Source organism: Sciurus vulgaris (genome assembly GCF_902686455.1).
Source record: "Sciurus vulgaris genome assembly, chromosome: 5".
Taxonomy (NCBI): Eukaryota; Metazoa; Chordata; class Mammalia; order Rodentia; family Sciuridae; genus Sciurus; species Sciurus vulgaris.
In genome coordinates this window covers 155,777,145-155,898,300 of record NC_136465.1, presented here as the reverse complement: position 1 = coordinate 155,898,300, position 121,156 = coordinate 155,777,145, and the positions used below count along the sequence as shown (strand labels likewise).

The window sequence follows — 121,156 nt, the reverse complement described above, 5'->3', positions numbered from 1 at the left end:
CATGAATTTGTGCAATCTACTGAAGAAATTTAGGTGGCATTTTATATACATTTGTTACTTACCTTTTGTAACTGTTTTCTATACAAATTCAAAATACATTGAAAATTAGACACTTTCTTCATGTCTTAACCAAAAGAAGCCATTTCTTTCAGGCCATTTGTATGGAATATCTGTCTCTTGAAGAGATTAAACACTGAAAGTGAAATATCCAGGTGTCACCTCAATACTCAGCAGTCACACTCATTGATGTTCCTGAGGCTTCATGCATTACAGGGCTCAAATATATATTGTAAATTTTAATAATTGTTCTTTATTTGGCAGTCAAACCACATTTAAATGAAAATGGCAGATTTACAAATGGTATATTAAGTGAACTTTGTAACTAAGGACACGCAAAAATGATGGCTGGGACTTAATGATTTGTCAGTGGCAAACAGGTTCTAGTAAGACAGATTCTAATAAAGCAGTCATTAAAATTTCAATTTAGCAAACCCATATGTTACACAAATGTAGTTTATCCTGGGTATGTGCTTATATTTGATAACATTAGATTTCTTAAAGCTTTGTATAGCTTGAGATGTTTAGCTCAAAGGAATAAGTCTCAAAAAACTGCATAGGTAGAGAAGGTAAATTCGAAATTGGCAACTGGATTATACAACTAGTGTCTCATTTTTAAAAAAACTGAATCCTGGATTTTTGACTCTTGCTGGGATTATGTTACTGGAAACCACTTAGATAAACATGGGCCCTCTTTTAAAAAACACAATATTACCTAAACTTGAATTTTATTAAAAACAGTGAGACACTAATTTTGCTCTTCTCTTCTCACTAGATGTCTTTTAAATCCTACTGCTGCTCCCTTAGAAGGGGAGACTTCCACTAAACTCTGCACATCAGCTATGTAAGATCTTAAGCACAGTGTTAACTGCTGGAAGATCATTTGTCCCTTTTAAGTGGGTTTATTTGCAGCTTGAAATCTAATGAAAAATATCATCTTGTAGAATGCTCTTGGCCACTAGTGGTCATATGTAAGTATAAACTTGAAAGAGACCTCTATTAGCACATTTAAGTTTTCAAATGTCATCTGGGGCAGTTGGTAACAAAGTGCTGTGAGAATTTAACACTGAACAGACAAGTTATCTGTGCCAAAAATACAGCTGGAACATTAAATGGCTAGGTTTAAAACTGTTCATTTACTGAACACCTATGCAATTTGTTACCTCAATTGTTATATATTCTTATACCTCATTAAAGATTTATGTGGTCAAGTTATCTGAGTTTATCCTTTAATTTCAAGTACTATTTTTTAAAGGCTACACATTTTTTGTACCTAATTAAAATGGGATTTTAGAATAAATGAGGTTATGCCATTTGTAATGGTATAGTTGCTTTTATTTCAGTGTGAAAATACAAGGGGAAGAGCTGGGTGTGGTGGTACATGCCTGGAAATGCCACCTAGTCAGGAGGGTGACACAGGAGGATCACGAATTCCAGGGCAGTTTGAGCAACTCAGATTATCTCAAAAAAGGGCTGTATGCCAGGCGCAGTGGTGCATGCCTGTAATCCCAGCAGCTCAGCTTGGAAGGCTGAGACAGGAGAGTTGCAAATTCAAAGCCAGCCTCAGCAACAGGCACTAAACAACTTAGCAAGACCCTGTCTCTAAATAAAATACAAAAAAGGCCGGGGATGTGGCTCAGTGGTTGAGTGTCCCTGAGTTAAATCCCTGGTAACCCCCGCCCCCCCCCCAAAAAAAAAAAAAAACAAACCAAAAGGGCTATATAGTTCAGTACCAGAAGGCTTGCCTAGCGCTGGAGAGGCCAGGATTCAATCCCCAGCACTACCCACCCCCAACCCCGCCAAAAAAAGTAGCCTTTTACTTCTTAATCCCTTAAAATTTAATACCTATGTTACCAGAGGGTATATGGGAAATCTATAGTACTTTCCGTTAGATTTTGCTGTGAATCTAAAACTGCTCTAAAAATATTAGCAAACAAACTAAAATCTAAATGAACAAATTTAGATTTTTTACTAAGCATCTCAAATATCAACATGGGCTTCTACATTCTCCTAAATTGGTCTAACAAAAAACAACATGTTTTGGTTGTAAAATAATTTACTAAAGGCACTATTGTTAAACATCAAACTAATAATTTTTTTACCAATAAGGTACATCATTGTACACATAACAAAATGATTTGAAGAGATACATGGCTAGTAGGCAAACATACAATTTTTTTAAGTGACAGCTTTCCTATTTACAAGATTGCATCCATTCCAGGGGCAACTCCCAGTTACCTGGGAAAGGAGCTTGAAGCATATAGTTGTAGATCACTACTGCTAAAAAGGTCTTTGAGCTCCGAAATTCTTCCTTGGGTCAGTTTTTTAAAATCCTAGGTTTAGAAATCAAAATACTTGTTTTGTATTTCCCACCAAAGCATATAAACATGGATTCAAAACCCCAAAGGAGCTAGCTGGAGAGCCCAAGCCCTACAATATGTCCACGCAAAACTGGTGAGCTCTGCTGCTTGTACAGCATCACAGAAAATGGAGAAATTATTCAAGGGTAGCTGTTACATTAGCACCATAATAAACATAGCTTTTACAGCTAAAAACTAGATTGTTTTTCTCAAAAGATAACATTCATTTATCTCTAATGCTGAAAGCAGCTTTTCAATGTAACAATCTAAGTACATAAGTCATAGCTTTCTCCTTAAGAGAAAAAGTTCAAATACAACTAAACAAGCATCCCAGAGGCAATAAAATCTCATTGTGCTAAAAGCATACACAAATTAAGGCTTTACCTTGGCACATAACAATACTGAAATTATGTTGGAACATTCCTGACAAATCACATGTTTAAGAATTCAAGCAATAATCAGCAGTAGTGGGGTCCAGTTCAAACAAGTAAATGTTATGTATGCATCCTTACATTCAACTTAATGCATTTAGCTGCTATAAGAAGGGCACCAGTAACCTCACTTCCTAAAATGCCAGTCTTGATGTTAAGAATCCAGATCAGCTAAGGAGCAGTGTTAGGAGCATTTGACTCACTAATGAAAAACCCTAATTTCAATTTTACCTAACTAGAACAAGATCTGAACATGGAAAGTTCTCCTGTTTTTCTTTGCTTTTGTGGCTCTAATGCCCTTTTGACTTTCAAGTAAGCTGAAAACACTTCCCGATTATCACTGAACAAAGGAACGAAATGCTGAGTTTTTTTTTTACTGGATCAATGATTGTCAAGTTGGCGAAATGTTCCTATTCCTACTTACTCATGTTTCAATTAGTACATTTTTCCAACATCAGAAAAAATGAAAGGTACTAATCTGGTTCTTTAAGAGGTAAAACTGTCTAAAACTATACTGCTGAATGAAAAGATTATTGTTCCATTTAATCCACATGAAGATCTTGTTTTAGCCACTATGTCAGAACATCTCGGTATATAAGTCTAGTTCAGATAAAAGGCCTTTTAAAGTTTAGTTACTTCCTGTTCAAATTATAACCACAGACATTGAAATGTAGCTCTCAGATCTGAAAATGTCTTTATTTTTTAGAAAATGGATTCCAGGAAGGTTAAAAAGCAATACCAGAGGGCATAGGTGCAGAATTGGATGTAGTCATTCAAAGCATCGCCCCCTCTCTCTCCTGTACCCAAAGCTCCTGGACTCATGGGACTCCACAGGCTGGCCTGCATAATTCCTCCCTGAATTGTTGTGTAGAGTAATATTTAGAGATGGAGTTTCTTCCTACAGGTATTTCCTTAAGTGATTTCTAACTATACAAATTAATAAAGCTTCATATATATAATTACTTATTTGTCCTATTAGGTATGTGTCAAATAAAACTTTAACCTAGTCAGAAATTGATTGTTCCGTACTCCATAATGAGACAAAGTGGTTGTCAGAGTTAAGGATCATCAACTTCTACCATCTAATCTAGTACTCTTAACTCTGTAGTCACCTGTTCTTACTATAGCTACTGCTATTGCTATGCTTTCACAAAATATAGTCACCACAATAATAAGGTACTCTAACCACAAATAGCAATCATTTACCACTTGCTGTGTGTTGTAAGCAATTGGATGTCTATTACATTTTACATATATTACCTCATTTAATCCTCAAAATAACTCAGTAAGGCCTCCTATTTCACAGATGGAGAAAAGGAGATTTCAATGAAAATCTATTTGATTCCAAAACCACTTAATTTATTTCAGTTCATATCCTGAAAACTTTCTCTGGGTCACACCTAGCTGTAGAGTTTTCTCACAATAATATTTCACAATACTGTAACATAATCTTTAAAAGTTGCTGGGTGCCAAAACCTGTAATTCCAGTGCTTCAGGAGAATGAGGCAGGAGGATTGAGAGTTCAAAGCCAGCCCCAGCAATTTAGCAAGGCCCTAAGGGACTCACTGAGACCTTGTGTAATGTATAAAGCTGCTCCCCCGCCCATCAGGTGCAGCCATTTTCCCCGCCTCCCAACCACTTGTCAATCTGTGAACATTCTAGCTAGCTATTGGTTCATCAGTCAGCTTGCAAGAATCCTTCTCCGATATTGATTCCCTGGTAGCCCGGGAAATTCAACTGTTTACTGTAGCTTCCCCGCCATCTTTTTCCGTTCTTCTGTCTGTCCTCCTCACTTTTCTCTATCCTCCTGGCTTTCCTCTCCTAGCGCGCGCCCTTTCTTTTCCTTTCTCTTTTCCTCTCATTTTCTCTCTTACCCTGCAGGGAGACACTCTGTTTGCTTAATAAACTCCCTTATGTGATTTCCCGTGTCTGGGGTGGTTTCATGGAAATTCCCTTACACCTTGTCTCTAAATAAAGACAAAAAAGGGCAGGGGGTGTGGTTCAGTGGTTAAGTGTCCCTGAGTTCAATCCCCAGTACCAAAAAAAAAAAAAAAAAAGAGAGAGAGAGAGAGAGAGTCATACTAATAAATTATAGAGTTAAGGCAAAAGATTTGCAAAAAAAACTGTCTAGAAAGGCAGTCCTCCATGAGAGAATAAAGTTTCTAGAGGGAAATATGAAATTGGAGAAAAAAGAAATCTGTCCAACCGGCCAAACTGGCCAAATCAATGCTAGCCATGAATTAGATGCACAATCAGAACCAGCACAATCAGAACCTCAGAAAAACAGGTTGACAAAAAAGTACTTTATGTAGTCTCCAGGTGTTACAGTAGCTATTGAATGATGAATGGATAACAGAATAAATCAGAGATGAAATAAAAAACACTTAGAGGTAAATGAGAATAGTGATACAACATATCAAAATCTCTGGGACACCATGAAAGCAATGCTGAGAGGTAAGTTCACGCCATTGAGCTCATTCGTTAAAAGAATAAAAAGTCAACAAATAAATGACCTAATATTACAACTCAAAGCCCTAGAAAAAGAAGAACAAATCAACACCAAAAACAGAAGACAGGAAATAATTAAAATCAGAGCTGAAATCAATGAAATTGAAACAAAAGAAAAAAACTTACAAAACAAAAAGTTGGTTCTCTGAAAAAATAAATAAAATTGATAAACTCCTAGCCATGTTAACAAAAAGAGAGAAAACTAAAATTACTAAAATACATGATGAAAAAGGAAATATTACCCTGGACACAAATAAAATTCAGAAAATAATTAGAAACTATTTTGAAAATTTATGCTCCAATAAAATAGAAAACCCCTAGTTAGTCTGGAGTTTCTGGATGGTGTTAGACCCTCATAAAAACAATTTCTCTGATGATAGCTCAGAAAGCCTGACTGGAGAACACAGAACATACAGTATACACATGTATTCACACACATCTGCATGCAGGTACATGTGAGATGGCCAGCAGGACACAAAAGGACAAAGAATATGGGAGGCAGGGCTGGGGCTGTTGCTCAGTGACAGAGCACTTATCTCAAATGCACAAGATCCTAGGTTTAATTCCCAGCACCACAACAGGAGAATACCTAATTAGAGTAAGAGATGATAGGATGGGGCATGGTGCCTTACCCCTGCCTATAATCCCGGCTACTCAGGAGGTGAGGTGGAAAGATCACAAGTTCCAGGCCAGTCTGAGCAACTTAGTGAGACCATGTTTCAAAATTTTAAAAAATAAATAAATTAAAAAATTAAGGGTGCTAAGGATGTAGTTCAGTCATAGAGTACTGTTTGCCTAACAAGTATGAAGCCCTGAGTTCAATGTCCAGGTAAAAAGAAAGCCCAAAGAGAGATAAGGGAAGAGACGAAGAGTTGGAGTAGAGCAAGCATAGAACAGTTTCAAGAGAAAATGTATTATATAAGAAGCAGAGAAATGGAAGAGTGATTGGAGGAGTTAAGAAAAGGTATTTTCAAAACGGGAAAAATAAGAGTCTACTTCTATACTACTGGTAATGATCCTAGCAGAGAGAAAAAACTGTAGCCAAATATCACTACCTAATTACATTCAGAGCACACCTGATTTCATAAGCAATTCATTTCAACACACCGAATATGTGTAATATGTCAGGTACCAGGATGTTGGGGTGGGGAAAGGAGTAATATAATACTGGTAATGATCCTAGCAGAGAGAAAAAACTGTTGATGTATGAGAGGGTGGATTACAGAATATGTGATGAGAAGATATACAATCTCATTCACAAACCATGGCACAGAAGGATCATCACACAACTAATCAATGGTAGAGCTTAGATTTGAACCCAGGCCTTCAGCCCATGTTCAAGCATTCTTCCTACTACACACAACATGATGTAGGAGGCCTTGGTTGCACTCATGACAACATATTTGGCAGACAGCCAAATACCGCTACCTAATTACATTGAGAGCACACCTGATTTCAAAAGCAATTCATTTCAACACACCGAATATGTGTAATATGTCAGGTACCAGGATATTGGGGTGAGGAAAGGAGTAATATAAAGTAAAGAACTATGGAAACAACCTAAATGTCCATGGGCAGACCAATGGATAAAGAAATATGATACACAGCTTATGTGGTGGTCCATGCTTGTAATCTGCAGCTACTTGGAAGACTGCGGAAGGAGGATCACAAGTTCAAAGCCAGATTCAACAACCTAGCAAGGCCCTAGGCAACTTGTCGAGAACCTGTCTATAAATAAAAAACAAAAAGGGCTGAGGATGTGGCTCACTGGTTGAGCACCCCTGGGTTCAATCCCTGGTATCAATTTTTTTTTAAAAAGTATAGGGGCTGGGGCCACCTCAGTGGCAGAGCACTTGCGTCGCATGTGTGAAGCCCTGAGTTCAATCCTTAGCGCCACATGAAAGTAAACATAAAATAAAGGCATGCTGTCCATCTACAACTAAAAAAAAAAACATGAAGTATGAAAGTGGTGAAACTCGGGCACCTCAATAGTCGCTCCCGAATGAAACAGTACTGGTAGATTTTTTGGCATAGTTTATTAAAACTTTAAAAGTCAAAACTTCCATTCCTAGGACCTCTCTCTTTGTTTCTCCCTCTCCCTCTGCAGATCTTGCCCTCTGCTATGAGCCTTGCTGTGAGCTCTGCTATAATGAAAGGGAGGATAAACTTTGTTGTCCACGTTTCTCACAGTACAATGATCAATTTTAACATTCATGCTATTTATTCTCAAATTAATTTTACTTTAGTGCTAAAGTAAAACATGATTTAAGGGAATCCTGCATACCTACTTTGAAGAAACGTTCTGCATTAGTTACTACAAGGGTTATAGATATGAAAAAAAAACTCAATTCCTGAACTGAATCTTTACAAGATGATAATGATCATCACAGAAATTACAAAGAAAACTACATTTATTTCTCTGACACTGTAGGCAGAATGTTCACATGTGAAACCTCATTTGAGCAGGGCATGGTGGTACACACCTGTAATCCCAGCAGCTCGGGAGACTGAGGCAGGAGGATTGAGTTCAAGGGCAGCCTTAACAAAAGCAAGGCACTAAGTAAGTCAGTGAGACCCTGTCTCTAAATAAATACAAAATAGGGCTGGGGATGTGTTTCAGTGGTCAAGTGCCCCTGAGTTCAATCCCCAGTACCCCTCAAAAAAAAAGAAGAAACCTCATTTGATCCTTAAAACACCCCTCTGAGAAAAAGAAGATAACATTTTCCTACCATCACAAATGAGATGGAGGAAAAAAACATGTGACCTATTTAAAGAATTAAAAATAACTGGGGTCTGTGGCTCAGTGGTACAGCACTGGCTAAGCACATGTGAGGCACTGGGTTTGATCCTCAGAACCACATAAAAATAAATAAATGTAAAAATAACTGAATAAACTGTGATATACTGTGATTATAACTACATAAAGTATTACATAATTATATGTGTTTGTAAATACGTGTGTGTGTGTGTGTGTACTTACCCACTCTCCCATAGATTACCTTTGGACCTGGGCTTAGGAAAATATTTGTCCCACTGAGTTGCATGATATTTAAAATTCTGTTTTCTGATGTCTACTGGAGGGTCCCTCAGAATAGACATAAAGATCCAGAAATGCAAAACAAAACTAAACACTATTATTTTACAAGTGGCTTGGTTAACTACATGATGACCGAGTGCCTTAGAAAATGAAAGCTTGGGTCACCACCTGTCCCGGAAAAAATGTGGGGAAAGTTCTGATGCAATGGGAAAGGAAAATGATTTGATTCTACAGTAACCCTAGGCACAAAGCCTGAGGTTTCTGAACAACTGAGTAGGGTAGAGGTGGAGCAGATTTCAGATGAAGAAACAAACAAGCTAGCCTCACACTGCTGCTTCCATTCATACCTAAACCCTGGCTCAGTTTCACTTTCAAGGAGCCTGTGTTAGAAACTCACCTCTAAGGTACAAGTTTCCCTCACAGACCTCCACATAAACACTTGAAAGTCCTTTAGGAGCTGGGACATAGCTTAGTGGTACAGCAAGTGCTTAGCAAGTGTGAGGTCCTGGGTTCCATCACCAACACCCCCCAAAAAATCCTTTAAAAACAAATCAGCTTTGGTACTGTCTGCTCAGCCTGCATCTACTTTCTCTACTTGCTCCAACTCTCATACTTGCTTAGGATTAATGTTAGGGCTGAGGGTGTAGCTCAGTGGTAGAGCAAGTGCTCAGAATGTGTGAGGCCTTGAGTTCACCCTGCAAACCCCACTAAAAAAAAAGAAAAAAACACTTCACTGTCCTCTCTACTCACTTTTCTTTTTCTAAACTGGTTCTCGTTAGTTATACATGACAATAGAATTCATTTTGACATAATTATAAAAGCAAGGAATATGATTTGTTTTAATTCAATCCCCAGTATTTCCCCTTTTCCTCCTTTTCTCCCACCCCTTTCCCTTCCCTCTACTCTATTGATCTTTCTGTTATTTGCTTATAGTTTTTTTTTTTTAATTAGTGTCGTGTATGTATGTGATGGTAAGATTCACTATGCTATATTCATATATGTACATAGGAAATTTAGGTCAGATTCATTCCACTGTCTTGCCCATCTCATGCTTTCTTCCTTCCCTTCATTTCGCTTTGTCTGCTTCACTGATCTTTCTTCTATTCTTTCTCTTTATCCTCCCCGACACAACCTTATTTTGGATTAGCTTCTATATATCAGAGAAAAAACCTTTGACTTTGGGGACTGGTTTATATTTCACTTAGCGTGGTAGTCTCCCTTTCCATCCATTTACTGGCAAATCCACAGCTGTTCATTATGGCTGAGTAATACTCCATTGTGTATAAAAAGCAATTGTGAACTCATTTGGAAAAGAGACTCAAAATAGCTAAAGTAATCCTTAGCAAGAAAAGTGAAGCAGGAAGCATCATAATACCAGACTTCAAATTATACTATAAAGCTATAATAACAAAAACAGTATGGTACTGGCATCAAAATAGGCATGAAGACCAATGGAATAGAAGGCACAGACACAAACCCATATAAATACAGTTATCTGACACTAGACAAAGGTGCCAAAATATATGCTGGAGAAAAGATAAGCATTTAACAAATGGTGCTAGGAAAACTGGAATCCATATGTAGTAGAATGAAATTTAATACCTATCTTTCACCCTGCACAAAAGTCAAACTCATAGTGGATCAAAGACCTAGAAATTAGACCAGAAACCCTGCACCTGCTGGAAGAAAATATAGCCCTAACACTCTACATGTTTAGCTCAGGAACTGACTTCCTTAACAAGACTCCTAAAGCACAAGAAGTGAAATAAAGAATCGATAAATGGAATGGCATCAAATTTAAAAGCTTCTTCAAAGCAAAAACAAACAAGCATGAAGAGAGAGCCTACAGAATGGGAGAAAATCTTTGCCACCTGCTCCTCAGATAGGGCATTAATATTCAGGATATACAAAGAACTCAAAAAACTTAACACCAAAAAAAACCAAAAAACAAAAGCCAAAATAATCCAATTGATAAATGGGCAAAGGAACTAAACAGACACTTCTCAAAAGAAGAAATACAAATGGTTAACAAATACATGAAAAAAATGTTCAACATCTCTAGCAATTATAGAGAATGCAAATTAAAACCAAACTCAGATTTCATCTCACTTTTCAATACTACTTTCCCAATTTCTTATAATTTGCTGAAATTTAAGGTTGTTTGGGTTCCTCTCATTTGAAGAATTCAGCTGCAGTGTGTTATAACACTTTAATCAACTTTATGGCTAAGCTGTGTGTGTGTGTGTGTGTGTGTGTGTGTGTGGTGTGTTGGAGTGTAGTTTGTTTTTTGTTTCTTTGAGGTGCTGGGGATGCAACCCAGGCCTTGAAGCATGCTGGGCAAGTGCTCTACCACTGAGCTCCATCCCCCAGCCCCCCACTCTAGTATTTCTTAACCTACTTCCTCTATTCAGTCTTCCTCACCTTAGGAAGCTGACATAAAGGTTATGAATATCTCAGTGCCTAGCATGGTGCCAGGCACACAGGTGTTCAAAAAAAAAAAGTTAAGGACCAAGTTAAATTCTTCTTTAGTCTACATTTATAATATCAAATATATTTCACAGATTCATGAAAGCCTGGACTTCAAAAATGCTAAAAGTGGGCTAGGTGTGTAGCTCTGTGGTAAAGTACTTGCCTAGCTGAGAAAGTCCCTGCTTTGAATTCCCAACACCAAAATAATGAGAATCTAAAAACCAATATTAAGCATAAAAAGTACCTCTAAGTTTTAAGAAATATCCAATGTTTTTAATGAATGAATTATTTAATTCATTCTTTCTCTCAGCATATAGGAAACAACCAGTTTTGTGTTGTACTTCAGAAAAAGTAGTTAACATACTACTTAGGGATCAGAATCATTAAAATTCTACCTTGTTGGCCTGTCACAGTGTAATCCCACCAACTAGGGAAGCAGAGGCTGAAGGACTGCAAGTTTGATGCCAGCCTTGGCAATTTAGCAATGCCCTGTCTCAAAAACTAAAAAGTTACATCCCCAGCAGCGTAAATTGTTTCGGAAACTAATTGCTTGCCTTGGGAAAAAGGCAAACTGTCATTTCTCCCAATTTGATGACTGTGAAAACAAGGGAAACCCACTATACGTTACTTCCATGACTCCATATTATGTTAGGAAACTTCTGATTTTGTTAATTCATTAGACATTTTAATAGTATTTTGGGCCCAGACTATATTAGGAGCTGTGGAGAAGAATACAAATGGGGCAAGGGGTTACGATGCAAATAGAACCAGGCTCAGAATTCAGAACAAAAGCAGTGACTGCATAATAATGTACAGCTGGGTTGGGGGATGTGACTCTAGAAGCCTGGTTACCAGGAGAGCAGTTTCCCAGAGGTGATTGTTTCAGCTAGCCCCTGAAAGAGGTTGATTGTAATGATTTGCAGGAGTGAAACTCACTCGGAGGACTTTCTACTTAGGAGATAAACATCTGCCCTGATTTAAAGATGGGAAGTGCCTGAAGTGTGAAAGACCATAAAGGGACTGACCTCTTAGCGGTGCAAAGGCCAGTTTGGGGAAGACTGATTTTGAGGATACACTAGGTAAGTTTGGGGACATGGGTTGATGAAGGTGGGATGGGAAAGAGGCCTTTTTTTTTTTTTTTTTAACTTTATAATAAAAACCTTAGATTTGGTGAGATGGGTAAAAACAAATATGAAAATTCAAGGATAAGAATGATGATAACAGTTATGTAAATAGGATTGTAATAGAGACGTTTTAGAGCTGGAGAGTACCATAATTTAGGCCTTGGAAGAGAAGGCCAGGAATAAAATGATAGCTGAGGAATCTGAAAGTTAAATAAGTATAATAGCAATAAATATAAAGGAAAATCTATGCGGCAAACATTATTCTTGGGTTGAGGATGTAGCTCAATGGTAGGCACTTGCCCATCACGCACAAGGGTCTGGGTACCATCCCTAGCACTGCAAAATCAAAAACAAAGGCCATTATTCTCTTTAATTAAAAATGATAATCTTCAGATAATTTCCCCCCAGGCTCCTCCACTCCTTCCCTCTAGTTTATAATCTTGTATATGAGACATTTTATCAAGGACATACTATTCAGTAGCCCCCACCTCAGCTTTTCTTTGTTTTCTTCCCATTTCAGCTCCTCCTTCATTTATTCACATCACTTTAGTCCTTAAAGACTCAGTCCAAGTGCCACCTTTTCCTTGAAACCATTTATAATCTCAGGAAATTCTTTCCCTAGAGGAAGGGAAAATACTAGGCAATGATACTGACCACATTGTTATATAGCATGCATGAACAAATATGTAACAATGAATCCCACCATTATGTATAATTGTAATGCACCAATAAAAATATGGAAAAATAAATTTAATAAGAGAAATTCTTTCTCTGAACTTCTGTTGGCTCATCAGTTTGATCACATGCAACTTACTTCCTGAATAAAATTCTCAACCACTGATGGTCTTCATTTTATTTAACTTTGTGGGCACTTAACCCCAAAAGGGCCTTATACATACTAGGCAAGTACCCTACCACTGAGCTGTATCCAACCCCCTATTTAACTCTTTTGCAATGCTGGGGATCTAACCCAGGATCTTATGCATGCTAGGCAAACACTCAACCTCTGAGCTACATCTCCCCTTTAAGATAGATTTTTTTTTTTTTTTTTTAATTCTGATCATTGTAGGAAACTTAAAAAATAAAAATCACTTGTAATCTTAACACAATTATTGAAATTTTGGATTCCTTCTTGGTGTTGCTCATGTGAATATAATATATACATTTTTAAATAGTCAATTCAATAGTCAATTTTTTGCATCTTGCTTTAAGACCCCTGATACTGCTGCTCTTCTGATTACATTTCTGCTCCCTTGTGGCTCTTGCTGCCTGGTGTCATTTCTTCTCAATGTACCTTTGAACTATTATTCAGTCTACCTCAACATGTCTCTTCACCTTGCTCAGTGTCTGGGCAGAGCTTTAACAGGCTTCCCACAGATTGCCCCTGGGTCCATCCCAATCCAATAAAACTGTTGCAAAAGGGAGGGAATATGCAGTACCAGTAGGTAATTTATGAAGAAGTCTCTTGGAACATTGGGAACAGCAGTTGACCTGGGCTACATATCTTTCATTTAATATTTTCTGAAAAGAAGATTTGATAACTATGCAATCTGTCATATGGCTATACCAGATTTGCTTAACAATTCCTACAGTGCTGAGTAGCAGTTATTCCTGGTTTTCATTATTCTAAGTAATACTGAGATTAATGCCTTCTAAGTTTGCTGAGTTTCAGGTAAATAAACTATTTCTAACAAGAAAAATTACTAGATGTTGGGGGAGCATCGAGAGACTCAGGATACAATCTGGCAAAGGAACTTCCAGAATGTCTTTAATGGCATTTAAAAAAGTAATTTGATCTTTCTTATATTTCTCTTTCAAGGAAATACAGAAAATACTGTTCTATATATCATAATTTTTTTTTTTTTTTTTTTTTTTTTTTTTTTTTTTTTTTTTGTGGTGCTGGGGATTAAACCCAGGGCCTTGTGCTTGCAAGGCAGGCACTCTACCAACTGAGCTATATCACCAGCCCTCAGAAATACATTTGATAAAATATTTCCTCTTAAGAGATGTCTTTGAGGCTGGGGATGCAGCTTAAAGGTGGAGCACTTCCTCCAGGTCCTGGTTTAGATTCCCAGTAGCAGCAACCACCTCCCCAAAGATCTTGTAAAGCAACTAGTAATTTTTAGATATCCAGGTGGTGGGCAAGATTACAAGATTCACGTGTTTCAATTGGGTGGGGGAGTGCACTGGAGTCAGAACTGAATTAGAATTATTGTGTGCCAATATTTACAGAACAAAAGATTGGACCATTAAATTATGCAAGTTTATTCCTTTAATCTTTATTTGCATAACTACACTTTATGCAGTTATAATCTTCAGGTACATACATATTCGGCATTTTTTTTTTTCAAATATGACTTGATTAGACCCTATTGCTATTTTGTTACCTAGGAATTCCCAAAGGTTACTCTGCCAGACTTTAGCCATTTCCCTTTGGTTAGACAGTTCATGCCTTCAGATATCATTGTTTATATCCCCTCCCACCCCGCAGGTCGTACCATAGAAAGATAATCCCTGGAGGGTTACTGTTGATTAGACACGAACAGTTTTTTGGTTCGCCTTACTGTAAGAGTTTCCATTCCGCTGACGGGTTAACTTCGCACGTTTGTCTTGTTGCTTTTTAAACTTTCCCTTGAGAACAGTGTCTTCTTAATTTTTAGAACTCCACAGGGTAACTGAGGTAGAACTGGCTCAGAGCTGCGCAAGGGGTAAGAGCTCCATAAATATGAATTGGACTAATTTTTATGTACCTGTAGCCTGACTTTCTCCTGCAGATCTCATCCTCCCACCCCTCTCAGGTCTCTGTGCCTTGTTTCTTTAAAGTATCGACTTCATTATCCTAAACCGGTCATTGCAAATTCGCCTAACCCGCGCCCCTGACTCGGATCCCGTCCCTTCGCCCTTACTTCCCTGGGCCTTCCCCATTCGGGACCCTGAGTTACCCTACCGCTGGGTGAGGAAGCCGGGTTCGCAGCGGTCACTGCCCAGGCGGCTTACACCCTGCCGCCCACTCGGGGCGGGCAGGTTTTCGGAAGGAATGTCTATGCCACTAAAATGGGGCAGATTTGGAAGGTAACGGAATCGGCGCGCGTTTCTGCCCAACAGTTCGAAGCCGTGTGAGTCCCAGAAATTCCGGGAACGTGTCGGGCGCCTGCGGAATAGTCGGCTTCTCACCGGAACCTCGGCAGCGCTGGGTTTACCTTCCCGGCCCCACGGTCGCGACAGGTGCGGAGCCCGGCCCGGGAGGCGCGGCTGTCGTCCACGCAGAGCCACGTGCGCGCCGAGTCGGCGGGTGGCCGGCAGCCCCCGAGCCCGCGGCAGGGGCGGGGCGAGGCGTGGCGGGCGGCGTCAGCGCTGACGTAGCCGCGGGACCCGCAGCCGCCGCCGAACTGGGGCGCGGGCCGGGGGTGCGCGCTAAGATGGCCGCTCCGGCTCGGGCCGGTGAGTGCGTGAGGGCGCGCGGCCGTGGCGGTTGGCAGAGCGGGGCCCCCTGCCGGAGCGGACGTCCGACGGGAGCCCAGGGGCCGGGAGGCACCTGGCGGCGCTTTCCCGCCGCGCAGGACGCAGGGGCTCCTGAGGGAGGGAGAAGGGGCTGCGGAGCGAGCCGCGGGGCGCGCGGAGGCGGCGGCGGGTCCGGCGAATTTAGAATTGGCGCCTCTGGGAAGTTGCGGTGGGTCTTGCGATGCTCGGGCCAGTGTTCTGGGGGCCACCTCACGAGGGCCCGGAGATGCTGCGTCCCCAGGGTCCAGGGGTCCTGGGCGGGAGCGGGCCGAGACTGGGGTCTCGGAGGACGCGGAAGGGAGCCCTTCCCTGCCCTGGGGCGGGAGCGCCGAGAAGTGGCGGTCGCGGATCGGAGCCGGCTGGGGCACCGGGTTGCGCTCGCACGGTGGAGAGAGAACCGCATCCTGCCCGAGGCTCTGATGACTGCTGAGTGATGCTCCAAGTTGCTGCGGCGCTTTGCCGGGTGGATGGGGATTCTAGAGCTCTGTTTGCGGGGAAGGTGCTTCTTTGAATCTTCCTTCCCTGGGTCGGGTCCCAGCGCTGCCTGCACCTGCTCCTCCTAAAGACATTCCAGCCTCCTAGAATCAATCCCGCTGGCCTTCGAGGGCCGGAATGCAGTAGGCGCAACTCTTTAGGGGGGCACGAGGAGCGTGTGGGTGTGGGAAGGGGAAGAACGCCTGCTCAAGCTTGAGGAGGTAGGACCCCCCCACTCCCACCCCCACTAACCACCACAAAAAAGATAGCGAAAAATAGTCATTGTTTCAGCGGCAGAGTTGAGTTGTTGTAAAATGTTACTGATAACTGGGTAACTGGGTAATTTCTTGCAGTTTTATTAGAAGTAAAGCAGTTTTCATAACCGGAGATTCACTTTTCCTCAAGCCCCCAACCCCCTTTAAACCCTAATTATCATGTCGTAAGTAACGGTGCAGTGAAATTAGCATGGAAATAAGACCTTGAGGCCCTGCACTTGAATTCCTTATTATCTGTTAAGTAGCTGCCTGTGGGGCAGAAGTAGGGGTGGTAACACTTTGGACCCGGAATTCCATTTTGAGCTGTCTTCAAAACCAGCACTTGGTGTAAACAAAAAGGAGTTGACTGTTGGATGTAATCAGATGTGGATCCACGCAGGAGTTCAACACACATTTATAGAATATTTCATAACTCGAGAGCCAATGTTTATTTTTCCTTACAGAGATGAAACTTTGTATCCTTGGAGCCTAATCCTTTTGTCCCTAATTTAGCATCTCGGGGAATTTGAACGAGATTGGAAACATTTTGCCACTTTCCGGTTTTCTTTTTCCACTCCGATTTCTACAGCGTTTTGTGATCTTTGCAGCTGGATGTCAGATTTTTCAATCCAGTATTTAATATTGTAGGCTATTCAAATTGAAATTGAGACATTCTGATTGAACAAATAGTTCAATGTGTACAGTTTAGAAAGTTGGAATTTTTCCGCTATTTTAATTGTACCTCCGTCTTTTTCTTCCCAAATCCTAATTGTTTGCAGTTTTTTAACTTAAAGAATTTCAAGTGATAAATGAGTCAGCATTTAACATAATATTCAATGGTATGCTTTTTTTTTTTTTTTTTTGGAATATTTTCAATAAAAAATCTGTTGAAGTTGTTGGTTAAATAACTGAAATATATTGTTTCTACCTGATTGCCTACCCTTTGTAGATTTTTCCTTTTTGTACTAAAAAAAAAATAATTGTACCAAACTTTTTTTCTAAACACTTGAATCTTACTAAGTATTATAGTATTCTAATGGTATTTAAGGAAATTTTCTACTGATTAGGTTGTTTGAGGGCAGAATCTGACTGGCATCAGACTAACTACTTAGCCTGGAGGAAAATCCCCTGTGAATGTCGAATTTGGTTTTTGAATGGTAGATGTACAGAAAAGGGAAGGGAATCGTTTTTTGGCTTCTTGGTAGCAGAAAGAGGAAAAAAAAAAAAAAAAAAAAAAAAAAAAAAAAAAAAGGTGCTTTGAAGTTTCTCCCTGTCCTGCAGTGTTAGCCAGAACAAACAAATTCTAATACATTTGTCCCAGGAGGGAGATTAAAGAGATTGGGGCATATACTCGGGAGTCTAATCAATATGGGAAAAAAATTGTGTGCCAAATCATTCACTGACTACAGGAGACAGTTTTGTTATTAGGCCCAGCCTAAATAGGTGACAAGTAACTAAAATATAAAGAGATTCTGCAAATACAGGCTTTCTGGCAAAAAGGTTATTGTAAAAAGTGCACTGTATTCATAGTATTTTCAGACACCCTGAAAACAAATAATTCATTTTTAACTTTTTTAACCTACCACAAGGAAAAAAAAAAAAAAAAAACCCTGATGTTTAGTCTAAGGATATAATTGTTAGGCCAAATCATAGATGTACTAGAACAAGTGAAGAATTTAGTAATTTTTTATCTATCTGTACTGGAGAGGTTCCCCACCACTAAGCTACATTCTCCACCCTTTTTGAGACTGGATCTCCTTAAGTTGCAGAGGCTGGTCTTAGATTTTTGATCCTACTGCTTCAGTCTCCCAGTCGCTGGGATTACAGGAATGTACCACCTTGCCCAACATGTATAGTCATTTCACATACAATTTGAAATCAGTTACTGAACTTAAAATAGAATGCTCAGTATTTTTTTCATGTTTCCCCCATTATTATTAAGTTAACTGCAGTAGGATGATGTATAAATACATTGGTGTGACATTGATAATATTACTCATGAATTAATTGCTTGTAAGTAGGAGTTGGGAGTAAGGTATTCAAATAACTCAGAGGGAGCTAGAACTTGTTTTCTGGGAGTTTTATCTTAAAACATTTCGAACTAGAGTCAATCCCTGCTTCAGGAGAGCCACTCTAGAGACATAGGGAAGGCCCAGGAAAAAGGGGTAGGTATCCTTTATTGTTTAATGAGGAGTTTCAGGCAAGATCAGGGTAATTATAGATTCTGGATTTCTAAAGGGTAATTATAGATTCTGGATTTCTAAAGGAAGAAAGAATAACCAAGGCTTTTCTAGGGATAAAGGAAAGGAAATACATGATGATTGACATGGAGAAGTGCCAAAGCACATAATAGACATAATAGTGTACCTAAGAGAGTTTTGAGAGCCCATTGTGTTAATTTTGTTCAATAATTTGTTCATTCAAAAATATCAAACCCCTTTCTGTCAAGCACTGAGCTTGACCCTTGGTGTTTTACAGACATCTCTTAAGAGGACAGGGTACTATTATGGTTCCATGAAGTAAATAGAAAATTGAAAACTGCTTATAAGGAGTGACTCCAAACTGGATGAAACTGTTTTCACTCTTACCAAGTTCGTGAAATGATAATGGTGGTATGTAATTCCTAAAGCATACTTCCTACTGAAATTACCATTTTTCCCTAGCTTTATTATGGAAAACAACAAACGTTAGTACTTTTAATAACTTTTAGAGGATGTGTTTATGTTGTTACTATTAAACATATCTCCTTACAAAAAATTATTAAAGATTCAACGTTTGCTTCAGTATACATCCCTCTCGGAGGTCTCAAGTGTTTTTTTTTTTTGTTTGTTTGTTTGTTTTTTGTTTTTGATTTTGGGTACTGGGGTCGAACCCAGGAGAGCTTTACCATTGAGCTCTGTCCCCAGCCCTTTATACTTCGAGTCAGGACCTCACCAAATTGCTGAGACTGCCTCAAACTTGACGATCCTCCTGTCTCAGCCTCACAAGTTGCTGGAATTTCAGATGTGTACCACCACACCTGGTTTTCAGTGTTTTCTTTATTGAGATAAAAATTACTGTTACACATTTTTTTATTCCAGTTTATTCCCAATTGTACTTGTTTGTTTGTTTGTTTTTTCAATTGAAGCAGAACGTATTTATGTTTCTACAAAATGTGCATGCCTATTTCCTATTAAAAACTAGTCCAGGGCTGGGGGTGTAGCTCAGTGGCAGAGCATTTGCATAGCATGTGTGAGGCACTGGATTCAATCCTTAAGCACCGCATAAAAATAAAGGCATTCTGACCATATACGAGTACAAAAAAATTTTTTTTCAAAAAAACTAGTACATATCCCAGTTATAAAGAATTTCAAAAATTAAACTTATCCAAAATGTTGTCATGTGTATATAAAAACATTTTAACAGGTTTGTGTGGGAAGTGACTAGTTACCTATGAGAGTAGAAAAGTGCATATTGTGCTACAATTCGAAAACTCTAATAAACCACATTAAAGAGTTTTAATTTTATAGTCTTAACAATTTTGTAATTATAAAAATATCTATATAAAACACTAAGAATTATATAAAATGCTAATGTTCTATGAAGATTATTTGCATGAGCCATGAGGGGGAAGTTATTACTAGAGTAATTTATTTTTGCTTCTATTCAGATTTTATTTTTAACTTTTTTAGGATTACCCTCATTCTTTCACTTTATTAAGTGGTAATTTAGTTTGACTATTTTGTGTTTATTTTCACAGTAACTTCCCTGACATTTACTTAAACATTTTTAAAAGTAAAGAATCTGAAAATTGAGTCACTAATTGCACAGATTAGAAGATCTAGATTATGTGTTTAATACTACTGACATCTGTTTTCTGTAGGAACTTCCAATCCTTCTAACTATTTTACTATTCTATGCTTTCTATTCAAGTGTTTTTTAAGATATTAAGGTGAAAAGGGGGTGGGAAGCTGAAAAGATCATTATTTTGAAGATAACTAGGATTTACAGTGAAATGTTAATATTTGAAGTAAGAAAATTTAGCTACCTTCCTAAATTGGGGGAGGAATGGTACTGGGGATTTTAAGCTAGGGCCACTTATCACTGAGCTCTGTCCCTAGCCTTTTTTATTTTTTTTTATTTTGAGGCAAGGTCTTGCTAAGTTGTCAAGGCTGTTCTCCAACTCCTGCTTCAGCCTCCTGAGTAGCATGGGATCATAGGAGTGTGCCACTGCACCCAGCTTTTCATTGATTCTTACATTTATTTAGAACATGAATATTTATTTAAATATTTAATCTTAACAAAATTTAATCTTAATTGGGGCTGGAGTAAAATATTTCAGTTTACTTTTCTCTAACATCTATTTTGGATACCTGAAAGCAGGTAGCATGGGATATGGTACTTAGTAGACTCTGGTGAAGAATAGACAAAATAGAATAGTAACATCAACCAATATTAGGAGACTGCTTTGACTGATTATAGAAAAAATGACTACTTGATCCAGAATCACTTGATTGAGAGAAAGTGAGTTTTGTTCATTTGGGATCATTGACTTCCTGTTTTCACTCACTCATTCAAATGTCATAGTTAGATTTGCATGTCATGAAGTTAGATTTGCAGTTAACACTAGTTGATTGCACTAAGAATTTGGTAACCTGACACAATGTAGCTATATTATCTCTGAGGTCTTCCCAAAGCCCTTAAGAAAAAAATTTTTTTAAAGTCAGGTATGTTTGAGATATAGTCATTCCCTGAGCATACGAAGCCTACATGACAGATGACAGAGCAAGGATGTATTGTATGCACAAATAAACACAAAGTGTTTGACAAGTGACTTACAATGCTCAACTGAAATTCTGTAGGAATTTAAAGGAGAAAAAATTTATTTTTTAAATTTATTTTTTGACTGTGAAGACCTTATGAAGGGGTTGTGCCTTAAAGGATAAAAGGATGAAGATGAATTCTGCAAATTAACTGGAGGTCTGTCTTGGCTAGAGGGCACATTGACAGAAGGATGGTGATAAGGCAAGATAGATTGGAATCTGGAGAATTTCAAAAGCAAGAAAAAGGTATATTTTTATTTGCATCATTTACCAAACTTTATGAAATCAGTTTAGTGAGTCATGACCAGCATTTAAAAAAAAAATGAAATAGAATAGGAAATATCAGACTATATTATTCTTATAAGAATTGTTTTTGAAACCCTTGTTCCAGAGTGTTTCATGTGAATACCCTATTCATTGGGCTTAATGTAAAATTTCATATTCTAAGTCTCAAAAGTTTGAAAGTAGGAAACATAGGAGGATTTTAAGTATAAAAGTTGAAGATTCAAAGCACTCTTGAAGATTAATTTGGAGTGTGGTAGTAGAGAGAGTTTGGATGATGAGACCATTTTGAAGGCTCCTGTGTGCTTTAGGAATGGTATACAAATGTATGTAATAAGCATTACAGTTGTGGAAATGGAGAGGAGTTACGACTTAGGGGAAAGGTTAACCCTATGTACACAGGTGACAGATTGCATGTAGGAGTGGAAAAGATATGAGGGAGATATAAAAAGAAATACCTTTTAAGATTTCTGGTCTAGGCACTTAGATGATAGGATATCTTTTTTTTTTTAATATACATTTTTAGTTGTTGTCGAACCTTTTATTTATTTATTTGTGGTGCTGAGAATGGAACCCAGTGCCTCACATGCTAGGCAAGTGCTCTAACACTGAGCCCTAGCCCAAAGGATGGGATATCTTTAAGATAACCTGTGAGATAAGGGTATTTAGGTAAACTGGGTTTGAGTGTGTCTGAGAATGGTTCAGAATGATTAGAGCTAAGGGTAAGTAGTTACCTAGAACTATCATTGAACCTCTACTGGAACCTTGGTAGGATGCACTCATTGTTGAAAAGATGTTTGAAGAGCTATTAAAACAGGTCAGAAAGATTTTGCATGTTGGATTGTATGTTGCAAAGAGTTATTAAATAAATGAAAATTAATTTTACAAAGTTATTGCTAAGTAGTTTTAGGCTATTGAATTGTAAACAGTACTTTACATGTGATCTTATTCAGTTTGAGAGTGTGGTTAAACGTTTCATTAAAAATACCTAGTTAGACAGGCACAGTGGTGCATGCCTGCAATCTCAGTGACAGGAGGATTACAAGTTCGAAACCAACCTCAGTAATTTAGCAAGACCCTAAAAAATTAGTGAGACCCTGTCTCAAAATAAAAAGGACTGGGGATATGACTCAGCAGTTAAGCACTGCTGAGTTCAGTGCCCAGTATTTAAAAAAAAAAAAAAAAAAAACCCTCTTAAGATTTTATATTTGATTTCTAGTAATTTTAGTGGTTTTATAAATGTGTTAATGATAGTTTTATTTAAAAATTAGTTTTCAATAAGTCAGATGTAATTCTTAAATTTTAGAAATTTGCTGAAATTCTAAAAGCAAAAATGCATGTTGTTATATGTATGAAACAATTAGTTTGAATGCTTCCCCTTAAATTTTTTTTTTGTTTTTAAGCACTGAAGAATGAAGAAAAACTTTTAGAATATTTGTAGATACATCTCTTAAAGTTAGCATATATGGATTTTTTTTTTTTTTTTTTTTTTTTTTTTTTTTTTTTTTTTTTTTTGATGCTGGACATTGAACCCAGGGCCCTGTACTTGTAAGGCAAGTACTTTACCAACTGATATTTCTCCCCAGCCCCAGCATATATGGTTTTAAAAAACTATTCAATTGCTACTATTTTGAATTTCAAATGTGAAACATTTTTAAATGTATGAAAATGATAATACAGATATTTTAAATCTTTACTTATAGAGATTATTCAGAATATCTTAACTATATGGTGACTATTGTATAGGTTCAAGTAATATTTTGACAGAATCTTCTCAAGGGATGTAGAAATGTTTTTATTATATCTCCTTAAAATGAATACACTGCCAAAAATCATAAATCTGCTGTGCTGGAGCCAGAGTAACCTAACTTCCCAGCAGCGAATTGGCAAATGAAAAGAAGTACTCTGAATACAGCAGAGAAAAATAGGAAGTGTCCAGTAATTACTACCATCCTTCTTTCTTTTCCTCTTAAGCTTTTGGATCTTTGTTGAGGCCCCTTTGGGGATGCCATCCTAACCGTCCCTGAGCTTTGGCTCCAGGCAGGAAAGCACACACATTTCTGGGGGCAGCCGCCTGCCTCTTTCGCCACTTATTGCTCCCTGACCTTCCCTTGGCTGTCCACTCCCTACTGGTTTCTTTTATAAGTAGAGGGCATAAGTGGACCCCCTGCTCTAAAATAATAATCTCATGAGCTGTCGTTCTCCCATTCTGGTTTCACATCTTTGGATTTTAAAAAGATTTTTGAGAGACCCTCTTTTAAAATGCATATACCTGTGGGAGAGGTCAGACCTTAGTTCTTGGCTGACATCTTGATTATTTCCCTTATTTGACTGAGAATGGAGTCATAGCTAAAAGAGATCAACTCAAAACTAGCATTTGTAGTATTTTTATTAGTATTATTAGCAGCTAAAACATATTCAGGGCCATATTATTAAATGTCAGGAATTATTGACATATATGTGTGTGTGTATGTGTGTGTGTGTGTGTATATATATAAATTATATATAATTAAATATATGCATATATTTAATTCCTTCAACAACCTGTTGGTATTATTACTAGTATTTTACAGATAAGAAAACTGAGATATGTAGAACGTGTAGTAAATGCAGCCAAGGATTAAATTGAAGCATTTGCATTCCAGAGTATGCGATTCAGCCATTTTGCTGAGATACAGCTCCCCTACTACAGCACCTCTCAGAGAGATGGTATGTCACCAAGATATCACCCTTTCACAGTCTTGCATGAGTAGACTTCAACTATAGATACCATTTCCTATTGAAGGTCAAGGACCTTGCTAACATCCGAATATATTTTTTTAGTAACTGCAGTGAAACAAATTTCCTTGTAACTAAGGGAATACATTTGTAGAATAGAAGAAAGGAATAAAGAGGTTAGTATATAACTTAGCCTCTGTTTACGGCACTATCTTTCTCAACTGTTTTTTACTTAAAACAATTAACATTATTTTTAGAAATTTGAAAGTTTGGATTAATAGAGAAAAATATAATAATTTTTAGTCTCATTACTCAGCAGTAACCCCAGAATAAACATGTATGTTCTTTCGAGGCTTTTTTCTATTCAGTACTCTTTCTGAATGTTTGTAAGTTGTTAACTCATTTCACCTCTTAAATTCTTTTTAAACAAAATAATTTTGAGTGTAAATAAATAGTATTCTGTTTGTCTTCTCTGCAAATGTTTGAAGTAATAATTATTGTCTGTGATTTGCCAGAAGCATGTTTAAATAAATTTTCTCTTCCCCCCTCCCCCCCCCTTTTTTTCTTGGGTGTGTGTGTGTGTGTGTGTGTGTGTGTGTGTATGTATGTATGTGTGTGTGTGTGTGTGCATGCGCACGCAGGCGCCTGGGATTGAACTCAGGGGCTCTTGATCACTGAGCCACATCCCCAGTCCTATTTTATATTTTATTTCGAGACAAAGTCTCTTTGAGCTGCTTAGTGCCTAACTTTTGCTGAGGCTGTCTTTGAGCTGGGGATCCTCCGGCCTCGGCCTCCCGAGCTTCTCGGATTACAGGCATGGGCCACCATGCCTGGCTCTCTGCATTTTTAACTCAATACGTTTTGAATAAAAGTAGAAGAAAAAGAACCTTAAAATTTCCCTTGAACTTCCAAATTGAATCAGTTCTCCTATGCAGTGTTTAAGCACTGAGTCTATCTTTGCTCCCTTCTTCAAAACTGCTACAGCTTTAATTTCCTTATCTCTGAATTCGTAATGTTTTTTTATTCTTTTACCCCTCTTCCAAACCTGTTTGCCATTCAGATCTCTCTGTGACCTATGGATCTGATCATGTCAATTCTTTACTACAGAATCCTCAGTGGCTTTATATTGCCTATAGATTCTAGGAGCAAACAAGTTTATGGGGATGACGGGAACAAATGATTCTCCCAAGACCCAGGTACCAGGGAATGGGTATGTGAAGGCTCAAATAGCCTTTGACCCTGCTGACTACACATGAATCAGGGAGGGCCAGAGCAAGGGTCTCCTGACTTTTCATTTTTGGTCCCCAATTGTCTGCGTCTAGAGGCAGATTGCTGCTGAGTGTTGAGTAAACTTCTGATGGCAGTAAACTTAGCATTGAGAGACTGTGTAGAAGCCTCATTGCAATAATCCAGGTGAGATTTGTTTGTACTTGGACCAGGTTGGTTGCAGAAGAGATAATTAATAGTCAGATTCTAGATATATTTTGAAGGTAGAACCAGCTGTTTCTCCTGAAGAATTGGTGTGGAAAGAAAGCCAGGGATGACTCTAAGGTATTTTGCTTTAGTAACTGGAAGGATATAAGAAAATGGAATATGTTAGTCATTGATGTCTCATTAGCAACTATTATTGGATCTAGGAGTTCTAATAACATACTTTGTATGACCAGGTTTTAGAACTTAGGAAATTTTTAGGGTAGAGAAGTAAATTTAAAATGGGTATTTGAAATGTGTGTATATGTGTGGGTTGGTACTGGTAGGTCAAAATCTATGCTTAGTAGGACTGCTATCTAAAAGAAGCCTCTGATCGATAAGAGATTTTACAAAGAGAGGTAAGAAAGAATCAAAAGCCACTTTACGTTTGCAGTTTTCATAGGGCTCTGGAGATGGCACTTGAAGATACCATTGAAATTCAGATCATCTTATTGCCCTTAATATTTAAAGCACAGTCATATTACACATTGTTAGTTTCTGTAACTAGGTTCTCACCTGCACCCTGAAACTTGACTTCAGTTTATGTTAAATCAATGAAAAAATGTCTCATGATCACTAGTTGTTTGGGTTTTTTGTTGTTATTTTGTTTGTTTGTTTTTGCAGTGCTGGGGATTGAACCCAGGGCCTTATTGCATGCAAGGCAAGCACTCTACCAACTGAGCCATCTCCCCAGCCCCAATCACTAGTTTTTAATAATTTTTTTTCCATTATTTTTAAGGTATCTATTACAGAAGTGCTCCTGACTTATAAAAGAGCAAGTTGTGAATTAAAAATTATGTGGGGGAGTGACTGTGGGTCAGTATAGAGCGTGTGCCTAGCATGTGTGAGGCTCTGGGTTCAATTCTCAGCACCACATATAAATAAATGAATAAAATAAGGATCCATCAACAACTAAAAAAAATTTTTTTAATCATATAGGTCTTTTTTTTTTTTTTTTTGCGGTGCTGGGGATCGAACCCAGGGCCTTGTGCTTGCAAGGCAAGCACTCTACCGACTGAGCTATCTCCCCAGCCCCTATATAGGTCTTTTAAAAAAAGTTTGTAAACAGGGCACAGTGGTGCATACCTGTAATCCCAGCTATACTGGAGACTGAGGCAGGAGGATTGCCAGCCTCAGCAACTTAGCAAGACCCTGTCTCAAAATAAAAATTAAAAAAGGGCTGGGGATGTACGGAGGTCAGTGGTGAACCCCCTTGGCAAGCAGGTATGAGGTTCTGGGTTCAATCCCCAGTACTGTTAAAAAAGAGAAGGAAAAAAAAAAAAAGGAATACACTTCTAATTTTGGATATACTTAGGCTGGCTAATGTAATGTAATGTAATGTAATGACTCACATTGGCATCCACTTCATTTTCTTCCTCTGTGTACATATCTTTGTGCATTCCTGAGAACAGTCAAACATAAAAGCATATTCTCTTATGTTTCTCCCCAAGGCAAATTGTCAGGTCTATCAAATTAAGAGTATGTTATATAACCCTGAATTAAAGGTAATTATTGATTTACTAAGTGGAAGGACTAGCTTAATATAATTAAGTCAAGTATTTACTATGATTTATTTAAATAGCATATTAAGATTTATTCACTGTAGTTGCCATTTATGGAGCATTTACCATCAGATAAGTATTTGTTATCTCAATCTTTGAACAATTCTTTTGAAGTTGGAATGATTTTCTTTTTTTTTTTTTTTTTTTTTTAACAGATGAAGTTTAGAAAAGTTAAAACTTTCGTATAGTATGAAGCACGAGTAGAATTCCAATACATGCTTTTAATGATGGTTTGCTTTGGTAACTCCACATAGGCCTTAGAATGTTAGTAAATATCAGTGAGATATATTTATTTGGGTTTTGCCAGCCCCTGTGTGGCACCCAATCTCTGCCTCAAAAAGCAATGTTTTAGGAACTGCCAGCAAACTAGTGCTGGTAAAAAGGATAGATCTTTGTCAGAACAAGATTGACTTTTCCGTGAAAAGAGGCCACTACCTATTTTTCACCACTAGATGGTGGCAGAAAATTAAAAAACAAAAGTTTTAAAGAGAAACTAAAGTGATCTTTAAAAATATTTTTAAAATATATATTTTTAAATTGTAAATAGACACAGTACCAAAGTATGTGTTCTTTAAGAGCGAAGTGAGTGAGAGATTAGGGAAGCCAAGAATAAGGGGAGAGGATGCATAGGAATTCATGACAAGCAGCCCAGAAATTAGGAGTAGAGAGAACAAACTTATATTATTCTTGTGAAAATATGTTATAAAAGAGGAATACTGGCTTCTTGATTTTTATTTTATTAAAAGTTGACATTGTTCTGCTTAGTTTTCAGGTGCTTCAAGTGTTGTGAACAGAGTCGTGTGGATTATGTGTTTCTCAGACAGACTGAATAAATGCTAACAATGGATAAATGCAAACACGTTGGGCAGTTGCAGCTTGCTCCAGACCATTCCATTCTCAACCCTCAGAAATGGCATTGTGTGGACTGCAATACAACTGAGTCTATTTGGGCTTGCCTCAGCTGTTCTCATGTTGCCTGTGGACGATACATTGAAGAACATGCACTCAAGCACTTTCAAGAAAGCAATCATCCTGTTGCACTGGAAGTGAATGAGATGTATGTTTTTTGTTATCTTTGTGACGATTATGTTCTTAATGATAATGCAACTGGAGACCTGAAGTTACTACGAAGTACGTTAAGTGCAATCAAAAGCCAAAATTATCACAGTACAACTCGTAGTGGAAGAGTCTTGCGGTCTGTGGGTACAAGTGACAATTCTTTCTTCTTACATGATGGCACCCAATCTCTGCCTCAAAATGAAGATCAAATGTGTACTGCTCTTTGGCACAGGAGAAGGATGCTTATGGGTAAAATCTTTCGAACTTGGTTTGAACAATCACCCATTGGAAGAAAAAGGCAAGAAGAATTATTTCAGGAAAAAATAACAAAAAGAGAAGTAAAAAAAAGACACCAAGAATTAGAGTATCAAGTGAAAGCAGAATTAGATAGTATGCCTCCAAGGAAGAGTTTACGTTTGCAAGGTCTAGTTCAGTCCACCACCATTGAAATAGTTCCTGTTGAAGTACCACCACAGACTCCAGCATCACCAGCAAAAGATAAAGTGATATCTACCTCAGAAGATGTGAGATTTAAAAAAGGCAGTGACTCCCCAGTCAAACGAAGGCCAATAGGAACTCCTGGTGTAACAGGACTGAGAAATTTGGGAAATACTTGCTATATGAATTCTGTTCTTCAGGTGTTGAGTCATTTACTTATTTTTCGACAGTGTTTTTTAAAGCTTGATCTGAACCAATGGCTGACTGTGACTGCTAGTGAAAAGACAAGATCTTATAAGCATCCACCCATCACAGATACAGTAGTACATCAAAAGAATGAATGCCAAGAAAAAGATATAGGCTTAGTTTGCTCCAGACATCCAAGTTTATCATCAGGACTAAGTGGTGGGGCATCAAAAAGTAGAAATATGGAACTTATTCAGCCAAGGGAGCCAAGTTCACAGTACATTTCTCTTTGTCATGAATTGCATACTTTGTTTCAAGTCATGTGGTCTGGAAAGTGGGCACTGGTCTCACCATTTGCTATGCTCCACTCAGTGTGGAGGGTAATTCCTGCTTTTCGTGGTTATGCCCAACAAGATGCTCAGGAATTTCTTTGTGAACTTTTAGATAAAATACAACATGAACTAGAGACAACTGGTACCAGGTTACCAGCTCTTATCCCTACTTCCCAAAGGAAACTTATCAAACAGGTTCTGAATGTCGTAAATAATATTTTTCATGGACAACTTCTTAGTCAGGTATGGATTTTTAAAATCTTATTTTTTTCTTGAACTCATAAAGTTAAGTTCCAGAAATGCACATCAAGGTTGAGCTTGTTCCATTTCAGGTCAAAATGAATTGGTTTTTTAACCAATATATGAAGTGATTTTTTAACCAGTGTATGAAGAAGTCAGCCTACTCATTTAGTTTTTTCCTTCATGTATCATTGGAAAACAATTCTGTGTTCATGGAATGAGAAGCTTTTTGAGGGGGAAATTAGGAAACAGAACTTTCTAGGTTAATAATACTACATTCATTCCAGAGATTAAAGATGCTAATGTTCTGTAATAGGTTTGGTGTACCCTGAAGCAATTTCTTTTTTTTTTTTTTTGGTGGGGGGAAATATGTGTGGTACTAAAGATTTAACCCAGTTATGCTCTATCACTGAGCTATACCCCAGCCCTTTTTCATTTTGAGACAGGGTCTCACTGAGTTGCTGAGGCTCACCTCAGATTTGAGACGGTCTCACTGAGTTGCTGAAGCTGACCTCAGACTTGTGATCCTCCTGCTTCAGCCTTCCAAGTCATGGGATTACACATGCACTACTCCGCCCAGCTAACACTTGAGTAGCCTTGGAGTACTTTCTATAAAGCCAAAGTGTCAGAGTCTTTTACAAGTAGGTAGGAAAATTTTAAAATAAACAAATGTGATTTTATCTAGAGTAATAATACTAAATGATTTTCCTTTATTCTAATTACTACAGTAACAGTTCCATTGTGAAATGTCAGCTACAAATGCAGATTCTAATTGTTCTCTGTAATGAGTGGACTGTTACTAGACATAGACTTCCTACTTCTCCATAGCACACAGCTTTGCTTTTGTGTTAACTGAAATAATTAGGCCTTTAGGTCATTTTCTTCCCCCTGTACACCAGCTGTTTCTTAGTTCAACTTTCCACTATGAAACCACCTTTTGTTTTTATAGTACCCTTTACTAGAATGTTGCTAAACCCATGCTCTACCACTAAGCCACACCTCAAGCCCCTTTTCCCTTTCAATATGTAATAAACTCAGAAAACTGGTTCACAGGAGATTCCAACAGTTGCGGAATGACTTTTTTTTTTTTTTTTTTTTTTTAACTCAAGAAACTTCTTAAAAGGTCAGGTGCTAATGAGTCCCCAGACTAAACACCAAGAGTGTTCTTTGTGTTAATTTGTTATATCTAAAACCTGTAATAGAACTGGCTTCTTCATTTCATTGCCTATGCCAAGAATGTAGCTTGTATGAGTTTCTTCACAATAATTGTTATGTTTAGCCCTTAGTGTCTCTTCAGTAATGTGCAGGTTTGGTGGCATTAAATCCTGTTGGATGTTTCAGTGATTACTTTTTTCCCTTCCCTTCCATATACTGCATTGCCTATATAAGTTGTTAGAATACTTCTTTGTGGTTTGGGGGATTTTTTTGTTTTCTTTTTTCATGCTGGCGATTGAACCCAGGGCCTTCTTGGTGCATGCTAAGCAGATGCTTTACCACTGGTCTATGTCCCCAACCCACTCCATGTTTTTTATATTTGGATAGGGATTGTATATGATTTAAGTGAAACTATGATGAAATTATTTATATGTATTCTTTTGAAATTACCAGTTCATCGGGCTTCAAAATCTGCATAATGAAAATAGTGTTTTACTTATTTTTAAGGTGGTGGATTGACGTGCTGGGAGTATAACTCAGTTCTGGAGTATATGCTTAGCATGTGAGAGGACCTGAGTTTGATCCCCAGCAAGCACCCTGCCTCCTCAAATAGGTGGATTGCGTTAAGAGGTTAGAGGATTTGGGGTGAGGAAAAATATCAGTGAAAGATGAAGAAAAAAGGGCAAAGAACCTGGTGCCTAATAACATAGAATATGTTAAATTAAGTGCATATAAATATATATATCTTATATATATGTATATATATATATATATACACACACACACTACATGTGTACACAGACACACACAATGTGTGCCTATCAAATGAGCACAGTTAGAATTTTTGCCTTAATTCTAGATTTGACTTATGTTGGGGTTATTTGGTTGTTTTTTGTTTTGTTTTGTTTTTAACTCATCTGCATTTATTTATTACTCTAAAGCAGAATGCTGACTTGCTGTTGGGGCTTTGTAAAGGTCTAGTAGTTGAAGCACACTAATTCATAATGGGTTTAATGACAATCTTTTGGAATGAAAAATTATAAACTAACAAGAATATAAAGCCAGTTATTCAGCATTCTAATGGTGCATTTAGAAGAAATGTTTATTGGCAATGACCTCTAAGTGAACAGAGTTCATGTTTTAACAGAATTGCAATGTGAGGAACTAATTTTTTTTGCAGGTTACATGTCTTGCATGTGACAACAAATCAAATACCATAGAACCTTTCTGGGATTTGTCACTGGAATTTCCAGAAAGATACCAATTCAGTGGAAAAGATATTGCTTCCCAGCCATGTCTGGTTACTGAAATGTTGGCCAAATTTACAGAAACTGAAGTTTTAGAAGGAAAAATCTACGTATGTGACCAGTGTAACTGTGAGTATAGTATATTGTCTACTTTTCTAAGATTAACAAAGAGAAATAAAAATGAGAGGAAGCTAGAAGAAATTCCTTAAGTAGCTATGAAAATTTGTTTTTAGTTCATCAAAAGAAATCAGACTAGATATCTCTACTATATGGTTAGCATTTATGAACTGTTTTGCCTTATTGATGACATTAAAAATTTTTTTGATCCTATAGTCACTTGAGAGAAGAAATTCACAAAATAAATTTAAATTTGACATGGAGTAGAATAAAGTGGCAAAGGAAAGTGTATCACGTGAAAATTTCCTTTATGACATTTTTTGCTACATATCAAAACGTTGATATATAGATAATGTGTGTATTTACATATTTATTAGAAAATAATATATAGCTGAACTATTACGCCAATTGCCTTCTTATAAATAGATTCAGAACATCTACTGTTTGTGTTGTATTAATTGTTATAGCTGCTGTGGATATAGAATTAACCTGTGCTCACATTCCTAGTGGAGGAAACAAAAATTAAGATCCATTATAAGCCAGGTGCAGTGGCACAACCCAGTAATCCCAGCAACTTGGGAGGATCACAAGTTGGAGGCCAACCTGGGCTACGTAGTGAGACCTTACCTAAAAATTTTTAAAAGGGGATAGAGATACAGCTCAGTGGTAGAGTGGTTACCTACCATGTGTGACACCCTAGGTCCAATCACCACCACTGCAAATGATAATAATAATAATAATAATAAATAATTCCAGTATGATAAGAACTCTCAGAGAGCAATGCACAGGAACCCCACATTAGAAGATGAACTACCCACCTCAAGCAGAAGCATCTGTTCCAAGGAAATAGTGTCTCAAATCACATCAATAAAAACATGTCAGTGTATACATGGCATTTTAGTGTTTATTATGCACTTTCAGATATTCTTCCTAATTTCCATGTCTCAGGAAAAGATTCTAGAATCTAAACTTTTCATCTTTGCAGTGCTGGGGATAGAATCCAGGTCCTTTGTACTATACCCATAAACTATGTCCCAAGCCCCAGTAATAAACTTTTAATGGAAAACATTGTCTGTTTCAGCATTAAAGAGATTTACATTAATTGATGGTTTTCTAGAATGACTTTAATTGATGTTTTTCTGAGTGCTATCTAATGTGAGTTCTATTATGAAGTAGCCTAAGATATGTAAGGTTTTAGTAAAAATAGCCTTTTTCAATTTTGTTATGATAAAGTGTCTTTTCTCAGACTAAATATTAACAGTCCCAGATGCTTTCATCACCAAATTTGGGGTAGACTGATACTATGGATGCAAATTACAGTTTTATACTGAGTTTGTATGTGTCTACTGGGGCTAATGTATACTGACCTAGAAGAGCTGCTTGAATACACAAAGGCAAAGGCTGAAAGTATTGAGTCAGCTGGGGGGTTGGTGCATGCCTATAATCCCAGTGACTCGGGAGTCTGAGGCAGAAGGATTGCAAATTCAAGGCCAGTCTCAGCAACTTAATGAGGCCCTAAGTAAGCAAGATCCCGTCTCAATGATAATAATTTAAAAAGAGGTGGGGGTGCTGGGGATGTGACTCAGTGGTTATGCACCCCTGGGTTCAATCCCCAGTACTTAAAAAAGAAATATATGAGTCAAGGAGTTTATGTAGCTACATCCTTTATGTAGCTACTGGTGGACCATAAGGTTGTAGGAGAAAATCAAGAGGTAGGTGTAGGACACTCATCAGTAGCCAGGTACCTGGATCTTAGGGTGCTTATTGACCTGGAGGAAAGGTTTCTGGTGGCCAGAGGAGACAGCTAGAACACAGCTCTATGGTGGACTGATTCTACCTCCTACATGAGAAGTAGCTGCTGCTGTGGCTAGAGTCAGAGCTAATGTACAAGATGGAAAAGTCCTGGACGTAAAGAACAAACTTTGGCAGGCAGTGACCCAGCCAGAAAGCCAGTACACGATCAATACCTAAATAGAGCACTAGAGAAGCAGAAGGAATAACAAAAAGAATCTCAAATTCTGTTTATCTAAGATCTGGTACTAAAATAGCAAAAATAAGATACCTGAGTGAGGGAACCCTTGAATGCACAGCTGGGAAAGGCCCACTTTCTTAGGCTATCAATCAGGCCTGGGGTGGACCCCCAGGAAGGGTGGAGGGATGTTCTGGATAGTAAGTACCCTATCCTTGCTGGGCCCCTGATTAGCCTCAGTAAACAAACTGACCACACATTTTTTTAACATTTTGGGAAATGTATATTAAAATATTTAGAGTTTTAACTTTTTCCTACTAATTGGCCACTTTAAATATGTAGCAGTATATTTCATTCTTTTATTTGCAGAATTTTTATGAAATCATGTGCTTATTTACTTCCATGTCTAACTTGACTAGCTCATAAGTTTCATTTTTAAAACTGGATCATCAGTTCCTTGAAAGCAAAGCCCATGTCTTTAGCACAGTACAATAGTCATAGCATAGTAAATGTTTAATTAGTTCATGTCTGAGTTAAATTAAAGGGGTTTACTCAGCTTTCCTTGTATCTTTAAACTTGATTTTTCATTCTTTCTTTGATATTATAGCAAAGCGTAGAAGGTTTTCCTCAAAACCAGTTGTACTCACAGAAGCCCAAAAACAGCTTATGATATGCCACCTACCTCAGGTTCTCAGACTACACCTCAAACGATTCAGGTTAGTAGAAGTAGTATTAGTTGCATACCAATTATACACTTCTAACTTGGTCATTGCCTCTTAGAATGTTTCAAAACTTGAAAGAACACATATGATGGATTAAATTTTAATACCATATACTTAGCTAGCAGATGACTTACATTTACTTTTTTTTTTTTTAGCCTTGATCAGCAGACACAATTCATACTCACTAACCTTTAATTAGCATTTCCTTGTAGAATGCATTACTAAGGAGTATCCTTATATTTTTGTTGGCTAAATGTTTTTAAATTGAAATCTGCTTATAGTGTTTCATGTTCATCATTTTCAAGATATAATATTTAATAATTTAATCTATAACTTGGAGTGTTTGACCTAATGCTTTGTGCTTGGAAAATATGTGATCAAAAGCATAGCAATTTGGGCTGGGGATGCAGCTCAGTCGTACAGCACTGGCATGAGGCCCCTGGTTCAGTTCCCAGCACCATCCCCTCACACACACACACACACAAAGTATAGCAATTCAATTCAAAGTGGTTAAAGAAAGCCAAAATCCTAGCCTTCTGAAATAATCAGGTAAATTAATTGGCAAATTTGTTGGTTAATCAAAGTAAATGGCTTTATACTTTGCGTGAACTGTGTTAACCTGAGGAGCTATTGTTCTCTTAATGAATGAGACCCACTGAAAAAGTTATTTCACATGCTGTAATCTGAAAGCTGTCAAGCCCATGACCCATTAGGTTGTTGCTGTTTGTCTTTGTAATAAAAAAAAAAAAAAAAAAAAAAGTTTTTAAAAAATTCCTTCTACAACCAAAAATATTTGTTTTAAAAATTCAAGTGCTTTAGTATAATAAAATAACCTCTTTCCTCAGTACTACTTCCCAGAATTGATTACTTTAACCTTAATCATTCAGCTATTTATTGTAGCTGTTAAGGTATTACCAGCAGCCAGGCTCAGTGGTGCATACTTACAGGTGTTCAGGAGGAATAGCCCAGCTATTCAGGAGGTTGAGACAGGAGGATTTCAAGTTCAAGGCCAGCCTCAGCAACTTTTTAGTGACTCCCTGTCTCAAAATGTTTAAAAAAAAGGGCCAGGGACATAGCTCAGTGGTATATCACACAAGTTCAATCCCCAGTACCACACACACACACAAATATAATCAGAAAATACCATGTGAATGTTTGTTGTTTTGTTTTGGTACCAGGGGCACTTAACCACTGAGCCACATCCTCAGCCCCATGCCTTTTTTTTTTTTTTTTTCTTTTTTTAGAGACAGGGTCTCGCTGAGTTGTTTAGGGCCTCACTAAGTTCTGAGGCTGGCTTTGAACTCACAATCCTCCTGCCTTAGCCTCCCAAGCCACTGGGATTACAGGCGTGCACCACTGTGCCTAGCATGTAAGTGATTTCTGACGCAAGATGTTCAATATTTTATATAGTCAGTCATGCACAGAAATAATGATGCAGTAGAAATATACACACTGCATATAAATACTATCAGAGACTCGGAGGGAAGGATTTAGATAGCTAAAACTTTCCCAAAGCCTTTCTGAGGGCTCTTCTGGGGCTTTATATCATTCAGGTCCCAGTTCATCTATGGCATCTTCAGAGAAGTCCTTTCTAAAATAGCACCAACCAGCCATCTCCCAGTATCCTATTTTTGTTTAAAAGCAAAACCTACTATCTGCAATTAAGTCACTTGTTATTTCTCTCCTATCAGGACGACAAACTCAGTAGACTTAGTGGTTTCATCCCTATATCTCAAGGCCCAGAACCATGGTCCACACATAGTAATGCCCCAAAATATTTATTAAGTGAATGAATGGTATGTATACAGGAGGAGGAGCACTTTAGTCAAAGGGAGACACATGAACAAAAGTCTGGATGAAGGAATAGGGTAGATAGAGTATACGACAAAAGGGTTAGTGAAAAATGAGGTAAGCCCTATTATTGTGTATAAAATAATGTGGACTGAAAAGAAGTTTACTTAGGTGGTTAATATAACAAGAGCAATGGAGATTGGAGAGACAAAATATGTACATATATAACATTCTGAAAAGATAGACTCAACTTAAATTTTTTTAAAATATGTTTTTAAGTTGTAGGTGGACACAATACCTTTATTTTTATGTGGTGCTGAGGACTAAAACCAGGGCCTCAGCCGTGGGAGGCGAGCACTCTACCACTGAGCACAACCCCAGCCCCAGAACTTAAACCTTTGTTAGTTAAATTGATTCTTCAATAGTTTATAGTAACCAATTAAGAATTTCCTGCTCTTCTAATTGCTGCTTTAATCCCATCGTGGTGCTGCTTGAATCTGACACTTGACACTCTTAATTCAGACCTATTTGACATTCTGTCTCCCTTCATCTTCTACTCAAAACATTTTTAATCTTCATACTGTTATTGATTCCAGAAACTTTTATCTTGTCTCTATTGCATTTATCTTTCTCCGTTTTCTTCGTCTATTGAAAAGGTACTGCTGTATTTTCCAGAAGATAAAACATAAAACAGGTACAAAAGATAAATCCCAGTTTTTAATGCATCTTTTTATTTTGGGGGGTCTTTTTCTTCTAGAAATAGATGTGCTCTTTTTTTTTTTTTTTTTTTTTTTTTTTTTTTTTTTTTTGCGGTACTGGGGATCGAACTCAGGGCCTTGTGCTTGTGAGGCAAGCGCTCTACCAGCTGAGCTATCTCCCCAGCCCTAGATGTGCTTTTAAAGTACTTTTGTGGAGAGAAACATTTTACTCATCCAGTTTACTATTAACTTGTAAATATAAGCAAATACATAGTTAAAAACTATTGTGATTATTTTTAGTAATTATACTTGAATGCTGTGTTTAGAAAGTGACAGAACTCAGCAAATGTATTAGATTACACTGTAAAACACAAACACCAGTATCATACTTCAGAATTAAGAACAATGGGGAAAAAATAAGCCAAGATATAAATTTGAATAATTGTCTATACAGGCAGTACAAAATAGAAAGCTAATTATAGTATGTTGGAATGAATTACCAAGTAGCCACATGCTTAGAGAAAAAGATTTCATTAACAATAGAGAAAAAAATCCAAAAAAATAATAAGCTTAAAAGTAACATCTATCACACATCACTATGGAGCAAGTAATAGGGGAAAATAAATTTTAATAGAAGTTTAAACCAGTAAAGTATATACTTAGCTACATAAGCAGAAATAAAGTTTATCAGAAAAAGTACATCTTCATTCTATGAATGATCTTTGCAGCCAAGCAAATCTTCATCCACAGCATTTAATAAGTGTTAATTTCTGATTTTTGGATAATTTGCTCTAGAGCATTTTAAAATGGCCTGATGAAATGGGATTGGGAGGGGCAACAGAAGCCTATGAAGAAGAATAAGAAGTAAAATATTTTTCATGTATCTTGGAAATACTGTGTCTACCTCCCAGTCCTATTTCCCTTCCCTCTTAGAAGAAAAGCTATTATGAATTCTGGGTAGTATTATCTTGTTCTTTATCATTTTGTTATATTTCCACCAGTATAAAACATTGGGTAGCCAGTCTATTAGTGATAGGAGAGTGAATATTTTCTATTCCGATGTCTTACTAGTGTTTTAAGCTAACAAAGTAACATAAGGTTTGAATTTTATGGTAAAGCTAAAGTGAGGATGAATGATAGAAGCTTCTCACATTAAGTAATTCCCATTATTTTATGTGTTGTATCTCCAATCTTTATCAAAGTTCTAGGTGCACTGGATGCAGAATCTTTTACACATTTTGTAGGCAGAGTGTAGAGTCAGTTTCTGTACTCACAGGGTATTTCTGTGACTTCTGGTTACCAAAATCCATGGGGATTTCTCCCCTCCAAGCAAGCAATTCTACAGCAGACCCCAGCTGGGTGTTCTCTAATTCAATTCAATTCTAAAACTATAACTGGAAGTAAAATCACATCCCACAGTTTGAGAGTTTAGCCCACAGATTGGCCCCCACTCATGACACCAGTCACCAATCCAGACTTAAGAACTCTAGACTGAGTGGCTATCAATCAAGGTTCCCACAAGCCCTTATTCAGGGTCTACTAATTTGCTAGAGGAGCTCACAGAACTCAGGGAAATACTTAAGTTCATCTATTTGCCATAAAGGATATGTTAAAGGAGCCAGATGAATAGTCAGATGAAAAAGATACACAGAGCAAAGAGCTTCCATGCCCTCCCCAGCCCATCACCCTCCACGAACATCCACATCCTTAGCTATTTGGAAGCTGCTGGAGACCCTTTTGAGTTTTTTGTTTTTGGGTACTGGGGATTGACCTGGGGAGCTTTATCACTGAGTGATATCCACAGTCTTATTATTATTTATTTATTTATTTTTTTTTTTGTGGTACTGGGGATCAAACCCAGGGCCTTGTGCTTGCAAGGCAAGCACTCTACCTACTGAGCTATCTCCCCAGCCCCTCACAATCCTCTTATTTTTTATTTTTGTTTTTGCAGTGCTGGGGATCAAACCCAGGCACATGACAGGCAAGCACTCTGCCACTAAGCTACATGCCCAGCTCTTTTTTTTTTTTTTTTTTTGGACATAGGGTCTTGTTAAGTTGTGGAGGCTGGCCTTGAATTTATGATCCCTCCTGCCTCAGCCTCCCCAGTCACTGGAATTACAAATGTGTACCACCACACCCAGCCTTCTTTTGAGTTTTTATGGAGGCCTGGTTGATTCAATTACTGGCTGGCAGTGTTCAGTTTCCTGGAGGTGGAGATGGGTCTGAAAGATTCAACCAGTACCCACCCATCTCTGAAGCAACCTAGGAGCTTCTAGCCACAAGTCATCCTGTTAGCATACAAGGTACTCACCGGAAGGATTCCAAAGTCTTAGGAAGCTGTGTCAGTTAACATTGAAAGGAAGAACAAATATTTCACAGTATCACACAAGTATACCATTTTACATGGTACTAAGCATTTTCACATTTACTTTTCTTCTTTCTAAACCCTGTCTATATTCCTTTGTCCTTTGTCCTTTGTCTAAACCTCAAGTTTTAGTACTTTCCATCTGTTTATCATTTGTCAGTGTACCCTATCCCAAAATGGATTACATTCTTTGTAAAGAACTTACACATGATTTTTTCCCCTGTAGCTCCAGTTCATAGTATGCCTATAAGAAAAGCATTGCTTGCCAAGTTTAGATCCAATAATGGGAGGCATGACCAGCATATTGAGAGAATCACAATATATAGGAACAGTTTGGTTTTCTTTCCTCCACAACTGGCCAAGAAAAATGCATATCATCTCTCTTATCTGGGATACCCTTTTCATGCTGTGGCAAGACAGTAAGAAATAATAAGGAATTTTAAAAACTCTGGAGCCTTGACTTTATCTGTTAGAAGAGGAAAATGCCCATACGGCTATATAATTTTCTAAAAGCTAATTTTTTCCTCTATATCACCTAACTACAGAAGGCAAATATGTATTTTAAAACCTGATTGTGACCTATTTGGTAAGTACACCTAAATCTCTCCATTTATACGCAATTCATCATTGAAAGGAAATTATATACGTTTTATTTTTAAATTTATATATTTTTTCTTATTCTCTGGTCTTATTGTTAGCAACTGTCTTGAACCTAGTGTGTGCTAATTTTCCCTTGATTTTGCTGATTAGTTTACTTTGTTCACAGGTGGTCAGGATGTAATAATCGAGAGAAGATTGGTGTTCATGTTGGCTTTGAGGAAACTTTAAACATGGAGCCATATTGCTGCAGGGAGACCCTGAAATCCCTCAGACCAGAATGCTTTATCTATGACTTATCTGCTGTAGTAATGCACCATGGGAAAGGATTCGGCTCAGGACACTACACTGCCTACTGCTATAATTCTGAAGGAGGTATAGATAGGAAAAATTATTTTATCTTGGGTTAGACTTGGAAACTTGGAGTTCAGGCTTTAGCAACTTGTAAGTTGGCCACTAAATAATCTTAAGCAAAGCCTGACCACTTTTCTTAGAATATTTCTGAAGTGCTAGGTACTATGGTGCATACCTGTAATCCCAGCGATTTGGGAAGCTGAGACAGGAGGATTGTGAGTTCAAAGCCAGCCTCAGCAACTTAGTGAGGCCCTAAGCAACTCAGTGAGACCCTGTCTCTAAATAAAATTAAAAAAAAAAAAAAAGGCTGGGGATGTGGCTCAGTGGTTAAGTGCCCCTAGGTTCAATCCCTGGTACCAAAAAATAAGAATGTTTCTGAAATATGTTGGTTTCAAAGGTGGCGTTGGGGGTGGGGGTGTTGGTGGCACACATCTGTAATCCCAGGACAAGGGAGGCTGAATCAGCACGATCACAAGTTAAAGGTCAGCCTTAACAATTTAACAAGATCCTCAGCAACTCAGTTGAGACCCTGTCTCAAATTTTTAAAGAAAGGACTGGGGATATAGCTCAGTAGTAGAGCACCCCTAGGTTCAATCCCCAATACCAAAAATGGGTAGGATGCTAGGGAAATAACTAGCCTAGCATGTGAGAGACCCTGGGTTCAATCCCCCAGCACTGAAAAAAAGGGGGTGGAATGGGGAGAAGTTGTGCAGAAAATATTGTATTTTCTGAAGGTTTGCAGTACTTTTGAGGATTTAAGAGCTTTGTGGACACAATAATGAAGATGGTCTTGCTAATTTAAAGTCAGAATGTATACTTTTCTTAAAGACATAACATGCAATAGCAGTGTCCTATTCAGTTCATTCTGTTAACATCTAATGCACAGATCCAGATACTTGGCAACAGAGTACAAGTTTAACATACATAACAAGTTTTATTTGCTGTCTCCGTGACCCTCCTAGGACAGTCTAATCCTAGCAGAAGTGATTGGATTTAGGTTTCATTCTTCCCATTTTGGTACCTTAATAAAGAATGAACCACCGCCACCAATACCCCCACAGATAATAGTGTCACCAAAACACATACACATACATCTATAAAAAGCCCATATAATCCACATAGGAATTAATTCAACCCTAAATTAGCTAGTAATATACTACAATGTACTACCTGAGTTTTTTCATTGGAGAAACTAATTGCAGAGAAAATTATTTTCCTTTCAGAAAAAAACTTAAGTTTCAGTAAAATTTAGCTTTTTATACTAGAAACTTCTGAGGCTCCTTTATAAACATCCTATTTCTATGCTTCACTCTAGGGTTCTGGGTACACTGCAATGATTCCAAGCTAAGCATGTGCACTATGGACGAAGTATGCAAGGCCCAAGCTTATATCTTATTTTATACCCAGCGAGTAACTGAGAATGGACATTCTAAACTCTTGTCTCCAGAGCTCCTGTCTAGTAGCCAACATACCAATGAAGAAGCTGATACCTCTTCTAATGAAATCCTTAACTGATCCAAAGATAGCGGGGCTTTCTTCTTGCAATTTGTATATATACTTTTTAAAAGGGCTGACTTACAATTTTGAGCTTCTTTTTTTTTTTTTTTTTTAAACTTTGAAATCAGTGCACACTACATTTACATTTTGTATTTATGACAACTTTTTATTTTTTTACAAAGACAGTATATCAACTGCAGGGAACTAAACTTTTTTCAAGTACTCGGGAATTTTAAGCTTTTAGTGTTTACCTCAGACTAGTGTTACCTCTTATTTTGATGTCTTAATTGGCTTATATCATGAATTTGTGCAATCTACTGAAGAAATTTAGGTGGCATTTTATATACATTTGTTACTTACCTTTTGTAACTCTTTTCTATACAAATTCAAAATACATTGAAAATTAGACACTTTCTTCACAATGTCTTAACCAAAAGAAGCCATTTCTTTCAGGCCATTTGTATATGGAATATCTGTCTCTTGAAGAGATTAAACACACTGAAAGTGAAATATCCAGGTGTCACCTCAATACTCAGCAGTCACACTCATTGATGTTCCTGAGGCTTCGTGCATTACAGGGCTCAAAATATATATTGTAAATTTTAATAATTGTTCTTTATTTGGCAGTCAAACCACATTTAAATGAAAATGGCAGATTTACAAATGGTATATTAAGTGAACTTTGTAACTAAGGACACGCAAAAATGATGGCTGGGACTTAATGATTTGTCAGTGGCAAACAGGTTCTAGTAAGACAGATTCTAATAAAGCAGTCATTAAAATTTCAATTTAGCAAACCCATATGTTACACAAATGTAGTTTATCCTGGGTATGTGCTTATATTTGATAACATTAGATTTCTTAAAGCTTTGTATAGCTTGAGATGTTTAGCTCAAAGGAATAAGTCTCAAAAAACTGCATAGGTAGAGAAGGTAAATTCGAAATTGGCAACTGGATTATACAACTAGTGTCTCATTTTTCTAAAAAAACTGAATCCTGGATTTTTGACTCTTGCTGGGATTATGTTACTGGAAACCACTTAGATAAACATGGGGCCCTCTTTTAAAAAACACAATATTACCTAAACTTGAATTTTATTAAAAACAGTGAGACACTAATTTTGCTCTTCTCTTGTCTCACTAGATGTCTTTTAAATCCTACTGCTGCTCCCTTAGAAAGGGGAGACTTCCACTAAACTCTGCACATCAGCTATGTAAGATCTTAAGCACAGTGTTAACTGCTGGAAGATCATTTGTCCCTTTTAAGTGGGTTTATTTGCAGCTTGAAATCTAATGAAAAATATCATCTTGTAGAATGCTCTTGGCCACTAGTGGTCATATGTAAGTATAAACTTGAAAGAGACCTCTATTAGCACATTTAAGTTTTCAAATGTCATCTGGGGCAGTTGGTAACAAAGTGCTGTGAGAATTTAACACTGAACAGACAAGTTATCTGTGCCAAAAATACAGCTGGAACATTAAATGGCTAGGTTTAAAACTGTTCATTTACTGAACACCTATGCAATTTGTTACCTCAATTGTTATATATTCTTATACCTCATTAAAGATTTATGTGGTCAAGTTATCTGAGTTTATCCTTTAATTTCAAGTACTATTTTTTAAAGGCTACACATTTTTTGTACCTAATTAAAATGGGATTTTAGAATAAATGAGGTTATGCCATTTGTAATGGTATAGTTGCTTTTATTTCAGTGTGAAAATACAAGGGGAAGAGCTGGGTGTGGTGGTACATGCCTGGAAATGCCACCTAGTCAGGAGGGTGACACAGGAGGATCACGAATTCCAGGGCAGTTTGAGCAACTCAGATTATCTCAAAAAAGGGCTGTATGCCAGGCGCAGTGGTGCATGCCTGTAATCCCAGCAGCTCAGCTTGGAAGGCTGAGACAGGAGAGTTGCAAATTCAAAGCCAGCCTCAGCAACAGGCACTAAACAACTTAGCAAGACCCTGTCTCTAAATAAAATACAAAAAAGGCCGGGGATGTGGCTCAGTGGTTGAGTGTCCCTGAGTTAAATCCCTGGTAACCCCCCCCCCCCCCCCAAAAAAAAAAAAAACAAACCAAAAGGGCTATATAGTTCAGTACCAGAAGGCTTGCCTAGCGCTGGAGAGGCCCAGGATTCAATCCCCAGCACTACCCACCCCCAACCCCGCCAAAAAAAGTAGCCTTTTACTTCTTAATCCCTTAAAATTTAATACCTATGTTACCAGAGGGTATATGGGAAATCTATAGTACTTTCCGTTAGATTTTGCTGTGAATCTAAAACTGCTCTAAAAATATTAGCAAACAAACTAAAATCTAAATGAACAAATTTAGATTTTTTTACTAAGCATCTCAAATATCAACATGGGCTTCTACATTCTCCTAAATTGGTCTAACAAAAAACAACATGTTTGGTTGTAAAATAATTTACTAAAGGCACTATTGTTAAACATCAAACTAATAATTTTTTTACCAATAAGGTACATCATTGTACACATAACAAAATGATTTGAAGAGATACATGGCTAGTAGGCAAACATACAATTTTTTTAAGTGACAGCTTTCCTATTTACAAGATTGCATCCATTCCAGGGGCAACTCCCAGTTACCTGGGAAAGGAGCTTGAAGCATATAGTTGTAGATCACTACTGCTAAAAAGGTCTTTGAGCTCCGAAATTCTTCCTTGGGTCAGTTTTTAAAATCCTAGGTTTAGAAATCAAAATACTTGTTTTGTATTTCCCACCAAAGCATATAAACATGGATTCAAAACCCCAAAGGAGCTAGCTGGAGAGCCCAAGCCCTACAATATGTCCACGCAAAACTGGTGAGCTCTGCTGCTTGTACAGCATCACAGAAAATGGAGAAATTATTCAAGGGTAGCTGTTACATTAGCACCATAATAAACATAGCTTTTACAGCTAAAAACTAGATTGTTTTTCTCAAAAGATAACATTCATTTATAGCTCTAATGCTGAAAGCAGCTTTTCAATGTAACAATCTAAGTACATAAGTCATAGCTTTCTCCTTAAGAGAAAAAGTTCAAATACAAACTAAACAAGCATCCCAGAGGCAATAAAATCTCATTGTGCTAAAAGCATACACAAATTAAGGCTTTACCTTGGCACATAACAATACTGAAATCATGTTGGAACATTCCTGACAAATCACATGTTTAAGAATTCAAGCAATAATCAGCAGTAGTGGGGTCCAGTTCAAACAAGTAAATGTTATGTATGCATCCTTACATTCAACTTAATGCATTTAGCTGCTATAAGAAGGGCACCAGTAACCTCACTTCCTAAAATGCCAGTCTTGATGTTAAGAATCCAGATCAGCTAAGGAGCAGTGTTAGGAGCATTTGACTCACTAATGAAAAACCCTAATTTCAATTTTACCTAACTAGAACAAGATCTGAACATGGAAAGTTCTCCTGTTTTTCTTTGCTTTTGTGGCTCTAATGCCCTTTTGACTTTTCAAGTAAGCTGAAAACACTTCCCGATTATCACTGAACAAAGGAACGAAATGCTGAGTTTTTTTTTTACTGGATCAATGATTGTCAAGTTGGCGAAATGTTCCTATTCCTACTTACTCATGTTTCAATTAGTACATTTTTCCAACATCAGAAAAAATGAAAGGTACTAATCTGGTTCTTTAAGAGGTAAAACTGTCTAAAACTATACTGCTGAATGAAAAGATTATTGTTCCATTTAATCCACATGAAGATCTTGTTTTAGCCACTATGTCAGAACATCTCGGTATATAAGTCTAGTTCAGATAAAAGGCCTTTTTAAAGTTTAGTTACTTCCTGTTCAAATTATAACCACAGACATTGAAATGTAGCTCTCAGATCTGAAAATGTCTTTATTTTTTAGAAAATGGATTCCAGGAAGGTTAAAAAGCAATACCAGAGGGCATAGGTGCAGAATTGGATGTAGTCATTCAAAGCATTCAAGTAAGAATATGGCAATATAAATATCCAAAAAGCATCTCTTAGGTGTTCAAAACAAAATGTATAAGTCATTCCTAACTAATTTGAGCTTTATAGCATTTCCTAGATGGGGGCGGCGGGGGTGGGGGGGTACAGTTAACATTGTAAAGTCCTGAAAGCTTTTTTCCTTGGTTAATTACATTAGACGGTTTGCCTTTGATCAAATTCCTTTAAACATGGATAAAAGTATTACACAGGTCCACTGTTAAAACAGACAACACGTTGCAAATTAATTCTGGTATAATGTATTCCAACAAAGCTTAGAAAATAAAAGATGTTGAGGTGGCTTTGGACTAAGTTTAATAGTCATCTCCTCTGCTGACAACTTCTTTACAAGTCGGACGCAACAGTATGGTATGTTCAAACTGTGCTGTATATGATCCTTTAATGTCACATAATGGTGGATACGGATCGACAATGCCCAAGTCACACAGATTCTTCAGAGCCATCAAGTATTTGCTTTCTCCCAAGCGATCCAGCCATCTGCGGCAGAAGGCAAGGGTGCCGAAGTTTTCATTGATGACATTTAGCAAGTGTTTTGTTCTTGGAAGCCTAAGACAAGAAAGTCCAATGTTAATGGTTGGTCAGAGTTACCAACTCATTTTCCCCGTTAGGAAAAACCTAAACCTTAGCTGAGTCTTCTCAATTCAAGTTCAGAAACTTTTGTTGTTGCTATTTTCAACAATCAAAAGCTGGAATGTGCAATAGCCCATTCCTAATTAAAAATGGCAGCTGATAAGGAAACCAGCTAGAGACCATCTTAAGTATCTATGCATGTGTGTGTTAAACTCCTAGTACTTCTCTACAAAGCCATGGAAGTTCCCCTTTGTGCATCAAGCTCAAAGATCACACATAAAAGGAGATGCAAATCCAACCTTCAATTATATAAAAAGGCTTAAAAAAAAATTGAAATAAATTTAACAATGGGAAAATATTAAGACCAAAAACCTAGGAATGCTAGCTAGCAAAATAATCATTGCCATTATTATAATTATCAGACACTTGCCTATATAATTTTCATCTTAAAATTTTTAACAGGCTAATCTTTCTAATACAGTATTACAGAAACTCAACACAAATGTTCCCATATATTTGTCACATTTTTAGAAATACTATTAACTGAAAAGAGATTTATTAATCATAAATCAATAGTCTCTCACCTTATTGGCACATGTCCAACATCAAAATTTTTCATGTAATGTGAACACTCCATATCATCATGCACGACACCTTTTCCTGTACTACCAAAGGTCTCTATGGCATACACTTCTCCTTCCTTCAAAAATACATAAGGGTCAAGGAAAAAATTAAAATTCAGAACTAATTGCAGTTACAAATCTCTTGACTTCTCAGCAAATTCAACGTGAAACATCCTGTAGCAGTCTTTATTCAACCTTTCCCTGCTTTATCTCCTTAGCAAATTTTAATCTTTCTGTATCCCTTATTAGAATGCAGGGAATTTTGTTCACTGCTATAGCATCAGTGCCTACTAAAAGACTGGACTCAGGCATGGTAGCACCTGCTTGTAATCCCAGCTACTCTGAAGACTGCAAACAGGAGGACTGCAAGTTCAAGACCAGCCTGGGCAAACTTAGACCCTATCTGGAAAAAAGCAGAGGATGGAGTTGAGTGACAGAGTAGGTGGCTAGCATGTGTGAGGCCCTGGGTTCAATCCCTAGCATGGTGAAATAAATTTGAGACTGGCACCTAGCAGATGCTCAGTAAACATTCATTAAATGTTGAATAAACAATACTTTGAAAGCCCCGATTTCCACAGCTGAGCTCTGAACTGATCAGACAAGACATTCCACACACATGCACAGGTACAAATATCCCAATTTCTGCCCAGGCAAGTATGAACGGTAAACTAATTTTGTTCAACATACCATGTATTTAACGACTATGAGCTTTAGTTTGGAAGAAAAAAATCTAAGCACCTTTTCATGAAGTGTGCTTGTGACTTACATACCTCCATTCTTGTTGCCTCCCCTCCTTTCACAATGGGCACTGTCTTCCCAGCATGTATTCTATATGGCCCAATTGAATGTCCATTCAGATTACGGATTGGTTTCACTGTCATAATAAACAGGGAAATAAAGAGTTATTCAGGGTGTCTAACAGGACAAGCAGATTCTTGGCCATTTGGGTGTAGAGTTAAAAGCATTTTTTAAAAAATAAGGAATGGCTCTACTAAATAACCTCACTCCTAAAGTTGGTAAATATAAACTGGAATGTAGTAGAACATGAAAAGTAGCTTATTGCAGTTATTAACTTAAAGGGATTTAAGAGGGAATGGAAGAAAAAATTAATTATAGGATGACTCAACAGGAGTCACCTAAGGAGTTATAAATCAGTACAAAAGTGCCATGTATACAAATAATTAAAAAACAAAAAATATGTATCTACATGATTATGGGAAAAAGCAAGGATATGTGTCAAAATAACAGTTTTAATAAACATTAAATTTTATTATTACATCAACATTTCAAATTGTGTGTGTGTATAAAAATCTAAATCTCAATGCCCTGAAATCAACAACAGAATAGACAAATTATGGCATAGTTACACAAAGGAATATTATACAACAATAAAATCAACAGGCTAGGGATACATTTAACAACTGGAAGAAATGCAAAGATAAAATGAGCAAAAAAGGACACAACTATATATATACTGTGCAATTCCATATGTACACAAGTTCAAAATTAAGCATAATCCATCTGTTAAATGATGCATAATTAGACAACAAAGAGAAGCAAATGAACATACTTCAGCACTCAGACTAGAGGAAGTTCACGACAGGAAGGCTACTGCAATTGGAAAGGCATATGAGTGCTATGGTGTGAACGTGTCCTCTAACGTTCATGTGTTTGGAAATGATCACCAATGCAGTGGTGTTGGAAGGTGGCGCCTAATGGGAGTTATTTGGGTCACGGAGACACTGCCTTTATGAACGGGTTAATACCATTATCATGGGAGTGGATCCCTTATAAAAAGGTCTTCTTTGTGTGCACACTGGCTCACTTGTCCCTTCCCACCATCCTTCTGCCCTTCAAGCCACGGGATGACAGAGCAAGAAGGTCTTCACTAGATGGTGGTCCCTTAATCCTGAACTTCCTAGCCTCTAAAACCATGAGAAATAAATTTCTTTATAAAAATTAACCAGTCTGAGGTATTCTGTTATAGTAGGACAAAGCAGACTAAGACAATGGGATTGAGGGCTTCTAGAATGTTGGTAGTACTCTTTCTTTCAAAGGATAAGATCAGACATAGTTTTGGCATTTGAGATGTTGAATTCTTATTTTGTGCATTGGAATTACAATTCACAATTAAGAAAAAAAAAAAAGGTTTAAAAAAATCTTCTATAGTTCTAGAATCCCCAGTATGAAGCTACCTTTATTCCAGAGTAGAACTGAGTAGTAAGATTTTTCAAAAACCGTTAACAATTAAATTATGTGTAAAATACAAATTTAGGGGGGTTATGTAGAAAAAATTACTTTCAATTAGCTTTTTAAAAAACCATTCCTCTTATACAAATAAGCTATTTTTATTTTAAAATTTAGACCTCATAATTACTCCAAGACCTGGCAAACTGACCCCACAAGCCCATCAAAAACATTTTTATCTTAAAGTTTCTTGGCTATATCATCCTAGAATATACCAGTTTCTTAGAAAGAAATGGTACAGGGATACTCATTTTTACCTATACATGTATGACAGAAGTAGATTAATTCTGGTGCCAGTAACTTTAAAAGTAACTTTCCAATTCTTTGGCTTCTTGATCAAGGGACATAAAGGCACTCCCCTGATGACCCAGTTATGCTATGCGGTTTTTGGAATGAGTACTCGTAAAAGCAGACCAAAGTCTATTTCTCCGACTTTCCAATATGGTTATTTTTCTAATATGCTTTTTGCCTAAATTGGGAAAAATAAGTTATTGTCTTCTAACAAAGAACCTTTATCAATACCCTGATAGGTACCCAAACAGGTGTGAAATAGAACCTAAACTGCTGCATTAGCTCAGTGAAAGAGACAAGAAAGCAGATATTAAGGATCCTAACACTTAAGGTTGGAACTACACATTAAGTCAAATTGTCATCTACTACACCTTGAAAGGCAGATCACATGCCAACCAAACTGTAGAACTTGAGAACAAAAACTGTAAAAATGGAGGACATTGGTATATATTGACTAATATTGGAATTTGCAAGAATTTCAGCAAATTCTCAACTCAGTCTAGAAGCACTCTTCACACAGACTGTTATTCAGTACAGGTGACCAAGTCACAAATTTAGAAAGAAAAAAAATACACTTTATTTACAGCAATGAGCCTAGCAACCAGAAAGCCAATCTTGTAGTCCCCAAATTCCTCAAATTAAGTTGGCATTTATTCTCTTAATTTCAGTTTCCTTCAGGTAGAGAACACACCTCTGGGAAGCTCATGTCTGAGTGTTAAACATAAGCAGCCAGTCCTAAAACAGCTCTTTAAAGAACTGGACAAACAACATTTTGCAAAGAAAAGCAACCTGGAAAGGACATTTCACCCTTACTAAGGGACAAAATAATTTAAGTCCACTGCTTTTCATGTGAAAAATTTCACATGATAATAAAAGCCAGAATCAAAATATATAAACCAGGAAGATAATCCATTGCTATGACATTCATCTCTTCCACATATTTTTTTCAGTTGAGCTTCTGGGGAAAGACTGAGAATGTAGGAGAGGGCTATTAAGGTGATATCTCAAAAGGAGGTATCAGAATTAACACTGAGTAAAAGAATTCTTTTTCCTCAAATAGTGATAAAATTATTAACAGAGAAAAAGTATGATTATTTTGGGGGGGGCAACAGGGCAAAAATTAAGGGATATTAGGTTTCTTTGGCTATTTTTCTCTTCAAGAAAATAATTTCCTGAGAGAAGGGAAAAAAGACCTGAGAGGATCTTGACTAAGCATTACACTCATGACACATCCCAGAATTGGAGGAAAGAAGAGGGAGAAATGACAAATACTTGCTGAATGCCTAGTAAGTTCCAGGAACTGTTATATTTCTCAAAAACAAATCCCATCATTAATCCTATGGTCAAGAAACTCGGGGACTTAGAGGTTATAAGATTTATCATGATCAAAGTTACACCTGCTGACCTCCAAGTGTTTTTCTTCATTATCTCACAATACTTCCTATCCAAGTGTTCAGTATTCTGGCTTGAACTGATGGTCTTAGGACTAATAATATGCATGAGAGTCATAGCAATGATGAAGTTGAAGGTACAGATGAAAGAAAAGAATTAACGCTGACAGGAGGGCTAGGTAGGAGAAAGGAAATACAACCATGAGTGTGGCACACAAGAGGGAATAAATATATATCTGTGTGTACCTTTTTTTTTTTTTTTTGGTCGTGGTGGTGCTGGATTGAACCCAGGACCTAATGCATGCTAAGCATACATGTTCTACCACTTAAGGTACACACCCAGCCCAAAAAGAGTATCTTAATATAAAAAAGGAAATGGAAGACATAAACAGTAAAGGAAATGCAAGAGCTGGAGAAAAAGAAAAGACTAACAGTTATCTAAGAGTACAAGACTGGTGGTAAGTTTCAGTATACAGACGTGGGAAAGGACTATTGTGGAGGAGAGTCACTGAGTTATCAGGTAACTGGTAATACCTAGATGGATGACATGACTGAATGACATGAATTTACTGAGTGAGGGGCAAGGAAGCATGATGGGCATCCACTCAAAAGTCCACAAATAAGAAATGAGACATGGTTCAGGGCTGGGGAGATAGCTCAGTCGGTAGAGTGCTTGCCTTGTAAGCACAAGGCCCTGGGTTCGATCGCCAGCACCCCCCCCCCAAAAAAAAAAGACATGGTTCAAGGAAATGTTCTCCAAGAAAATCATTAGAGCAGGGTTACAGAGAGCAATAATCCCAGATCAGGAAGGAGGATTATGGCTGGAGATGGTGAGATAGATCAGGGAGCTGGAGGAAGGGTGAACTGATGGAAATGAATGCAGGGCACCAGAAAGCACAGGTGATTCTGGGACTCTACCTAAGACACTGGCTGGGAAAAAACAGGAGGGAAAGGGACTTGAGAACTGAAGGAACACACAAGGAATTACCTAGACTCCAAATTCTGAATGTGACTCAAAGAAAATAAAAAAATGGAGGATCATCAGTAGCAAGGGGCTCTGGCTTCTCCCTAAGCCTTGATTTGACTAGTCATAAAAAGCCTAGTTCAAATTTTGGCTACCTTAGAATAATTTCCCAGGCATCTTGCCAGCTACTAGAGTAGCTCAGTAATAACTGGGTAGTAACCATAGTATTTCTACCACACACTTAACAGTTGATCCAAAGAAAGCAACCAACAGTAGTTTATAAAATTAATTTCAAAATAAAATACATTTTAAAGGACCATACCTTGATATGTCTTTCCATCTATTTCAACTTCATAGGATTCCATAACTTCTTGGATGGCCTCACCAACATCACAAAGACGAACATCAATTCCAGCACACTAAAAAAAGAATAATGTATACTTTGTTTTTCACAGTGTAAAGTTATATAGTGACTCAATTTCTTAGTATTTAAAAATAAAGGGCAATCTGAAAAACTGCTTTGTACATTAAATATCCTGTATAAAAAACTTTGGGGAGGATTCTGGAAACACTCTGGAAAGACAGTGAAATAAGAAACACCAGGAGTAAACTCAAGTTTCTTCAACCATAATAAAATTAATGATGTGGTCCATTTCTGAGAAATGTAAAGAACTTATAATCAGGAATTTGTACCAAGAATCTGTCTCCCTACCCCCATGGCAGACAGGGGTTCCCAAGACAACCTTTTACACAGCTGGGCTAAGCCAGAGTAGCAGCAAGGAAGCTGTCTCAAATATCCTGGAGGGGACAGAGGGTCCAGCTCAGTGATAGAACACTTGCCTGAAATGCTCTAGGTCGTGGGTTCAATCCCCAGCACCACCAAAATAAAAAAAGAAAAAATAAATAAATATATTGGACTTTCTACCCCCTCCTCCGTCACTTTTATCTTTTTTTCTCTTTTAGGAACAAAACATTAAAGATCAGCACATTCAAAACCATATATGAGGAACATAAACCATATATGAGGAACATGCCCTGGGAAAGATGTCCAGAAAAAATCCGAAAAGACCTTAAGTTTACATAGCAGCATTCCTGAGAGAAACAACTTGCAAGAAGAGAGAAAAAAACAAACCAACCAGGAAATACAACACCAATTAAAAAACAGTAAACCCTGGGGAAAGGGAAGACTCTGATTTCCAGAGTTAATCATGTTGGATTCAAATCAGTCTGCATACAAATTGGGAAAAAATAGCCCATTCAAAGGAAACTATGAAAGGAATCAACAGAAACTATTCTGAAAAAGATATGAGGGGAGATCAAATGGATAAAGACTTTAAAACCAATTATCTTAAAGTTGTCCAAAGAATTAAAGGAAGAAAAAAATGTATGAAGCCCCCCCAAAAAATGTATGAACAAAATGGAAATATCAACAGAAACTTAAAAAATCTAAAAGAAACCAAAAATTATTCTGAAGCCAAAAATTATAGTAACTGAAATGAAAATCTCTCTAGTGAGGATTTTGGGTGGGGGACAGGTACTAGGGATTGAACTCAGGGACACTCAACCACTGAGCCACATTCCCAGCCCTATTTTGTATTTTATTTAGAGACAGGATCTCACTGAGTTGCTTAGCACCTCACCTTTGCTGAGGCTGGCTCTGAATTCTTGATCTTCCTGCCTCAGCCTCCTGAGCTGCTGGGATTACAGATGTTCACCACCATGCCCAATGGATTCTTTTTTTTTTTTGTTTAATTTGTACACAATGTTTATAGTAGTACTATTCATATTAACCAAGTGTCCATCATAGGCAGAAATAAAACAGGTAGAAGAAAGGATCAGCAAAACTGGAGATAAGGGCAATTATCGAGTTTGAGGCACAGAATGAAAAATAAATAAGAAAAGTAAACAGAGACCCTATAGGTCACTACTAACTACACCAGTATGTGTGCCACGGAGTCTCAGAAGGAATAAAGAGGCAGAAAGAATACGTGAAGAGACCTTTTCTCTCATGCTTTCTCTCTCCTACTCACTTTCCTTCTCTCTCCTCCTCACTTTTCACCCTCTCTCTTGCACGCACCCTTTCTCTTTCCTCTCATTTTCTCTCTTACCCTGCAGGGAGACACTTTGTTTGCTTAATAAACTCCCTTATGTGGACAAAAAAAAAAAAAGAAAGAATATGTGAAGAAAAAAATGTCTGTTCCCTACCACGTTTGATTAGACATAAATATTCAAAAAGTTTAAGAAATGCCAAAAGATAAATTCAGAGACCTATATATCAAGACACTATAATCAAAACTTTCTAGAGACAGTGTGAATCTGGAAACAAGAGTCGGCAGGCACCACACCCACCTGTAATCTCAGCGGCTCGGGAGGCTGAGGTAGGAGGATCGGGAGTTCAAAGTCAGCCTTAGCAACAGCGAGACACTAAGCAACTCAGTGAGACCCTGTCTCTAAATAAAATATAAAAAGGGCTGGGGATGCGGCTCAGTGAAAGTAACAAGATTAAATTAGATTAAAACTAATTTAATGATTAAAACTAAGTTTTAAAAAATGTGTATGAACACAGACAAGGGATCCTCAATTAGCTTATAAGTAGATTTCTCATCAGAAATTCTGGAGGCAAGAAGGTAGTAAGATGAAGCATTCAAAATGCTATAGTAAAAAACTATCAAGCAAGAATTCTACATCCAGCAAACTTGTCTTTCAAAAGTGAGGTAGAAATAAAGGCATTTCCAGAAAAACAAAGCTGAGGGAGTTTATTGTCATTAGACTTACCAGGCGGGAAATGCTCAAGGAAGTCCTGCAAAGTATATGATGAAAGGGCACTGGATAGTAACTCAGTCATATGAAGAACTAAAGATCTCAACACAGGTAAATAAATGGGCAATTATAATAACTAGCATTAGTCTAACAATGATTTTTTAAAATTTTTTTTTTAGTTGTTTGAAAGACCTTTATTTTATTTACTCATGTGTGATGCTGAGGATTACCCAATGCCTCACACATGCTAGACAAGTGCTCTACCACTGAGCTGCAGCCCCAGCCACCTAACGATTTCCAACTCCACTTAAACATTTCATTACAAAAACATCAATTAAACAACAACAACAAAAAAGACAGCAATAGAGAAAATGAGACACAAAAGAGTTACATGGATATACAGGGAACAAATAGCAAAATAATAAAATAACTTCCTTTATCAGTAATGTGGATTAAACTCAAATGAAAAGTCACAGATTAGCAGAATACATTAAAAAACCCATGATCTAACTACATGCTGTGTATATGAGAAATCTGCTTAGCTTCCGAAGGCACAAATAAATTGAATGTAAAAGCAAAGAAAAAGATATTTCATGTGCACAGTAACCAAGACAGTAGGGGTAGCTATTCTAATATCAGACAAAATAAAACTTAAAAAGGCTAGGAGAGATACGGAAGACATCAAATTTTAATAAAAGGTTTGATGGAGCAAGATACAGCAATTTTAAATATTTACATACCAATAATAGACCATTAAAATATACAAAGCAAACACTAACAGAACTGAAGGGATTAACAGATAAATCTCTAATAACAGCTGGAGATGTCAATACCACACTCTCAATAATGAATAAAACAAACCAAACAGAAGATAAACAAGAAAAGAGGACTTAATAAACTAGACCTAACAGACATACACAGCTGTGATATTCTACCCAACAACACAGCACATATATACTTCTCAGGTATATATGGGACATTTTCCAAGACAGAATATATGTTAGGCCACACATTGTCTCATTAGATTTTAAAAGACAGACAGCATCCAAGTTATCATCTCCAAACACAATGAGGTAAAGTCAGAAAACGCAATGAAACTAAATCTTGAAAAGTTACAAAATTGTGGAAATTTAAAAACACATTCTTAAAAAACTAATGGATTAAAGAAGACATCAGGAGGGTAATTAGAAAAATGAAAATACAAGCCCAGTGCAGTGGTACATGCCTATAGTCCCAACTACTAAGGAGAATGAGGCAGGAGGATACTTGAGCCCAGGAGTTCATGGCCAGATTGGGCAACATACAGAGATTCAAAAAAAAAAAAAAAAAAAAAAAGCAAAATAAAAATACAACATACCAAAAGCAGTGCTAATGGATAAATTTATAACTATAAATGCTTACATTAAAAAAAAAATCTAAAATCAACAATGTTACAACTTAACCCATTAAGTGCCAAGTTTTCAATTCTGTAAATATTTCAACAAAATTGACACAGGTGTACTAAAATATGTTGGAAATCATAATCTAAAGCTTATGTGTTATAATTACATTTCTTATTATCATTATTATGTAGTATATACTATATTTAAGTTTTTATAGATGTTCCACATCTGGGACAACAGGACAAAATAGTTAAGGAACTTTCTAGAAAAAGAAACTAAACTCAAAACTAGCAGAAGAAATAAAATAAGTAGAGCAGATACATAAAAAAAAAAAAAATCAATGAAATCAAAACTTAAGTTCTTTGAAAAGATTAACAAAACATAATTCTTTATGTAAAGCTAAAAAAATAGCTTGTTTTGGAGAGTGCTCGCCTAGCATGCGCAAGGGCCACGGTTCAAATCCCAGGCGCCTCAGAGGGGAAAAAAAAAAATCAATGTAAACACACATTCACAGAATGAAGGGGAGGAAAGCACATGACTATTATCTCTGTGCTTAAAAAGCATTTGGCAGGTAGGCATGGTGGTACACATCCTGCCATCTGGAAGGCAAGAGGATGGCAAGTTTAAGGCCAGCCTGGGCAACTTAGCAAAAGCCTACTTCCAAATAAAATTAAAATGGACTAGGGATGTAGCTCAATAGCATAGCACCTGCCTAGTATGTGCAGACACTAGGTTCAATCTGTACTGCAAAAAGAGAGAGAGAGAGAAGCATTTGTCAAAATTCAACATACTTCTATGATTAAAAATACTCAACAAATTAATAAAGGAGGGGCTGAGGATATAGCTCATGGCAGAATACTTGGCTAACATGTGCATGGCCTTGGGTTTGATCCTCAGTACTGAAGAAAAAAAAATATTAAAGAGTAGAAGGAAACTACCTTCAACATATGAAAAAACAGATGGGCATGAAAAATCTACAGTAAACACTCAACAACAAAAGACCAGAAGCAAAGTAAGAAGCCAAAAGCAAGGCAAGAGAGGACGACAACACTGATATTTTTATTCAACACTGGAAGTTCTGGCCAGAACAGTTAAGTAAGAAAAGGAAACAAAAGGTATCCAAATTGAAAAGAAAGAAAGAAAACTATCTTTGTTTACAGATGATATGATATTACAGATAGAAAACCCTAAGATTCCACAACAATAACTAAAAACTCTATGAGAACTAACAGATTCAGCAAAGTACAGGATACAAAGTTGACATACAAAATCTGCTGCATTTCTATACATTTAACAACAATATAAAAGCAAATTACAAAAACAACTCCATTTTATAATATAGCTAAAAAGAATAAAATACTGATCATGCACAACCATAGAAACGAAAGATTCATAGAAATGAGGCACTCCATTTGTGTACAATGAATCAAAATGCAGTCTGTTAAAAATAAATAAATAATTTTTAAAAATACCAAGGAATTAAGCAAGGAAATGATTCTATACAGTGAAAATTACAAAGATATTTTAAAAGATATAAACCAAGTCACATTCCATGTCCACAAACTGTATTACTTAAAAGATCGTTAAGACTTTATACTGGGAGTTGGGATTGTGGCTCAGTGATAGAGCACTTGCCTAGCACATGTGAGGCACTGAGTTCAATCCTCAGCACCACATAAATATAAATGAATCCACCTACAGCTGGAAAAAAAAAGACATTTATACTACCTGAAGCAATCTACAGATTAAGTGCAACCCTCATCAAAATCTCAATGGTGGGACTGGAATGTAGCTCAGTTTTAGAGGGCTTGCCGAGCATGCCAAAGCCCTGGGTTCTACCATCTTCAGAAGCACAAAAAAATTAAAATTAAAAATTTAAAAATAAAAATAAAAATAAAAAAATAAAAAAATCCCAATGGTGTTTTTTACAGAAATAGAAAACACCATTTTAAAATTCATATGGCATCCAAGGGATCTTGAATAGGCAAAACAAGCTTGATAAGGAAGCACAAAAATGGAGGACTCATACTTCCTATTTCAAAACTTACTACAAAAGCTACAGTAAATAAAACAGTGTGGGACTTGCAGAGAGTACACCAATAGAATAAAGCCCAGAAATAACCCTCATATAGATTGTCAAATGTTTTGGACAAGTGTACCAATACTATCCAATGGGGAAATGACAGTCTTTTCAACATGGTGCTGGGAAAACTGGATATCCATACACAAATGAATAAAGATGGACCTTTCCTCACCTAACACCATATCCAAAAGTTAACTCAAAATATAAAAGACCTAAATTTAAGACCTAATACTTCCTCTTAGAAGCAAACACCAGGCACAAACTTCATAATACTGGATTTTGGCAATGACTTCCTGGATATAATACCAAAGACCCAGAAAACAAAAATTAAAAAAAAAAAAAAAAAAAAACCACTGGACTTCATGAAAACATTTTATGCATCAAAATGAACAATAAAAAGGCAACTTGCAAAGTAGAAGAACATATTTGCAAATCATCTGATGAAGGACTGATATTCAAAATATATACAGGACTTATGAAACTCAACAACAAAACAACCTAATTCAAAAATGGGCAAAGAACTTGAATAGATCTCTTTCCAAAGATGATATACAAATGACCTGGAAGCACATGAAAAGATGCTCCCCTCACTAATCATTAGGGAACTGCAAATCAAAACCACAATGAGACACTACCTCACATTCATTAGGATGGTTACTATCAAAGAAAAGAACCAGGTACGGTGGTGCATGCCTGTAATCCCAGTTGTTCCGGAGGCTTTGGAAGGAGAAATGCCAAGTTCAAAGCCAGTCTCAGCAATTTAGTGAGGCCCTCAGCAACTTAGTGAAACCTGTCTCAAAATAAAAAATAAAAAGGGCTGGGGATGTGGCTCAGTGGTTAAGCACCCTTCAGTTCAATCCCTGGTATCAAAAAACAAAAAACAAACAAACAAACAACAACAACAAAAAAAAACTACCCAGAAAAAATAACAAGTGGTGGTAAAGATGTAAAGAAACTGGAACCCTTCTTTATGCACTGTTAGGTTAGTGGGAATGTAAAATAGTAGAGCCATTGTGGAAAACCATATGGCAATTACTCAAAAAGTTAAAAAAACATTACCATATGATTCAGCATTTCTACTTCTGGGTATATAACCCAAAGAACTGACAAATAAGGTGTTTTAAAGATATCTGTACTCTCATATTTATAGCAGCATTATTCACAACAGCTAAAACAAGGCAATAACCCAAATGTCCATCAACACATGAATGGATGAGCAAATGTACATACATATAATTTTCTTTTTCTATATTTTTAATTGTTGCATTATATAGAAGTAGGATTCAATGTTACATATTCATACATGCAACAATATAATTTGTTCAATACTGCTCCCAATATACAATAAATTATTCAGTCTTTGAAATTCCAACACAAGCTACAACATGAGTAAAGCTTGAGGACATTATGCTAAGTGGAATAAACCAGTCACAAAACAAATACTGTGATTCTACTTACACAAAGTACTTCTATTAGTCAAAATCGCAGACAGTATAATGGTTTTTGCCAGGGGCTGGTAAAGGAGGAAAAATCAGGAGCTACTATTTAATGAGTATAGAGTTTCAGTTTTACAAGATGAAAAGAATTATGAAGATGAATGCTGGTAAGGGCTGCAGAACAGTCATTTCTGCAGAAATTTTGCATCTTAATCAGAAATGGTTAAGATGGCAAATATTATATAATATGTAATATAACACACACACCACATGGTGGTGATGGGGGAAAGCTGGGCTGCACCAGTGCTTTGTAGAAAGGAAAGATGAACTGGCAGAGAGCAAAGGATTTGGGGGGGGGAGTGAAAACATTCTGTAAGACACTGTAATGGTGAATATGTCATTACACATTTGTAAAAACCCACAAAATGAGGGCTGGGGATATGGCTCAGAGTTTTTGCCTACCGTATGCAAGGACCTCAATTCAATACCCAAAACAATCCAAAAATACTCTGAAAAACAAAACAAACAACAAAAACCCACCACAGAATATACAAAACTAAGAGTGAACCCTAATGTAAACTAAGGAATTTGAATGGTTATGTCAATGCTGATTCACTTATTTTAACAAATGCACCTCTTCTCAGGGGATGTTGTACAAATATGGGGAGAGGGAAATATATTGAAAATCTTCATACCATCTGCTTAATTTTACTGTGAATCTAAAACTGCTCTTAAAAAATTGTCTATTAACAACAAAAAACAACCCCAGCCAATTTGACAGGCAAAAATAGATTCAAACTGTTAAATACTCGAAAAGTTGAATTAAAAAAAAAAAAAAAAAAAAGGCTTTTGTATACTATGTTATCATTACACACTTAAGACTCTAGAGGCACTGAATTAAGTAATTCACCTTAACTACCCATAGACTTTAAAACAGGGTATAAAGTGCTCAAAGTATGTTCTATGAAATGCTTATAGTTCACATACCTTTATTCCAGTATTAGTAGCATCTTTTACAGCTTTTAATAATGCATCATATTTGGGATTAAAAGTGACAGTAAAAGCACAGTCAATAATCCTACCTGGAAAAAAAAAATTCATCTGTAAGTTTACTTATCAGTCAATTTATCTACTTTATAGCATTTACTCTACCAACCTCGCTAGTTCAAAGGAAAGTTCAATGGGTTCAAGAAAGGCAGCAGCCTAAGTTTCCAGAGATCATTCAGAATCAAGGGGGAGCAAGGAGTACAGGAACTACACAAAGATTTCAGACTGAAATGTGTAATTACTAGGATTATGTGTTAGATAATAAGATAGTAATAATTCACTACTCTCCCAAATATGTGATCAAATAAACGGAAACAAACAAACAAACAAAAAAAGTCAAGAAAAAAGAAAAGACAATGAAATACAGAACAGTGTAGGGCAAAAAAATTCAAATAAACCAAACCGTACAGAACCACAGGGTCCTAAACACAGCGCTGTCTATCCAATTCAGTAAACCTTAGGTAACGAGTAAATCTAAGCTTGCTTTCTTGCCTGTTAAGTAAGAAATAAGGTATTTGGGTACAAGGTTTTGGGGAGAATTTGCAAAAGTAAACAGGTACCTCAAAGCTGATAAAGACTCTAGAAAAATGTTTATTATTTGAATATACAATGTATAAAACAATGACCTAACTTTAGACACACAGGATATGTTCCATGCTTTAATATAAAGAAAATAAACTTGACTTCATTTTTAGTAGGGTGTTTTAATGGAAAGGAAAAATGTCCCTCAGCACATCTTTAATGAAAAGTAAGGAGGCAAGAAGAAAATTTGGAAGTTCAGTATTTATAGTTCCATCCAACACTATAAAACTGGAGTAGTTGGTTTTTATCTCCAGGGGGTGCAAGGGAAGGTAGGAATTATTTCCATGAACTCACCACTTATATGTGTTCCAAAGTCTATCTTACAGATGTCATCATATTGCAATACTGTTGTGTCACCAGCATTGGGAGTATAATGGGCAGCACAATTATTGAGAGAACAGCCAGTAGGAAAGGCCAGGCCTGCGTTTAGTCCATTCTCTTTTATTAGCTTTCGTGAACAGTCTTCCAACTTCTCACTAAACAAAAAGAAAAATGAAATTTGTTTACTTTTATATTCTTACCTTTATATATCTTCTAGCTCAGTAAGACCAGAACATGCACTAAAACCCTTACACTACTTTTTGGGAATGATCTCAGTATTTTCTGGATATAAATAAGTAACAATTTTACAATGGTATGAAAATAGCTCATCTATAAAAGACAAGGAAATTTCACTAAATATCTGGAAAAAACAATCCACTTTTGTTTACTAGGAGATAAGTCTCTGACCAATTTAAATGTTGATTTTATTTGTTCATTTGTTAAATTGTCTAAATCAAAGAAGTGTCTTTTATAATAATTATTTCTCAAGGTGAAAAATTAGGGAAATAATTTTATTGGATTATTCACTGCACTGTAATTATGCTTTGTGTCTAGGCATTTCAAGAATTTTTATTTCTTAATATGAATTATTAAATCACAAAACATCAGATTTCTAGACAGAAAATAAGGATAAGTAATGAATACATGTACAAAAAAAGAGGGAGCCCAAGGAGTGCTCCTCTTTTGGTTTCCTCCTTACAGTGATACAAGAACTTAGAAGATATTTATAGAGTCTTAATTTAAAATACAGTTTTATTAGCAAAGAGGTAACAAAAGTCAAACATTATAACTGCAGAGTTAGTATTAAAATAATAATTTTTTATCATGTTCTTACAAAAACGTATTCCTTTTACCAGATTTCTATCATTGTCATCCCAGGCTTGATCCAGCTCATAACATATTTTCTAACTTGTCGATGTGCTTCTGCAGCTTCTCGAAAATCATTCCAAATCTCTTCACTAGCCTGATCTAATGCTTTCTTTTCTTCACTTGTAGTTCTCCAAGCAGCTGTTCGCCTTCAGAATAGGCAAGCATAGTATGAGTCATTTAAAAAACAGCAGAACAAGCATAAAGACTAAGGGAGATAAAAATACACCTAGTAATATAAGATATTTTAAATAAAAGTATATTATACATTCAGTTTCTGTATATCAACAAAGTTTCTGAAATACACATACCTGTAATCAAACCAAATCAGTTAGAACATTTTTAAAGATTCTTAGGGGAGGAAAAAAAACACCTCAAGTTTAAGATTTCATTTGTAGGTGGACTAATACACTGCCAATACAAAATGAAGAAAAAAAAAAAAGAAAACCAGAGAAGACATATAAGAGTTCAACCAAGCAGGTGGGGGAGAAAAAGCCATATTTCCACTTTAGGTGATCTACACTTACGAGACTTCAAAAGAGTACAACAAAAATTAGCCAAGAGGGAAGTACAATTGTCCTCAACATCTGAGGAACTGGTTCCAGAACAAATCCCATACCCTAGGGATACCAGCTCCATGAATGCTCAAATTCCTCATATAAAATGATGGAGTATTTACATATAACCTATGTATATTCTCCTGCATACTTTAAGTCATCTCTACATTATTTAAAATACCTAACGAAATGTAAATGCTATGTAAGTAAGTGTTACACTGTGTTCTTTAGGGAACAATAATAAAAATGTGTATACTGTACATAGTCAACATAGATACAATTTTTTTTTTTTTTTTTTTTTGCCATGCTGGGGATCAAATGCTAGGCAAATGGGTCTACCTACCACTGGGTCAATCCCCAACCCCAGATATAATTTTTTAAGAACTATTTTTGATTCATAGTCAGATGAATCAACAGGTGCAGAACCCAATGACAGCAAGAGCTAACTATTAATTCAAAGACCTGAACTGGAAATGTGCTTACACTTTCCTCAAAACACATAACATTATGTGCTTGTATAGGATTTTTCTGATTGCATATATAGATCAGAATTAATGTTTCTCTTAAGATATGGCTCACGTATTTTTAAACTACCAGGGTTAACAGATTTTTATATTTAGTATCTAGGAACCAAAGCCATTGACTCCCTCTAAGCAGAACATTTTTTAATAAAAAGAGTAACTGTTTTAAGAATGAAAATCTTTTAAAAATTTGTTAGAACTTCCACACAATTTGGGAGGATGGTAGGGTTGGTGCTACGAATTGAACCCCAGGACGCTCTACCACTGAGCCACATTTCCAGTCCTTTTAATTTTTTTTTTTTTTTTTTTTTTTTTGAGACAGGGTCTTGCTAAATTAAATTACCCAGGCTGGCCTTGAACTTGCAAACCTGTCCTAGCCTCCTGAGTTGCTGGGATTACAGGCATGCACCACTGCACCTGGCTAATCTCTACACATTCTTAAGTAATATTGTGTATACAGCTCACAACTCATTGATCACTGAAGTACAAAGGAATTATCCTTATTTCCCTTAAGCTAGTGGCTCAGCCAACTACAATCTTTAGTTAAATCCAACCTGGTACCTGTTTTGTAAATAAAATTTTATTCCTATACCTATTCTATGCTACAATAGAGATGAGTAACAAAGTCTAATATTTACTATATGTAACTTTATAGAAAAAATACACCCAAGTCTGCTCTATATTATAGGTCTCTAAGTTAATGCCCCCAAATGCTTCTTGATCAAGTTCACCATGATTGTTTCCTACTGTTTTTGCTACTTGTGTGCCAATACCTAGCACCTCTAATTTGCTACAAAGGTCCAAAGGAGATGTCCTATTTGGCACAGGCCATACATGAGCACAACAGAGACTTCTTGGGCTTTTTTTCTGTTTGGAAATGTATTTCAGTTCTGTTTATGGATGTTATCAGATAATCAAAACAGTATGGTACCATCAATATAGTCAGTTTTAACCTCATAAGTATTTAAATGTATATGAATTACTTTTACAGGAATAGTGAAGATTTAAGCAACTTCAAAACATTCAAATGAACATCCTATCTATATATGGTTTAGAGCATCAGACTAAAAAGTAATAGGATAAGATCCTTTCTTTAAAAAGAATACTTTCAAGAAGTGGCTCAATATGCTACAATATAGTAGTTGCTCACTCCATGCTGGGTCAGACAAGCTAGGTTATAAGAGTACCACAATCTCCTGACCTCTAGTAATAACCCCTTCTCTTTCACTAATCCAAAAACCTTTCCTGGGAACTAAGAACTTGGATATTCTAAGTACAAATCACTTACAGGCAGGCATAAAGGTACTAGTTATATTCTTAGATTCTTAGATTTAAACAAACACATCAAAATTCTTCATCTCTTACATGGGCCATAATTCTAGCACATATACTACAGCAGTAAATGGTAGTCAAGTTTAAGCATCACTTTCCTCAAACGTCAAAAGCTTTGTGAAAAGTAAAAAAATCAGTGAACATGTACTATAGAGTTGTAATATGAAAAGCATGTTCACAGGAAACTAATGGAAATCATGAATCTAGGCTATGAAAGTGAACTAGTCATTAGCAATTCTAACTCTTGCCCTTCCCCCATCCCATACTTACCTACTTCTTAAAGACTAAAACATGAATATAATTAAATTTCAAATGTACTTTTCTAAATTTTATAATCAAAATATGCTATAATAAAGATCCCCAATACTAAAATCAACAGATCTCATCGAGTACCTTACATTCTTAAAAGGAGGGAATTCTTCAAGATTATGGAATGGCAAGGGGATATATGGCTCAGTGGTACAGCCTACCATGCATGAGGCTCTAGGTTTGATCTCTAGCACCGAAACAAACACCACAAAGGTTATGGATGATCTCCATCACTGGTAAATAGAAACTGCATTAAAGAAACTCTTGTTTGAAGTTTTGAGTTCAAATTCAAAATCATTAGCAATCCTAGAGAAATCAGCTGTAAGGGCCCAAATGAAGGACAAAAAATATCAAGAAGTCACTGCCTTTCCCTACTTTGAATCTTCTGATGTTTAGTCTATTTAACAAAAACATGGAAATTATTACAATATGACGAATAGAACGATGGCCATTCTGAGTTTAACAATAATTTCCAAAGAAAATAAACTAATCCAGCTGACAAAGGCATGACAGAATGCTTTGCAAACATATTATTGCTAGGTGCAGTGGTGCCCACTTGTAATCTCAGCTACTCAGGAGGATGAGGCAGGAGGACTGAAGAACCTAATCTATTTGCAAACGTTTAAAAACTATTCCTATGAATACTGAAAAGAGCAAATAACCATCTGTATTTCTACAGAACAGCATACAACACTGCAATATTTAGGAAAATTACTACCTTGAAAGGTATTTTAAAATATAATTAACAGCTTCCTCCATTAAAACAGAATTCTTTCTACCTACATTTAATTTGCAATAGAAGTTAACAGCAAGGAAAGGTAGTTTTTGAAATTTTTTTAAAAATCGCAGTATTTTTCCCAAGTATTAAGTATTACTTCAAGTATTCCACAAGACTCACATTGTTATTAGCAGTATGCTAACAAATATAGGAAACAAATGACTTTCCTTTCTATTCTAGCAATAAGCAGATAGAAATGGGAATAAAAACATTTCATTCATATCAACAACAAAAACCATAAAACATTTAAGAACAAATTTAACAAAAAACAGATAAAAATCAATCTGGAAAAAAAAAACTGAATAAGTGAAAAACAGCATACCAGGACAATGGATAAAAGAGCGATAAAACTGTCAAATTTCAGAAACTAACAATGCAATTCTAATCAGAATTCTCACAAGGACATTTCAGTGTGTATGTGTGTAACAGGGGAGAATAATTTGTCTTATGAACTTATTATAAAGTTTATATTCTATTATAAAGTTTCAATATCATTTTCAAATAGCATAAGAACAAATATGATCAGTGAGCAGAATAAACAATCCAGAAATTGACTCCATTATATATGAGAATATAGGATATGACAAAGGTGATTATTCAATTTGGTAGTATGAATTATTTAACAATAAACCAGCTATCCATTTGAAAGAAAATAAAATGAGTACCCTCAGCAGTACACAAAAAAATCCAGATCTAGTAAAGATAAAGATGTAATAAAACAGAAAATAACCCCAATCTTTGAAAATTATTTAGTTTAATACACACATACACCTACCTAGACAAAATTACTGCTGAATGATTTACAGTGGCAAAACATATTGGAGACAAAGGGAATGAATGCCTGTCAATTACAGATTGGTGGAATAAAGTATGATACATTCACGCCACTAAATATTATGAAGCATTCAAAAAGGATAATAGAACTATTACTTGGAGAGACTTCCAAGAGGTAATACTAAATGAGAAAAGCAAAGGAAGTGTGCCTATGATTCCATTTTTGTAAAACAATGACCAAAATATTCTCCCTTATATAAAAAGACACAGATGTACACATACATGAGCATAGAAAAATATGAAAGGCTACCTGCTATGCTAGGTGGTTAACATGAGTCTAGAAGGAAGGGAAAGAAGAGGGAATAAGCAAAAAATAAATAAATAAATAAACATTTTTAAAATGTATGCGATCACATATGTACTATGAGAATTTATGTGATTAACGTACAATTACATGTATTTGTGACATTTAAAAAGTACATCTTTTAAGACAGGGATAGCAAATGGTGAATTCAAATTCAAAGAAAAGATGCCTAAGCTCTAAAATCCTGAATTTTACAGACTTATTCCTAATAATATCCACATTTAGGAATAAGGGGGGTGAAAATTTGACAACATTATGTTTTATGTTTAAAGAAAAACAGGATGTCTTTATAATAAATTAAAAAAAAAAAAAAAAAAAAAAAACTACAGTACAAGCTTTCTTAATCAACTCCTGCAACCACTGGGTTATTCAATGTTCATTTTTTTATGGGGATTAAACCCAGGGGCAATTAACCACTGAGCCATATCCTCAGCTCCCTCTTTTTTAAAATGCATTTTGTTTACAGATAGGGTCTCACTGAATTACTTAGGGCCTAGTTAACTTGCTGAGGCTGACTTTGAACTCATGACCCTCCTGCCTCAGCCTCCTGAGCTGGAATTACAGGTGTGCACCACCACGCCTGGCTTACTCAATGCATTACATAGAAGAGAAAATGAAAGCAGACACAGTAAATTACTTGTCCCAGTCACAAATCTGATTGTTAGAACTAGGATTCAAAAAACAGGTAGTTTGGTCCCAGTTTCCATGCCCTGTCTATATAATACCACTATGAGCATCTGCTGACCAGGTGAAATTATCCTCACAGAACACTTCTCTAAGAATTGGGTGAGTTTCTTCCAAAACCTGGGTTAAGTCATCTGTACTTGTTAACTGTAATTATATAATTCAATAATACACTACATAAAAAGAATTGTTTCTATGAAAACTAAATTGACTACTCTGAAAATTATCCTATAAAGACAAACCATTAAAAAACACCTCTGTCAAATGGGGAACAGTGGGTCAGGCTTATACTCAGTGACTTGGGAGGCTGGGACAGGAGGATCACAAGTTTGAGGCCGGCCTCAGCAATTAAACAAGGCTCTAAGCAATTTCCCGGATCCTATCTCAAAAAATAAAAAGGAGGGTATGGGTTGTGGCTCAGTGGAAGAGTACTTGCTTAGCATGTGTAAGGCTAACTGGGTTAGATCCTCAGCACCACATATAAACAAATAAAAGGTCCACTGACAGCTAAAAAATACTTTAAAAAAATAACAAGAAAATAAAAAGGAGATGTATAGATGTAGCTCACTGGGATAACTAGAGACATAGCTCAGTGGTAATGTGCTCCTGGGTTCAATTCCAGGAAGAAAAAAATCTAAATAAAATATATAGGGTTGCAGGTGTGACTCAATGATAGAGGTCCCTGGGTTCAATCCCCAGTACTAAAACAAAACACTTTTGTCAAATTAACTATAGATAAGATTAAGTATAAATGTTTTTGGAGGGGAAATATCCTTCATCTAGAAAGACTTTTTTGTGGGGGAGTGGGGATTCCCACTTTAACATACCTTTTTGATTAACCAACCTGCTAGTGGTCCCAAATCATTCTGGATAAGAGGGCTTCTACTGTATTTTCTTTGCAACAAATTCATAAACTTTTAATAAAGTAGATCAAAGTTTTGAGAAAAATCAAATCTGCTTTACTGCTAAGCTAAAACTTCCAAAAGTCAAACTAGAAGTTATTTCATGATCCTTACCCATCTTGTGTGGGTGGGTATTCACACTCTTGTCCTTTGGGAAATACACCGTTAGGATACAGGTCACAAATCGGTACTGAGGGAGGGTCTGTTTGAACTTTTGCTGTGAAACACAAATAAAGCATTAACTTCTATAATTAAATATAAATTTAAGCAGTTATTACAGCTTTCTCAGTTCTAATGACTGTTATATACTCTAATTTTAACCTCCCTGTTGTTATATGACAGTTAAAAACAGAAGACACTTCACCATGCTGGCCATCTCCTCTTTAACTTATTGCTGCTTAAACAAAAGAAATCTTTAGCAACTCAGAATTCCATCATGTATTTAAACATCATATGCTTTGGTAGAAAAGCACACTTTCAATGTTTTCATCTCCACTTATTATACTAGAGATGCAATAGCACAGAGGTTGGCTTTCACAAATAAAAAACAAAAAAGTAACAAGAAAATAAGAAGTTCTATTATATATTAATAAGTAAAAAACTATTATTCCCAGGGAATATTAGTAAAAGTTAAGAACATACACTATCGATGCTGGAAATTTTGAGTTAGCCATACACAAAATTTCCAGGTACCTGAAAAAAGTTATAGCACTTGGCAAACATCTCAGACATTATTTCCCAAATTGTAGAAGGTATCCCTAATCCAAAAATCCAAAATGTCCCAAAATCTCAAACTTTTCTGAGCACTGACATACCACTGTAAATGGAAAATGCCACATCTTATTTCATGTGGCAGGGTACTGTCAAAACACAAGCATGCTAAAAATACTGTATAAAATTATCTTCAGGCTATGTGTATATGAAACATAAAATAAACTTTATGTTTAGCTTGAGACTTATCCTCAAACATCTCATTATGTATTTGCAAGCAATTCAAACTCTGAAAAAAAAAATTCAAAATCCGAAACACTGTTGATCCCAAGCATTTTGGATAAGGGATACTCAACCTGTAAACACACCAAAATGCTTTAAGAAAATACTGATTTTTATTCTACAAACTTTTAAAAATACCTAAGAACTAGCTGTGCAGTTCTTACTATATAAAGACCTGCCTTTTAGTAATGAATGCGGTATCCAAGGAATGCCAAGAAGTTGCATGAGAGCCAACATACGCAGCAATAAATGACTTTCAGTGTATACACCTGAAGCATTTACCAACTACTGAGTTGAAGTGGTTCAAATGTTATAAATTTTTTCTTATATTTTACACATAATCTGCTTTTTGTTCTGCAAAAGGGAAAAAAGAGGCACATAAATGTGACCATTTATTGAGGCAAATCATTATCTAAGAAACCATTTTGGGGCTCTCTCCTTTGATCCAAAAGTAGTATCTCATGAGTGCCAGCTGGTTCTCTCTCTCTACATGATAACATTTAAAAATGTTGTATGGGCAAGTAAAATTGGGAAACACTTCCTCCTGTTACATGTTCCTAAGAGGAAATAGAATTATAAAATCAAAAAGATTTTAGAGAGTATCTAATTCAGCTTCACATTCAATCTAGAAATCCTCTAACACTCCTTACAGATGGAACTGAACTTCTGACGGTAGAACTAGTCACTAACTCTCAAGCTAGTACCTATTCATTTTGGGAGCACTGTAACTTCCTACATTAATCTCTCTCTCTCTCTCTCTCTCTCTCTCTCTCTCTCTCTCTCTCTCTCTCTCTCTCTCTCTCTCTCTCTCTCTCTCTCCTCTATTAGTCCTAGCTTTATTCTTTAAAGTAAAAAAAAAAAAAATTGATTATGCACTGCTATTCATTCCTCCCTACGACAAGGAACCACTTCAAGGGATATGACTGTCTCATCACTTTTACCCAAATTTGCCAGCCTTCAATTTGTCAAAGTTTATTTTAAATGGTGCCAAAACTGACTTGTATTAATATATCAAGTAAGGTATAATTAGTGTAAGACTATACTTCAGATTCTATAATTCCTATTGTTACTGAAATAAGACTCCTTGCTTTTTTGGTTCACACTGCATCAGTGCTCAAATTCCTAAGTCCCTGATTGGGATCCCTGTAATAATTTTATATGTCTCTGTATAATTTCAGCGTATTAACAGGCTATTATCATAGTTATTCTAGGTTCAAAAAAAATTCCTGATTTTTGTTTACAAATCATCACCATCACTGATTAAAAGACTAGTTATTCTAGTCTTCTGAAATCTTTGTTTTTTGTCAAGGTTTTGTCTTATCAACAAATATGATAAAGATGCCTTCTATATTGCCTATAAATTAAAGTTCTCAAACAGAGTCAGAAGAAAATAAAATATAGCCAGATGCAGAGGTGCATATCTGTAATCCCAGCTACTCAGGAAGCTAAGGCAGTAGGAGTTCAAGTTCTAGGCCAGGCTGAGCAACTTCGTGAGACCCCCATCTCCATATAAAAAATAAAAAGGACTGAGGAAGTGACTCAGTAGTAATGTACCCCTGGTTTCGATCCCCAGTACCAAGGAAGGAAGGAAGAAAGAAACGAAAGTGAGAGAGAGAATTTGTAATCAGAATATCAGAGTTAAAGTCTATAATTTCAAATTACAAGCTGTGACTTGAACAACACAACTAAAAGGTACCTAGCCTTAGTTATTTCATTTACAAAATGAAGTTAAGTGAAATCCTGAAAAATATTTGAAATCATAATGTACTATATTTGAGGATTTGTGTGTGTGTGTGTGTGAATGTGAGAGACACACCAAACTCAAGGCCTCCTGCATGCCAGATAAGTGCTCTATCACTGCACTACGCCTTCATCTTCATCCCCCAAATTATCTAACACTATAAAGAAGTTATAAGAATGTGTATTGCAGTTATAAACTATTATTTATAATTCTCCCACCTTGTAGATGAGGAAAATGAGGGCAATGAACTAACCCTGATAACATTATTTGCTTTATTTCAGAAGAGCTTTAAGTTACCTTATTAGGATATCAAAAATACATAAATAAGAGACATTCAAAGTAAATTAGAAAGCAAAAATCAAAACAAAGAAAAGAATATAAAATAGAATCTTAAATAAGGTTAATATAAAAATCAGAAATTTGGTTGTAGGCCCCCTAGTAGCCAACATTAAATAAGTATATAAAAAGCCAGACTATTCTCATAGTTCATGGTGTTTTTGAGATAAAACCATCAACTACATAGGAAAAACACAATTATTCTTGATACCAAGACCAGAAAAAAGAGGGTCTCTTAAGAGTGCTTAATAATAAAGGTCAGGTGCAATGGAACATGCCTGTAATCTCAGCAACTCAGGAGGCTAAGGCAGAAAGATCCAAGTTCAAGGCCAGCCTCAGCAACTTAGTGAGACCCTGTGTCAAAATAAAAATGAAAAAGAACTAGGGATGTAGATCAAAGGTAAAATGCCCTTGGATTCAACCCCACCTCTATCCCACAAAAAAATAAAGAAATGCATTGAAAGGGCTGGGGATGTAGCTCTGTGATAAGAGTGCTTGCCTAGCATGCACATGACCCTGGGATCGAGCCCCAGTACTACAAGAAAAAATAAAAAAGAAATGCACTGAAGCCAAGTACGGTGGTGCACTTACAATCCCAGCAACTTGGAAAGCTGAGGCAGGAGGATCACAAGTCAACTGAACCTGGGTTCAGACCCCAGTACTGGGGGGAAGGGGGTGGGAGGGGGATGAATGATAAATTCAACAGTTCAACAATACTCTAAGAGGAGGCACAATTGTATCACACCAAAACATTTGTCAGCCAGAATTCTAAAAGGGACAAGTATAAAATAGCTCCATAATCGTCCTCCTTACCAGTTTGCTTTCATTAGGGAACAATTTTAAAGTACGTAGAGAAATAGGTCTCTCTCAATTCATTCTCAGAGAATACATACTATTTTACACAGCCATTTTTTTTTTAGGTACCAGGGACAGAACCCAAGGCTGTGCAAGTGCTCTACCAGAAAGCAACATCCACACCCTTCACAGGCACACTATTAATGATTTTTGAATGGAAGGAATAGGGAATAGGACATTAGAATATATGGAATATTCCTGGAATGTAATTAACTTGTGCTCACTAAATACAGACTTATGTGTCCTCACAAGCTAGCGGCAGGAATGACATCCTTTTTATGAGAGTGGAAAGAAGTAGCAAGGATAAATACTGGAAAATAAAGGTCATCCCACTTCTACCTGGGAAGACACGCTAGGGGAATGACTGGCAGAGGCAAAAGCTTCCTTAAAATACAAGTACTTCTCTCAACAACAGATAAAAATGGAAGTCAAGCGGGGCACAGTGGTGCACACCTGTAATCCCAGCAGCTCACGAAGCTGAGGCAGGAGTTCAAAGCCAGCCCCAGCAAAGCAAGGCACTAAGTGGTCAAGTGCTCCTGAGTTCAATCCCTGGTACCTGCCCCTACCCCAAATGAAAGTCAAGCCCACAAAATTCTAATTCATAAAATTTTAGCCTGAAATATTTTAAAGGAGGGCATAACCAGACATTTAAATGATTCCCTAATAGCCCAAAGGGTATCCAAGATTATTAGAACTTACGTGTTCTAATTCTCAAACCAATCTTTATTCCTCAATACTATATAGTCTTCCCTTAGTGTCCCTAATATGCTTTCAGGCTTTTGAAGATATTTGGTTATGTCATTTTTAGAAACACAATATAAGCAGGGACACATTTTATACATATTTAAAATAGTACAATAACAAATTTATTTATAAAATCTCACCATCCGTACACAGTTTAAAATAATGGCATTCCTCATTAAATATTCATCAAGAATCTCAATTTCAAAGTTGACAGATAAACTGCAAACCATGTTTTCCGTATTACCACATTACAAATTACCACAAAGGGCCATCACTTAGCCATCCCTGACAAAACCATTCTTTGAATTATGAAAGTGTTAATTTATAAAATTTTTAGGAACTCACCACTAATTTGTGATTAAATGCGACCAACTCACATAAACGCTATCAAAATACCAAAGTCTGTTAAACCAAAATATCTGCTATATAACTTTTAGTTTCACTAAATTCTACCTCTATTAAGCCTAAATTTATTTCCCCGACATGTAATAGGACTTTAAACTACTTGTAACCTACTCTTCAAATCTGTTGGTTAATAACTATTACCAAGTAAGATTAACTTAAGATACTAACGTCCTCTCTTCTTCTTCTTCTTTTTCTTCTTCTTTCCAGTTGCTCCATCACCATCACCATCTCCATCTAAGAAAAAACAATTCCAAATATACATTCATTTAAACCTCATAAGGAGAGGGATAAAGAAAGCACAAGGACACAAGTGTTTATGAATGTGTGCATACACACACATAAGGCCTTTTAAACAGCATTTGACAAGGTTCGTCCAGGACTCTTATAAAAGAATTTGGTATGTTGCTAATTTTTAGTACATTTCACTTATGTGATCAAAAACACTAGCATATTTTATTCTGAATTACTTGAACACATACTGTTGAATAAAATAGTTTTAGAATAAAAACTGTATTGACTTTCTTTTTTAAAAGCTAGGAAAAATATTAATTTAATTTAGTATCAATAATAATGACCCTGTGACTTCATCTAAAATAACACTAATAACAAGTTCACATACGCTTTGCAGTTAACACATGTGTTTCACTACTGCATCTAATGCTCAAAGCAACCCTTACGAGGTAACAAGGAATGTCTAAGGTACATATATACAATAATTCCACTGGTAAATGGCATAACTGGACCAATAATTATGCCAATCGACTCCTAATCTGGTAGGGTTATGTGGGGTATCATGATTATAATGTCTTTTCCAGTATAGTTAGCAGAAAAAGAATTCTGTCTCTGGGCCAAACTGTATTCAAATATTAGTGGGCATATATACTCTTCCTGAATTCACAGTATTGAGAGTCTCTATAGAGCCTGATGCCTAAAAATTGGTGGAAAATAGTTGTCAAAGAAATACCCAAAACAGCCATAAATCTGTTCATGAGTCTTTATAATAGCTGTCTATGAAGTATACTCTTAAAACCTTGAGAAAAGTTAAGGATATTATTAAAGACAAGATGAAATAGTGACTTAGAACATTTTAAATAAAGATACAGGCCTAAGAGTCTGAACTTCTAAAAATGCCGTTCAATAATTCTAATTACTTTTTTAAAAAAATTTTTTAGTTGTCAATTGATTTTTATTTTATTTATTTATATGTGATGCTGAGAATCGAGCCTAGTTCTTCACACATGCCAGGCAGGCGCTCTACCACTGAGCCACAACCCCAGCCCTCAATTGCTTTTGAAGTTTCCAAATCTACCCAAAAAATCACGCTGCTCTGAAATAGCAATGAACAAGATGTTGTCTCAGATAAATATTAGTTGACAGTCTAAGAGTATGCTCATCATTAAAGTGTTCTTTTGAAAGTTCCACCTAGTGGCTATAACATCAATAATTTTAGATAGTAAAATCTACACCTATAAAACGTCAAAAGACTCTTAAATTTTATTCTTGAATTGCACCCTTTTACTCCCAGATTCAAAAAAGAGCCATGAAAGCAATTCTCTCACTATTCTATAAACAATATTATTTTATCATATAAAATTGCAATCACTGGTTGAAACTGATCCCTATACATCTGTGGGCTCCTTAAGGATTACACGTCTTACAACTAAGAACAGTGATAAGAACATGGTAAATGAATGGTCTTTAAGTTTAATTTATCCTTTTAATATTTATTCTTTTACTTAAATAAAAAAAACAGGAAGCAGCAATTTAACAAGGAGGGAAGTTAACAATCTACAGCTTATATGGGTTCAACAATATGAAAATCACTATGAAATAGTATTTAACAATTTTTTTACTTACAAAATTGAAAAAAAAAATTTTTTTTTTCAGGTACCAGGGATTGAACTCAGGGGCACTCAACCACTACCCACATCTCCAGCCCTGTTTTGTATTTTATTTTGAGAAAGGGTCTCACTGAGTTGCTTAGCACCTCACTGTTGCTGAAACAGGCTTTGAACTGGCAATCCTCCTGTCTCAGCCTCCCGAGCTGCTGTGATCACAGGCATGCTCCACTGCACCCAGCCACAAAATTGAGATTTCTTATATTCAATCTTTTTCTTTTCTTTTCTTTTTTTTTTTTTTTTTTGGTGGGGGGAGACTGTACTGGGGATGGAAGCTGGGTGTTTTACACTGAGCTACATGCCCATCCCTTTCTTTTTTTTGAGAAAGAGTCTCATCAAGTTGCTAAGCCTGACCTCAAACTTGTGATCCTCCTGCCTCAATCTCCAAAACTGCCTGGATTCTAGGCATATCTGGCTGTTATGTGCACTCTTTTAAAATTAAAAAGAATCCATGGGGTAGACAAGTACAATGGAAACACAAATATTGCAGATTTACTCATTATTGTTTTTTAGGTTCAGAAGCCTAACCTGAAAAACTTTTGGAAAAAACAACTCAATGTCCTTTATGCATCAGATAATCTAATTCATATATTCTGCATGACAACTTTAACAGTAGCCTTCTTTATTCCATTAAATGTTGAGTTTGTAAGTGACAGGCAACAGGGACAGAGAGTAATAAGCAAAATAGTTTTTGTTAGGGAAAAACACTCAAGTGTCTAGCATAATGCTACACACACTAGACTCAACCTAAAACAAACATTTCAAGATATGAAGCCAATTTAAAACATATGCTAAAAATCTTTCCAGCTGTATGCCTTTGGTGAATTATTTAGCCTCCTTCTACAATAGTTTCTTCATCTTTAAAACAGGATAAATAAAAGATCCTTATTGATACTTTATCATCCTTCTGAATCTAACTGCTTTATTCAATGTCCAATGTCTGATTCAGTACATAATAATAGCAACCACTTATGGAACTATTTGTGCCAGAATGGCCGTAAAGTCAAGATGTGAATATTAAGCTATATATGCTTATGGTTCCAACCATTATACCATACTGAAATTTATGTCTTTATATGTCTGTCTTTCATAGCACCCCAAGATATTCCTATTAGGTAAAGACAGTTCATATTTATTTATTTATTAAAACTATTCCCCAATCAACTGATATCTGCTGAACTGACAACTAGACATTCATATGGGAAAGAAATAAAAACTTTTAATCTTTACCTTGCTCTACAGAAAAATTCTAAAAGGTCAGATGTGGTGGCACACACCTGTAATTTCAGTGATGGAGGCTGAGGCATGAGAATTGCCAGTTCAAAGTCAGCCTCAGAAACTTAAGGAGGCCCTAAGCACTTTTTGAGAACCTGTCTCAAAAATTATAAACAAAAAAGGATGGGAATATGGCTCAGTGGTAGAACACGCCTGGGGGTTCAATCACCAGCATATGTACACACGCACACACACGCGCGTGCACACACACACACAAACAAAAAGGATAACAGACCTAAATGTAGCAGGCAGAAAATAAAAATCTTGAAAAGAAAATCTTCATGACCTTAAAAACAAAGGTTTAAACTTTATAGACAGGATGCAAAAAGCACCACCCATAAATTAAAAAGTGGATAAACTGGACTTAATCAAAATTAAAATTGTGTTACAAACAATACCACCAATAAAATGAAAAGACATTCCACAGCATGGGAGAAAATATTTGTAAAACATGTATCTGGTAACGTGCTTCTAGAATACAAAGAACTATTATTATAACTCAATAAGCTGACAAATAACCCAATAAAACAGAAAAAGATCAGAACACTTTATAAAAAAGATATATGAAGCCAGGCATGCTAGTGGATGTCTGTAATCTCAGCGACTAGGGAGGCTGAGACAAGAGAATCACAAGTTCAAGGCCAGACTCAGCAATTTATTGAGGTTGTAAGCAACTTAGTGAGGTCCCACCTCAAAATAAAAAATAAAAAGGGCTGGGGATGTAGCTCAGTGATAAAGTGTCCCTGGGTTCAATTCCCAGCATCACCAAAAAAAAAAAAAGGTTATGAATATGAAAGGCAAATAAAAACATGAAACCATAATAACATCTACTATGCACCTATCAGAAAGGTTCTAATTTAAAAACTGACAATCGTTAGGTGCTTACAAGAACACAAACAACCTAGAACTCTCAATCACTGCTGAAAGGAATGCAAAATGGTACAGCCACTTTGGAAAAATCTGAGTTTCAGAAATCTCATATGTAGGTATCTACCAAAGAGAAATGAAAACATATGTCTACACAAGGGCTTTTTGCAAGTGTTCATAGTAACCATATTCAAAACAGACAAAAGCTAGAAACCCAAATATCCTTCAAATAGTAAATGGATAAATATGGAATACTACTCAGCAATAAAAAAATATACTAATTCCTAAAAAGGAATGCAATATTTAAGTAATTGTCAAAACCTTTTTCTTTTTTCGGTGGTTACACAATTGAATACTAAAACTCCCCAAAGTGTACACTTAAATACTATTTTAGGTAAATTAATAAGCCTAAAATTAAAATTTATCAAATGATTTACATCTGGCACACTGCCAGATGCCTACAGGATCAACTTTTACCTATTGATACCCAAAACAATCTCATGTTCAACATACCTAAAATTAAATTCAATACCTTCTTTGCCTGCCAACTCTCTCCCCTAACTCTAACCAGCTTTCTGCCGACCATTTTATCAGTCAAGAGCACTCATGTTCAGTCACCTCAACAGTCTCCATTACTGTTACTGCATCCTTCCCTTCCATTCCTATTTATGACTATTTGTTTAAATCTTCATTACCACATGCCTGGCATACTGCTAAATGGCCTTCACAATGATCTCCTTGCCTTTCATATATGTGTACTCTCCTGTAAACAATCATGCAAATATGAAGCCTAAATTATTTTTTCATAACATACCTAAAAATGCCCCAAAGGCTCCCTCATTGAACCCTCTTATAAGGCCAGTTTGCACTGTTCACTATACTTTGAAAACTTTCTCAGCATTATCCCTACTCAAAATGGTCTCTTCTACTTAGTTTTAAACAAGTCCTATTCTCTCCAATGAGTATTCTTTTAGTATTTGGCTTACAATTCTATCTCCAAATTTCACTGAATTGAAATATATATACCAGAATCTTTTCATCTCTATAGTTTGTCTTTCCACCACACCAATAGTTTTAGGAGAAAAATTCTGAAATATAACTTTCCATCCCTCAAAGAGCACTCATAGCAACAGACAAGTAGTACTTATGGATTCTGATTATCAAACCTAGGAATTAGGAAAATTGTTCAAATTGATGAAAACTATCAATATTCCTAAAATTTTCTTTTAACACACTGAAGGTTTCCTTTTCTTTTTCTTTTTTTTTTTTTTTTTTTTGTGCTGGGATTGAACTCAGGGCCTTGTGCATGCGAGGCAAGCACTCTACCAACTGAGCTACTTCCCCAGCCCCTGAAGGTTTCTGATCTAACACACAAAAAATTTTCCTTTTCCATGTCAAGAAATTCAGTCAACTTATAGAGGTAAAATGAACAAAGCAAACATCAAAATTAGCCCTGTGATAGTCTACAGTGGACATATATGTATATATATTATACAGTATATAGAATATGGTATATATTATAGACATATGACATATAGACTATGTATTCTACCATGGATCTATAATAACTTATTATATTACCTTGAATTTACAAATTCCTTTCTTGTTTAAAGTTCACAATATGTTCATAATCTGAATCATAAACCAAAGTAGAATAGAGAAGATGTTTGCTTAAGGAAAAGGAAAAGCTAACAATTCCTTTCAATCTAGACACCTTTCTTCCACTTAAGTTTACTTTGGCTTTTTTTAAAAAAATGTTTCTGGGAATCAAACCCAAGGCCTGGAGCATATTATACAAGTACTGTACCACAGAACTACACCTACAGATCTTTTTTAATTTTTCTTTTTTACTGTTTTTTTGTTTGTTGTTTGTTTTTAATTTTGAGACAGGGTCTTGCCAAATTGCCCAGGCTGGCCTCGAACTTGCAATCCTCTCGCCTCAGGCTCCTGAGTAACTGGGATTACAGGTGTGCACTACCACACCCATACATGGTGTGACTTAAGCTTCCTGAAGGCAAAGAACATATCTTTCTAAAGGAAAAATACTACTCTAGATTGCCCAAACAAAATAATTCGGTACAGCCTCCGCTGATGGCTGAAAGGTATAACCTGTGACAGGCTAACAATGCTTGAGGTAGAGCAACTGGTCCTGGCAGCAGATAAATAAAAAAGAAAAGGGAAGTCCTATTTCCTCCTATACCAAAATAGGCTGCAGAATAATAAGTCCTTTGACTTAATCTTCTTTCTCTCCTCTGTTTTACAAATACATCAATTACTAAAATTCTAGTAGTTTCTTAAAAAGAAATTTTATAGCACCCAAATATACATAAGGAACTAGGATCAGGGAATTTAAAAAACTTTAGAAGCACTCCAATATACTCCTTTGAGAGTGAAGAGAGGTAGCACTGGTATAGAGAGTAAAAGGAACGAACCTGTGATCAGGTGCTAGGTTTTAAATTCTGGCTCTGTACATATATTAGTTGTGTCACATGAGACAAATCATACAACCATCACTTCTCTATCTGTAAAATGGTAGCACCTATTCTGCTGAATTTGTGAGGTTAAAGCAAGTGAGAGCATCCTAGCAGTGTCTAGAATATAGTAGTTGTTAAATATCAACTAAACAGACTCTCAATTATTTTACTAATACCCACTATTTGACCTTCTGCCAGGTACATTTTTAAAAGTTGAGATCTGTGCTACCTGAGCAGCTGGTCAACATATGCAACTTTTCAAGGAGTTGCTAATGCCTTTTCCTTTTATCTATCTGTGACATTAACTGAAGCTTTGGCAAGTGAAACGTCAGAGAACAGACTGGGCAAATAAACATTTTGTTTAAAGAATGTCACATTTTCTATCTTTTGTAATCACAAAAATCAAATTAACTATTTACCTTCATCATCATCATCTCTGTCTTTCTCTTCCAATGCTTGTTTTTCCAACTGTCTTGCTACCTCATCCACTGAGGCTCCTGATTCTTTATCAGGTTCCTGTTGCCCTGTTGATCAAATAAAATAGCATGAACCAAATGTAATAAGGATACTTCCCCACTAGAATATGTTCTAATGATCCCTGGATAGCTTACAAGTGCTTCTTGATAAGTGCTCAGGAAACAAAAACAGAAACATTATTTCAAATATAATTTGTTAAGTGACAGAAAAAAAAAAAAATCATCCATACCTATACAGTAATGTCTGTTAATTCATTCAACAAAATATCTATTACATATGCTAGCAGGTAAAGGATAAATAAAAGTGAATTGGTCCCTATCCTTATTATAGTTTAACTTTTAAAAGTATTCAACACATTCAACAAATACTTTAATTACTAGACAAGTACCTATCTAGTAATTAAGTATCTAATACAGGCAACAGTGCTGAAGGCCTTAAGAAGGATTCAGACAGAACACACCTAGCTCTGTGAAGAAAGCAGCTATCACAATGAACTGGGTTTAAAAAAAAAAATCAATCAATCAATCAAAATAAATAGAAAAAGTCCATTACTAAAATACAAATTTTTGAACATCTAAGCACAAGACAAGCCCCAAGCTCTGAAAGTGATTACAATCTAGCTGTATGAGCAATATGTGTAGAAAGAGTGAAACCAGGTAGCACATAATGAAATGACATTCTGGTTACTGAAAAGGATTTACATTGAGAGATACAACTGTTAAAAATATATTAGGATCATTCTACTGAACACCTTCAAGAACAACTGCAGAATTTGGATTTCATCCGAAAGCCAAACAGCCACCGGAGTATGCCCTAGGATTAAATTTTGCTCTGGAAGAGACCCAGCAAAGCTACAACTTTCCCTCTTCCATCTAATCAAAGTTTCAGAAAGATGTTGATTAGTCCTGTCCACCTTCATTTTCACTCTGGCCTCTCCGTTTTTGTCTCAAAGTATCTCTAGCTTATCTTAATTAAAAACAGGTAAAAATATGTTTTCCTAAAATGAAGGAGTTGGTGAAACAAAAACAGTGACTTCTCAAAACACTGAAGATCCTAGCTAATAAAACGATCCCACTGTGTACCTTCGGTTGTTTTCCCTGCCTCAGCAGTAGATTTGGAGGTTACTGCTTGAGAAGTTCCATTCAGAGCCAAAGCATATCCCTTCTGCATTGCCTGAAAGTGGTATCATAACTCGGGCCTGAAGGCCCTAATGCTTGACGATGCTGTGGAATTAGGCAGGTGAAAATTCGCACCACCATAACCAGAAATCCTCGGGGACACGCGGGCAAACACACATATACACAGACCCCAAAAGTGCAACCTGCAACAACCACCCCCACGTAAACCCGGATGTGGGGGGCCATCGGGTCAGGCTATACGCTTGCCCACCGCCATCCTCGATCAAAATACGTGTCAGGTAGCTCTAGCAAAGTGGCAGCATTGCGATTTTTGAGGAGGGCCCCAAACCACGCGGAAGATGGTAGAGCTTGTTGTGTGAATGGTTTCATGTCCGCTCCATGGTCTGCGTGGGAACTGAGTCCTGGCAAAATAGGGGCGCCGGCCCAGCGACCCCAGGGCTACCTCATGCGAAGCCGAGGCAATCTTCTACCTCATCTCTGCCCCCAAGAGCCTTCTAGCCGCACAGAGAGGGAAGCCGCCTCTCCCCAGCCTGGGAATCTGGAGCCCGGCCTTGCCCCTCTCTCCGGCCTGGGAATCCATTCAGACCAGGGCTCCGGGTCCCCGGTCCCTGCCACCCGCGCCGAGCCTGAGCCAAGTCGTTCGGCCATTCCTGGTAGGGACTGGGAAAACATGACTCCCCTTACCTGCGGTTGCCCCTTTACTCTTCTTCTTCTTCCGTCTTTTTTTCTTGGCTGCTTCCTCAGCCGTAGAGGCAGCTCCCTCCTCCCTGTCGTCTGGATCCAAGTCGCCATTCAGGTGGCTCCCGGAGGCCGCTGCCTCCTCCACGCCCGCCATGTTGCCCGAGAGAGCGCGAGGGAGTAAGACAGAGCGGCGAGGGCCCGCTCCTTCTTCACCCACCTACACCAGCGACGCCGGAAGCTGCTCTCGATGGTAGGGGCGCGGGGGATGCTGGGACGGCGGAGGCCTGGACTGCGGAGTCTGGCTCCCCGCGGCCGGCGCGCGCCTCAGTTCCTGGCCGCTGTGGGCTAGGGACTGACCTGGCCGCTGACTGGTCCCAAGCCTCGGGCGTTCCCGGCGCAAATCTGCCTGCGTACAGTCAGCTTGAAGGGGGACCTTCGGCTCCGGAGCGAGCTGGAGAAATCTGTGCCTGCTCTGTAGAGAGGGCGACCTGCAAGAGGAGGGGCGTGTTGACCCGAACCGAAAATTTTAATAATCCTGATTTATAAATCGTACGAGAAGCAGCAAGCGGAGCTTTAAAACAGTGTGTTCGCTGTATACATCCCTTTGTGTGTGTGTGTGTGTGTGACTCTCAAGGACTGCGTCGTTAGTCACAGCTCGGGGCAAAGCTGTCTAGGCACTTAATTTTGGCAGCTGGATTTCCGTGTTTCGTGGACCGTAAACCTCGGATGATTCAAGATGGGAGCCCCTCACCCTTCTCTCGTTTTCTGATACTTGACAAGAATTACAGACAAGAATTACATCTGACAGATGAGGATACACAGCTTCTCCCAATGAGGCAACAGTTCACACTTCACCTCTATTTCCAGTCCCCCTGCTTTTTGGACTTAAGACTTTTTTTTTTTTTTTTTTTTTAAGTTGTAGATGGACACAATACCTTTATTTTATTTATTTGTTTTTTTAATGTGGTGCTCAGGATCGAACCCAGTGCCTCACTCATGCTAGGTGAATGCTCTATCACTGAGCCACAATTCCAGCCCTGAATTTTACCTATTTATTTACCTCTAACCATTTATAAGAGATCCTCTTGTTCACACTGCAGTTTGAGATTTAATATGTGGTCTTAGTAGATTGCGATTGGCTATCCAAGCCAACTCTTTAATTTCTACCAAATATGAGTCTTTGTTCACCTGCAGAACTTAGGTGTTTTCATCAGTTTTTTGTTTTCTTGGGGGGTAACAGGGATTGAACTCAGGGGCACTGGATCACTGAGCCACATCCCCAGTCATATTTTGTATTTTATTTAGCGACAGGGTCTCACTGAATTGCTTACCGCCTCGCTGTTGCTGAGGCTGGCTTTGAACTTGCGATCCTCCTGCCTCAGCCTCCGGAGCCGCTGGTAGTGCAAGGCATGCGCCACCGCACCAGGCAGGAGAAATTTTTTGGGTCAGGAAATACTTTTTATCTCGTTCTGAGTGGTGGCGCGACCGCAACCGGCTTTCCATCAATTTTAACCCTTTGTGTTCCGACGTTCCATATATAGGACACACATAGAAGTTTACAAAAACTTAAGTTGAGCAACAAAGTTAACGGTACTGGGTGTGTGTGTGTGTGTGTGTGTGTGTGAATATACATATATACATGCATGTCATATACGTATACATAGGTATATATTTCATATGTGTACGTCCCTATATAGGGACCCAAGCTTCATTGACATCAAAATGTCTGTAAGGGTCTCCTTGCTAATAGTTTTTTTTTAAAACCTTTACACAGGCTCTGATCATAGCCCCTAAAGTGTCATATCTGATGGATGTGATGTACCTCCTGTCTTCCCCTCCCCTTCTCCTTCCTCTAATCTACTAGAATTCCTTTCTCTCATCTACTAATTTGTATTCAATCTGTTCTTTATGTAATCTTATTCTCCCCCCCCTTCACTCTGACTTCTTCATATGATAGAAAACATTCAACCTTTGAGTTTCTGAGTTTCACTAACTTCACTTAGTAAGATTTTCTCCATTTCCATTCATTTACCAGCAAATGCCATAATTTCATTCTTTTTAATGGCTGTCACTCATTCATTCTTTCATCCATCCATTCAGTGTCCAATATGTGCCTGGATCTGAAAACCCAGAGAGACAAAAACAGAATTTTTGTCATCATGAAGTCAACTAAGAAAAACAGACATTATTCAACTGATTATGCTAATAATGATACATTTGCAACTATTGATATTACAGCACATTAATAAGGGGATTTGCCTAGACAGAATTGTCCAGTAAAGCTTCCCCACTGATATAGCAATTAGGCTGAGATCTGAAGGATAAGTAGACAAAGTGGGGGAGAGAGGACATTCCTGGCAAAGGGAAGAGATCTTCGCTGCATTTTTAAAAGGACACATGGATTCTAATATTAGAGTGGTCATTTAGCTATAACTTTCTCTGCATAGTCACGTCAACTTTTTTGAACCTCGGGACTGGAAAGATAAGTACAGGCTTTGGAGGAAAGAAAATGATGAGAGGAGTGCTTACAGGTCCTTTTAGATGATACTTAGGGCTTTGTCCTTTGTACTAAGAGCAAAGGAAACCCTTAAATATTGTAATAGGTGAGGTGACCATTAACCTGCTGATATTTGCAGTTAGCATGATAAAATTCAGAAAAGATCATCAAGGCTGCAGTGTACAGAGTAGATTTGAGTGTAGTCAGGCAAGAGACGACTGAGGCTCAGACCAGAGTGATGATGGATATGATGATAAATGAATGTGCTCAAGAAACAGTTGGAAGATTAAAAGGAGAAGAACTTGGTGATTAATTGTATAAGGGAGTTGAAGGAGAGGGAAATATCTGGGAGGCCTCTTATGTTTGTGAAGGTAAGAATGGATGAATGGTCGTGTCAACCGCAGAGATAGGAAAATAGTCCTATATTTGAAGGGGAAGATCATGAGTTTGATATGAGATGTACAGAGTGTGAGGTGTCTCAGGGTATCCGTGTGGGTGTGTTGAGAAGGCCCATGACTATAAGAAGCTAGAGCTCTGAAGAAAAGATGAGGCCAAGAATAAAAATGTGATCGCCAGCTAATAGATGGGAATTGAACCTTGACAAAGATAGGATTAACAATTTATTTGGATCTAGACTTAGGAGTCCGTACTAGTACGGACTATCCACTGTGGTAGCCACTAATCACATATAGGTTTTAAGGACTGAAAGTGCTGGTAGTTCAACTTGAGATATGCTGTAAATTAGAAGGACATCAGATCACGAAGACTTAATACCAAAAGAATAATATAAAATCTCTCATTGACACTTTTACCTTGATTACCTGTAGAAATGATAAATTTTTAGATATTGAGTTAAATAAAAGCACAATTATGATCAATCATTATCTGTTTCTTTTTGCTTTTTAAAATGTGACTACTGGGAATCTAAAATCACATAATAGGTCTCATAATATTTCTATTGGACAAAGTAAGTTTAGAGTAAGAAGAAAAAAGGACCTAGGACTAAACCTTGGGGAACATTTAATGGGGAGGTGGGGCAGATGAATAGTCAAAGAGAACTGAAGAGGCAGTCAGAGAGGAAGAGATGAGGAGGTATTTATTATTTCAGAAGCCTCAGGAAGAGAGTCTAGCAAAGGAGGGTGTGACTGACTGTGTTGAGTGCAGTAAGAGGTCAAATAAGAGGAATGGAGAAGGTCAGATGTATGCAGTAGCATGGAAGCCATTGGTGACCTCCGCAAGAGCTATGTAGGCAGAGAAATCAACGCCATAGTAAAGAAGGTTGAGGAAGGAGTGGGAGATAGGAAAATGGAGAACCCCCTCACCAAGTTTCAGGTTTGTCACTTCCTCTGAGAATCCTTCCACAGTCCTCTAAATCAGGTCCCCTCTTACAACCTCTCATGGAATTTTTTTTTTCCAGTTCTGGGGTTGGAACCTAGGGCCTCACACATGCTAAGCAAGCTCTCTACTACTAAGCTACAGTCCCAGCACCACTTTAAATTTTTAACCTTCTCTTCATGGTATCTCCTCTACCCTGAGCTCCACAAGGCAGTACCCATGCATATTTTGTACCTTATCACCAATACCTACCTGTAATCTAGAACATAGTAGGAGCTTAGTAAATGTTCATTGTATAACTAGAAGGGCTCATTGTATAATAAGAAGTGGCAAGCACCACTTTACATTATCTCATTATAATGTACTTTGGCTCCCCTCCCCCCCCCCCCCCCCCCAATGCTGAGGTTCAAACCCAGGGCCTCATGCTTGGTAGGCAAGTGTATATCACCAGCGCAAATTTAGGCAACTTGTACGAGGTCATATACCAAATAAATGGCAGAGCTGGAATCCAAATTCAGGCTATCAGACACCAGAAGTTTAATAGCTCTGTCTTCTGCCTTCCCAATTGAATTTTTAAATCAATTCAGTTAATAATGATTATAAACTAGGGCAAATTTTGCTCAGTGGAAGATAAAAACATAAATAAGAAACAAATCAATTCCCTCAATAAGACAGGCATCTAAGTAAATAAAGTGTTATATTTTTTCTTATGTCATATGTTCTTTTTCTAGTCCAAGCTAGTCTATTAGAAAGTCAAGGAATTTTGAAGGAGCCTAAAAGTTCTTCCAAGTTACTGCCAAGCACTTTTAAACATCATAATAACTAACATCTGCTACATCAAAAATACCTTTAAGATTTGTCATGAATCTTCCCAGTTCCTCTCTAAGTTCCGGAAACACTTGAACCATGATTTACTTCTACATTAGATTCAGCCCGGCAGTCACAGAGTGTTGGAGACAGGGTCTATGGGTCAACAGATGAGTATTGACAAAGGGGTTCTGGGTTATCTACAGAACTATCACTGAAGTTTGTTCACTGGGGGGAAAAATGAGGTGATGTGGGAAGCCATCCTTATTTAGCAGAATCAGACTAGGTTGAGCCATGGGACCCAGAGGCTCTTCTAGGAACTGCTGGGAAGCATGTGGTACTGCATTGGAGTGGTTCCCTGTCCCCTTCTGGAATTTTCCCCTAAGAGAATGGCTTCTAGGAACTGCTGGGAAGCATGTGGTACTGCATTGGAGTGGTTCCCTGTCCCCTTCTGGAATTTTCCCCTAAGAGAATGGCTCCCCTAACTCCACCCTATCCTGTCCATTACAGAAGAAGTCCTCCTGGTCCTTGCTCCTTTTACCTGTATGTTATAAATAAAAGAGAGTTGGCCAGTTGTTGTTATAAGAGACCAGAGCTAGTATGGCCAGACCCGTCATGCCCCCTCTCATTTGATAAAAGTATTGGCTCTTGTATGAGTAGATAAGTTTTTTGGGTAATGGAGTGATATATAGCCAACATTCTCCTCTGGCAGTTAACCCTTTCCTCCTTTATGCGGGATGTGGCAGAGAGGACCCCCCAATAATGCAAAAATGCGATGAATAAACAGGATACAATTTCTCTGCCATGAATGAACTGTATCCTGCCTCTCCCCAATTTGCTCCTGAAAAATGTCAAGAACATAAAATTTGTAAGTGGTAGTAAAAAAATACACTGAATCATTTGGCACCCTAATCTTGGACTTCCCAGCCTCCAGAGCTTTGAGAAATAAATTCCTGTGATGTATAAGCTATCCAGTTTATGGTATTTTGTTATAGTAGGCAGTGTAGACTAAGATACTATATAACTATTTAAAAATGTGTAGGTGTGATGGCTACATCATACACACACATATATGCATATAAACCTACATACTTGAGAAATATTTAGTGACCAATGAAACATAATAGATATGTATACAAATTACAGCTGCATAAAAATTTATGCACACCCATTAAGAATTCTTAAGAGAGAAACAAGCACAATTAGCAAGAAGTAAGGAGAGCTTTACTGCACTCTATTTAAAAAGGAAGAGGCTGGGGTTGTGGCTCAGTGGTGGGAGGCACTGGGTTTAATCCTCAGCACCACATAAATAATAAAATAAAGGTATTGTGTCCATCTACAACTAAATATTTTTTTAATTTAAAAAATAAAGAGGAAGACATGTTCTAGTTTAGGTGGCCATTTAGCTATAACTTTGCGTCTCTAGAAACTCACATCATATTTTTTTGTGCCACAGTTTTCTTAACTTAAAATAGAACAGTGTGAGGGTGAATTAAAGTAAATGACCTTGAAGTTCCCATCCAACCTTGGGCTCTAAGTCTTATCATTGTTTTCTGCTTCTTCCAGCATATGCCCTGTTCACAACACAAGCCCTGTTGATTTGCTAACGCTCCTTGTGTGTCAGATAGAGTGCAAAGTGCTGCAGAAACAGGTAAATAATCATCTCCTGTAATGTCAAGACTTCTTGGGAAGATGTGCATGTAAAGCTGTGACAGACTGTGAGAGTCATTGAAAAAAGCTTCACAGATGAGTGTAAGTTGAACTTGAAGTTGACTAGGAACTTTCCAAATGTAGCAGAGACAAGGACATTCCATGAGATAATGTACAATGCATACAGTAGAGTTCCTCTCTCTGGTACTACTGACATTTGGGGCTTGTGTAGTCTCTGTTGTGGGGCTTGTCCAACACATTGTAGGATGTTTAGTAGTGCTCATGGACTCTACCACTAATACCTGCTTCCCCTCCAGTTGTGACAACCAAAAAGTTCCCAGAGTATGTTTGCCAGTTCAGGTTGCCATAACAAAATCCTGCTGACTGGGTGGATTAAACAATAGAAAGTCGTTTACTCATAGTTCTGAAGGCTAGGAATTCGAGATCAAGGTTACATCTTGGTTGATTTCTGACATGGCCCTATGCATGTACTTCTTAGAAGAACACTATCCTATCATATTAGGGCCCCCTTTTTAAAAAAATTTTTTTTTATTTGTTCAAATTAGTTATACATGCAGTAGAATGCATTTTGACACATCATACATAAATGGAATATAACTTCTCATTCATCTATTTGTACATGGTGTAGAGTTACACAGATCATGTAATCATATATGCACATAGTGTAATAATGTCAGATTCATTCCACTATCATTCCTACCCCCATGGCCCCTCCCCTCCCTTCAGTCACCTATGTCTTGTCCAAAATACATCTATTCTCCCCCACAACCTTATTGTGAATTAGCATCCACATATCAGAGAAAGCATTCAACCTTTAGTTCTTTGGGATTGGCTTATTTCACTTAGCATAATTTTCTCCAGTTCCATCTGCTTACCAGAAAATCCCAAATTTCATTCTTCTTTAAGGCTGAGTAATATTCCGTTGAATAAATATACCACAGTTTCTTTATCCATTCATCTGTTGAAGGGCACCTAGTTTGGTTCAATAGTTTATTGTGAATTGAGCTGCTATAAACATTGATGTGGCAACATCACTGTAGTGTGCTGATTTTAAGTCCTTTGGATGAACCTAGGAGTGGAATGACTGGGTCAAATGGTGGCTCCATTCCAAGTTTTCAGAGGCATCTCCAAACTGCTTTCCAGAGTGGTTGTACCAATTTGTAGTCCCACCAGCAATGGATGAGTGTACCTTTTCCCCACATCCTCACCAACATGTATTGTTGCTTGTATTCTTGATAATTGCCATTCTGACCTGAGTGAGATGAAATCTTAGAGTAACTTTGATTTGAATTTCTCTAATTGCTGGAGATGTTGAAACTTTATTCATATATTTGTTGATTGATTGTATATCTTCTTTTGTGAAGTGTCTGTTCAGTTCCTTTGCCCATTTATTGGGTTATTTGGTTTTTTTGGTGTTAAGTTTTTTGAGTTCTTTATACATCCTGGAGATGAATGCTCTATCTGAGGTGTATGTGGTAAAGATTTTTTCCAGTTCTGTAGGCTTTCTCTTCACATTATTGATTGTTTCTTTTGCTGAGAAGAAGCATTTTAGTTTGATTCCATCCCATTTATTGATTCTTGATTTTACCTCTTGTGCTTTAGGAGTCTTGTTAAAGAAGTCAGATCCTAGGTCAGTATGATGACGATTAGGGCCTACTTTTTCTTCTATTAGGCACAGGGTCTCTGTTCTAGTGCTTAAGTCTTTGATCCACTTTGAGTTGAGTTTTGTTCAGGGTGAGAAATAGGGATTTAATTTCATTTTGCTACACATGGATTTCCAGTTTTCCCAGCACCATTTGTTTTTGGCATCTTTTTTTAAAAATATTTTTTAGTTGTCGATGGACCTTCATTTTATTTATTTATTTATATGTGGTGCTGAGGATCGAACCCAGGGCCTCCCACATGCCAGGAAAGTGCTCTACCACTGAGCCTCGACTCCAGTCCTTTGGTGCCTTTGTTTAGTATGAGGTAACTGTATTTATGTGGGTTTGTCTCTGTGTCTTCTATTCTGTACCATTGGTCTCTGTGTCTGTTTTGGTGCCAATATCATGCTGTTTTTGTTACTATGGCTCCGTCATATAGTTTAAGTTCTGGTATTGTGATGCCTCCTGTTTCACTCTTGCTAAGGATTGCTTTAGCTATTCTGGGTCTCTTATTTTTCCAAATGAATTTCATGATTGCCTTTTCTACTTCCATAAAGAATGTCATTGGGATTTTAATAGAAATTGCATTAATCTGTATAATGATTTTGGTAGTATGGCTATTTTGACAATGTTAATTCTGCCCATCCAGGAGCATGGGAGATCTTTCCATCTTCTAAGTTCTTCAATTTCTTTCTATAGTGTTCTGTATAGAACATTGTAGAGGTCTTTCACTTGTTTTGTTAGATTGATTCCCAAATTTTTTTTTTTTTGAGATTATTGTGAATGGGATAGTTTTCCTAATTTCTCTTTCAGTGAATTCATCACTGATGTATAGGAATGCATTTGATTTATGGGTGTTAATTATATATCCTGCTACTTTGCTGAATTCATTTATTCGTTCTAGAATGTTTCTGGTGAAATTTTTTTGATCTTCTAAATGTAGAATCATGTCATCAGCAAATAATGATAGTTAGAGTAATCCTTTTCCTATTCATATCCTTTTAATTTCTTTCTTCTGTCTAATTGCTCTGGTTAGAGTTTCAAGGATGATGTTGAATAAAAGTGGTGAAAGAGGACATCCTTGTCTTGTTCCATTTCTTAGAGGGAATGCTTTCAATTTTTCTCCATTTAGAATAATATTGGCCTTGGGTTTGGCTTTCACAACATTGAGGTAGGTTCCTACTATTCCTGGTTTTTCTAGTGTTTTGAACATGAAAGGGTGCTGTATTTTGTCAAATGCTTCCTCTGTATCTATTGGGATGATCATATGATTCTTGTCTTTAAGTCTATTGATGTGGTGAATTATGTTTATTGATTTCTGTATGTTGAACCAACCTTGCATCTCTGGGATGAACCCCACTTGATCATGGTGCACTATCTTTTTAATATGTTTTTGTATGTGATTTGCCAGAATTTTATTGAGAATTTTTGCATCTATGTTCATCAGGGATATTGGTCTGAAGTTTTCTTTCCTTGATGTGTCTTTGTCTGGTTTTGGTATCAGGGTGATACTAGCTTCATAGAATGAGTTTGGAAGGGTTCCCTCCTTTTCTATTTCATGGTATAATTTGAGGAGTATTGATGTTAATTCTTCTTCAAAGTTCTTGTAGAACTCCACTGAGAATCCATCTGTTCCTGTAGGGCCCCATTCTTAAGACTCCATTTATCACAATTACCTCTCTAAAATCCCTATCTTCAAATATAGCTACATTGGGAGTTAGGGCTTCAACAGATGAATTTGGGGAGTGAGACATAATTCAGTCTAAAACATGAACATTGTCAAATGTCTTTTGGAAGGAAGGGAATTGAACCCAGTTGAGAACTACTGGCATAAAGAATGTGTATGGTTAGGGCAAGGTACTTGCTGAGGAATAAACCAACTGTTCCAGATTGTTAAGGGTCCTTAAGAATATGACTTTTATTATAAGACTTTAGAGTGATATATAACAGAGAACATTTAAATTTTGATATTGGAAAAAAACATCAAATGCCTAATCAAAGACCACAAAAGACATCTCCAGCATGTCCACGTGATGAATACTATATATCCAATAAAAACCAGTAAAATGAAATGCCTAAGGACTGTGGGGCTAAATTAACATATTTATATAATACAATTGTCAAGCTGGTCAATGATAAGGTCATTGTGCTCTATGAAAGATTGCTCTGCTGGCAATCTAGAGTCTAGACCTGTGGTTCCCATACTACTGGATCCTGTATTCTATTCTGAGAGTATGGTACTTTCTAGCTTTTAAGTTAAACAGTCTTTTTACATTATCATTATGAAATAACAATAAGAGTAGATGATGTTGGTTTTTGTGCCTTGCCAAAAATTTTATGTCAGTTCTGAAACCATTTTCAAACTTTTCTCAATAGTGATACCCCAAAGGCTGATGGTCTCCATTCTGAAGAAAACATTGAACATAGGAAAGCTTGGTGTATGGGAAAACTGCCACATGCTGATAACAATATTGATGAGTCTTTCCCAAAGACTATGGCTGGGAACTTAGAGAAAAGAGTTTGCATTGCAGAAACAATTCTTAGGTAGCATTAAGAAAACTTAATGGTCCACTGAACTTGGAAGGGGAGGGGTTGAAGATGGCACCCAGGGTTTTGGCTCTGGTTCCTGGGTGGAGAGTGTACCACTCCCTCAGATAGAGAATGAAGGAGGAGAAGGACGTTTTGCAGGAGGTGGAATGAAAGATAAGTCTCGATCATTCTAGGTTTGAGATGCCTGCAGGGCATCCAGGCAAAGATAGTGAGTAGTCAGTTAGAAATATGGATCTAGAGATAGAGACGCGGAGGTCATTGGGGCCTAGCTGTGGCAGAAGACCATGAGCAAGGTAATTCAGGAAGAAGAGAAAAGAATCGAAAAACAAAATACAACTCAGAAGAGGGCTTTGTTTGTGGGGAGACTGGAAAGGAAGAGTAACACAAAAAAAAAGAAATGCTTTTATACCCAGGTACAGTGGCACATGCTTGTAATCCCAGTGACTCAGGAGGCTGAGAGGAGAATCGTAAGTTCAAGGCCAGTCTCAGCAACTTAGCAAGGTCCTAAGCAACTCAGTGAGAGCCTGTCTCAAAACAAAAAATAAAAAATAAAAAGAGCCGAGGATTTAGTTCCATGGTAGAGTGCCCCTAGATCCTATCCCCAGTACCAAAAGAAAAGGAAAAAAGAAAAGAAACAAAATGAAGGAAGGAAAGAAGGAGAAAGAAAGAAAATAATCACAGAAGGAGAGAAAATGTTTTATGAAATAAAGTTTGGTCAGCTATATCAACTGCTATAGAAAAATTAAATAGTACAAACTCTCAAAAGATACTATTGACTTTGACCATTAGGAAGTCATTGGTGACTTAGCAAGAGCAATTTTGTCAAGAGATACCAGTAAAGACTGGGATGCATTATCCTACTCAAGAATACTTGTTTCATCAGTAATTTTAAAAACTCCTCTTTACTGTTCAGCAAAGGACCCTTCTTAAACTAAACATAGCTCCCTCATGCTCTGTAACCCCCCCCATCTTAATTGTGTCCATTGACATCTCAAACTACCTTTTATCTTATGATATATCATTATCTCCCTTTTGCAGCTGGAATATAATGAGATGCTAACTAGTAGAACTTCTTTCCTTTCCCCCGTACTCTCTGTGTGTAGATAACCTCCATGGATTGAGGCTGGACTTTGGGAAAAGTATAAATATGATTCAAAGCAATACTCCTGGGACCAATCTATCAGGAGAATCATCACTCACATAGACATTATGTGCTTATTGGACAGAGTTGTGTAGGAGTCAATGTCAAAAGCTCACTAAAGACAGATTAGAGCTAGGTGAAATCCTATTAACTAATGTCTAAAAACAGTTCCTTCCTTTATTTTGCCATTTATCATTGTAAATGGTTGAAAGTGGAAGTCCTCCTGCAGATCTTTCATATCCATGTTATTGCCTTTCCCTCCATGTCTGGAGGTCTTTTCTTGCCAGTTCATATATTAAGATGGTGCAGTAGAAAAACTGACTGAACTCCATGTCTGTGGACAGAACTTTGTCACTTGGAAGGTTTTGCATTAGTATGAATAGAGGAAAACCAGACCATAAACAGAATTCACTTCTAGTTTTTCTCTTGCTAACATAAACTTCCTTTGGTTCAGGTGTTCAGCCCTATTTACTTAGCCAGGTGAATTTATCCTTAACTCAAGGGTAAATTCTAATTGGGCTAAACTAATGCATGAAAAGCTCCATCTCCCTAGTGGGTGGTTTGTTTAGACACTGGCATGTGTTACAATTTTGGTCAATGAAGAATGAAGGGGAACCATTGAGAACTTCTGGAAAAGGTTTTGTAATCCTTAAGAAAAGACAAGACAAAAGAAAATATAGTTCTGTTCGATGTGGTGATGCACACCTGTAATCCCAGAAACACTGGAGGCTAACAAGGAAGACAGCAAATTCAAGGCCAGCTGGGCAATGTTTTTTATTTTTAACTTTTTTAATTAATTAATTTTTTTTTTTTCAGTGCTGGGGATTGAACCCAGGGGCAAGCACTCTACCAACTGAGCTATATCCCCAGCCATCAGCTGGGCAACTTAACAAGACCCTGTCTCAAAATAAAAAAGGGCTTAGGATATAGTTCAGAGACAAAGTGCCCCTGGATTGAATCCCCAGTACCCTGCTACACACCAAGAAGAAAAGAAAAGAAAATATAGTCCTTTACTTTTTTCTTGATATTTTCAAGTGTGAAGATGATCCTTATGAAATAAGAACAGAAAACTGAAAGATGGAATGATGCTGAGCCCTCGATGATGTTATTCAGCCACTCAATTGGAAAATCCTAGAGTTGCTCTACCTCCAAGCATGTACAATCACACATCTCTGTGTTGTTAGAAATGGAGATTATAGGTAGTACCCTGACAATTACAAACGCTAGAATGTAGAGCAACTTGCTTTCTGACTTTGATAGTGCTTGCAGATCATTTGTTCAGTTTCTTTAGAAAAAAAATCCTCTGTTTTTGTTTTTGGTTTTGGTTTATTTGGTTGGCTGGTTCTTGTTTAATTTTTTTTTTTTTCCTGGCAAATGATAAAGCACCTGGATCCTGGGCATTACCACTTATAAGAGTAGACTTGTTGACATAATTCTCAATATAGACTTTAAATTAATCCCTCTTTTTTAAGCCCCAAGTCCTCCTCTCTGGCATACTTAATATTTACAAGTCCTGAATTTCCCTTAAGTTTTTTGTTTTGCTTTGCTTTTGTACTGGGGATTGAGCCAAAGGATGCTTTACCATTGAGCTACATCCACAAGCCTTTCATTTTTATTTTGAGACAGGGTCTCACTAAGTTACCTGGGTTGGTCTCAAACTTGCTATCCTCCTGCCTCAGCCTCCAGAGTTGCTGGGATTCCAGGCATTTGTCACTGACCTGGCTTCCCTAAAGTTTTGGAGGGCTAATAGGGACCTTCTTCTATTGAACTCTGAGCTTTGCCTCTTTTATCCTATGCCATAAATCCTCCCTCCATTACTGAACTTCAGTCAGAAAAACTTTCATATTTCATGTCCCTTGAAATCCTGCTTCTATGCTACATGTTGTTGCAAAACAATGTTTTTTTTTTAATTATTTTACTACTATCATTTTAATAAGGTTCTGGGAACAAGAAAATCACATTTGCTTGGTTGACTCTCTTGGTTCAGAAATTCCAAACTTGCACCTCCAGTGAGCAAGGATGATTGAGATAAAAACCTTTCATGGAACTAACTGGTCTTGAGATTCTGAATGGAATTCTGGTACACAGTGATTCTGAGGTCAGAACCAATAGACTTCCAATATTCCTTGGGTCTGAAAACTTACAGAAGCTGAGGAGACAGAAGGTAGGTACTTTTTAAAGTGCTCAGATATTTTTGAGAACCTGATCTTTGGCAGTTGATAACTGTAGGTTGGGAGATACAGAAACTAGAACTGGTTGAGGCTCTGGTAAGACTCCTTTAAAAATAAAATTCACAAATAAAAAACTATATATATACACATATAATTTTATACATATTCACATATAATTCACCTACCATAAAAGTCACATCACAAAGTGCAATTCTATGGGTTTTAGTAGTTACAGGTCACATAATCATCCCTATCTTATTATAGAACATTTTCATTGCCCCAAAAAGAAACCCCATACTGATGAGCAGTCACTCTTCATCTCTCTCTCTTCCCCAACCTCTGGATACCACCATTTACTTTCTGTCTCTATGACTTGCCTATTCTGAATGCTTCATATAAATGAAATCATGCAATTTATGACTTTTTGTGTCTGCTTTCTTTCACTTAGCAAAATGTTTTCAAAGTTCATCCATGTTATAGCATATATCAATAATTCTTTCCACTTTAAGTCTCAATATTATCCTACTGTATGCATATACCATATTTCCAGTTGTCAGAGAATGATATTTGGCTACTTCTTGGCTATTAGAAATAATGCCACTATGCCTGGTGGGAGGCCAAGGCATGAGGATCATGAGTTCAAGGCCAAGACTGGATAACTTAGTGAGATCCTGACTTAAAACAAAGAAACCTTTAAAAGGGGATGTGGGTGTAGCTTGGTGGTAGAGCACTTGCCTAGCATGCCCAAGGCCTTGGGTTCAACCCCCAGTGCCACAAAACAAACAAATATGCCGCCTATGAACATTTCTGTGCAATTTTTAGTGTGGGCATGTTTTCCTTTCTCTTGGTTATCTATCTAGAAGCACCATTGCTGGGTATCTTAGTCCCTTTTGACTGTTACAACACTGTACCTTCCACTGACTGGTTTATAAACATCAGAAATTCATTGCTCACAGTTCTGGAGAATGAAAAGTCTCAAAAAATAGGAGGGGCTAAGGATGTAACTCAGTGATAGAGCACCTCTGGGTTCAATCCCCAGTACCACTAAATTAAGCACTTAATTAGAGAACTGAGCATATACTTCAGTGTAACAGTGCCTGCATAGCATGCACAGGGCCCTGGGTTCAAATCCCAGTACCAAAAATAAATAATAAATAAATAAAAGCATGTGCATGGGGTGAGGGGGGAAAGAGAGAGAGAGAGAGAGAGACAGAGAGAGAGAGACAGAGAGAAATAAAAATTAAGCGTGTCCAGGGCGTTCTCAATGCTCGTTTTGACAGTAACAGATTTCTCCTCCCTCTTCCTCTTTTTCTTTTTTCTTCTTGCCACACAACCTCCCTAATTTCCTCAGGGACTGCTCCTATGTTTTTGATGATAATCATTTAAAACACTTTAAGTATTTGCCCTCTCCCTCCGAAGAAAAATACTTTCTGTTCTGCCGCATGGTGTGTCTCTATAATGCAAATGAGCTGATGATTACTAAATAAGGGAATGAGGTCAGCGTGATGTGGAAGCTGTCATACTCCACTTTGCTAATGAAAGGGAGGGCACAGGAGAGGGTAGAAACACAACCTTTAGCAGAAAAGGAAGAGGACTCCACTCAGCTACTGCACAGGCAGGAACTCTTCAAATCTTACAAAACCCAAACATTAAAACGCACTTTCACGACTCTCCAATTCTGGCAGGTTTCACTTTCTTCCATACCCACTGATATCCATCTCACTGGCAGGCAGCTCCCCTTCCATCACCGTTATCTCAGCACCAATAAGTTTGCATTTCTACTCTGTTGTTTCATGTCCCTTTTTAAAGCTTCTGGCCACAATTGCCTGCTTGGTCTATGTTTGTCCTGGAGGGCCAATGACAGTTTTTCTTTTGTATTCTTATTAAGAGCAGCACAGCTTTAAATGGCCTTTCCTAAAAGTGTTTCCCCTCATCCATAAGTTCTATTATTTTTAGTGCACAATTTTGCAAGATATATTTCATGAAATGCATATATCATGTTGTAGCAATAATGTCTGCATTTACATTTTCACCAGGGATTTTGGAGATACAAATTTGCTCAAAGTAGAATCTTTACTTTTAGTGGCAGGACAGTGAGATAGAGATGTTCAGATTGGCAGAAGCTTTTGATGTCCCTCAAATCTCATTTTAAAGACATTTCCCTATTCCTCTTTAAGGAAGGGATAGTTCTATCTAAGCCTTGGAAAGTTTTCTTTATTATTATTATCATTATAATAATAATAGCTAATGTTCTTCAGTTCACTGTGCATCCTACTCATTGAATACTGTTGCCCCTGCTTGCTCAGTTGTCCATTGTATTCATGGCAAATCCATGAAACCATTTAATTTTGGTTTAGCCAGCCCCAGACTTCCCTTCCAGTTAAAATCGAGTGGTTTTCACAACTTGCTTAGTAAAATGTACCCCCCTGGTTAAAATGTCACAGACTTCAACATTCACCAGAATCCCTCTGAGAGGGCTTGTCCAAAATAGATCCCAGGACAAGGCACAGTAGCACATACCTGTAAACCCAGCTGTGGGGAGGCTGAAGCAGGAGAATCACAAGTTCAAGGTCAGCCTCAGCAACTCAGTGAGACCCTGTCTTAAAATAAAAAAAGATAAAGAGGGATGTAGTGGTAAAGTGCCTCTTGGTTCCATCCCCAGTACCAAAAAAAGAGATTCCTGGGTTCCACTGCCATTCTGATGCCTTCTATCTGGGTAAGACCTGAGGATTTGCATCTCTAACAAATAAGGCTGATGCTGATGTCTAGGGACCATATTTTGAGTGTCACTGCTTCAATAACCCTGACATCATCAGTATTACCCATCCTCACAAGAAACTGCCTGGAGGACCACTGCCATTGCACAGTTTGAACCAAGGGGGATTTTGATCCCAAGGGGACAATTGGCAATATCAGGTGACACTTTCTTCTGTTGAATCTTCATGAGGGGTATGCTATTGGCATCTGGTAAGTGGGGACAGGGTTGCTGCTGCTAAACATCCTAAAAAGTACAAAGCACAAAGCAGTTTTTTACCACCAAGAATTATCTGACCCAAATGTCAGCAATGCTGGGATGGAGAAGGTCTAGACTGGCATGCTGTTACTTTGTTTACAAATAGCCTTCAGCCCTGGTTATACCAATGTCAGGTCAATAGCCCATGAAATAAAAATGGAGATAAAGAAATAGTTCACTCCACACCGCCTAACTTTTTTACACTTCATTGAAAATAAAAACATCTCAAGTTTAAAACCATTCAGTGCTTTGAAATCTCACCTACGGTCATGATAACTTGCCTTCGGATTTCCAATTTCATTTTTTTAGGTCTCATGGAAGAATGGAGGAGTTTATTAAAGATAAGCCTGTGGACACTGGGCCCATCTATTTCTTTGATCAGGTAGTGACATTGCTCCATTTCATCCAATAATAATTTACTTTTTTTAAAAAAAATTCACTTTTGGTTGACATTTCCCTCTCATCTTAATCACACACTTTTTTTTTTTTCATTTTAGTTGAAGCCAAAAAGAAAAAAATGGGAAAAGGAAACATTTGAAGAACAGTTCTCCCACCTAATGGCAAAATATGGGTAAGACATTTGGAATTTCTCCTCAATTTTTGATATTTTTGTACATTTGCACAGGTTTATACAATGCTCAAGGTCATTGCTTTCCATTCTCATCCCCCCAAAAACTATACCAACGAATTGGCATTTCAAACTCGACTGTGGTCAGTGGTTTAGTCAGGTCAGTGGCTCACTTAAGCATACTGGTCCTATTGTTCAGTCACCCTGATTTCCTTGCTGTTTTGCAACAAACCCAGTCCACTGGATCTTAGGGAGTGTGCACAAAGTACTATCTCTGCCTTATGTAGCTTCCTCCCTGCTCCCTTTAATTCTCTACTCAAATGGCACCTTGTGGTAAGACTTTTCTTTCTTTCTTTTTTGAAATTTTTTTTCTCCCCTTTGTGATTAACTTTTAATGACTCAAGCTTGTCTTTTTTTTTTTTTTTTTTTTTTTTTGACGAGTTTGGTCAATTTTATTCCTTCCCTCAATATTAATGTGAAAACTTCTCTGTTGACTGTGTATGTTTTCCTCTTTTTTTCTTTTTGAAATACACATATTGTTTACAAAATATACAAAGACTGGAAAACTCAACAATTAGCAAATAATGCAATTGAAAATTAAAAAAACACAAAAACAGGTGTTTCATTGAAGAGGATAATTAAATGGCAAACAAGCATATGAAAAAATACCCAGCATTATTTGTTGTTAGAGAATTTCACATTAAAACCATAGTGGAATACCTACAAGATTGTCTATGGTGCTATATGTGCATATACACACACACACACACATATATACATATAAACATATATGTATATACATAGTTTATATACATATATAAGCTATATATAATCTATATATATATATAAACACACACAATATATATACACATACATATAAGCATATATATGTATATATTATTTTTTATTCTCAAAATAAAAGGTGTTAACAAACAATAAGATAAATCTGTTGCTGTGTACCATATGATAAATGAAAGAATGAACAATTGCAGCAAAAGCATTCCAACAATCTTCTCTCTGAGCCTGACAACAGAACTATTCAACCCATTTTTCTAAATACTAGATCATCAAACCTATCATTTACCCAATTTTCCACTGATCTTCACATCAGGAATCTTTTTTTCCTGACAATATCAATAATTTATTTAAATAATTAATAATTAAATGATGAAGATATCGTAACTAAAAGGTATAAATGTTCAACCTGTGTACAGAGCAAACAATAAACTATATGTTTATATATGTCACACTTTAAATATCAATACACCAACAGGTTAAAAGCAAAATGGGGAAAATAAGCATGAGAAATCTGAAGTAGAGCTATTAATATAAAATGAATTTCAAGAAAAAGTATTTGCAGAGATAAAGGGGAACATTTTATAGCCATAATAGGGTAATTTCTTTAAGAAACTATAACAATCCTGAATGTGTATGTACCTAATAACAAAGTCTCAAATACATGAAGTGAAAATTAATAAAACTAGAAGGACAAACCCACAATCATCTTTGGAAATTTTAAGCCCCCTCACTTTGCTGGAAGGAGTAATGATTTAGAATGCTTAACATAATCAGTCACCTTGACCTACTTGTTATTTATAGAGAAATATACACAAAAATGATAAGTAGAAAATTAATGTTAGACTATATTCTGTCATAAAATAAGCCTTGAGAAATTTAAAAATATTGAAATCATGCAGACTGTTTCCTGCATGATTTATTACATTTGAAATCAATCACCTTACGATATATTGAATCCCAACCCCACATTTCAATTACTTCAAAATTAAATGGCACACTTATAAATATCTCACAGTTCAAAGAAAACACAAGAAAAGTAAATAAAAATTGCTTTGAACTGAGTGATAATAAAAGCTTAAAATATCTGTATCTCTGGAACAAAATAGTACTCAGATGCACACTTATAATTTAAAAGTATTTGTTTCAGGAAGAAGCCAGGTTAACAATCAAATTATTTTCAAATTAGGTGGTAGGGAGGAAAAAATAAGAGTAGAAGCAGAAATATGTGAAATAGAAAAGAAATAATACAACAAAAAGATGATAAAAATCTAACAAGTATAATCAACAAAAAAGCTAGAAAAAATATCAATGGAAAGGGAGCTATCAAAACAACCCTACAGATATTCAAAATGTATTAAATTCTCCTTTCACAGCCTCCCAAGTACCTGGGTATGTAGTTGTGCACAACCACACCTAGCAAGGACAGGAGTTTTATTTATTTATTTTTTTTTTAAATTTTTTTTAGATGTGGAAAGACCTTTATTTTATTCATTTATTTATATGTGGGGCTGAGAATCAAACCCAGCGCATGCTAGGCAAGCGCTCTACCACTGAGCCACAACTCCAGCCCAGGAGTTTTTAAATGCTTGCTCACCTCTCTCTCTCCAGTCCTGAAACAGTGTTTGGTGTATATAGAATGTGACCTAGTAAAGATTTGTGATTAACAACCATGGAATGCGTCAAGTTCACAAAGATGAATGAAATGATGAAACTAGTCATTCCATTTTTCTCTCACTCTACTTACCCAGTTTCTTAACTTGTAAAGTGGAAATAAAAAATATCCCACCCAGTCTGTTCTTACCCCCGCCCCAGAATTGGGCATTGAACCCAAGGCCTCACACGTAGTGGGCAAATGCTCCACCACAGAGCTGCACCCCAGGCCCTCCACCCTTTCTATATTAGCTTTGAATTATTTTAAGAAAATACCCAAAGCTGCTAACCTTAGAAAGAGAAGAGGCGTATTTACTCATAGTTTCGGAGCTCGGAGCGCAAGGTTCTGACTTTAGCTCAGTTCTCAGCTATGTCACATCGTGGTAGGTAGCAGCGGTGGGAATAAGCAGGTGAGATCATCTTAAACCCGGAGCAGAGAGAGGATGGGAGGGGCCAGGCTTGATCCCTTTATAACAACTCTTGCAAGAACTCAAAGGGTTTCACAGAACTAACAAGGGGTCCACAAGAACGAACTCATACTCCAAGTACCTAACTTTCTCCCACTAGGTCCCACCTCTTCAACTTCCACCCCCTTTAGTAGCCCCACCCTGGGGACCAAGATTTTAACATAAAACTTTGGGGAAGTACACAATTACGACTACATTCAAATCATAACTCAGTTCATTTTATCCTTTTTTTTTTTTTAATGTAGTACTGGGGATTGAACCTAGGGTGCTCTACCACTGAACCAGCCCTTTTTATTATTTATTTATTTAGGGCCTCAGGAACTGAACACAGGGACACTTTGCCACTGAGCTATATCCTCAACTATTTTTATTTTTTAACTTTGAGGCAGGGTCTCACTAAGTAACTTAGGGCCTCACCAAGTTTCCAAGGCTGGCTTTGAACCTGCAATCTTCCTGCCTCAACTTCCTGAGCTGGGGGATTACAAGTATGCATGACCATGCCTGGCAAAAATAGATAGATGATAGGTAGGTAGATAGATAGATAGATAGATAGATAGATAGATAGATAGATAGATAGATAGATAGATAGATAGATAGATAGATTTTTTTTTTCTTTTCTGGTACTGAGGATTGAACCCAGAGCTGCTTTACCACTGAGCTACATCCCCAAATCCTTTTAACTCTTTATTTTTAAATAGGTTCTCACTAATTGTTCAGGGCCTTGCTGAATTGCTAAGGCTGGCCTGGAAGTGATGATCCTCCTGCTTCGGCCTCCCAAGTCATCAGGATTACAGGGCTGATCCACCATGCCCAGCAATAAAAAATATTTTTTAAAAGATGAGTTTTACATTTTGTCTGACTTCTCTAGTTGTCCTCTAAAGAAGGGTTGTTTTGAATTACCTAGGTGCCAACAAGGGACTACCACTTGTAATTTTTAAGCATGGTTTACATAGTAGTTTCACAAACTGTGACTGAAAATTATGATGTTGGAAGCATCTAGTCCCTTTGTGGGTTTGTTTCTGTTTTAGAATTTTAATAACATCTAAGAGGGGTGTGTAGGATAGCTGAGGAAGCTGAGAATGTGTTGGTAGACTAATGTTAAGAAATTTGTGCTGGGTGCAGTGGTGCCTGCTATAATCCCAGCTACTTGGAAGGTTGACCCAGGAAGAACGCAAATTCAAGGCCAGCCTCAGCAATTTAGCAAGACTTCTATTTTTTATCTATAAATAAAAAAAATAAATAAAGGGGTCTGGGGATGTAGCTCATCCTGGAGTTCAATCTCCAATGCAAAAAAAAAAAAAAAAATTCAAGGGCTGTCGTGTGCCTCGGTGGTAAAGTGTTAAAGTGTTTACCCAGCATGCTCCCTATTTTGATCCCCAAGACCACACACATGAAGAAAGAAACTTAGGAAAGGCTTTCTGGAAGAAACAATCTCTGTCATGTCTCATAATTAACAAATGAATAAATAAAACATATTAATTTTTAACCTTCTGTGTATAAATGTAATAACCATTCATCATAGAAAATTTAGAAAAATATAAAAGAAGTGTCCAGTGCCGTGGTACACACCTGTAATTCCAGTGGCTTGGGAGACTAAGACAGGAGGATTGCAAGTTCAAAGTCAGCCTCAGCAATTTAGTGAGGTCCCCAGTAACTTAGTGAGACCCTGTCTCAAAATAAAAATAAAAAGGGCTGGGAATGTTGAGGTCATACTCTATAGAGAATTAGGTACACTTGTCACATAGTATAATAACATAAGCATTTCCCCCAAATATTAAAAGCAATTTTTTAAACATTCCTCATGGCTATCCGCTGTGTGGTTATGAAATTGTGTACTGAGTTATATCCCTAAGAACCCTTAGGCTCTTTTCAAATTCTAATTTAAAAACGTTACAGTCAGCCATTTTGTGCATTGATGTTATGCATCTTTTTGATCATATTTAAAAATAGATTTCTAGAAGTCAATTACAAGGTTAAAGAGTGTGAACTAATGAACAGACACTTCACAGAAGATCTACAAGTAATCAACAGATATATGAAAAAATGTTCAACATCTCTTGTAATAAGAGAAATGCAAATCAAAACTACCCTAAGATCCCATCTCACCCCAATTAGAATGGCGATTATCAAGAATACAAGCAATAATAGATGTTGGAGAGGATGTGGGGAAAAAGGTACACTCATACATTGCTGGTGGGGCTGCAAATTAGTGCAGCCACTCTGGAAAGCAGTGTGGAGATTCCTTAGAAAACTTGGAATGGAACCACCATTTGACCCAGCTATCCCACTCCTTGGTCTATACCCAAAGGATTTAAAATCAGCATACTACAGAGATACAGTCACAACAATGTTCATAGCTGCTCAATTCACAATAGCCAGATTGTGGAACCAACCTCAATGCCCTTCAATTGATGAATGGACAAAGAAACTGTGGTATATATATACAATGGAATATTACTCAGCCATAAAGAATAATAAAATTATGGCATTTGCAGGCAAATGAATGAAATTGGAGAATATCATGTTAAGTGAGATAAACCAATCTCAAAAAACTAAAGGACGAATGATCCCACTGATAAGCAGATGATAATACATAATGGGGGGTGGGAGGGGGGCAAGAATGGAGGAAGGAAGGACTGTATAGAGGGATAAGAGGGGTGGGAGGGGGTGGGGGGAGAAAAAAAAAACAGAATGAATCAAAAACTATTACCCTAGGTAAATGTATGATTACAAAAACGGTATGCCTCTATTTCATGTACAAACAACATGTATCCCATTTGTTTACAATAAAAATGAATTTTAAAAAGTGTGAACTATCTTTAATGCTCACATATGTTGTTTTTACAGTCATAAAAATAGAAAATCAAAAGAACTAAAGAAAGCTGAATTGAGTACAGTCACTTCACCTGAAGAAAAGAATGCGTTCCAGTCAATCGGCATCTCGGAAACTCCAAGTGAGTCCAAGCTTCCACTAAACCTTAAATCCTCCAAAACACACTTGCAAAAGAACCTACTGGAAGAATACATGCTCACTGCTCCTGGAATATTGAGTGATCTTGAGACAATATTGCAGAAATATGCTGAGGACAACATTACATTCCCTGCGGGAATTGTCAATCTCATGAATTACAGTTGGCAAGATCTCACTGAGGGCCCTTTTAAGTGTGCACCCAAATATTCAACCTGGAGGCAACACAAGGCCTTGCAAGGAGATTCCAGCCCCGTGACCATGGTTGACTCAAAAGAACAGAAAATCGACAGTGATTCAAGAGAAGAGCTTAGTAAGGAAAATTGCCTGGTTAAAGCCAAAAATGGTCAACACGTCACATCACTTAAGTCTATGGAAAGAATATGTAAGTAGAAGTTACTGGTTAGATTTATTACTAATGCTCCCAGATAAATGAATAAAAATGGCAAGTGAGATATTGAGAAAGCCTTGTATTATAAATGTTTATCATTCTAATAAGAAATTAATGAATGTTAGAATAGAAAGATGTAAGAATTTATAGTGTTTTCAATTAAAGCATCTACTAGGCATTTTTCTTTTTTAATATTTTTTATTTGTTCTTTTTTTAGTTCTACATTACAGTAGAGTATATTTTGACATATTGTAATACGTGGAATGTAACTTCCCATTTTTGTGGTTGTACATGATGTGAAGTTACACTGGTCATGTATTCATATATGAACTTAGGAAAGTTATGTCTGACTCATTCTACTGTCCTTCCCATTCCCTTCCCCCACCCTTCCCCTGATTCCCCCCTGTCCAGTCTGGTGAACCTTCACTTCTCCTTATTTCACTTAGCATGATAGTCCCTAGTTCCATCCATTCACTGGAAAATGTCATAAAGTCATTCATCTTTAAGGCTGAGTAATATTCCATTGTGTATATGTACCACATTTTCTTTCTCCATTCATCTGTCGAAAGCATCTAGGTTGGTTTCATAGTTTAGCTACTGTGAATTGAGCTGCTATAAATATTGATGTGGCCACATCACTGTAGTATGCTGATTTTAAGTCCTTTGGGTATATTCTGAGGAGTGGGATAACTGGGTCAAATGGTGTTTCCATTCCAAGTTTTCCAAGGCATCTCCATACTGCTTTCCAGAGTGGGTTATCTGGAAAGCAGCAATGTATGAGTGAATCCTTTTCCCCACATTTTCGCCAACATTTATTGTTACTTGTATTCTTGATAGTTGCCATTCTGACTGGAGTGAGAGGAAATCTCAGTGTGATTTTAATTTGGATTTCTCTAATTGCTAGAGATGTTGAACATTTTTTCATCTTTTTGTTGACTGATTGTATTTCTTCTCTTGTGTTGTGTGTTTAGTTCTATTAGGCATTTTTCTAGCTTCTATGTGGTACAAATCTTCTGCCTCCTGATGTCCTTGAAATTCTTTTACAGATGTAAAGTTCAACAGAAATCTAATGTTTGCCCCAGAGATAATTTTTTTTAAATTTATTTTTATTGTAAACAAATGGAATACATGTTGTTTCAGTTTGTACATGGAGTAACAGTATACCACTTGCATATTCATATATTTACATAGAGTAATGATGTTTGATTCATTCCGTTATTTTTTTCCTTCCCCCCCACCCCTCCCACCTCTCTTTTCCCTCTATACAGTCCCTCCTTCCTCCATTCTTGTCCCCCCTCCCACCCCCCATTAAGTGTCATCATCTGCTTATTAGTGAGATCATTCCTCTTTTGGATTTTTGAGATTGGTTTATCTCACTTAACATGATATTCTCCAATTTCATCTATTTGCCTGGAAATGCCATAATTTTATTATTCTTTATAGCTGAGTAATATTCCATTGTGTATATGTACCACAGTTTCTTTATCCATTCATCAATTGAAGGGCATCTAGGTTGGTTCCATAGTCTGGCTATTGTGAATTGAGCCGCTATGAACATTGATGTGGCTGTATCTCTGTAGTGTGCTGATCTTAAGTCCTTTGGGTATAGGCCAAGGAGTGGGATAGCTGGGTCAAATGGAGGTCCATTCCAAGTTTTCTAAGGAATCTCCACACTGCTTTCCAGAGTGGCTGCACTAGTTTGCAACCCCACCAGCAATGTATGAGTGTACCTTTCTCCCCACATCCTCGCCAACACCTATTGTTGCTTGTGTTCTTGATAATCGCCATTCTAATTGGGGTGAGATGAAATCTTAGAGTAGTTTTGATTTGCATTTCTCTTATTACTAAAGATGTTGAACATTTTTTCATATATCTGTTGATTGCTTGTACATCTTCTTCTGTGAAGTGTCTGTTCATTTCCTTAGCCCATTTGTTGATTGGGTTATTTATATTCTTGGTGTAGAGTTTTTTGAGTTCTTTATAGATTCGGGACATTAGCGCTCTATCTGAAGTATGAGTGGCATAGATATTCTCCCACTCTGTAGGCTCTCTCTTCGCATTGCTGATAGTTTCCTTTGCTGAGAGAAAGCTATTTAGTTTGAATCTATCCCAGTTATTGATTCTTGCTTTAATTTCTTGTGCTATTAATTTTTTAAATTAATTTTTTATTTTAAGATAATTATATGACCAGATGCAGTTGTAAGAAATAGTACAGAGATCCCATGTACCCTTCACCCATTTTCTCTGTATGGCAACATTTCACAAAACTATATCCAACATCAAAATCACAATATTGACGTGGATACACTCACAGTCCGAAACGTCTCCATCACCATGAGGATCTCTCAAGCTGTGCAGCCCTGGGCACCCCCACTTCCCTTCCTGCACCCATTTCTATAACTCGGTCACTCCCAACAGGTTCTTCATTTTCTACCATTTTATCATTTCAGGAATGTGACGCAAATGGAGTTGTCCAACACGGAGCCTTTACAGATTGCCTTTTTTCAATCCTAATTCTCTGGAGATTCATCTAGGTTGTTGTATGCATCTGTTATTTCTTCATTTTTATTACTGAGTCATATCTCAGAGCACCACAGAGAAACTAGTCACCCTTTGAAAGATAGCTGGGCTTTTTTGTTTTGTCTGTTTTGTTTCAGGTTTGTTTGCTTTTAGAGAAGTTGCCAAAACATTCATGCACAAGTTTTTATGTAAATACAGGTTTTGATTTCTCTTTGTTAAGTCCTTGGGAGTGCAATTACTGGATCGTGTGATCGCCACATGTTTATTTTTACCAGAAACTGCCAACCTGTTTTCCAGAGGGTTCATATTGTTTTACGGTTCTGTATTCCTGCCAGCAATATGTCAATGATCTAAGTTCTCCATAGCCTCACAAATTGTGGGTATAATCACCATTTTTTTATTTTAGCCATTCCAATGTGTATAATGATGTCTCACAGTGGTTTTAACTTGCACTCTCTATTGGCTCATGAGTTAATATCTTTTCATGCTCTGATCTGCCATGTGTATATTCTCTTCAGTGAAATGTCTCCTCATATCTGCCCATTTTCTAATTAGGTTATTAACTTTTCTTACTGTTGAGTTTTGAGACTTCTTTACATATTTTAAATACTAGTCCTTTGTCTTATAGGTGCTTTGAGAATATTTTCTTCCAGTATCTCTCCATCCTTCTTATTTTTGTCTGGGGATTGAACCTAGAGCTGCAAGCCTATGCAGATTAGGCAAGCTTGCTACCACTGAGCTCCATTCCAATTCTTTTTGCTTATTTCTTTATTTACTTAATTTTGAGACAGGGTCTCAAACTATGCCATCTGCCCAGCTCTCTCCATCCTTTAAACAGGATCTTTTTCAAGAAAAGTTTTTAAATTTTGGTGAAGCTCAATTTATTAAAACTTTTTTTTTTTTTTTTTTTTTTTTTTGTATCAGGGATTAAACCCAGGGTTACTTAATCACTGAGCCACATCCCCAGTCCTTTTTAATTTTTATTTTGAGACAGGGTCTCACTAAGTTGCTGAGGCTGGTTTGAACTTGCAATCCTCCTGCCTCAGCCCCTGGAGCTGCTGGGATTACAGGCATGTGCCACTGTGCCCAGCTATCAGACTCTTTTTTTTTTTTTAATGAACAGTGCTTTTAGTGTCAAGTCTAACTGCTCTTTGAAGGCTTAGACTTTAAAAGTTTTATCCTATGTCTTTTTTTTCTTAAAGTTTTAGTTTTAGGAGAAGCTTAGGGTGAAATTGATTTCAATTGCAAGAGTTTGAAAGAAAGGACTTGGATATTTGTACACCAATGTTTATAACATTATTTTTTACAACAGGTAAAAGGTGGGAATATTCCAAATACCCATCAGCAATTAAATAGATAAACAAAATGTAGTGTATCCCTACAATGGAATATTATATGGTTTTAGTTTTTTACTTCTTGAATTGATTAATTATTGTTGTTATTTTTGTTGTTGTTGTTGTTATTATTATTGCAGTGCTAGGGATCAAACCCAGGACCTTGTGCATACTAGGAAAGGGCTCTATCAGGAGCTCCACCCTTAACCCCTTAGTTGGCCCTAAAAAGGAATAATGTTCTGTCCAATTCATTCCACTGTCTTTCCCACTCCCATTCACCCTCCCTTCCCTTCATTTCCCTTTGTCTAATCTAGTGAACTTCTATTCTTCCCTCTCCACATTGTGAGTTTGCATCCACATATCAGAGAGAACATTTGGCCTTTGGTTTTTTAGGATTGATTTATTTCACTCAGCTTGAGAGCCTTCAGTTCCATCCATTTACTGGAAAATGCCATAATTTCATTCTTCTTTATGGCTGAGTAATATTCCATTGTGTATAGGTTCCACATTTTCTTTGATCCTAATTAGAACAAGTTATAGTCCATGTATGTATACTATATCAAAATATACTCTACTGTCATATATATCTAAAAAGAACACATTTAAAAAGTGGGGGCTGTGGGCTGGGGAGATAGCTCAGCTGGTAAAGTGCTTGCCTTACAAGTACAGGGCCCTGGGTTTGATCCCCAGCAGTGAAAAAAAAAAAAAATGGGGGCTGATGTTGTAGCTCAGTGGTAGAACACTTGCCTTGCACATGTGAGGCACTGGGTTCGATCCTCAGCACCACATAAAAATAAATAAATTAAACTTAAAAATGATGTTCTGACACATACTGCAATATGATGAATCTTGAAGACATTATACTAAGTGATATAAGCCAGACACCAAAGGAAAGAGACTGTGAGATTCCTCTTACATTGAGATTCCACTTGCGTGACTCCTCTTATAGACTGGCAGGGGCTGAGGGGGAGGGAATAGGGAGCTATTATTAAGCAGATGCACAGTTTCCATGAAGAGGTGGTTATAGCCAAACAATGGGGTGAATGAACTCACTGCTGCAGGCTGCACTCTTAAAAATGATAAAAATGGTAGACTTTGTTGTGCGTACTTAACCACGATAAAATATTTTCATGTTTAAAATGGTGAATCTTAGGTATATTTTCAACTAAGAATGGGAAAACAAGGCCTTCTGCAGAAAAGGAAATTGTTCTTATTCCTTTCTACATGAAAGAGTTAGGTAGAAGGACAGCTGTTCTAAAGGTCACGAGAACATTTAATTTCCAGGTGAGCAGTGTAGACGTGAGTCTGTGAGCTTAGAGAACAGAACCCAAGATGGATGACCTGTGTGTGAAACAGGACAAACTGGCCAATCTCAGACGCTTGACTGCTGCTTCCATAGCTGCCTTTGTTCCCTCAATTACCAGACCATAAAAGGATTTTTATAGCCCTGGACACTTTTCACTTTGTAGATCCTTTCCTCCATTAAAAAAAAAAAAAAAAGATAAAAATTTAAATTTTACAACTGCATTGTTATACAGACGAATATAATCCAACTGGACCAGTTATTACCTGTAATAGTGATGTTACATATCCATTTACTATATTACAGGTTCATTGTTGTTATGCTCAGTTTTTAATTTTGCTTTTACAATTAAATAACATTAAGACATTTTCCTGGGCCCCTCAAAGTGGGCCCTGTGCATCGTGCCTAAAGGAGGAGTCAGCCCCCTTCATCTCTGGCTTCTAAAGGATCTCTCTCTTCTTTCAGAATCTTGCTCTATTCCTTGGCCTGCTCTTCGCCTCCAGATTTATTGAAGTTAAGATGAAATGTACTGTTCTTTTCTTAAGAAATTCATGATATCTTAGATATCTTAGATGCTAAAACATTTGCAAAAACCAAACCCAAGAATATAAAGGCATAGGAATCTCAAATTTTTGTTGATCATACTTTCAGAAAAACATGGTACTGACAGGAACAGAGTCACCTCCATAGCCTAGTAGTGCCAGGGTGGTGGAATAGGTCGCTGAGAGTCCAAAAGAACCAACGAACCTGGAAACAGGGTTTTCCCCCAGGGGGTAGGGGGTGGCACACACCCATGATCTCAGTGACTCAGGAGGCTGAGGCAGGAGGATCACAAGTTCAGCAACTTAAGGAGACCCTGTCTCAAAATCAGAAATGAAAAGGGCTGGGGATGGAGCTTAGTGTACTGGATTTGATCTCTAGTAACACAATAATAAAGATAAATAAAATACCTGGAGACTATATAGGCAGCATGAGTCTTTATTGAGAAATGCTATCTAGTCACTGAAATCCCAGTGACTGGAAGGCTGAGGCAGGAGAATTACAAATTCAAGGCCATCTTGGGCAATTCAGTAAAACTTGTCTCAAAATAAAAAATAAAAAAGGCTGGGGATGTAGCCAAGTGGTAGAGTGACCCTGGGTTCAATCCCCAGTACTGGAGGAGGAGGAGGACAGGAAGAAGAAAAAGGAGGAGGAGGAGGAGAGGAAGGAAGGAAGGAAGGAAGGAAGGAAGGAAGGAAGGAAGGAAGGAAGGAAGGAAGGAAGGAAGGGAGGGAGGGAGGGAGGGAGGGAGGGAGGGAGGGAGGGAGGGAAGCACTCACAGAGAAGATCCAGAGCTGACAGACTAAACAGATAGCACCTCTGTCCCTCAGGTATGTCCCCTAGCAGTGCTTTCTCTCCCTCATGACATTTTCTGCCTGGACAAATGACACACATCCTTTCCACAGTGCCCTTGGTCCCAGGCCAGTTGCCACTGAGAGAAGATGTTAGCTGCGGCGGCAGAGACTTCAGCAGCAGCAGCTTGCTTCGTTTGCCTGGTCTGCTTTTATCATCAGCATCTCAGGGAGCAGCTGTCCTGGTGTGTGTTCAAGAGCAACTTTCCACAGATAATATTAACTGCCCTAATTCCCGTGCACAGGAGAAAGCCTGTGTCCTTGGAGATACTATGTATCTGAATATTCTGGCCTAGGCTTGCTCTCATCGTTCCCTTAACCTGGAGAGGTGTTTTTTGTTTTGTTTTGTTTTGTTATTGGTACTGGGGATTGAACCCAGGGGTGCTTAACCACTGGGCAGCATCCCCAGCCCTTCTTTATATTTTATTTAGAGACAGGGTCTAAGTTGCTTTAGGGTCTTGCTAAATTGCAGAGCCTGGCTTTGAACTTGTGATCCTCCTGCCTCAGCCTCCCGAGCTGCTGGGATTACAGGCGTGCACCATGGTGCTGAGCCCTGGCTAGGTTTTTAGGAACAGAAAAGGGGCAGTCAAGGGACATGGTGCTTTATGGTTCCCCTTTTCCTTAGGGATGACAGAAGCAGTCATGTAATTAAAGGAGGATGAGGAACCTCTCTCTTAGTCCATTCTATGTTGCTACAGCAGAATAACTGAGAGGGGGAATTCACAATGGAAAGAGGTCTATTTTGGCTTGCCATTCTGGAAGTCTAAAAAACATGGCGCCATACTTACCTGGGCTTTTGATGATGGCTTGTGGCAGACGGCAGTGTGGAAGAAGCAAAAGACAACGGTTTACAACAATCCATTCTGCAGTAACTAATCCAGTCCTGTGATTAATCTATTAATTAATCTATTCATCTATTAATAGATTAATCTATTCATGGGGCTCTACCTCCATGACCCATGCACCACCCAGTAGGACCCACCTCCCGACCCTGTTGCATTGAGGATTTAAGCCTCAGCATGAGTTTGGTGGGAACAAACCATACTCCAACCATAGCAATCTCACTACCCAGTGAGGTATTACTCGTAGGCCCCCCAACATGACACGTATATATATCTATATATATATATATACACACATATATATACACATATATATAGAGAGATATATATACACACACACACGCACATATATATATAGTTTTATAGTTTCAATCATGTTGTGTACATACACACATACTGAGTTAGATATAGCAAAAGAGCTAATATTTTAGCCAGGCATGGTGGCACACACCTGTAATCCCAGTGGCTCAGGAGGCTGAGGCAGGAGGATTGCAAGTTCAAAGCCAGCTTCAGTAACTTAGCAAGGTTGTAAGCAACCTAGTGAGATCTTCTCAAAATAAAACAAAAGAGCTGGGGATGTGGCTCAGTGGTTGAACTCCCTTGTACAAAAAAAAAAAAAAAAAAAACTCATATTTTATTTTGTGATATTTATTTTCTTTATTATTTTGAGATGGGGGAGTCTCACTAAGTTGCTGAAGCTGACCTCTAACTTGTGTCCCTCCAGCCTCAGCCTCCTGAGTAGCTGGGATTACAGGAATGTGTCACTGCACCTGGCAAGAACTGATTCTTTAAATACTAAAATCATGTTCACTTTTAGCATTATAGGTCACAGAGAGCTTTGTAGCTATTGCCTAATTTATCACTGTTGGAAAGTTATGATAGAATTTCTGTTGCAGCACTGTTGGAAGAGATAGCATATCTGAAAAACAGAGATAAGTCCATCTGAAATAAGTAGTAGATGAACTAAGCTTAAAAATTAGGCCTCCACCCACTAGGGTGGCTAAATTGAAAAGACAGACAATAACAAATGTTGGAGAAATCGGAGACTCCTTTATCAATTGGGAATGTAAAATAGTACTATAGAGAGCTTCTTGGCAGTTCCTCAGAGTTACTATATGTTCCAGCAATTCCATTCCTGGGAATGTACCCAAGAAAATGGAAAACATGTCCATGTGAAATCTCATACTCAAATCTTCATAACAGCATTATTCCTAGTAGCCAAAAGGCAGAAACAACACAAATATCAAGCAACTTATGGATGGATAAACAAATTGTGGTATATCCATACAACAAATATTATCCTGCCATTAAAAGGAACAAATGAAGCCAAGTGCTTCATATATATGTATCTGAATATTCTGGCCCCAAATATTCAGCAACCTGGGAGACTGAGGCAGGAGGATCGCAAGTTGGAGGCCAGCCTCAGCAATTTAGTGAGGCCCTAGGCAACTTAGTGAGACCCTGTCTCAAAATTAAAATTAAAAAGGGTTGGGGATATAGCTAAATTGTAAAGCCCTAGGTTTAATTCTCAGCACTGCAAACAAATAAAAAATGAAAAGGAAAAAAGGAAATACTGATACACGCTGTACCATAGATGAACCTTGCAAACAAACTAAGAGAAAGAAGCCAGTCAGAAAAGTCCACATATTATATAATTATATAATTCCATTTATATGAAAATTTCCAGAAAAGGCAAATTCATAGAGACAGAAAATGGTTAGTGGTTGCCAGGATCTGGAACAACATAGAGATGAAGAGTTACTGGTAATAGATATGGGATTTTTGAGGGGCTGGAGGCTAATGAAACTATTCTGGAATTAGGTAGAAGTGATGGTTATACAACTTTCTGAATGTACTTGAAACCACTGAGCTGCATGCTTTTAAACATGAGTTCATAGTTTATAAATTATTTTCTAATTTTTTAAAAGTATGACAGAAAAAAGGAACAATTAAGCCTATGGGGAGCTTAACATTGATTCAAACAGACAGCATTTATCATTAAAAGCTGCTAGCTGAGAATTGGAATTCACGACAGCTGTAACCCCAGGCTGGAGGCGTTCTGTGGTTCCCAGTGTGCACTGCAAGGCGGTAGGCATTGCTCACATTAACAAGTTTAGCACTGTTGCAGAGTTTCAAATGGAACCTCATTTTTCAGACTCCAAACCTCGGGTTCCATAGATTCCAATCCTCTTGCTTCCCTTTATCCACCGTGTGTAAATACAGTCGCTGGCGACAGCTTAGGCTGCTCTAAGAGGGTGGAAAGGGAGGGGGAGAAAGAAACACAGCCTTCCTGAAGGAATAGCCTTGTGTCCTGGTTGGGTTTCCTGTGGTCAGCTCTGCCCTTCAATGCACCTGTGATTGCAGGTGGGAGAGGATTTTATATATGTCCCTATGATCTCACAGGATGCTTCTTTTTGTTGTTGTTGTTTTTCGTTATACATGACGGTAGAGTGTATTTTGACGTATTATACATACATAGAGTATTACTTATTCTATTTAGGATCCCACTCTTGCAGTCATACATGACGTGGAGTCAACCTGGTTGTGCATACAAATACAAGGCTAGGAAAGTTATGACCGATTAATTCTACTGTCTTTCCTATCCCCTCCCCACTCCCTACCCTTTGTTTTCCTTTGTCTAATCCAATGGATTTCTATCATCCCCACTCCCAACCTCACTTGTTTTGGGTTAGCAGCCACAAATCAGAGAGAATATTTGGCCTTTGGTTTGGGGGGATTGGCTTATTTCACTTAGCATGATATTCTCCAGTTCCATCCATTTACCGGCAAATGCCATAATTTCATTCTTCTTTAAGGCTGAGTAATATTCCCTTGTGTATATATAGCACATTTTCTTTATCTGTTCATCTGTTGAAGGACACCGAGGTCGTTTCCATAGCTTGGCTATTGTGAGTTGAGCTACTATAAATATGAATGTGGCTGTGTCACTGCAGTATGCTGATTTTAAGTCCTGTGGGTATATACCAAGGACTGGGTCAAATGGTAGTTCTATTCCAAGTTTTTTGAGGTATCTCCATACTGCTTTCCATAGTTGGTGCACCAATCTGCAGTCCCACTAAAAATGTGCGAGGGTACCTTTCTCCCTACATCCTCACCAACATTTATTGTTACTTATATTCTTTCTAATTGCTTTTCTAACTGGAGTGAGATGGAATCTCAGTGTAGTTTTAATTTGCATTTCTTTAATTGCTAGAGATATTGAATATTTTTCATATATTTGTTGACTATGCGTATTTCTTCTCCTGTGAAGTGTCTGTTCAGTTCCTTTGCCATTTATTGATTGGAGATCAATATTTATTTTTCTGATGGTAAGTTTTGTAAGGACATAGCTTCTGAAGTCCTGTCAGTGGCTGAGAACAGACAGGCTCAGAGGCAAAAGAAAAGTCTTGGGAAACAGGAACTTTGAGAGATGTTTTGTTTGGTTAGTTGGTTGGATTTTAAATGTTCTTGTCTAGTGTTTCCACTTAGACATCCATTCTCTCTCGCCTCTCTTTTTCTTTTGTTTTATGGGGAGCATCATAGTAGGTGAAAATCCATATTTGGTGTTAAAATTAGTGTACATTTAACACACATTTAACATACATGTTTCCATGGGAACATGTTGGGAAACTTCAGAGCAGTTTAGAATGGCTTCACAGGGGCCAGTGGCCACAAAAATGTACCTCTCAAACCTTGGACAATAAGAAATGCAATTGTTTCATGACCCACAACTGCTGGGCTTAGAAATTCATTATGGCTTTTGCCCTAGAGTCATATTTTACATGACTTGCTCTCTGTAAGTGAACATGGCAGGACTCTGGCAGACTCAGGGAGACCTGGGACAGTCCTGGGAAGCTATGGTTTGAAACCTCTCCATGAGCTTGGCTGAGAGACTTGCAACATAAGATGATGCTACCCAGCCTTCCTGCCTTCCCTCTCTCCATCCCTGGAAGTCAGATGTACATCACAGACTGAAAGGAGGCCCTCCCCACTTCCTCCTCTTCTCAACCCACTTTCCTTCTCAGGCATTTCCCCTGGTACGTCTGGTCCCATATTGGTGTCTGGTTCTCAGAAGACCTGGACAAACACACAGGGAATTCCCAAAGACCTGTCAGTCACCAAGAAATGTGACCCACCTCTTCCCCAGCCAATTTCATCATGGCAACAGTAAATTTGATAGTTTTGAGCATCTGGGGGGCTGAAAAAGCGCTGAGTATTTTCTCTGGGTGATATATATATATATATTTTTTAATATATATATTTTTAATATAAAAAAATAAATATTTTTTTCCATATAAGGGAGTTTATTAAGCAAACAGAGTGTCTCCCTGCAGGGTAAGAGAGAAAATGAGAGGAAAAGAGAAAGGGCGCACGCTAGAGAGAGTGTGAAAAGCGAGGAGGAGAGAGAAAGAGAGTGAGCAGGAGAGAGAAAGCATGAGAAAAGATGGCGGGATAGCTACCCTTAAGCAGTTGAATTCCACTGAGCTAACAGGAAACCAATAACGGAGAAGGATACTTGCAAGCTGACTGATGAACCAATAGCTAGCTAGGATGTTCACAGACTGACAGCAGTTGGGAGGCGGAGAAATGGCTGCAATGGAAAGGGCGGGGGAGCAGCTTTATACATTACATTACATTCCCCGTTTCTGTTTTTATAAGAAGATCTTTTGTTCTCCAGTACTTTCCAAAGCCTTCTCTCTCCTTCCTGCCTAAGTGACTGGGGCTGGTTTTGCAGGTGAGATGTAAAAAGTCCATTCTCCCAGGGGCAGTCTTCAACTTCCAGACTTCCAGAGGCAGATGGTTTTCATGGACTTCATTTCCTCGATTCAACTGATCCCCGATTTCTACACCAACTGCCTGTCCCCAATTCTGATTTCATTCACCCCTCTAATTTTAGGAACTCCTTAACTGCTGTAGGGAAAGGGGGGCAATGACCGCTCTGGCTTCTTCGAGCTGGAAGGGGGCAGTGTGGGGCAAGCAGTTTGGAGTTCCCTTTTAGGAAATCCGGTTAATCGAGGGGTCCATGGTAGATGTCTGGTTGGGGAAGAGCAGGTTGTAAAGGCATCTGGGGGTGGGTGCTTCTATGAGAGAAGAACAAAAAGACATGAGTACTGAAATGAGATTAGTACAATATAAATGTTGCAGAATCTGGAACATGTCAATGAATATCATAAAGATGACAGAAGTCAATAATTCCTCACCAGGGGGTGGAAGAACTGAGTTGTTCCCATAACAAGGCCTAGCAAAGGCTGGAGAAGACAAGGCCTTTATTTGGGAACTTTAACATTGTCCAGATTATCAGGAATGTAAACACAACATTTAAATCTTAATGTCATTGATGTCCCCAGAAAATATAGTTAACCTGTGTTTAGCAGAGATCTCTATACTTCTGTTACTTAGGGCTAGATAATCATACTAGCAAACATAGATTAAGCCTACCTGTGTCTGTAGGCCTTAAACTGACTAAACTTCTGACTCTGGCAGTTTCTCTTGACAGTTATCAGGCACATTTGCCTAAAAATCTCTCTTTTGTAGCTTCTAGTCTTTATTCTAGTGGGCTAACACAAGTGTACATCTTAAGTTACATTTAACTATTATTTCTTTTAAATGCCCAAGAATGGCTATATTTTGGTTTTAACTGTTTTGCTAGGTGTTTAAGATCAAGCTGGTCAAAGTGACCTGTTCCTGTCTGTTAAGGAGTCAGCTGAGTTCCCACAGGAGTCACTTGTAGAGAACTTAAGAGCCTTAGCTTTAGTGTCGTCCGTTAGGCAGGGTCTCCTCAATGAGGGGCTTCCCTTGAAAGCCCAGGGATGTCTCCCTTTTTCCTTGACCCTCCTCTGTAGCAGGTGCACTGATTGGCTTTTCATCCTCTAGTGGCCTCATCAATCTCCCTGATCGGGAGGTCATTGACCCAGAGTCACAAATCTCCTTAGAGAAGTCCTCTTGTTCCCTGGATTCAGGCTGACTGAGGGCAAATACTGGCTTTTCTTGGTCTGGGTTACATTTTTAACTTTAATGATAGCCAATACGATATGGTGGAGGAGCCACATTTTTTGGAATGAGGAGAAAGACTCCAAAAGACTTTGAACGCCAGCAGTACCACTATTTTTTGGATATTTGGGAAAGTCAAGCCTTGATTTCGTCATGTGCAAAATGAGGATGGTTAATGATAGAATTTGTTGAGAGTATTAAATGATATAATGCACACAAGTACGTGGCCTAGAATCTAGTGAGTGGTCAGCAAATGTGTCATGGTTATTTTGGGGTCATTCTTGCCTATATCCTTGTTTTTTCTTTTTTTCATCATTATAGTTTTCTTATACTATTTATTCTAGATGCAGCTTAATTTTATAGGATCCTGAATTTATGGAATTCCTGGTTTATACGGGAAGTTTAAGATGCCCACGAGTTTTGCTTTCTTTTCAACATGTCATCTTTTTCTTTTCTTCCTCTTTTTCTCTCACTCCCTCTTTTTCCTTTGAGACAGGGTCTTGCCACGCTGCCCAAGCTGGCCTCAAATTTGTGATGCTTCTGCCTCAGCTTCCCAAGTAGCTGTGATTCTAGGCATACACCACCAACCCTTCCCTTTTATTCCCTTTCTGACAGCTTTTAAAACACATATATTTGGAATGGACCCACCTTTTGACCCAGTTATCCCACTCCTCAGTTTATACCCAAAGGACTTAAAATCAGCATACTACAGTAACGCAGCCACATCAATGTTTATAGCAGCTCAGTTCACAATAGCTAGATTGTGGAACCAACCTAGATGCCCTTCAACAGATGAATGGATAAAGAAACTGTGGTATATATACACAATGGAATATTATTCAGCCATCAAGAAGAATAATATTATGGCATTTGCAAATAAATGGATGGAATTGGAGAATATCATGCTAAGTGAAATAAGCCAATCCCAAAAAACCAAAGGCCTGATGTTTTCCCTGATAAGTGGAGAATGATATATAATAGGGGTGGGGTATGGGGAGTGAGAGAAGAATGGGGAAATTTTAGATTATGTAGAAGGAAATTAGAGGGATGGGGGTATGAAAAATGGTGGAATGAGACAAACATCATTACCCTATGTACATGTATGATTACACGAATGGTATGAGTCTATATCGTGTACAACCATAGAAATGAAATGATATACCCCATTTGTGTACAATGAATCAAAATGCAGTCTAAAAAATTAAAAAGTAAATGAATAATTTAAAAAAAAAGAAAGAAAAAATACATATATTTTTTTCTTCACAGAAGGCCTTCATTCTACTTCATAAATTAATAAAGCTTCTTGTTTTGGATTTATATTTGAGTATTAAACTTAATAATGATACAGATTGGCACAGACTGGTGACCTTGTGTTCTGTTAGTCTTTTTTTTTTTTTTTTTTTTGGCACATCAGCAACGGGTTTCATCCACAGTTCTCACGTGGAAGACCAAATCTTAGGACAGAGGCATAAATGAAGCACAGTCTTATACTAAATCAAGAAATGACGCAGAGGAGTTTTGAGTTTAAAAAGCTGATTCATTTCCAGAGTAAATGGTGCAAGTATTTCATGGGTGATTGTTGGTGTTTATGAAATCTTTGCCAATGTCCTGGCAAGAATATGAAACA

General features: G+C 37.3%; 2 protein-coding genes across 2 annotated transcripts; one reads left to right on the top strand and one right to left on the bottom strand.

The window, feature by feature from the left end:
- The first annotated feature begins 14,799 nt into the window (after nucleotides 1–14,799).
- LOC306662765 (ubiquitin carboxyl-terminal hydrolase 44) lies at nucleotides 14,800–42,347 on the top strand. Its single transcript, XM_079142857.1, has 6 exons — nucleotides 14,800–15,427; nucleotides 27,815–29,307; nucleotides 31,640–31,835; nucleotides 34,400–34,508; nucleotides 40,135–40,340; nucleotides 41,635–42,347. The coding sequence occupies exons 2-6, from the start codon at nucleotides 27,883–27,885 to the stop codon at nucleotides 41,832–41,834; spliced, it is 2,136 nt and encodes a 711-aa protein (XP_078998983.1). The 5' UTR covers nucleotides 14,800–15,427; nucleotides 27,815–27,882; the 3' UTR covers nucleotides 41,835–42,347.
- Nucleotides 42,348–45,649: 3,302 nt separating this feature from the next.
- Nucleotides 45,650–82,739, bottom strand: METAP2 (methionyl aminopeptidase 2). Its single transcript, XM_079142426.1, has 11 exons — nucleotides 82,482–82,739; nucleotides 80,601–80,705; nucleotides 73,836–73,901; nucleotides 68,708–68,810; nucleotides 62,360–62,521; nucleotides 61,479–61,660; nucleotides 60,543–60,637; nucleotides 52,217–52,313; nucleotides 47,772–47,875; nucleotides 46,963–47,078; nucleotides 45,650–46,354 (listed from the first exon to the last, which is right to left on the bottom strand). The coding sequence occupies exons 1-11, from the start codon at nucleotides 82,630–82,632 to the stop codon at nucleotides 46,102–46,104; spliced, it is 1,434 nt and encodes a 477-aa protein (XP_078998552.1). The 5' UTR covers nucleotides 82,633–82,739; the 3' UTR covers nucleotides 45,650–46,101.
- Nucleotides 82,740–121,156: the final 38,417 nt, after the last annotated feature.

Coding starts and splice junctions, on each gene's coding strand:
- LOC306662765 (XM_079142857.1), top strand. CDS start 27,883: ATGCTAACAATGGATAAATGCAAACACGTTGGGCAGTTGCAGCTTGCT. Junction 31,836..34,399: donor CGTATGTGACCAGTGTAACT/GTGAGTATAGTA, acceptor TTGATATTATAG/CAAAGCGTAGAAGGTTTTCC. Junction 40,341..41,634: donor CTGCTATAATTCTGAAGGAG/GTATAGATAGGA, acceptor GCTTCACTCTAG/GGTTCTGGGTACACTGCAAT.
- METAP2 (XM_079142426.1), bottom strand. CDS start 82,632: ATGGCGGGCGTGGAGGAGGCAGCGGCCTCCGGGAGCCACCTGAATGGC. Junction 68,811..73,835: donor GAAGAAGAAGAAGAGAGGAC/GTTAGTATCTTA, acceptor TGTGTTTCACAG/CAAAAGTTCAAACAGACCCT. Junction 47,876..52,216: donor AGATGGAAAGACATATCAAG/GTATGGTCCTTT, acceptor TTATTATGACAG/TGAAACCAATCCGTAATCTG.